The 144179-nt window shown below is 39.9% G+C and overlaps 1 protein-coding gene across 2 annotated transcripts; it reads right to left on the bottom strand.

Annotated features, from left to right (window-relative positions):
- Positions 1 to 44829: 44829 nt before the first annotated feature.
- Positions 44830 to 130385, bottom strand: pcdh17 (protocadherin 17). Of its 2 annotated transcripts, none has more exons than XM_041792513.1 (5): positions 129692 to 130385; positions 126146 to 128947; positions 97192 to 97250; positions 95082 to 95254; positions 44830 to 49480 (listed from the first exon to the last, which is right to left on the bottom strand). In XM_041792513.1, exons 2-5 carry the CDS (start codon positions 128639 to 128641, stop codon positions 48780 to 48782), a joined length of 3429 nt encoding a protein of 1142 aa, XP_041648447.1. In that variant the 5' UTR covers positions 128642 to 128947; positions 129692 to 130385; the 3' UTR covers positions 44830 to 48779. The 2 variants fall into 2 exon arrangements, with proteins under 2 accessions (XP_041648447.1, XP_041648457.1); XM_041792523.1 differs by having other exon boundaries at positions 95082 to 95251.
- Between the last annotated feature and the right edge of the window lie 13794 nt (positions 130386 to 144179).

Below are 144179 nucleotides of genomic sequence, written 5' to 3'. Positions count from 1 at the left end.
ACAGAGGGGATCAGCAATTTTCTAGAGTGTTCTCTTAAAGGCTGTCAGGTGCAGAACTCAAATAGAAGAGGCAAAGTTTTGCCTCAGACTTTCAACAGAATTGAGAATCCACAAGGACGTCTCACAAAGGGCAGAAAAATGTAATGTTCCTCAATCATGTTCAGTAGGAATTACAACAAGGTTGATTGATGGGCATTAAAAAGTCAGCCTGAAAACCTCTGAGTCTTTCTGTCCATTAAGATGTAGAGGTCAAAGAAGCACTGAAATAAAATATTACCTTTAAAACAAAACGCAATAGTAAAGATTCTAATTCATTCCAGTGGGAGTGCCAGGGTTACGGGCAGGCCTATGCTCTGTCCCCCTCCTCCTTCCCACTCTAACTAATGAGAAGCCATAAACGAGGAGGTTTGGAAAGTGTTTATCTCTGTGGCTCTGAGGGGGCCAAGGTGCCCTCGCACACAGCAGTGTGTGGCGAGGGTGACTGCTGGGCATAATACTTCACACATCAGCTGCCTCTCACATATGGCTGTCCTCGCCTCGCCCTGGCTCCTGCCCCATCTGCCTTCCCCACCTCAGTCCCCAAAGTTTGTTTTTCTAACCTGTGATTGGCTGCCTCCCAGTCCTTATTGTTTTGGCCCCAAAAGCTGACTGCACTTTCATTCCATGCCCTCTTCCATTTCATTGTCATAGGCACATAAAAAATCTGCCCTTCGCCACTCATTGCGATCCCGGGCAGCCCTCCTAACCACGGTAACCTTCCCTCCATCCCTTCCTCCCCTCTGGATCACTGCCCTTGTCCTGCTAGGCTTGGCATAGGGTCACATCTGGAATGCCGAATTATTGCTGCCCTCCCTTCTCTCTACCCACAGATGGCCGGTTGGTTTTAAGCCCTTGACTGTACACTGAATGCAGTGTGTTGGCATACAGAGGGTGGTTAATGTAGAGAGAAGTCTGTCAAGGGTGTAATGCATAAATAGTTATTTTGGGGGGGGGAACAGATGCAGGGATTATTACTAAACATTCCCCACTTATAATTTCCACCAAAGTAATGATCTGCTAAGGTGAATGTGGGAATTGGCTTATTGCTAGATAAAGCCAGCCACTCACACTCTGATGGATTAGATGGTTTGGGTTGATGAGGCAGAGTATGACCTGTTTGGCTGCAGCCATGCTGCAGAGGGATGAGGTTAAACCTGACATATGTTGCTCTGGTCATAATCACTATTAACAAATTCTGCATATAAATCTGCAGGCATGTGGCACAGTTTGTGGTGTTAGAGGCATCCTGGTTTCTGTTTGTATTCTGATTGTTCACATGTAATTCAGAATTGCACTGATTATACTGTAACAAACCTCAGGTGAGCATCAGAGGCTGAATGCAATCTACCATGATACAATCCAGAGCCCATCAGCTTTCTTCTGATGATGATTTAGCTTTATATTAATAGTTATATATACATGCAAGAGTAGCTATGAATCCACTCTGATCCCCAGACCTGGGAACATCAGTGTGCACTGCGTTCTATCTGTGTGCACCAGAGCTGATGGAGCTCTATCCAGTCGATTCTTGTGTTACCCCAGCACACAGAGGTGCTACTAGGATCTGTTCTGCTTAAATAAGCACTGAGTCCATATCCAGTGGAGCTGTTTCCAGAATTTGTCAAGCTGCACACAGCAGACAAGAAGTCAGATAAGGGTATGCTTACAAATAGGGATGGGATTTTTTAATTTAATTTTTGTTGATACCTTTAATGATACTCCTGATCTATCCTTATTGATAAGCTTTGATACTCTTCTACTGTTTGCTGGAAAGACAAAACAACAATGCATCTTCTGAATTTCTGAGAAGTGGTATGAGCTGAGAAGTTAGTGTGTTAAGAAGTAAAAAAAACAAATAAATAAAAGAAACACTCATCATTCCATCTGTTATATCTGTATCTATTCAGGTTTCTCACCCAATGAAAAATTTGCCTAATCTTCTCTGACAATCCCAGACAGCCTATTTACTGTTGCTATTGATTTTTGTTTTGTGCTTCTGCTACCCCCAGGTGCTGACAATCAGGTCCCTGATTGGCACCTGACTGTCAATCTTAATGCAGAGAGGAATTGAGATGAGATTCTGCATTCAGCTACAACCCATATCTCCACAGTATGGGACCAGACTTCATCCTCCAATTTGAGAATGCTTGCCCCCACAGAGCAGGGTTTTATCAGAGACTACCTCCAGAATTAGTGGAGAGGATGGAATGGCCTGCCAGCTGACTTGAGACATATGCTGGTTGAAGAATGGGATGCCATTCCACAGCAGTGTGTGACCAGGCTGTGTATGGTTCTTCCACACACTACTGAGGCTCCTGTTTGTTAAATGAATTCGTTGTAAAATTGCCAATATGTCTTAAACTCGCAAAGCAGATGGATACGCCCGTTTCCTTGTTTCTCACTGGTGAATCCATCTTGCAAAGCTCCCATTTGAACCGTTTGAGCGTGGTTAGAAAGTGACAGGACCAATCAATGACGAGGGGCAGTACTTTCGGGCGCCGCGGAGTCGTGACGTAAGCAAGGAGCAACAAGAGGCCAGTGCCGTTTTGGTGGAAGACATTAGAGTGGATGCTAAAGCTCCAGGTTTATCAGAACTTGATGACATTTCTTTGTTAAAAGAAGAACAAAGAACAGCACTGAGTTGTTTTCTCTTCAAAAATGACTAAAGTCATGTACTGACATGCCTGTAGTCACCATGGTTCACGTTATGCTGTTCTATATGGAGTTTATTCCTCAGTAGCTGTGCACGCGCACCTTGGTAATGGCGAAGACATCACGTTTTGTTGCTCTGATTGGCCTGTGAAGATGTGATAGACAGAATGTTCATCCAATCACCTTCCGAGTTTTTTTCAAAGGCTCTGCCCTTTCCCAAACGCTGTCTATCAGTGGTTTCTCAGATGGCTGTGTGAAACACATCCATCTGGCGTGTCAGGTTAAATGTCTTGTTTCTTCAGAATTTAATCATCCAATCTACCAAACAAGTCAATGGCAGAATAAGCTGTTTGCACTGGCAGAGAAGGTTTGGCAAATTTTTCATGGGTGCAACCAATATACTCATCTCTGCTGCTTATTCCACAAGCTACAAAACATTTCTTAAAATAATTTACCTTGGGACCCTATATTCATTTTTACAGTGTTGACTGTTTCCAATATACATTGCATGAGATATGCTTCAAAATCATCTGGGCACACCCCCATAGTCTGTGTTTGGGAAGAGCAGAGTCTTTGTAAAACAAAAACTCAGAGGCTGATTGGATGAACAGTCATCAGAGCAACAAGCAAAGAAATTTCATTCAGAAACATTTTATTGCAAATGGATTTACAGTTTTACTTTGCAGAGAAGGCTAAGCTCAAAAGATGCCTTTTCAGGGAGCGCATGCCTAAAAAACCCTATATGGATGGATACATGCTTGACAATGTGTACTGAATACATTAAAATTAGTTCACAGGCAATAAATCCATGGTAGCATGCATCTGAAAAGTGCAACAAGATTTATGCAATAAAGGAGGAGGCTTGGGTGAAGGAGGTTTAGCTTTGGCAGGAGCAGCAGCATGGTGCATCAGCAATAATGCAAGCAGGGATAGTGAGGGTACATCATATTTAAATGCACCGCACTGTTGAGAGAAAGAGCTGTGATTGGCTGTGGGAGTTGAGAGGTGATAATTAGGATCAGCTGGCCGTCAGCTGATCATGGCTGGGCGTATGACTTCCATTAACTAATGCTAAGCTTCATATGCTGAGTAGGCATGCACAGCACCTGGGAGTAGACTTGTAAACTCAATAGGCAGCTGCTATTGTGGCTAATTCTGCCAGGAAAAATATTCAGTGAGGTTCTTTGATTTTCTGTCGATAGAGAAATGTCCTGTTCTGATAAAACTGCCATTGTAGCTACATCAGAGCTAATTGCTCAACCAACAGCCAGTGTTTACCAGCTTGCAGTACAACTAAACCACGCTTGTAACTGTTACATACCGAGGCCAGTCAGGGGAAGAGCAAACTACTACAGGAAGCTACCATTATGTTGCTGCATCTCTGTCCTGTTATCTGCTGCATCCTCATGATGGACCAGGACTGTTGTCTGCCATTGTTTGCACATTCTAGTCTCCCTGAAATGTACAGCTGACTGATGTCAGAGTCCACAGTGTTGCTCTGTCAGTAGAATAAAATTGGTGTAGTTATGTTACATAGAAAAAGTCTAGGCTTATTTTTCCTTGCATACTTTTATGTATATTTAATGCTACAGCAGATACAGAAGAAGACTGACATCACAATTTTCAGAGTCTATAAAGTCTAAATATTATACTTGCATCATGACGCACTGTTTCGAGGTCAGGAGATTTAAGAGCTCAGTTATGAAAAAGATTTACTGATGATCATGATTATTTCACATATCCACATTTTGAAAGTATTTGACCTGGATTTAACTTCCAGATCTGCAGTGATTACTCACATGTTGACAAACAGGATTTGCCTGTCAGGCCACTGTCTTTCACACACAATGACAGTGCATCACCTTTTGAAGGTTGCAGCTCTTTCTGATAAGGAAATCCCCTCCACATCCACCCCCTCTTTTTCGGGCAGATAAGCAGCTGAAAGTAAGATTGTCCAAATTTGGGAAGTCATTCTTTGGCTTCACTATCAGCCCTCTGGCTTTAGACGCTCTGTTGGTTTTGACAGGGTGCATTTGCCAAACTGAGCACAAACATCTGTAAAAGGTTGGAACATAATGGTAGTAGGGCTAAAGGTGAGTTAAAAAGCATACTGTGCAGGTGATGCATGTTATATGAATGCATCTTTTATTAAAGGCAATTATAGCAGTTAGACACTGCCAGATTATGGCTGTCATAATCTAAGAATCATGTTTCTACTTTGATTTACGAGGAGAAAATAACAAACAAGACGCCATAAATGAAAATGATATCAACAAACATAATTGCCTATTAGTTTATATAGTGTCTAAATAATGCTTGACATTTGCTTTGGAAACTTGTGAACAGCTACAAACTCAGCACAGTGTTTTGCTTTCTGCTTTCACACTATCCACTTTATTACACTCCATTTATCAGGGCATAAACCATGTGACCCAAACAGCTGGAATTCCACATTTAAGAGGCATGAGACAAAAGCTAATAAGCAGCCCACTACTTAGCTTTCATTTTTAATCATCACATACCACTCCGGTGTAAACGACAACACCTTCCTCAACAAGAGCATCCAGCAGCTGTTCATAGATCCCTGATGCACATAATTGGCTGGAAAAAAACCAACCCCGGGCTCTTTAACATAAAGGCAGTGATAATAGAATGCAATGTTTACATGAATTCAACACCAGCAATAAGTGTAATACAAGACAGTATTTACATGAGTAGAAAAACCCTGTAGATAGTTTCATATCGTTCCCCATCTCTGTTTGGTGCAGAGATTATCTGCAAACACTACTTGTGTAAGTGTTCATTTGTACATGCGGTGCTTCTTTCATACCATGCAATCAATACAGAGTGCAGACTAACATATAGTATAGATCAGATGCAGGCAAAAGAACCCTTGGGCTCTGTTATATTCAATTTAGCTATAGCTGTTTCAATACAGTGAAAGATGTAAGCAGTGTGAAAAATGTCAAGAAGAAGCATTCACACCAGCAAGGCATTGAATCTTCACCATGGAACATTTGACCTGATGTCTCTCCAAATTTAATCTATAGATGTCTGACATAGATCTGTTCCTTCTGCTTTTTTTCTTCTTTTTATTGGGATTCTTTTGGAACACTATGGTGCAAATGCAGCTATAACCCTTTGTTAACATCATAAATCACTAGCAGCAGCAACAATCTTTACTCCTCTTCTCTTCACTTTAGTTAATGCATGTTTAGATGCCATAGGGGCCTACATTAAAACAGTGACATAAAAGGAAAAGGAAACCTGTAGCTCAGCAGTTAAAATAAAGTCATTGCTTTCCCGTTGCGTGACTTTTTACATTATTTTTAAATTAACCACAGCAACAAAGACAGTAAAACCTGGGTTAGAGGTGTGTGTTTAATCCAGCCACTGGTTAGTCAGTATTCCTGGCTACCATTACACCATGAAGACAAAAGAACACCCCAAGCAACTCAGAGAAAAGGTTGTTGAAAACTAAAAGTCAGGTGATTTATATAAGTCCAGTCAAATCCATCATAAAGATCTTGAAGGAATATGGTACATGTAGAAATCTGCCTAGATCAGGCTGTCCTCACAAAGTGAGTGACCGTGCAAGAAGGAGACTAGTGAGAGAGGCCACCAAGACACCTATGACTCTGGAGGAGTTACAAGCCTCAGCAGCTGAGATGGGAGGGACTGCATACAACAACTGCTGTCTGGGTTCTTCACCAGTCAAAGCTTTATGGTAGAGTGGCTGATTTGCTCTTTTCCTGAAATCATGTCAGCATCTGAATCAGAAAATGAATAGTGTATGAAAGTCAGAACTGTGCAAGAGTCTGGCCTTTCTTTTATTTTCAGTTCTGCAGGTTGACCAAAATGCATCACAATGTGTTTTTAGGGTCTACATGCCCATGCCCATTCCATGGAAAAAAGAGGAATTTAAATGTTTAATTTAATTTAATTTAATTTAAACGTTTAAATGTTTAAATGTATATGGTTAAAAGCAGTAGTCCTCACCTGGTCTAGCCTTAGGGACCCACCCCAGTCTCTTTAATGAAAAATGCAACCTAAATATTCCAAAACATTTCAGCATTCAATATTTTTTAAATGAAAAATACTGCAGTTCCAATCTTGGATGGACAAAAACATATCACTGATAAAGGAGTCAGGACAAAAAAATGCACTTTACACCCCATTTCTTCATGTTATCGCGCATTTTTGTCAGTTTTTCAGAGAAATTATGGAATCATCTCATTATCATGGAAAAGACTGTTTTTTTATCCAAAGAAAAGGAGATAAATAAGTAACAATATAGTGAAAGCATTAAAAATGCCTACTATCTCTGTAAAAGAGAGTACAATAAAATGTATGGCTGAATGGCCCCAGTACTACCTAGAAATTTGCCACCAATTTTGTTTTCCAGGTGCAAAGTTGCTATCCCTTGAATCAGCTCCACGATCCACTTTTGTGTTCCTATTCACCAGCTGAGAGTCACTTCTTTAGAGGCTTATCTTGTTCATTCTATTACGTGAGTCCCCTGGCAGTCATAGGGATGTAGGATGTCTGTTTTTAATCAATACATGTTGACTGAGTTGCATTGAGATTTTTCAAACTTTTAAAGGATGCCTTTAAAGTGTTATCCTCATACGAGCTCTGTCAGGTGTAAATATCTATGTGATCAAATACTTAAAAAAAAAAAAAAAAATATATATATATATACATATATATATATATATATATATATATGCACTTTTCATAATCATTAAAGATTACATTTTTTTATGGGACACCTTTTACAAAGTCAGGTGTTCTTTGACAGGGATGGAGCAAAGAGACAAATACAGAATTAGGAAACACCCTCTGATGAGAATCAATACACCACCCTTTCCTGAAACTCTTAACACTGAAGGCCATTTCATTCAGAATGGAGTTACAATTGCACTTAAGGAGTTAAATCAACTCTGACCTGCTTAACATTGACAATTTCACACTTAAGTTGTTGCTGTCTAAGATAATGACTCAAAAATATGAGATTTTTTCTGGCAATTGTACAACTTAATGAACTTAAAATGTATTTTTTTCTTGAAACACAAACAGATCCTTGTTATTTATTTTTTAAATTCATTTAATTTTTTAAGTGGCCCTTATCCACCTTTGTATAAAAGTACATAAATGCAGTTAAATGTTTCAATGAAAAGAGGTCACAGCTTGCCATGCAACCATGCTTGTTGACATGTTTGTTTTGTTCTCCCTTTTTAATGCTTGGGAAAAGTGAGGCAATCCTGTAATTCCAGGGCTTCCAATCCAAACACAGGCATTGTGCTGCACAGGAGTGACAGTTTATTAATAATAGATTTTAAAACACATGATGTCAAATTCAGTAAAACATAGCAGAATAAAGGGGCAGCTCATTGTTTCCATTAAGCCATTACTCCTGGATTAATCTGCAGCTGCCTTCTGTACACATCCTAACTGTTGGCTTGGGGAATTTCTGTCTAAAATCACATTTGGCAAGCCTCCCTTAAACACCTCTTTCCCCTGATAGCTCTCTGCTGTGAGATACTGGCAGCACAGGTCTATCTATATTTAGAAGAAGTGATTATAGTAGTATTACCACCAGATGTTTTATGATGCAACATGTGTAATATATTCAAAAGGTACAAAAATAGAAGATAATCTTTTAACACTGAATTGCACCATGTTTGGCCTTAGAAACAGACTTAGTTACTGTGATGCAGATGGTAAAGGGTGATGAAATCTCTAACAGACATGCCTCTAGAGAATAGCTCCTATACTTACAGCTATAGCGGGTTGCTTAAATGTCATACTGAGGATGGGACATGCAAATATGGTGCTGTGGAATTTTGCGCTGCTGTGTTTCTGTCTGTAAGATGTAATATTTCAGAGTGTCTAACAGTTTATTATGTATTCACCATATCTCAATTGATGTTTAGAGGTATGATATGTAGATTTTTTTCACTGAAATGTGTCAACTAATTAAAAAATGATTACTTTTGTGTATGTATTATGGTTGAGTACTTATATTACCTAATATTATATTTCCAAAAGCCTTCTAAACCAGACAAATTCTTAGTTTATTGTTGTATGACAGAGCTGCTATGACTCAATCTGAATGTTTTGTCCTGGAACTGCTACAGAAAGTTGCCTTGCTGTTGCTGTATCTCTGCCCTGTTTTCTGCTGTGTCCTTGTGATGAACCACAACTATTATCTGGCGTTGGCTACACATTTTGCTGCCCAAGTTCCCTCCAAAATGTGCAACTCAATCCTCCAATCCCTAACCGCCATAATAGTTTGGCCCCACTAGACATTCACAAGTTGAGTATGACATGCCAGTCAGCTCTGCCCACCATGGCTGCTTGTTTGTTTTAAATGTAGAAGTCTGTTAGATAAAAATCTTTATTCCATGAGGTGTATTTACAACTCAGTAAACCACCATTGTAATTTCACTGATTAGTACCACATAGTGTGGGGGAAAAGCTGTTAAAAGTGCCCCTCCTGGTTTGAGTGATTCAAGAATGCTTTGCCAGTATCTTGCAGCAAAGGACACCTGTTGTTTTGTTAGCTTTAGCTAAAGCCAACATAGCTACATTGGCTTTACTAGCTAGCAAAGCTTTGTTAGCTTTAGCTAAAACTAACAAAACTAAAGTGAGCCACTTTTAGAGTAAGTACTTCTAAATCTGGTCTAGACATCAGAACTTTTCTCTGTTGAAATTTTGCTTAGTCTCCAATGTTTACATTGTGGTTATTTTATGACTATAACTGCCAGATTTGTTTATGAATAAAGCTGAATTTAAAAAAAAACAAAAAAAACAAAAACTTCTAGATTACTTCGCATGCGTTCTGACAGAGGCGTCTCACGCTAGTGGTGGGACGTCTGGTTCTGCTGTCTGCAGCCAGACCCCTCTCGTCTTTCATGATATCCCAACTTATTTCTACAGTATTAAGTTATGTTTAACTCTAAATTTCTCACAAAAATCAACAGCTGTTAACTGGCAGGATAAGAAGTATGATGACAGAATCCATGTCTGGGTTGGAAAAATTACTTTTAAGGGTTTCCCCATAGCCTGTCTACTAACATGGGGGAGGAGTATGACCTTTGGCAATCTGTGTATCTTTCTAACAGTTAAAGTGTAAATCCTACACCCAACTGAAAACATTTCTTTCTTTTCTTGCCTTAACAGAAATGTCTCCAGGTTTAGTTCTGGAGAGTAATCACTGGAGTCAGACAATCCAGCTTCTCTCTTGCGCCACTACATTTCATGTCGTATATTTGCAGTCACAGGGTTCTGAAACTAGGCCTTCCAGTTGAAGTGTGGCACCGCCTGCTTACACCAGCCTGCTGCTTATTTAATGGAATCTCCCGACAGGGAAGGCAGCAGTAAGTTGAGTTTGTCTTGTCTGTGGGATCGTTCGTGACCAGCCGTAGCCTTGTGCTGTGTGACATTATCATGCTATAAAAGTGAGAGATGGATTCATTACTGCAGTTAAGGAATGCTCCAGCCTGGCAGTGATTGCACTAGACCATGTACACTCTGTGCAGACACTTTGGTGGCTCATGGCACGCTGTCATCTTGAAAACAACAGGCTAATTTTAGGATCCCCACCCTATTCCCTGCACCCAAACAAACAGACAGAAAATGAGCTGATGATATCGTCTTATTAATTAGAGTAGAGCAAAGTGCAGATTCAGTGCCTTGCTTGAAGATAGGTTGAGCTCGTTATTAAATATTTTTTTCATATAGAAGCCAGGGGTTTATGAATGCCTCTAAAGAAAATAAACACAGAGGCATTAAATCATAAAAACACAAGGAAATTTCATTATAAAACAAAGTATTTTGCATTTGGCCTCAGGCACAACAGTAGCTTTGCATTTTACCATCCCTATCTCTTCACTGTCTTTTACAGTAAGTTAATACTGTAGTAAATGGTTCCTTTCACAGAGACACTATTATCCATTGGTTGTGGTTACTTCTTTTATATAACATTGGAGATGGAAAATTAATAACCAAAACTATTTTTAGTTTTTGTTTTTAATGCTTTGGTCCTACTGACCAAAGTTGAAATAAAAATAGGATTTTCTCTTTTAAATGAAACTAACACATGCAGGACACTGAAGTCATACACCCCTCTGCAATCAGCTGACTACCAGCTGAATTAATTGTTGTTTTCCATCACTCTCAACCAATCACAGATCTTTCTTTCAACAAGGCTGTCCATTTATATATGATGATCTCACTGATTCATCACTGCTGATCACACTGCACTGCTGTGGGTATAGTTTTACCTCCACCACCTCAGTCTCCTCCTTTCTACCCCAAAGTTTCTGTTGCACCCTCATACTTACTTTTATGCTGTGAAGAAGAATCTGTTTATCTCTGCACAGAGCACTGTAATCCCTTGAAAGTCAAAGCAGGCTGCCTGCCTAATTCAGGAAGCATCTTTACCCAGAGCCCTCATCTCCAGGAAAAGATGTGTAGCCAGTTTGCAATAAATAGTTAAATGTTAAGAGTTTGTGCTACTCCATGTATGTGTGAAATGTGTGGTCACATGTGGATAGTTGTTGTTTCTATTGGTCATATTTGTTGCTGTGGTGGCAGCAGAATGTGTGCAGCATTTTAAATCAGTCAAGCCAAACTTCCTTTGTTTTGTATAGTATCACATTGCATCGAATCATATCGTATTGAATCGTAATCTGTTGAATTTTATTGCATTGCATCACATCATATTGTATTGTATCACAACAGTGTATCATATCACACTGTGTCCTATCACAGTTTATTTGATCATATCACACTAAATCCTGTCCCGGACATGTGACAGTTTTAAACAGTATGTCTTCAGGGCAGAAAGTGTAGTGTCTTTTAGTGGAGCAGAGCTAATAGACATGGAAACTACAATTCCCATCAGCCCTTGCGTACCCACCATGATTTGCTCTCCACGTGCTCGCCTGATTCTACAATGCGAATAGCGTATGCATGGCGTAACAAGGGAGAGACAAGTGACAAAGTTTTTGAGACTGCAGAGGCTCCAATGATTTAAATTTGACGTGTGGAAACATTTTGGCTTCCTGGTGTCAAGAAGAGTTGGAAAAAGTGGCGGATGAACAAAAGAGTATGCAGACACTGCCAGATCCCAGTGACACATTTCAGAAAAAGATTTGTTGAGATCCAGGGAGCAAGGTCCGGCCAGAACAAAAGATTCTTAAGGAAGCGTTCGCAGTCCCACTTCTCCATGACAGCATGAGGGCTCAACAAATCACAAGGAGAATAGGTGAATATATCGCCAAAGCCTTTTAGTGGTGGGCATCGAAGGTTTTAGAAGGTTAGTAAATGCTCTGGAGCCGAAGTATAAAATAGGTAGTAGCATTGAGAATGTTTGAAAACCTAGATTTCATGCAGTAGGTATGCCTTTTTATTAACAATGCCCAGCTGGTACAGTTTTTTATTTTATTAAAAGAACTTTAAAGTCTCCCATATCCCATACTTCATCCTATTTCCTTTTTCCTCTATTTGTAAATGGAGCTTTCAAAATGTTCAATTTAAATTTTGTTATATGTGCAATTGTTTAATAAATGCAGAAGTAATTTTTTCCAAGTCTTCATCTGCTGTTCTGAGTTTTTTTAATTTCACAATATATACCGTAGCGTGGACTTGTCACTGAGGTAAAAAACTTACCGTGAGATTTTAATACCATAACATTCCTGTATCACACCATAACACATCTCAACGTATTGCACCATATTATATCGCATCTAATCAAATGGTATCATATTACACTTGTGTTGCAATGTATTGCACTGCAATGTATCATATATCAAATCATATCATATTGCATCATATCAAATGGCACTGTATCCTATCACATTTTTATCCGGCATATTGAATAAATTGTATCACGTTGCATCATTTTTTATCCTATCAAAAACATATTGTATTTTAACATATTGCAATGTCATATCCAACGTATTGTATTGCACATATCATTATATCATGTCATATTGCATCACATCACAAATCAACTTGTATTATATCTTTTCTCACCAAATTTTGAATTGTATTGCATCGCATCATATTTTATCCCAACATGTTATCGTAACATATTGTATTGCAATGTATCCTATCACAACATATCGTATCACACTGCATCATATCAAATCATGTTGTATTGCATCACATCACATGACGCTGTTTGATATCATATCCTATCACATCACATTATGTTTAATTGTGTCCAATCAAGACATATTGTATCACAACATATTGTTTTTCACAGTATCGTGTCGTAACCTATCCCAGTGTGTCATATCGCAACGTGTTTCATTGCAATGTATGATATTGAAACACATTATTCGTATCATGTTATACCATATTGTATCGCACCCTTTCTGTCATACCTTATCATATGGCATTGCATTGCACTGCACTGCACTGTATGGTATCATATTTTTTCATGTCGCATCATATCGTATCGTAACGTATTACACATATTTAGGGCCCAAGCAGGGTCCTCGGAGCGAGGACCCTATTGTCTCTGTAAGGATTATTTCATATTGTATTTCATCATATCATACAGTGTCACACTGTGTCCTGTTGAATTGTATCACACTATATCGCATCACCATATATATAAATTAATTCTTTTTAGTTTGAGGTTTATCTGACAGCTGATAGAAGATAACAGATACACAGAGAAGGAGTGCCTCCAAGGTCTGTGTTAGTTTTGAACCAGGCCCACTGCAACAAGAGTGTTTGATTGTACGTGTTGGACTCTGAGGAACAGCCAAGGTTTATGCTGCTAATGGGGATCCTAATAAAAATGGAAGGAAAAGAAAAGACTTAGTGGTATACACTCCACATGGAGAGCTAACAAAGCACCCACACTACCCTGATTTCTTTAGACAGAATTCTGACTGATTATTGTTATAATGCACAGAATATCAAAAATATATGGAGTCAATACAAACAAGGTCACAAATGTTCAGAGACACTGTGGTGTAATGGCCTGCTAAAACAAAACAAACCACAATGGGCCTATTTGTGCCACTAGTGCAGTGATAGAGAGGGCTTATGGTAGCCCCTACTGATAAAAGAACCCAAGGACAGCCCCTGGGCAAGGTCTGTGTCACATTTACATACACTGTATGTACTGTTCTTTAGAATGATAAGGACATCATTAGGACCCACAACCCCCACTTCAACAAAAAGACTCTGAAAGTCAACATAAAAAAAATATTTTACAAGGAATAAAACAGGAAAAAGGCAAACAAGATCCAACAAAACAACAAGTATGCAAACTAACAGGTCTGTACTCTGCATCACCCCAGTGGCTAACCTACACTGGCATCAGTCTGCATTCTGCCTCCAAACAAAGTAAATATTTTCAAAAGAAGCTTTGATAGCTTTGCAGGATCATGCACACTTGACTCAAGCAGTAGCCTGGAGGTTAGAAAAAGCTCCACGTCTGAATATTTGCCAGCTCTGGACTGACTACAAAAAAAACGAGCTGAACGCAGCTCTTACCCTCAACAGCTCCCTTCAAAGTGCAGTTGAGCAAGGCACTGAACCATCAATTGTTTCAGGGAAGCTGCACGGTTGCCAACAGAGGAAAAGCCACGAAGATAACTGGGCAAATGTGCGAGTGTAAAACCCTGAGTGGGTGTCAGACTATCCAGCTTTCAACTGCACACCATGTGAGTAAAAATATCCTCTACATCAGCTCTCTCTTTAGTCAACATCATAAAATCAGATGTATTGTACTAAAAAAATGGCTCTCCTTAGAAACTGTCTCCAGAAATATACTGTAACTGTGAAAGTCAATCTTATTATTCATTACATCACCTCGGCATCAGTTTTTGTATCATTGTGTGAACGGTAGACGATGTGAGCTGACTGCTGATGTACCTTCATTTTGCATTTGAAAGTCGCAGCGATTTGTGTTATTACGGCTCTGTCAGGCTGATGGAGGCGGGATTGATGGACCCGCTGAGCTGTTCTTGAACGCTTGTGTGAGAATAGAGGTTACGGTCTCTTTCTCATCACCACCTATGACACTGTGATGAGTGGAGGCTTGTAGCTTTGACTGACAACTAAATGCGGAGGCCTGCTACATACTTATATTTGGATAAGAGGCAGCATGTGACTGTAATTTCAGGAAAACACTGCAATTCACTATGCGTGGAAAGACACTGTCATGGAGTCGTGTGAAGAGGGGAGATATAAAGGGAGAGGGAGGGTTGAGAAAAGTTAGAAAAAGATTATGAAGCCAAGGGAAGCAACGACAAAAAAGTAATCAAAAGAGGAGCTCAAATAGGAAGGGTGGAGCATAGCATGAGCTAGAGGAAAGTACGGTGAATATCTTTATTGGTCTGCACTGGTAAAGAGCAGCCTCATACACAGCAGCAGGCAAAGGTCCAGACAGAAGCAAACACAAACATGTCCAGCAAAAGCAGGAGCAGAAAGCGCTTGTGAAACTCTTGTACTATCCCAGCAGAGCTTAGCTACCCAATTGACCCTGATGAAAAGGAAGGGTAAACAAAACCAGGTGCAGCAAACGGTTCTGTCTGCAAGAATTGAGAGGTGATGACTGGCACGGCAATGAGTGCCTGGTAGGGAAAATTGGACTTTAGTCACACAAAGAGGAGTTTGATTTGGTCCAGGAACTCATCCAGCAAATTTCTCCCCAACTGTTTTCCTCTCTTTCCACAGGCAAGAAATAACAATATTTAGCTGAAAGAAAAATGAATTTAATAAAGCTGAAAACAGCTGTGTGCTTTTTTGAAGGAGTATTATTTTGGGGTTTTTTTGTGTTCGTACATTGGAAATAACAAAGACTAGTCCACATCATGAAAATAACTAGTTGGCTGAATCATTTCCATCATGCAAGGCTGCCTGCGACCTTCTAGTGGGTGGCGCTATCAAAGACAGCATGTCGATATCATTGGCTGTTTATACAGGTGCACCTCCAAAAATGGTATTTCGTTTAAAAGTTCATTTTTTTCTTGTGACTGCATACAAAATGGGACCTTTTTTCTTTGAATCTTCCTGATTACCGCTTACAGCTCACAAAAACACTAAACTCACTATCTCAAAATGTTAGAATATTATGGAAAAGTCTAATTTGCAAATGTTTCCTGAGCCTTCATTCTCTCATTCTGGTCCAGTTCACACAACCAAAACCATGGGGAAGACTGCTGACTAGACTATTGTCCAGAGGACAATCATTGACTCCCTCCATGAAGGTAAGGCACAGAGGGTCACTGCTGAAAGGGCAGGCTGTTCTCAGAGTCTGTATCAAAACATATTCATGGAAACATTTTTTTTATGATATCATATTTTTTTAGATGTACCAGTAGATTCTTTGCAGTCACATGATTCTGATGACAAGTTTCGAATGGACCTGTCTGCTGCAATTATCATCAGATAAAAATACATTGAGTACGATCCCCACACTTTACAAAGAGTGATTTTTGTCTCACAGTTTAACCAATTTATGTTGCTTTAAAGTCATCAGTGTCACAAATTACTCAGTCCTGCAGACCTCTTAGTGCCAAGCATCTAGTATTTGGGAACTCTAAAACATAAGATAATAAAGGGCATCTGCTCATGTTTGAGAAAAAAACTCAACATTTTCAATTTAAACCGTCGTTAGTTTACAAGAAAAGAAAATTGACAAATTTTGACCTAACAAGTTGTACATTTACATGAACCAAAACTTTGATTTTTTTCAGCTTATAAAGTCACAAATGTTGCTTAATGGGAAAAAAAATCACACCAGATTTCTGTAAACTGGGGCTATTCAAATGCTGGCTTCAGTTTCCTTTCTTGTTGATTTACAATATTATAATGCTGTATATTCAGGACTTTAAAAACTTTGAATTTTTGAGTTTATAATGTCAAAATTTATAACCTTTTAAAGTAGACATTACATTTTTTCTGTTATAAAGTTTGGACTTTTTCAACTCTGAAATACTACGATCTTAAAATCTCAAAAATGTCAATTTTTTTTTCTAAAAAAAAAGCTTTTTTTTTTTTGGCCCTAATATGGCATCTTACATTATTTCTGTAATCATGGTTACAAAACAACATACACAAATCTTTCAGACGAAGGCTTGAGGGTAAAGCTCCAAGAGACTTTATAGTATGTTTTGACCGCAGACCGAATGAAACATTGGCATAGCCTCAAAGTTGTCTCCCCGTTGTTTTCTGAAGTATATTTTAGTGCGCATTTGCTGAATTAAAGAAAAAAGTCATTAAATATCATAACTTAAAGGAGCTGAGGTAGGCCTTCAGCCTCCTGATAACAACCATAACATGCCGACCCAGCTGTCAATCAAATCAGCTGTGAGCCCAACATTTTATATACCGCATTATCAAAACAGATTAGTTATATGTAAAAAATCCAACCAGTTTGTAGTGTGCACAGATCAGGCTGCAGAAATGTTTTATTTGAATTTAAAAATTAAAAAAATGAGCATTTTTATATGGTTATCAATGAAACTGCTAGGGCTTTTGCAGCCAGCCTCAAGTTTTGGATCACTTTTGGATCTGCAATATTTTCCACCACTGCACCAACACTGCTGTATAGTTTTGACATAACATATACCCCAAGCAGATTTCATACATATAAGTTCAACACAATATGCATTGTAAAATGCCAACTCACATTTTTGGGTTTAAAAAGTATTTCTGGTTATGATAACTTCAAAATATAAGTTATTGTCATTTGAGACAATAACTTTTCGCCCAGCAAATCATCCCACTTGTTTCAAAAGACTTTACAGAGTGATTAAAACGTATGTCTCTCAGTTACAATTAAAATCCAAGGAACATCAGCTGTGATAATCCATGTGTCTTTGTTGTGTAATATAAGAAAGCACTTTCTGAGTTGGAATTTGTCACACTTAAGGTCTCAGTCTGGCAGTGTTGCCTCTGTGTTTCCCCAAGCTTGACCACACACCGGAAAGTTTTGAACTTTTTTTAATTTTATGAAGTTAAAATAATGATGGATTTTTTATTCAGTTAACCGTGTTAAAAGTCAGCGGATACAGTCATTTAATATATTGCTTGGATCTAAACCAGCTTTGCGCTTTGGTGGCAGTGGTGTACTTTTATGTGCTATTTAAACCTTAAAGTGCAAGTTGTTCTTTGAACATAAAACTGTGAGCTCAGGTAAAGAGCACCAGGGTTGTCTGGGCGTCAGCTTAATCTACAAGGTTTTCATAGAATGTCTTAGGGTAGTAAAGACCTTTGCACCAAGAGCGAAGTTACTGACTCAGTTAGAGAAGCACCACCACCTGTGGGGTCCAACTTTAACATTGTAAGGAGGATGTACTGACCTTGATCAAACACACCTTTCAGTCTTTTTCTGTAAGATTGAACAGTTAATGCTGTTTGAAAAGATTGAGTTGTGTTAACTTAAAATCCAAATCAGCTATTTCAGCTTTATTTTTCAGAGTTAACAGAACTAAATTTTTATTTTTAAGTGAAGAGCATTTAGTCACTTTGAGTAGTTTTTGTCATTGTGCTCAGATTTTTTGACAATCATCCTTTATCCTGCAGTTATCCCAGAATGCCTCTGGGCATTTGACACTTTTGTACCATAAGTGAAGTTACTGACTCAGTCAGAGCAGTCCTGTGTATAGATAGCAACCACAATACATAATAGATGGTGTGGTGAACATGATGAAAGAAGACTTCCTGGTTCAGTGCACATTGTTGTTTTCACTTATTGTCACTAGCAGTCTCTTAAGGTGGCCCAGGAAGCTCCCTATTAAAATTTTGCAAGGAAAAAAATCTTTACCTCTTCTTATTGTGCAATATTTAATTTTGCAAGCCCATTAAAAATGCACTCAGGCATTAACAGGAAAAAAGAGCAAGTCTTCAGATTTATTAGTCCTTACACCATGTTTTTCTTGCCCTCATATAATCACTACACTGGTAGTTAGCCATGCTAGTTAAACGCTGTCCCATTTTTTTGTGGGAACCAACATAGCTCGACCTTTTCAATGTCATGTTCATCTGTTCAAGCATCTGCTCATGAGCAAAGTGCCAAAGAATGAAGCAAACATTAGGACTAGTAGGGAAGACTGGTTGGTAATAACATGCCCTTTTTCTCTCCCTTTCTGTTTACATGGTGAATTTATGGTGACTCTAATAATCAAAAGGGACAGGCAGAGGTTACACCAGAGGGTGTAAGAAGACGTATTGTCAACACAATCCTGCCATACATTTCTCCCCTTTCATCTCCTTTTCTCTGCTTCACTCTGAGTCTAGTTCGGTCTTTTTGCATGACTGCCTGTACCACAGATCTCGGTCCTCTCTAAAGCAGACATCAGTTGGCAGTTTATCTAACTCCACAGGCCTCCTTCATCACAACAGACCTCCAGCTGTCATGGTAGACATCCTTCCAGCCGCCACACTGAGGGGAGAAGAGGTTCAGTCCAACAGAGATGCTTGGGCTCTTCTCAGACACATCAGGGCCTCCTAGGAAGCAGGAAGCTGAAGCAAAGGGGGCTTTTTCCTCACCCCTGTGGATCAGTGTGCAAAGATAGTTATTATCCACAGGAGGAGGTGAGGGAGCACCTTATGAGGCAACGAGGTGCACAATGAATGCATCTCTTTCTTCCTTCTCTTCTTGATCTTTTTCCTTGTATCCATTGTGTAGCGGTTCTCCTTCGCTGTGCTTCTTTCACCTCTCCCTTCCTTTACGGTAACTACCTATTCCAAACAACTGACACCGACACAGGTAATTCTGACTAATATGACAAATAAACTCTTAATCTCAACAAAGTGGCTGTTCTTTCTCCTGTGTATTCATCTGTGCTAAATCAAAGGTTTTATGCAAATAAAGGCTCTTACTTTTCATCCTAATAAGCAGCTAGATCAGGTTGTAAGCTGGACAGCTTTGAACTTACCTGGTAAACAAGTGTCAGGTTTCATGTTGAAATGCAAAACCTCTCCGACATTCACCTGTCAGAAGCAGACGTTTTTTCCTCTAAATTACACCATTTTTAACGAAGCAGCATCTCCCGCAGAGAGGTTTAAGTTTTAATCAGGTGTGTCTGCTCGCTGATTCACCTGCTCTGCTATTTGAAACTCCTGTGACCTTAAAGAGCTTAGCGCAACATCCCAGCTTCCACCGTGGAGCCTTACTGTACATGCAAAAGCTTAAGGCTGTCATCTGTGCAAACTAGATAAATAATGTCGGAAAAATGCTAAAATTCCATGAGCAAAGACGTCCGATTTGGTGTGCTCAGTCTAGTCAATCATGTTCCAACAAATATCAGCAAATAAGCCGTCCTATTTTTTCATTCCCCCAGCTCTTTCTTTGGGGAAATACACCACTCTGCTTTCTATTGCCATGGTAGTAGAGGCATTTAAACATTAACAACAATGCATCAGGATATATAGAGCCTGTCAGGTTGCAGGCTGTGTTCGGCTGCAGAGGCACATTGCTGTATCGCAGCCGTCTTGTAAGCGAGGATGAGTTCAGTGCAGCAGAAGACAAAGCGTCAACCCTGCAGTATTTATGAACAATTTTTAGAGAGGTGGTGCTGAGTGCTCTCCTTTGTACTCGCCAGTCTACATATCTTGACCTACATAACCTATGTGTGACAACAACAAGCCGTCGTCTGCATAGTGCTGTCGGCTCCCAAAGGAACAGCCATTCTTTCCCTGAAACACTGACAGCACTCATTTTTAACGTGCCAAACATTTGATTCATTGGAAGAGAAGTGGAAGCTGTAAGTTGTGTCAATTCACCCTAAACAAGAATATGAATAGATTTCCTCTTGAAGCTGCATAAAGCCATGCAGATGTTTCGCTGGTAGCTGCCAAGGTTTTGAGATCTCCGCCAGTAAAAATTATGTCAAAACCCAGACACAATAAGGGTGAATGATCTTTTTGTTTTCGCACAAGGACTAGAGAATTTACATTTTAAAATTTAAACAACATCATGCCTTTCCAGACACCGTAGATTATTCTGAGGAGCAGCTGCATTGTGAAAGAATCCTGTCGAATAATTCATATGAGGGATAACATTGCTGTGTTGGATTTCAAGGGGACATACAGGGCTTTTAAAAAAATATTCACCACCTTAGATGTTATATCCTTTTATTTCAAAAATCAATCATTGAAAATTTCATTTAAAACACAAAAGACAAATGTCTCTTTAAGGTCAAAGTGAAAACAGATTTCTACAGTTAATGTGTCTCAAGTCATTGTAGTATAAAGATACCTGTGTCTGAAAGGTCCAGTCACTAGTTATTGAGTATTCCTGGCTACCATTACAGCATGAAGACAAAAGAACACTTCAAGTAACTCAGAGAGAAGGTTATTGAAAAGTATATGAAGTAAGTTACTGAGAAGTCTAAGTCAAGGGATTAAAAAAAAATCCAAGGTACTGAACATCCCCTGGAGTTCAGTTAATATATCATCAAGAATTGGAAGGAATATGGCACATGTGTAAATCTGCCTAGATCAGACTGTCCTCACAGATAGTGCCTTCAGACAGACATGGTTCTGGTTCTAGCTCTGTTTTGGAGTCTCAGAATCTTGGTGCTTTCTAATGAACCTGCCCACGTTCACACCAGTTTAACTGGAACCAAAGAGGGGGGATGTTACTCTGCGTTACTCTGGGGATTTCTTGACTAATTACTTTGGCTGGCATTCAGGTGAACCCAGCCTTCGCCATCTCTGCCGCAAGTTTGGCATAAAACTTGCTCTCGCGTAATTGCAACCATAAATTTTGCCTCCTCAGCAGACCACTTTTTCTCAATTCTCTGCTTGTCTTCACAAACGGCCACCTATGATGTTGCAATTCGCGAGGAAGAACCAAGTATTTTTTGGTTCCAACGGAGAACCAACTTCTCAGGTACTAAACCATTTTTTTTTTTTTCTGTTTGAACTCAGCAGCCAGTTCAGAATTAGGTTTGGGAGCCATAACCAGCATGGAGCCCTGCCAGTCTGAAAGGCCTAAAACTGAGTCATGGTGCAAGAAGGAGACTAGTAAAAGTACCCAGTGCTTTTTAACAGACACAGTTATGGTTCTGGTTCCGTTCTGGAGTCTTGTAACCTTTTGGTGAACCAGCCCATGTTCAAACCAGTCTTTCTTGCTGTCCTGGTATTCCTTCTTCAGTTTTTTGAGTTAATTAATTATTTGGTCTGGTGTTGAGGGGAACCAAGCCTTCGCCATCTCTTCCACAAGTTTGGCACATAACTTGCACCGCCCTGTCAAAGCCCAGATCTCAACCAAACATTTTGTCTCCTCAGCAGACCACTTTTTTTTTTTTCATCTTCCACTTGTCTTCATAACCTAGAAAGTGAAACACACACTGATGATGTTACGGTTCCCAAGACAGACCCAACTTTTTTTGGTTCCAGTGGTGAACCAACTTTTCAGGTTCAGAACCAATTTTTTTCAGTTTTAAGGGGCCGTCCGTTTCAAAATTAGGTTCAGGAACTGGAACCAGCTCAGTCCATGCTAACTTCTTCACCAGTTACTACCGTTGCACTTCAACTAAATCCCGCCTTAAATAATTGTTACAGTCATTGTTTGACCAGGGTCAAGTATTTCAGCATGAATCTGACCAATCCATTGGCTTTTCAAGGTAACTACACAGAATTTTATTTTGACTACAGGGGACTGTGTTAAAGGAAAGGGAAAGATTTTAGTCACCTTAACAGGAGTGGATGTGCAAAGGCAAGAACAAGTGTAAATCTTATCAGAGTAATTTCCATGTGCTTTCTTCTGTGGTTCAAACATTTACAATCTAAAAAGGGTAATCTGTTCTCAAACTCCATGACCAACTGTCAGGTTCAAGCCCAGTGATCAACTAGGCTTGAACAGAAGGAGTAATGACATCACAGCCTCTTTATCCAACACACTTAGCTGAATGTAGGGCAGCACATTCAGATAAGTTGGAGAGACAAATATGTCCAGTTCATTTAGCAATTCTTGTATCACTTCTTTATCACACATTAAATGATTGTTCTGTATTTACTTACCAGTTTACTGCTAATCTTGTCAGTAAAATTACTTATTAGCAGCATGAGGTTATGATTGTACAGTCATGTTTCTATGAGCCAAGAAATATTTCTACAATTCAATGGGTTTAACTTTTAAATACTTTGAGACAATCTTACAGGCTTTCATGTCCTCATGCCTCGATTACTGTAACAGCCTTTAAACCTGCCTCAGAAAAAAAACAGCCAGCCTCTGATAGACTCCAGTCAGAGAGCACTCAGCTGTCAGGCTTTTGACCAGGACAAGAAAACACAACCATATCACTCTTATGTGAGCAACGCTGGCTGCCTGTATGTCTTAGTAATCGATTTCAAGATTTTACTGATTATTTTCTAAGCTCCCCTGGCCTTTCTTCTACTTATATCTCACAAGTCAACATGCACATTAAGATCCTTGCAGAGGTCTTCTGTAGTTTCCAAGTACCAGACTGAAAAAATAAAGGACAGAGTGTTTTTTTTTTTTTTTTTTTTTTTTTTTTTGATGGCTCCAAAACTATGGATCAATCTGCTGGAGGAGATCAGGTCAGCTGAGTCAGTGATCTCTTAGAAACCCCTGCTTCAGACATGCTTTTATCCACCAAACTTCCCTATTTTACTGTAAATTAACTGGAATTTTTCTTTTTTAATTGTTTATAAGAATTTTTTTTTTTATTTTATAATTGTTGTTTTTGCTTTATGAGCTGCCTTTTTATTTTACTGTACTTGTAAAGCACTTTGTAAAATTCAATAGCAATCTTTAAATAAAGCTTATTGTTTATATGGGTAGTAGCAGTAAAAATGTTTTTATTATTACAGGTATTAGCAGGCCTGCCCACAGAATTGACTGGACCCCTGACAAATGCAATGCATGGGTCATCCCAAGTTGAGATTTATTGATGGTATCAATGCGTTTTTGAAGAATCAGTACCATTGGTGATAGCATCCTGGCTAGCAGTTAGCTCATTTTGAAGCTTAAAGAGTGTCAAGCTATTACGAGGTTTTGATGTTGAAATTATTTATTGTGCCATTTATTAACCCTTTTTAACCAATTTTTCCACCCATTCATGGCACTTTTATTTGCCACTTTTTTGCACTTTCTACCCATTTTGCCACTTTTAAAATCCCATTTCACCACTTTTTTTTCCAACCATTTTTGCCACTTTGTGTCACTTTTGTGCTTGTTTACCCATTTTTGTCACTTTTAACCCATTGTTGCCACTTAAAACCAACTTTTGCCACCTTTTGATGGCATTTCAAAGCTTTTGCTCTCATTTTGCCACTTCTTAAACCCTACACCCTTTTTTTCTACCCACCATTGCCCTTTTTGCATACATTTTTTTCTACCTTTTGCCTATTTTTACCATTTTTTAAACCCATTATTACTTATTAACCCCATTTTGAACTTTTTAACTTATCTTTGCCAATTGAAACTCATTTTTGCCATTTTTTTGATCCAGTTTCATCACATTTCCTACCAAATTTTTGCAACTTTTTAATCAATTTTTACCATTTTACTCCCCACTATTTCGCCCTTAAGCCCATTATTGCCACTTTTCTGCCTATTTTTGCCTTTTTCAACCCATCTTAGCTGCTTTCCACCCCTTTCCACCTCTTTTAACACCCACTTTTAACCACATTTTACTACTTCTTACCCCATTACTGCTGCTTATAACCATTTTTTGCCACTTTTAAACCCTTTTTAACACTTTTACTCCCCGTGATTGCCCCCTTTTGTTAATTTTTTGCATCTTTCTACCCATCTTTGTGGCTTTGGACCCCCTTTGACCTTTCTTTTAATCCATCTTTGCTACTTTTAACAGCTTGTCACTACTTGTTAAACCCATTTTTTGCCTTTTTTGTCAAAATTATTCTATATTTTTTTACTTTGAAATTGTCTCAGTTTCTTCCTCATTATTTTCTGGCATTGCCAACTTTCATCATCAGGGCTTAGCTACAATCTGATTTAACTTCCATAAAGGTTTAGTTGAGTGTGACCTTCCACATTGTTTGAATTACAAAGAAAGGTTATTATGTTCAAAGAGAAGGGGTTTACATTTTGTAGAAAAAAAAAAAAATTATCCCTCCTCATGGGCAGCCTTGATTATAAGTATTATTAGTAGTAGGATCAGTATCATTATTATCATAATTAAATGAATGTGGCTGGCAGGTAAGCATGCAGCTTTTAGTCTAAGTAAAATAACTCAGAAAAAGGAGAAAAAAAGGACTCCTTTTACTTCCCATGACATTACACCCAAAATAAAACATTCTCACCAGCCAAAGTGGTTTGACTGTTTTGATTTTATCAACTAAAATATAATTTTCTCCTCTACTCGCTCAGCTCTTCATATGACCCCAGCAGACGTGATTGGGCATCAGTTCTTGCCCCAGTAGTCCTGGATGATGCCATCAGGAATGGATGTGGTCTAGATACCACACAGGCCTCTCAGTAGCATGCCAGATGCAGCTTTGCCACCCGTGGCACCATCTCAACCTTTTGAAATTTAACGGTTCATGTACGTCAGGGCTGAACCATCTGGCCCTCTGAAGCCTTTTAGCAGTGAAGAGATGACTTTGGAGGTGATGAAATGGACAACCTGGGCTACATAAACATTTATTAATTTAATATTATGACTTTTGATCTTTGTTAGTACAATGAATTTCTCTATGAACATATTTTTCTGCCTTTTTTTTTTCAAAAGGCATCCATCATTTCCTTTGGCTGAGACAGGTCTTAATATGAGTTCCTGTTTGGAGAGAACCAATCTGTTCCTCAGTTTTAGCCTGGCTGTTTACCAGTCTCACTCTCATATTTCATGACATGTGTTTTTTTGAATATTGTGATTCTTTTATCCATCTTTTAGGAGGTGGATAGAAGTGTTGTTAATTTTAATCCTCATTCTTGAGCATAAATTGAGAATACTGAAACTGGGGGTAAAAACAGAGATAGAAATAAACAGTATGTTTTGGACACTTTAGACCCTTAAATGGTACCCTGGGCACTATTTAAAATGCTAAAAACAGCAGAGCCTATGCCAGAACTTCACCTTAGCGATGTTTGCATTCTTTTATAATCTTTCCCCTAACAAAGCTGCCAGGAAGCAAGAATAAAAAAAGTATACACAGTGTAATTTTCAAGGAATTCAGTTCAATAATGCTGCTGTTTTTGGGAAATCAAGGGCAACAGATTCTTCAGCATCAAGCATTTTGCTGATTTGTTAGTCATATTAATAGTATCAGCATTACTGCCAGGGGTCAGAGTCAGTGTTCTGGGGCAGTAATGCTAGTTAAAAGCACTAGTATAAAAGCCAAAGGGGCGGGGGTGTTTTCTTAACAGAAGTGTTTTTCTTAAAAGAAAAAGAGCCAGTATCCTACGACTGGCCTTTTATCTACAGCCGGGCATAGCTATACCATGCACTTTCAAGCCTAGTCTGACCAGATTTTAGAGTTGTGCAACTGGTTTGCTGTGCATTGTTTGTGGGGACATGACAGCTGACCTTAGCTCAATTAACTGCTCCTGACATGGATCATTTTCAGACATGTCTGATATTTTGGCTGCACACGCTCAAACGGAGAGCAGAAACACAAGCAGGTTCCCAAACATCAGGGCATTTATCCTGTGCAAACTTTTGTACAGCATCTGAAATGACCATGACCACTGCAGGAAGGCCTGTCTGATGCACCATCCACATCGAAGATAAAAGAAGGAGCAGGACACATTTGCAGCTGTCCAGCTGGCTGTGATGATTTGGCTTTTGCAGACAAGTTGTTTTTAAGAGGTGGTTCTTTAATGTGAATCATGGGAACGAACCTAACCCAAAGTATATGGTTTGGTTCAGAATCATAAATGCACAAATATCAACAATGATTAAAAGCATTGCTAATTTCAACGGTTTGATAAAAGCGGTGGGTCGTAGGGTACCAGATGGGGGGGTGTTTTGGCTCTGAAAGATCTGCCTCTTACTGAACTGAGTCAAATGATCCAGATCAATGCAAAGAGCTTAAACTTCCACTATTATAGTGGACAGCGATGTTTATTATTTAACAGTAGCGTGAGCACATTGAGTTTTGGTAGTGATAAATGTTTCAGTTGCCGAACAATGCTGACATTAGGCCACTGCTATTAAAGAGTTGGGCACATTCAGCCCAAGTTCTGATAAAACTGGCGCTTTAGCAACATCCACACTAAGCTCTTCCGCCATAATTGCATCAGCCTCTTGTTGCTACTTGCGTACGTCATGATTCCGCCGCGCATGAAAGTACTGCCCCCCGTCACAGATTGGTCCTGTCACTTTCTAACCGGGCCCAAACGGTTCAGACGGGAACTTTGGAAGGAACAAGGAAACGGGCGTATCCATCCGCTTTGCAAGGTTGGTGGATAGGCATTCAGAAAAATGCAAATGACCAGCATTGATATTTTCTTGTTTTCCCTTTGAATGCAGAATTCTAAACCATTTATGTATAAATATGGTTTGTGCAATATTGTCATGAAGTATGGATGCCATTCATTAGCCCTTAAGCTTGGTACCCTGGATGCATGACACCAGCACGAGGTGAATCAATAATTGAATCAATACCTTAATCTGTCCAGCAGTCAGTTGATCAATAAATTGATAAATCAATCAGCTAAGATCTACACATGATTTACAGGAACCAAAGGAAGTCATGCAGTCGGACTAATTTTCCTGGAGTTAATCTCTTTGGATGTACAGCGTGACACATTATTGTAAAGTGGTGTCACTCATGTTGTGTCACACAGACAGCAGATCTGAGACAGCACTGTCACTGTCCTTCTGCCACTCAACTGACACTTGAAAACAGGGTGTTCAGATGTGCACTGGGCTGTGATCTGAGCTGTAACACTAGCTCCATGCGTGCACACACACATGGTAACACACACCCTCACATACACACTCATGTCGCTGGCTGTTATAGCCTGGGTGGTCTGGAGGAAGAGAGAGAGGCAGAGAAAGAGCAGTATATCTGAGGGGGAAACATTAGAAGGGCATCTCTTATGTTTTCCATTAAGGTAACAGAGATGTGATGGCAGGGATGTTGGACCAGATAAGAACAGAAAGAGACATAAATGGAAATGGAACGCTTTTTTTCATGGATGGCCTCAGGCTAACATGATTTTACTGTGACTCTAAATCTTGTACTAGTGTGTCAGTGTTAGGTAAGCTTTCTATTTAAAATTTCCACGACATACTGTAGGTCTCAGGTAAATTACACACTGAGTTTTATTAGTTCTGTTAGACCATGCATGTTGACTTAGCAGGATATAAAATTGATTGTATTGTATCTTATTGCCATAATCAAATCTGAAGACATTTTGATCATAGCGGTAATAGTAAGTCAGGAATCTAAACTGCAGCATAAGAACAAAGTTTGAATTTGGCGTCAAGGCCTCAACCTTGTCTTTCATTCCTCTGACCTCTTGCTACTTCGATAGACCACCAGCTGGAAGGATGTTTGTCAGGTGACCGTTGAGAATTACAAACATCAGATATTTCAAAGTTTTAGCCATAGTTGTCCACCTGAACTCACTTAAAGGCACAGCCTCATGTATGCTTTTTCTGTCCTAAACATGCTGATTCCACATGAGAAATTGCAGTTTTACTACAATTTGGTTGCTCTTCAATGTCAAAGTGAAAACAGATTTCTGCAAAGTAATGTCAACTGAGTAAGGATAAATAATACAAACTCTCCATTCTTCTTTGCAGAACTGCTTGATCTCTGTCAGGTTGCACAGGTATCGGGCATGAAAAGTTGTCCGCTGAGAAGCAACCCCACAGCATGATGCTGCCACCACTGTGCTTCACAGTGGGGATGGTGTGTTTGTGGTGATGTGCAGTGTTTGGCATCTGCCAAACATAGCTTCTTGTCTGAGGGCCAAGAGTACCATTTTGGTATCATCAAACCAAAGAAGTGACTTGACCGCTTGACCATGCTGCCTCCAACATGCCTTTGATGAACTCTAGTCGAGATTTACCGTTTTCTTCAACAGTGGCTTTCTCTTTGTTACTTTCCCATAAAGCTTTGACAGGTGAAGAACCTGTATACAGAGGCTCCCCCATCTATCCCATCTCTGCTGCTGAAGCTTGTAACTCCTTCAGAGTAGTCATAGGAGTCTGGGGGGGCCTCTCTCACTAGTCTCCTTTTGCACAGTCACTCAGTTTGTGAGGAACGCCTTCCAATTCTTGATAGTGGATTTAACTCAAACGTAAAGGCTGTTTAGCACCTTGGATTCTTTTGGGGGGACAGACCCGGTCTCTATAACCTTATCAGATGTCTCAGTAGGTTCTCAGTCATTCAGGCCAGCTCTGACGAGCTTTAACTCTAAAACTGACTGAGGCCAGAGAGGAATATAACTCTTTGTTGACCATCAAAATGCTAATGATTGGGTGGTCACCTTATTAGTCATTGACCTACTTACCAATCAGCAATGTTTATCACTGCAGCCCCACTTCATAGTTCTTTGCATCTGGGATGTCCTGAGCAGAGAGTTCTAAGTAGGGTAGATTTTTATCCCCAAAACTAAATTTAGACCCTTGCACTGAGTTCCTAAGAAGATCCAAAGCTATTGAAATTTAGAAAAAAAGAAGAAAAACATTTTTGAAAAAAGATGAGGGTGCCCCATTCAGTGCAAAAATACTCATTTCTTACTAAAGGGTTAGTGTATGTGGTATGTGTGCTATGGCACCTGTAAAAGGAGAAAAACTGACAGAAGGTAGTGCCATTTCAGGGCCAAATTCTGAATCCTTAAAGATAATTTCCAAGCAGCTGGTTGAGTAAATGTCAAATAACATTCCAACAAATCAAACACCCAACCCAGGGAGTCTTTGTGTTATGTGGCACACATCTCTGGGGAGTGCCTGTTATTTACACCCTCTCATCCTGTCTAGGTTGGTGCTGTGAGGATGCATCACATTCTCACTTTGTTGTAGATCAGCTTTAGACTGCTTTAACTGTCAGCCATGGCCCTTTAAATCCCACAGGGCCCATTCTATTTGCACTAGCCATTAGCCAAGGAAAAGGGCTCAGTCTGTCGCCCAGCTTATTTAGCAAGTCTTTGTTTGTTTTTCCCTTGCTGATTCCCATTTCATCATTGCAATCCTCGCTCCTCATTGATACAGCGTGCATATTCTTTTTTCGTTCTGTGATCCAGTGTATAAGTTTGGGGAATAGTTTGGGGGGTTCAAAGCTCTAAAGGAAGGTCTAATCACATGCAGGCATGCTGTCAGAGGCTTTAATCGCCTTTGTCAGCCATGTCTCTGAGTTCAGAGAGGGGCCGACATCTCTGCATGATACCCACTGCTGTGTTCATACTGTAGATACATGAACTTTGAAAACAAAGGGAGGAAGGCAGAGACAGAAGGCTTTGATCAGGCAAAAGTTGCCAGTTGCCATTGCTGTACAATACTATACCATACAAAAGTTTGGTCAGACAAAGGCTGAGTCTTTGAGAGAGCTCCAACAGATAAAGGCATGGCTGATTTTCATTGCAGAAAATTGACTCCAAGGCCAAAGTCCTCAACCGTCAAAGTGAAGCATTGTTCTGGCAGAGCATTTTTCATGCTATTGGACAACAAAGTGAGTCACTATAATTTCACTACCGCTGACAACAACAGAACATGTCCAGAGTCTCTGACTTTTGCCTGGAAAATACAGCAACTGTTTTCATCCATGTGACAATGCATTTCTAGGCTGGCACTCACAGGTTCTCAGCTGTTTAAGAATGGAATTCATGTAGGGAGGAAGTTATTAGTTTGAGCCTATAGCCACCCGAGCAAATGACATGCCCCCAATGGTACCTGGACAGGATTAAAGGGGGGATAAATAGGGGGAAACGAGAAAAGGGATGTGAACGTGGATTGCAAGAGAACGAGATAAAGATGAGACGGAGGGGGAGAGTGGGGGAAGATAGCTGAGCCACAAGTAAGTTTTGCAGTGTTAAAAATGATTTGTGAACATTGTTTACATCATTTAAGCACTTTTGTTTCTACCCAAAACTCCTCATTAAAATATTTGAAATCAGACTAGCTTTAAGTTTGTCAAATGGAACAGTTAGAGTTTTTCATGCACAATTCCCATCCTTTACAGTCCTACTTGCAATCTAAGTGGTATGAACTGAGATAGAGTTTAGGGACATTGTCTGCTTTCTTCTCTTACATTTGAAGAGACTTAAAGTATTAAAATCAGGAGGGACTTGAACAATAATTTATTCAGCAAGCATCATTTTGCTCACAAGTCGGCCATTGTTCCGACCTCATTGTTTCTTCTTCTATTGGTATTCTGGCAGGTGTTTCAAAGTTTGGTGCTGCAGTTGCTACTTAAAGAAATCTGTGAGGCGTCCCTGAATGATAACGAATCGCTGTGATATCTCCACGGCACTTGGGTGCACTTGGACCCGGCTTCAGCGCAGGACCATGAAAGGAGAATGATCTCCCCTGAAAGCCTCAAATGACATGTTTAGGGGGAAGTTTAAAAAGTTGTCCACATGTAGGTTGCATGTTATGTTCATCAGGTTTCCTGATATATAAAACCAATGTAAATGTTTGTTAACTTGTTCATTACATTGATAGATGAAAGGTTGAACTGACATTAAGCTTCAGTGTGCAACTTCAAGAGCAGATGTCCAGTAGATTTCTCACTATAACCCAGTTTCACAGACTAACACATACCACATCACCTCCACTTCTCTCCCACGCCCTCTTCAGTGTTCTGACTAAGTGAAGCCATTGGTAGGCCTGATCTCCATTCAGATATGCAGCACAAAGATGATTCAGTTCTTTTTTTCTTTGAACTATTTTAAACCAAACATGCATGAAAAATGCTTCAGCCTCAGAGCGAAACAAAAGCAAGCTGAATGAAGTGTAAACATAGAGCTGAGAACAACAAAACCAGAGGGAGTTATACATCATATGTTTAGCTAGAATCAGTTACTCTTACTTATTAAATTATTGTAAATAAATGAATAGCTGCTACCATCAAAAAGTAACTGAGTTACTACATTGTTTTGAGAGGTAACTTTAGCACCAGATCTTTAAAACTCCTATTAGGTACACATTGTTTAGTGTCAACACCTTGCTATCAGTCTGTTTAGTCCTGGTCCACATATCATGGAGTTTTAAAATCAAGTCTTCTCTGTTTGAATTGTTTGGATCTTCCTTGTTCTACCAAGGTAACTTCAGCTGCACCTGGGTCTCTGGTGTTTGAAGGACTGGACCCTCTTGAAACTAGTTTTGTGTTATTCGGCTTTGTGCTTTGTGAAATTGAATTTCCTATTCTTGATGGTGGACAAAGTTTTCCTTCCTGCACACTGTCTGCAACTCATCACACTCTTGTCCTTGTGGAGAGAAAACTTGTGTCAAAAGATGGAAAGCTAGACAGAAAGCACATACCTGAATGATTATCAGTCACGGTGTGAAGGAAATTCTTCCTCCTAGGATGAGAACTTTGCTGATGCTAGTGTTACCTCACCTGCTGAATGTCAGTAAACCTGAGCCATATGTAGCCCTGTTCAGGCAGGCACATGTAGCTGAATGGACAAGTGGGTCCAATCACAGTCAAAAAAGCAAAAGTTTAGACCCTCAGCTTCTGTATTTTATATTTCAAAGTGTCCTTTGGCAAGACACTGAACACCAACTGACCCTTCGCTAAGCCCCTCCTCCTTGGTTGCTGTTGCTATGCCTGTGCTATGCCTATTTCAAGCTTTCACATCTGTTCCACCCTATAAGCAGGGGTTATTCTGCAGTTCTAATTTCTCAAAAAAAAAAAAAAAAAGTTTGAAAATATCACAGAAGTTGACAGAAACATCTACAGTATGCTTGTGAAAGCTGCATTCATGTATTGTATTATCTTACATCTGACATCTCTCCTCTTTTGGCTTTGGGAGAGCAAAAAAATTCAACACCCTACTCTCAACATTTGGAGTCTCTGCTGACAGATTTGCAAGCTCACCGCTACAGCATACTAGCTTCTGCTGACCTCCTTTGCTAAGGTAGGCGTGGACAGTGGCTGTTTTAGGGAGGGGCTTAGTACAGGGTCAAGGTTCTTGCAGTTTTCTTTAATTTATAAAAACTAAAGATTCTGTCAGAAATATTTCTTTTGAGGAGTCCTTGTGAAGAAATGTTCATGTTATTGAGAAAGTGGAAAGAAAATGTATTCAAGAACATATTTTTCTGGTGTTGTGATATAGGTTTGTATTTTTGATAATGAAATGCAGATAGAACTCCTGGCATAGAATCAAGCATTGCATTTCCTGCTAAATGTCATCAAATAAAGCTAATATAGCAGAGAAAGAGCACAAGCTATTGAGGTGAATTTAATTATCTGCCCTCCTAATTTATTTTCTAACATGAGATTTATCATGCAGTAAAAGTGATTTGTGTGTGTGCGTGCGTGTGTACATCATCTGCATGCATTCTTAGATGGGTTGAATTAAATTACAACTGTTTCTTTCTGTTGACCTTGAACCAGTTTATGAGTCTTCACCTGAAGGAAGTGAAAGGGATGACTATGTCGGGCAAAGTTTGAAAGTCTGCCTTACCTGAGGGGTCACAAACTTGCTTTCTCAAAGATTGTTTAAATATAGCACAGACAAAATGGGTTGCAGAGGAAATATCCCAGAGAACATTGTCAAAATGACTTTGGTGTGGAGCTCGGTTAATGATGCCATAGCTAATTGATATTAGAGTGAAGGATCAATGGAGCACTGCTGCCAAGGAGAACAGCTTCATAGTAAGAAGTTCCTCCCCAAGGTCATATACTGTTACTGTAATATTGACCTTCCTGTTCCCTCCTGACACTCCGTCCAAATCGCATCCTGTTGTTATCGTGCAGCCATTCAGGTATCTGTCTTCTCTTTCATCCACTACATCCTCTCTGTGTGATGGCCTCTGTGGCAATACATCAAAGTTGAACAGTGAAAACACTTTAGGAGACACTGTTAAGGCAAGTGATCCAAGCCTATTTTTTTAGGGAAACAAATGAAAGAAAAAAAAAATCAATATGATCTCAGATTTACAAATTACAAGCAGGCATCAGGGACGGCTGGTAAAAATGTGGAAACAGGTCTATCATTCCTTTTTCCTATACAATAAGGTGAGGAAATTACTCTTCAAATAGCTGAAGACAATTGTTTTGAATTCTGGTGTTACCTAGGGAACAATTAGACCTAATCATTACATGATTTATCCGAATGGATTTGAAGCACTGAAGCATCTCTTATATTTACTTTTGTAGTGTAAATAAGTGGCAGGTATCACGACATACAGTGCTTAACAAATTTATTAGACCACCACTCAAAGTAAGGTTTATGCCACAGCTGCCCTAAATGAACAGCATTGGTAATTACCAAAATCATTTTTTATGTTTCTGCAATGGTTAATACGCCAATATGTGGAAGCTCTTTAACCCAAATGATATTTTTAATGCTAAAATATAATTATTATTGTTATCCATGAATTTTCAAACTTACTGATTTATAAAAAACTGAAAAAAATAGTAAAGCACATTATTATTTCTTGATTACTATGTCAAATTATAGTTATTTACTTACATTCCTGAACAGAAAAAATAGTTTTAGTGGTTGAATGTTATGCTTGATTAAATTTTGACTTCTCAGAGAAGCCCAGTGAGTCGGCTCAAATTTGGATATAAAATGGTGAATTCAGTTTGAAATTCCTCATTCCTGTTCAAAACAGTAAAACATGGAGAGCTCACTGAAAATGAGAGTTCGCATTAAAGCACTTCATGATGCTGGATGGTCTCTGAGACAAATATGACAGGTGGTCTAATAGATTTGTTAAGCACTGTACCTCCTCGCTTCAATGATCTAAATACATTGTTGCCACTAACCCATTTTTGCTTCTTCATTCCAAAACTTTTAAAATATTTTTCTGGCCATTTTTGACATTTTTGACCCATCATCGCTGTTATATGCCTTTTGTTTCCCCTTCAAACCCATTTCAGTCAGTCATCTCACGTTTGTAATTTTTTCAAGCATTTACTATGGCAGCATAGCATAGTTTGGCATCAGGCTCTGACTTCATCACCCCTCACAGATTTACCTTACATGCAGAATTGAGGAGTGATAAGATAACATTGTAAACCCCCCGGTCGGAGCCAACGGGTGGATGCTGGGGTGGAGGTGGGTTGAAGCGAGAGCACAGTGCTGATCCAGGGCAGAGCAGGAAATTGCAGAGCAGAAGAAAAGACCAGAAATCTTGCAGCTCAAATGGACCACTGAATTAGGAGGTTATGAGTCATGTGATTTGATTAAGATGCACGTCAGGTGTGAATCATTGAGCTCGAGATTACTGCACTAACTTGCCGGCTTCATCACATTTTTAAAACGTGACACCATTTTGCCTTCTTTAACCAATCTTTACCAGTTTTAAATCCTATTTAACCACTTTCCTACCCTTTTTTTCTGTTTTAAGCAACTAAGCCACTTTTTAGACCCCTTCTACAACTTGTTATGCCAGAGTTTGCTACCGTCAATCCATTTTTCAAAAACATTTAATCTATTGTTGCTTCTGTTTACCCATTTTTTCCACTAGTAACCACTTTCTCGGGCCATTTTTGCCCAGTTAAACAGCATTTCACTATTTCTTATGCACATTTCTGCCATTTTTCTGCCTGTTATTGTCTCTTTAAATCTATTTTTGCTACTGTAAACCCATTTGGGCCACTTGAAAGCCCTCTTCAACACTTTTTCTGCCTGTTATTGGCACTTTAAACCCATTTTTGCCACTTTCCGTGCATGGTTCCTTTGTTTGGAATAAGGCCCTGACTTTCCTCTGCTTCAAAAGACCCGGTAAATGATGTCACTTAATAATATCAACAAGTGCTCCTCGTGTTTCCCAGGTTAGTGCTAGCGCCCCTTTGTCCTCGTTAATAGGTGACCTTGATTTCTTTAACGAAAAGAAGCCACAGCAGTGTACTCTGCCACTCCTTTTACCTTCTATATCTCAGCTATCCTTTCTCTTCCAAATGAAATGGCTTGAATATTGAAGTTTAAAATCAAGGGTAATCATTGCTTCAATTTTGATGGACCATGGCTTTGCTACCCTCCATAGGCCCCTCTATTACTCTGGGCCCCCAGAAAGCTCCACCCCTTTGTCCTCATTAATAGGTGACCTTGATTAAAGGTGACAACAATTTTTAAAAAAGTTAGTAACATTACAGCCTGTTGCTTAGTCAAAGGAACTGAGTGCTGTGTCGGGTCCCACAGCACACACTGCAGGAGCATGTGCTACACACATCTGCTAAATAAATATTGCATCACTGCTGGCTGTTAAATGCTCTCAAAGCAAAAAGAGGGCTTTTTTCATCATAATAAACCTGTTATTCATAGAAAGACTTCTATTATGTGTTTGTAAAGTTAATGTCACCGGTGGGGCTTGTCAAATGAAGCATAACGTTTTTCATCCATTCATAGGGCTCACTCTCCATCTCACTCTGTTCATCCCTACTCTGGTGATCAGCTGATAAGGGGCTTCCATTCTTAAAGTACAGAACCAATCGGATATAGACACAACCTTTATGGACCAATCATCTTGCTGCTGTCAAACTTTAAATCAGTTCACTTCTCTGCTGCTGTCAACTTGTCTTTAACGCGTTCTTTCACCTCCTGTTCTGATTATCTGTGTCCAGGTCCGGCTCATGCTACACCATCAGTGTCTGGTGTGTGTGTGTGTGTGTGTGTGTATGTTATTCTGGCCTCTTTGAAGGCACAATTGAGTCTAGTCCCCAAATACATAGCACATAGTTTATTCTTTTCCAAAACTGTACGGTTAATTATAGCAGACTAAGAGATGACACCTCTTCTGAATGAAGTACATCCATTGAACTTAATCAACTTTTTAGATTACAGACTGTTGTCTTTATCTATTGTTCCTACTTGTCTTTCTCTTTCTGCTTCCTCCCCTATCCTCTCACACTTTCAGTCTGGTTCTGCTTGAGCTTTCCACCTCTTAAAAGGAACTTTTCCTTTCCATATCAACTTTGCTAAATGTTGCTTGGTGCTGGGCTCATGCTGGATTAATGTTTTGTCTTAAATAATATAGCAGGGTACAGTCAATTGAGGATGTGATACATTATTAAAACTCAGTGTGATGCATTTTGATTTGTAGTGCTGTTAGAATGCATAGTTTGAGAAGTGGCTAGCTGAGGAGTAGAAAAAATTATATTCTGTTTTTTCCACATTTTCCTCTTGTTGATGCATAGGAATGAGTGCATTTCTCTTTTGTTGACCACTAGAATCATGCAGAGCTCATCTGTTGAGACCATGCTTGACACTCATTCACCCTATTAGATTGGGCCCAAAAATTCCAGCCTGACTTATGTGTTTATTCCTTCTAAGCCCATCCCATCCCATCCTGTCCCATTAACGCTATACATTTGCCTCAGCCTGATTTAAAGCCAGCATTTTTGTGATAAATTGGCTTTAATAATTCAAATTAACCAAGTTGTAATGATGGAAAACTGTTCAGATGGGATACTAATAAGCACAAAAAGAAGCATGTATTAAAGACATGGGCAAGTCATTGTATTTGATAAAAAGGGCAGTGAGGATGAGGAGCAGGCCCACAGACATCACCATGAACTGAACACACAGACCTTTTTGAAGGATATCAGACTGACAATAGATGGCTAGGGTTTGCACTGCAATCTACTCACATCATTGGTAAACTTAGTCTTATCAGAACAGAGTACTGAAGTATTTTTCTTTTTCCTGTGTGACTGTGCACTGAACAGCACTATTTCACTGTGTGCTAGCAATAGGAGCAAGCTGGCAGTGCCGCTTTTAAACAGCTTTTCTCCCTTATTATGTCTAAAACATAGAGTCATAGATATAAGTCTTAGGCATGTAGGGCACTAAGGATTCATCATGGGGCCTGATGTGCCACAACCCAGGCTGGGTGGGCACAGTCAAGCTCAACACATGTTGCCATGTGTGTTGGTCAGCAGCAAAGGTCAAGCTCAATGGCATCCCTTTTGTCTGGGCCTTTTCACCCCTGGTAATGCACCTGGAGACTGCCAGCGGGTTTCAGGCCTTTGGTACATCCATAGCATAACCAGGGATTCATGGCAACCCTACTACTCAACCCGTGGCCAGCATTTCTGAACCGTTATCTAGTGAAACTCAAGTCACCCCCATCAAAATTAATCAAAAACACACGTTGTACATCCTGATGGCTGGCAAAAGATTAAAAGAATTAAAATATTAACAAGATAAATCTCCTGAGTAATCTTTTCATACCATAAGAGTGCCTTCATTTTCATAGAAAGGTTGGGATGTTAAGAACACACTTTGATAAATCTGGGTGTCAAATATTCATCATGAAGTTGTGTAGACCTCAAAAACACACTTAGAGACATTTCTCACTCCAACACCTGCTGAACTTAATAAAGAAAAAGACATGAATCTTAAGGAATGTGCACATAAGCTTACTCATTCCCTAAATGTCAAAGGATTTCAAGAAAAGAGTGTATGAGACAATTCTGATTATTTACATCCTGATGGCTAATGATGTGCCGATTAGTGCTAATTCTTGATTAAATTTAAAGCATTTTGAAAGTGCTTGACAATGCCGAAAGGCTGAACTTGGCCATGCTTACTGGCCACATCCACCTCTTTTTTTCCATACCCCTAGTAACATGTAAGAACATCCAGAGCACAACCTAGGTTGTGTCAATCCCTCTTCCCACCTGATGGTGCCCTCAGGCGGCTTACTCCCCATATCTACGCCTTACTTCAGCCTCAAACAAACCTAAAACTTCTGCACAGCATTGTAAAAGGCCCATTCTGGGCCATAGGCCAGCCTCAGACAGAGTATCTAACCTCTACTTTAACTGTCTCCTTGAGGAGAGGAATCACAACATGGTGACATTGCAAAACATAACAAAAAAGAAAAGCGAAAGAAGAGAAGAGTATCATCTGATCCAACCATGAGCCGACTATAAATCCAAGTCCATCTGTGAGAAACTGAAAGATAATTCAATCTGTGACAAAAATCTGTTATCCAATCCAAATCGCCTTCCCATTTCATAACAATGTCTGGTTTCAACAAAATGATTTACAGAAAGCAGATATGAACTTTTTTGGCCAAGTTCCACCTGGATGAATATCTTAGAGTCAAAGGAGCTTTTTCATGGGAAACTGCTTCTTAGGCATGCAAAGGTCAGGTCAGGTATAGGAGCATGATGGTTCAGCACTTCACCACGTCAGCCTGGGCCCTGTACTGCTCTGACCTCCTGATGACCATCGTCCAGGTCCATGCCCTGTCTCTAGGTATCCTCCCAGATGCCCCCTCCACGACACATGTGGTTGCTCCTGGCATTTGGACCAGCCCACCAAGAACTGTGGCTCAGTTGGAAGAATCTGTCGTCCTAAAATTGGAGAGCTGTGGGTTCAATCCCAAGCTCATGCAGTCACATTTGAATGTGTTCTTGGGAAAGACACTTGACCTAAATTTGCTCCCACTGACTCCATGCCACTGACAAGTCATTTGAATGGGATTGAATGGATGGATGGATGGATGGGATTAGCAAATAATGATGACCAATTCTCCATTCTGTGTGACATCACGCTAGGGCATCAGCGAGTGAATGATAAGGTCTGGGAAAGCTTGTCAGGTGCGTGGGAAAATTCCCATATCAAGCTGTTGACCCTTCCCATCCCTGCTCTCCTGAACACGCCAGCACGAGGATACCCAAAGATGTGCTGAAGAGAAGATGTCACGAAGAAGTCCAGCCTCTGGCCATCGGTCAGTTTCCAGGCCTCATAAGAGTTTGTCCGCATGCCGAGTTACCGGGAACACCACTGTTTTGCTCAGTGAACCCATCGCTCCATGCATGAGTTCAAGTCTGGGGTTGATCTCAGCCTTGCAGTCAGCAGATTGATGCATTGCACTACAAAGGTAGTCGAACTGCTCTACAACTGTCATGCTCTTACTATTTACAGACAGATTTGATGGCAGCATCCAAGGCTTCCCAAAAATGCCTGGATCTTTGTTTTGGCATGCATTCCCAGAGCTTCAGCCCCCTCATTCAGCAAGTTAAGAGCCCCCAAAAGAATGTCTACAATGCATGCAAAGGACCTGATAAGAAATGAGATTAGACCTTCAGTTGCATTTGAAGTTAATTCTTATATTTACAACTAAAATAAAGAAGACCCAAGTTAATAGAATTAGTTCTGAAGTTCAGGTGGCATTTACTGAAAGGTCCCCTAACTTCTCGAGTGTCGTCCACACCAGACATTGGATATTTGTGAATTGATTTAGCGGTGTCAGCCAGCACCGCGCTTAGCCAGAGGCACTAATCTATGTGATGGAATTCATGTGTCTACTTCATATTAAGTTTCCCGTGTTGCTTATTGACCTTTTCATCCAGCATTTTTCCCTCCCTGATGTGAGCCTGCCCCCTTCGCAGAGGCTGTCTGGAGCCATTATTGGGCTGCTTTCTATTCTGCTTCCGGTGAGTGAGAAACACTTAACACTCAGCTTCACTGTTGAGATGGAGGGAAGGAAGGAGAAAGCGGGTTGCAGTATGAGGTGCTGAGGTGCAGTTTTATTACGCCATTTGAACATGATAAACATATGCTAATTCTGGGCTTTTATTCTATATTCATGCTTGATTGAATTTTGTAATAAAAGGTGTCATTTTATAGTTTAATGTGTTAAATACAAACAGTGATACAGAGTTAAGATGGACTCTTATCACCATGGCACATTCATACTGCTGTTTTGTTTTGTTGGCATCTTATTTGCTGTGATTGTATGTCCCATCATTTCTTCTTCTGCGTGATTAGAAATGATTCTCTTAGACACCCACTCCAGCTCTGTGCCCATAGGTACCTACTGTATTTGTTTTTTTTCCTTAGCCACATCAAATCCAACCTGACATGCATGACTGTTCCTGTTTTCAGACGTACATTCATATTCCCACTTCTCCTTTTTACGTAAACAAACACTCTCTCTCCCCAAGCCCACACTCTCCCTTTCTTTCTCTCCTGAAGTCACGCACACACTCACGTTTTTCAATTTGCCTTCTCTCTCAAAGACTACCTCAAATGAAAGGAAACCCTTGTCCTTTAACTCTGATGTGATGAATACCTTTTCTTCTTCATGTTGAAAAGATCCTCCCTCCATTTGGCCTTTTAGCCAGCTCAATAAAGAACAGTACTTGATTAAATCCTATTAGCACGCTTATTTGAATCAAGAGGACCTTGATAAAAATGCAGAATATGATTTCTCTTTCCCACCTACTGTTACTCATGAATTTCTCTCTCATTTGAGGCTTAAATCATAATGACTCAAATACACAGTTAAATGCTGTCTTTCTCTTTCTTTTTCATGATAAATTTCACAATCGTTCCAGCCTAAACATGATCTTCTCTGTTAAATTCATGGTGTTTCTGCCTTTTTGGTCGTTGTTTTAAAGACAAACTCTCACCACTGGGCCAAATGGGACCAAATGCTTTCATGCAATCCTTAAAAATGGTGATTTCAAGAGCACTCCACTGCTATCTTTTTAATTATTATCTGCCTTGAGGCGACTGCTTAGATACAAACAGAATAAAAACCGTGGTGCATACCAATGGTCTGCAAATCACAAGTAAAACATTCCTCTGTGGTCAAAATGAAAATTAATTTGATCGAGTCCTCTTCAAGTAATAAATAATTCCTGGAATAATTTATCTTGATGTATTTGAATCAGATCATTTTAGGAAAATTAATTTTTGTGCACACAGAGCACTTAAATTACCATCCCAGTTAATTCTGGAAATTTAAAAGTTTATTAAGATGAATCTTTGGACAACTGCAGACACAAGAGACATGAATTATCCAATGAATTATCCTTGTATTTAATTTCTTAAAAAAGTTTTCTAATATTTAATTGCTTCAACACAAAGACAAAACTTTTTAATCATCAGGATTTGATTTTTCCTTCAGAGCATTTAGGAATGCACTCTAGGAAATTACTTTTTCAGCTCTTACACAGCAGAGCACTTTTGTGGAGTCTTAAAAACAGACAATCATTAGTTCATCCAGGTGTGTACTGCAGATGTACAAAATATACCCCCTTAAAATACAGCCTCTGTAGCATATTGTCACTTCTAAGTCCCACAAACACCCTCTTACTTGCACTGTTCAGTAGTATGCTGCACTATTGTCCTAGAATGCTCGGCTCTATAATTACTGTTCCTTTCATTTGTTGGTTGGGTAAGAAAATCAGGGTAAGCCAATCACAGTAGAGTGGGTTATAGTTTACCAATGCCATCCTCTGGGGTGTTTTACCATGTGAATTAAGCTGGGTGTGCCACTTCTATCAGCTTTTCTCCCTCATTATGTGGAAATTTTGAAAACAAAGAAAATAGAGATATGCAGTTTGGGAAAGTTTTGGTCTGCTTGTATGAAAAAAGAGAATCCAAATTCAAGATCACAAGTAACCAGAGGAGGTGATTAGCCAAACTGGTTGCTCTCATTGGTGGTTTATTAATAAGCAAAGGTAGACAATCACCTGCAGTCTCATACACACACACCCTGGATTCCCTTATGTTTGAAAAATTGCAGTGAAGTGCCCTCTCTACTGCCCCTGTAGGAAGATAAACTGATGAAGTACCCATCTCAGTGCCCTGGTGGGGCAAAATTGGACAAAGTGCCCTCTTGAGTAGCCTCTTAGTAGACCAAATTTGACAAAGTGCCCTGTTTACTGCCCTTCAGGTAGAAAAATGTGACAAAGTGCCCTGTTTACTGCCCTTCAGGTAGAAAAATGTGACAAAGTGGCCTGTTTACTGCCTTTCAGGCAGAAAAAAAAGCAAAGTGCCCTGTTTACTGCCCTTTCGGTTGACAAAATTTGACAAAGTGCCCTCCAGGATGCCTTTTAAATTGACAATACATGATGAAAATCCCTCCATGCTGCCCTTCCTGCTGACAATATGTGATAAAATGCCCTCCAGGGTTTCTTCCAGTGCGGCAGGGTGCCCTCTCATTGGAGGAAAACTTAGAGGCCTCATGTCCAACAATGGAGAAAATGCAATTAAGTGCTATAATTTCCCTGGTATATAAAGTCCATTTTCACTAGCATCCTCTGTGGTGCATCTTTGTGAAATCAATGGTTAAATGGTTTTTAGTTTCTCATCTGTTTCAGTTGATGTAATCATAATAACACAATATTGAATCTTATCCAGGTCTTGTTACTATTTCATGTTAAACATTTGACCACTGTCAACATAAATGCATTATTGTGATTAGGCACCAAAATTGATGCATTATTTTCTAAATTGTGATTAATCACAGGATTTATTGTCCCTTTCAGCATACTCAGGTTCAGCCACTGCAATGTCTCCTTGCAGCCACAGTGAATTTAAATAAGTCCACAACCACTCCTGAATCTCATATCAAAAAAAAATCAAGAACTCTTAGACAGCTCAGTGGACAATTTAAGTCATCTGCACTTTGTGTTATCAAGCAATTGCCTTTATACTGTTCCCTTGTTTCCTTCTCAATCCATAACAAGTTCATTTTTCCATTAAGCTCATTTCATAATCTTTGATCCACCCAAAATTCCTGAATTTCTTTCAAAAGGCAGTGAGCATGTACTCCATGCTTACATTTGCTAATGTCCTGTAGTTGTAAAGGCTTTGTTAATTGAAGAGTCTTCAACATGTTCTCCTCACCAGCTATGATTGCTCTAAGCAAAACACAGAAGGGCTTCATGTTGCTTTTTGCCTGGGGCTCTTGAAGTATTAAAACCACCTCTGGTTGCTTTCAGTTGGCGAGGAAAAACATATTTGTGGTTATTTGCAGGGAGAGGGAATATGTTGTAAAGTTATGGATAAAAAAAAACAAACACTTTATATCAAATTTAAATGATCATCTTTCCTGTTCTTATTGATATCAAACAAAAACTGAAAGAAAACTTTAAAAAATCCATCTTGCCACACAAAGTGGCAGCAATACATGTGGTTTTGTTTGCATGCCATCACGTTACAAACTGGTGCATCAAGTTGGCATCATGGACTCCTTAGTTCTAAATTAATTTAGACATTTAATATTTTTGATGTTTCTTACATTTTCTGGTAGAGTTATAATGAAAAATAAATGGTAGAAATAGTAACATGTTATTTTAGCCAGTTTACAACAGTACAACAATTTTATTAAACTTTTTTCTTTCTTATTAAAATTTTTTCATAAATTATTGCTATTGGTCATCCATTACATCTCCCACTGGGGTTTGACCAATTTTAAAGCATTTAGAGGTGAAAAGTGGTGATTTTTGGAGATACAAGGTTTTGGCCCGACACCAGCTACAAGCCAAAAAATACTGGGATGTCCACCAGTGATATTCTAGGATTTAAAGTTTGAATTTGCAAGCACCTTGTTAAGGGAACTCTCCAGGAGTCACTGAACCACTGTGATCAAACTTTGAGGAAACATATTTTAAACATGACTAAGGAGGTCATTGCATTGCTGGTATATTTTTCACTCTAACATCTACAATGAAGTAATTGGAAACTGATCGAACTCAATATGAATTAAACAAATAGCAGACAAAGAACATACTTCAATAACCATTGGCTAGAGTTGGGCAGACTGCAATTTGGCCTCTGAATATGAATCAAGCAGTAGGGCTCAGTGCAACATCTTATCTGGGAAACATTAGCACACATAATTCCAAGCACCCATTTATTTGCCTCTAAGCAATTGGGGGGAAAAAGGCAAAGTTTGAGCAGTAATCTTTCATGTAGAAAAATCTGAACCAGTGTTATGAATGAAGAATCATTTGCCCAAAGCTAAAATCTAAGTATGTGCATGTGTGTATGCGCGCATGGGGAGGAGGTGCATGCCCATGTGCATTTTAAAAACCAATTGAAAAATCCAATTTTGATCTTTTCCTAAGTATGCTGGCACTTAGAAAGTAAACAGTGAATCTTATTTGACAAAGCAAAATTGGCTGTGAGGATGCTTGAGGGAACAAAAAAAATATATCAAGCGTGCAGGGTTATCTAGAGGGAAGAGAGAAATTAAATCAAAGCCACGGCTAGCCATTCCTCACCAACTCATACAAGGACAAGAACAAACATTATTAGTAATTGCTTTTTTATTTGATCTTTTCATCGTTTTTTTTCAGATAGATCACAATGAACACAGCCTTTAGACAATAGCAGTTGAAATAATCCATACAAATGAATGTCTCTGGTGGATTTTCTTTTTGCACCAGATGCCCATAATAGTGTGGAGCCCTATGCTATCAGTGTGGGCTTTGGGGAAAGGAGGGGGAGTGAGGGAGGACACTGACAAACATCGGGTGCTTGTTTTAACTAACCAAAATGGCATGTTGTCTCTGTTTGAGTGAAGCAGTGGCTGTCTGAGTCTGCGTGCACCTGCAACAGTGTGAGTCAGAGACCAGGCGCGCTTAGCCACATTCAGCAAGGCTCTGTCCTAATCACTCGGTAAAATCAACAGTCTGAAGTGGGCAAAAAGAACCCACTCCACAGCTGAGTAATACACTGCCAACAGTCTATGATGCTAACAGGGCATAATTAGTCAATAATGAGAGGCCTTGCATTTCGCTCAATCTCCAACTATGAGTTGACCTCAGCAGCAGCGGCCTCTGCTCTATTAGACAGAAAATAGCCTGAGAGAGGGGCCATGGCTTTAAAGAGAACCTTCCATCCACTGGACCCAGCTCATTTCATGCCCACAGGTCGTGAGTGTACAGACAACAGCCGAGCCAGTGGAACGCCATTAGAGGGGACAGCACTTTAGATGTGACAGTGACTGTTTGTGGCAGCCAGACTCAGTAACAGACAATCCTGGGGGTGACCTATGCACTTTGTCTGAAATAATGCCCAAATAAAAGAGAGAGCGCAGCAATAGAGGTTTAATGTGAGTTGGAATTTAATCTTCAGCACGCAGATAAAAGAAATTAAATAAGAAGAAAGGAATTGTTTTGTCGACATGGAAGGGAATCAAGCGCATCCTCACACACACGCAGAGTAGAGAGCGCTTGATCCAGCATGAAGACCGAGCACAATGAGATAAAAGGAAAATAAAGCATGAACACAAGTGTGGAAGTGTCACATTTGTCTGGGTTGTGTTTTGCCCTTTCTTTCAGCCTTCACTTTACCTTTAAGGGGCTATGCATTTAAATGAAAGGCAGTGTGCTGCTGGAGTGCCCGGGTTATTTGTGTGTGTGGGTGTGTGCAAAGCGGCAGCATTTGTTAGGATCACAATTGCAGCATGCACTTTGAACGGCACATTTAAACCGTTTGTGTGATGTTAACGTCAGGCTTGTTTGATTTATCCAGATATTTGAGAGAGAATCTGTTTTCTTTTTTTAAAACACCCATAAATATTTTCTCCACCTCTGTCAAATCTTTCTCAGAGAACGGCTTCTGCCATCTCCAAAGGGAAAAAAGAGCAAGGGTAAACCGAAACCAAATACTTTACAGACGAAAAGAGAGGAAAGCTAACAGTTACTTTGCTCCTCGGAGGCGACAAAGCAAACAGCTGCGGAGAAGAGTAAGAAAATGACAAGTGGAATAAAAGAAATGATGGCAAGTAGGCAAAAGATATACTGAGGATGGCAGAATGACAGGGGGGATGTCCAAACACGTAACCCGATTAAGATTAGAAAGCACAAGTACCAGAATGCACAGATGTGACTTTGTATGTGCCGTCAAGATTCCAACTTAGTGAAGCTCCGTGAATGTCACTGTTCCCTCTCATGGCTGCATCTTCCGTAGATTCGGTGATTGTGGTCGTTTCCCCCAGAGCACATCTAGCCTACTGTTCTGCTTATCTAATGCACAGAGAATATTAAAAAAGCACCTCCCATTGTTATTTCAGAGAGTGGCCAAATGTGCCAAAATTTTCAAAAATAAATGTCTGTTTCATTTTTCATTTAAGAAAGCCTGAATGTGAAGACACTTGGTTATATAAACCGTGTACCTAAACAGCTAAGACATCAAATCCAAAAGTAACTTCAGATAGAATTTCAGATGTCAAGTTTCTCCGCAAAGAATGAGAATCTGAACATGTATCGAGAAGGAGTACATACATAAATGACACAGACTGCTGAAAAAGAACCTCTTTTGGTCCTTTGTAGAAAATGCACATTCTGGTGGACCAGGGCTTTAGAAGCAGTCACAAGCTCCACAGATACAACAAGCTCTCCGCAGAGACAGTAAGGCAGTTTTATGATCACCAAGGAAACCACTCCACCTTCCATATGGCAGGTTTCTTTTTTTTTGGAAAGAAAGTAAAAACATAATGAACACAAAATCCGCATCCTAGTTATTGTTAAAGAAAAATAGCTGCCCTGTAAAAATCTTGCTCAGTAAAAATATTCAAACTGTTCTCTTTTTTTTCTTGTGGTTGTTGCTTTTTGTCATCGGTTTCTGAATTGTATTCTCGATCAGCTGGCTCATTAAGCTTTTAACAGTTATTGTATTTGATCCAGCTGGATCTCAGGGTAAAAAGAGGCGACATCTCCAAAGCACTGAAGCCAGCCTGCAAAGATGCAGAATAGAGAGGAAAAAAAAACACCAATAAACCCAAACTAAAGCAAACTCACAGAGTTCGACAGCTACTAAGGCAACTTTTGCCAAATACAATATAAGCCCATGTATATTGCAACACAACTATATATTAATTTAATAAAATACACAATATAGCTTTTGTACACATAACAATTTGGCTCAAATGCACAGAAATTGCAGTAAAATCAATAAAAATATGTCAATTTTTTGATGTAAACACATCTAAATTGGATACATTTACACATATAATGATATTATGTATAGTGATAATGTGAAGGGACATTTTGTCTGTCTATATTTTTGGGTACTTTAAAACAATGGCAGTGTCCTTCGCAGTTCTTTGAGTTAATACCCCGCTCTTGACCTTTACTGAGGACACATTTTTGCTGAGTTCCTCATTTCTTTTTTCTTAAAAAATGTATAAATATTCAGTTAATATTTGGACACTATACATGGATTCATACATATAATCATCTATATAATCATATAGATATCATCTTTTCACAGTTGAGGAAAAATGTCCCTTTTTATACAACTTGTGATTGCCTTAAGGCTGAGTCACACACATGATTATTCACTGTACACAAGGGACTGAAGCTGATGATGTTCATGTAAAGGACAATAACACAGATGGCCACTTGTGTTTAAGCAATAGTGTGTGTATGTGTATATTTTGGGTGTCAGTGCATGTGAGTGTGTCAGCGCAAAGTGTAGTGCACATGTGTAAAATTGGTGCGTGCAGCTACACCGGTCAGCAACATGAATGTTTAAATAGAGGCGTGAGACAGACACAACTTACACATGTGGCTACAAATGACGGGTGAAACAATGGTTACACTGTTAATAATTCTCCTTCAGCGAAGCTTTGAAGCCCCTTCATCCCAAAGTACACAACCAACCCAAGCCAAAGCCCCTGTGATCGACCAACCTCTTCATTATTCAGATACAGGATCCATCACATGTTTCACGCCTACAGTAAAGTCAGAGAAGATACGCTTGTTTTGTGTTCTCACTGTCCCAAATAGATTCTCTGTTCGATTGTCGTGTCTGACCATTTAAAGTCCTTCCCCATTCAGTTTCTATGGCCATCACACATAACAGAAATCCACCTACACACACTTGGATATGTAGGGTTTCACGAGAGACCATGAACAACACACTTATGAGCTGGTGGGCACTTAGATAATAGTTTTCGAGGTGCCAGAGGCATCAGCCTCTGCAATTTGCTTAAGAATCCAAAACAAAGAGTTTATAAATTCAGTAGAATCCAGGTGTCTGAAGTGAGTTCTTTCAGTTTGTAGGGATCTCAGCACCAAAACTGGTGCACAATGTCTGACATTAAAAATGTTACCATTGTTTGTCCAGTGTCGGTACTTTTCAACAACAAATACAGCAAAAAGAGCTCCTGTCATAAGAGCCATTTGACCTTTCAGATTTGTTTTGGTGACAGTTTTGGCATGAGAGTTTCTGGAATAACATTTTATTCCTCTCTCTTCCTCCCCACTTTTTTCTCTTTCAGTCCTCTGTGTCACTTCCTGAGCGTGCCAGTGGCCTCATTTCCTCTGCAGTCCTGCAATAGTTTGTCGATGTCCCTCACCACCTGGTCAGCGTCCATTCTGTCACGATTTGCATTCCCAGACTCTGCCTGCTCCAGAACGCACTCCATTTCACCTGTTGCCTCTTGGCTTATCCTAGAGCGGGCCTCTGCAAGGACCTTGGCTACTGGATCTGAGGGAGGCAAGGGCGGGTAAACCCCCTGGTCTCTGCTTTGTTTGGTTGGAGATAGGTACTGACCATCAGGAGGCCCGTAGTGACCGGAGCAGGTGGCGGGAGGAGGTTTGCCTTCTGCTCCGTCAGCTGGGCTTTTGATTGAGGAACAAGAAGACATGGTGGAGCAGCCTTTGGTAGGACTATTGGAGGCTGAGGGAACCTCCTGGAGCAGTGGACTGAGGGCGCGTTTTGCCTTCAAGTAGGGCTTGACATTTGCCACCAGGATGGTGTGATCGCGCCTCTCCTTTCCGAAGGTACAGAATGTCTTTTTGCCATTGGGGTTAACTGTCTCGTATGTTTCCGTCTCTGGCACGGTCTCCATCCCCGCCGGTACGAACATATTGTTGCGGTAGTCGACACCCTCTGCCTGGTTTCCTCCTGCAGGGAACTGGGGCATCCAGCAGCGGTCGGAATGACCCAGAACTCGGCACTCCTCTGTACAGTTCACACAATCCTCATCTGTAGATAGAGATAGGGAGGGAGAAGAAAGCAGTATTTATGTTAGTAGTGTGCATAGAATATTAAAACCACACAGGGAGAGGGTAATAGAATCATAGACCTATTATGAAACTGAACTGTACAAAGGATTGGACCCCAAAGTTAGACAAAGAGAGCCAAGCCTAATAAAATTATGTAAAACTGAAGGAGCCAGCTAAGGATGTCTCCCTCCAAAATCAGTAAATGCATGCACACAAACACTTTTCCATGGGACTGGGGGACACCTGCTAGCATTTTCCAAAGCTCTGATCAAGGGGATGGCAGAGCATACAGAAGGGATGGAGAGGGAGCGAGAGAAAAACAACAACAGTTGAGGTTTGGCAAAGGCATAGTGCCGTTATCATAAATTCATGTCAGTGGGCTTTGAAGCCCTCCCTAGACAGAGACACTGTGCCAAATGGCTTGTGCTTCTTCCCCGTGTGTTTGTGCCTGTTTATTTGTGCGCTCCTTGTTGTTGTCGTCTGCACACACACGTGTGTATAAGTGTGTTTGCTTATGTGAGTGTGTATTCTCCTCTTTCATCTCTATTCAGAAGGATGCACACTCTGGCTGATTATGGGAGTGTTCATGCCTGTGTCAAACAGATCCAGAACTTGGTTAAAATAATAATAATAAAATGAAAAGAGGAGCAGATTTTTTTTCTCCTCTTGGGTGTGAAGTGAAAAATAGAGAGGGAGAAAAAACAGAGCATCTGTTGTCCCATAAATGGAATTTTTCCATTGGCTGGGTTGGATGAAACCAAGGGGAGCTACGAAGAAATACAAAATCCCAACCATTGAGAATATAGACATAAAAATGGTACAAGTACTGCCTTGTTTGCCATCCTTGTGCAGACATCAGACAGTGAGATATATAACAGAGCCATCACTTACATCATCTACATGAAAAGATATTAAACCACATAATTTCTGCTGCTTCCTTACATGTTTCAGTACACTGGCAGGCAAGGCCGCATATAAGGGGAGATAAAGGGGAAAGCTTTCTGGGGCCCTGCCCAATAGGGGGCCCATGGAGGTCAGAAAAATCATAACCAATTATTAAGTTAAGCTGTGATAACCATATTCTATTTGTAACCTGAATAAAACCACTCTTATCAGAGCAATGAAAATGAATTTAATGTATTAATGCTGTAGTACAATGTAGACTTTTTCAAAATGTAAACCCCTTTTCTTAGAACAGAATTACATTTTTAGGTAATGATGGCAATGTGGAAGGGCACACTGAACTAAACAATCTGGAAAGCAGTGTTAACTTTGTCGACTAAAACTCTGATGGAAAACATTCGTTGACAGCCTTTTTTCCATGAGAAAAACTAGACTAGGACTAGACAAGACTAGCCAAAAATAGATTGTTGATGAATAGTAGGTTTAGTCTCCGTCAAGATGACTTAAAATAGACTATAATGTAATTCAGTTTTCATCAGACATTCAACATCCATTTCTCCACTGTGGGCAAATCTGTCGAAATACATCTGTAGCTATTCTGCCTCTCAGCTGTAGAAAGCAGGGACCAAGGTTTGGCAGGGTGAGTAGAACACAGTACCATGATCTGTTACTAGATTCAGGCAAGAGAATAAATGCTTGGACTAAAAGTTAAGACTTAAATGTGAAGAATTTTTATGGACTAAAACTAGGCTAAAATATTTTAGAGTTTTCTTGGACTTAAACTATAAAGGGTAGAAATGACTAAAATGTGACTACAACTTAAATGCATTTAATCTAAAGACTAAGACTGAGACTAACATTACAATAGCTGTCAAAATAAACACTGTTGGAAAGTAATGTCAGATGTCAAGCTCCAAGAAAATAAAGTACAAGAAGACCGTGACAACTGGAAAAATAATCAAATAATTGCAAAATGAAAGGTAACAAGTGGTGAAAAGGGGCTAAAAGTGGCAGTAAAGGGTTAAAATTGGGGAAAAAGGTGGAAAACTGGTTTTAAGTGGCAATATAGTTATAAAAATTGTAAAGAAAAAATAGAGGTCATTCAGTGGCCAAATGGGTTAACAGTGGGGAAAAAAGTGGTAAAGCGTATTCAAAGTAGCAAAACAGCTGTGAAAATGGGATAAAAGTGGTGATAATAGGTTAAAAGTGGGGAAAAAGTGGTAAAACTTGGCTTAAAGTGGCAAAATCTTTGTAAAAGTGGTAAAAAATGGAGGCAAAAAGTGGCTAACTGGGTCAGCAGTGGTTAACAGTGTCAAAAAGTGGTAAAAATGGAGAAAGAGTGACAATAACTGGCTAAAATGGGTTTAACTAAAGTGATAATTAGTGCCCATAATGTGTTAAAAGTGGAAAAGAGTGGCAAAGCTTGGTTTAGAGTGGCAAAATTTCAGTGAAAATGGGCTTAAAGTGGTGAAAAATGGGTAAGGAGTGGATAAAATGGGTGAAAATGGATTAAAAATGGCAATAAATGGCTAAAAATGTTAAAAGTTGCAAGAAAAACAAATCTATGAAAATCTTTTAGTGGCAAAAAACGGAACAGTTGGTTAAAGCTGGCAAGAGTTGGTTTTAGGCGGCAAAAAAGTAGTGATGATGGGTTATAGTTGTCTAAAATGAGTTAAAAATGACCAAAAGTGGCAGAATTTGGTTAAAAGTGACAAAAATGTATGGAAAAAATGGTGAAAAGATGTTAAAATAGCACGATTTCACTTTTTCAACATTAGACCCAATGATAGCTTGACACACTTTTCAGCTCCAAAATGCAGTAACTGTTAGCCAGGATGCTAGCACCAATGTGACTGAACCAACACACATCATTAATAAATCACTGGGTTTTTCAGGGGCCCTGCTGACAGGGCCACAGCGATCCTGCCATGGAGTAAATGGGACAGTACAGGTTAGACAAACCAAAGGCTGCAATAGCCCATCAGACACAGCTCACCAGTAAAGTCCACAGTTTGTTTGCAGAGGCTCAGGCCACTTTGCATATTGGTTTTGAGATATGCCATGCATCACTGTCTGTTTGTGAAGCCAAACATTGCAGACGAACACCCCACTTCCCCATAACAATGCAACACTAGTTTGTTTTGCAAAGAGGTTCTCTTTTTAGGCAAAACAAAATGCAACAGAAGTGACGCAGTTTTCTTTGTTAGGAGGAATTAGTCAAGTCTATTCATGGGAGCTTAATTCCTGCACTACTGATGTTTGCATAGAACACTGAAAATGTCAGGAACTGACGTGGCTGGCAGAAATATTTGCACTACAACATGATCATACACTTAGAAATGAGGCAACTTGGAGCTGAATAGCATCAAGCTTATTCTCTTCAATGTGAGAAGATTACATTACTGTAAGGCCATGTAAGCCACCCCATCAATTCCATTATGCGTTGCATGGGCCTTTGCAGCGTGACCAGAGTGCTGCTCTAAAAGACCACAAACTTAGGACTAATACAATCTTTCCTTGATGCAAATGAGCACAGAGAGTGGATGTGCTTGAGTGCACTTGGCTAGGCTGTCTTTGCTGTGTTGCGGGTCAGCAGCCTTGATTCCTGAGAGACTGCCCTCCTAAGCTGCAGAGATGAGCTTAACACTTCACAAATGTTTGAAGAAGCCAAACAGCTCCGGCAGAGAGAGAGCGCCTGACATTTCCCATGTCGAGGCAGCCATCTGAAGAGGAAATAAGGTGAGCTGGAAAAGCCGAGGCCGGACCAGTTTGAGATGGACTACATTTAAATGGTGTGCAGGGGTTAGCGAATGCATCTGCACGCGCCGTGGAGCATTTGCGTGTCTGTGCAAGAATGATTTTAGATTTGAGTAAGAAAGTACAAACATGTCAGAGCACGAAGATTGATGATATGGATGAAAGACCGTACAGTACATACATAACACAAACCCCAACACTCTTCCCAACCAGAACACCCTATTACTGTAATCCATCACCAACATAGACCCTACGTGTAACCAAGCTTAACATCTGGACAACTGCTGCCTCTCTCACACAGCCAGCTCGCATGCAGTCCAGACACACACAATTAACTTGGCCCCTACGATGTCTTCATGCTCTCTGAGGTGATTGTCCATTCACCGAGTGCATATTAAGGCATAAATAATCCATGCAGACATATTTCCCTCTATTTAGTCGAAGGAAACCTCTGATAGATTATTCATGTCTCAGCTGCACGTTCAACCTTGAGGCGTTCTCCTCATATCTATGGCTAACAATATGACATATGAGAGCAAGGGTGACATTCATCTCCTTCCCCCTCCCTCCCTCTCTTCCTCTTGCTCTCTTTCTTTGTCTCTTCACCACAGCTCCACTTGCTCTCTGGGTTGGGCAACAGAAGCATCCACCAAGGACATATTTGCCTGCGATGATTTGGCTACCAGGGGTGCAGTCAGTCTCCAATATTTCTCTCAGTGCTGAGCATGGGCCAAGATAAATTACACTGATAGGAAGCTGGAACATGCAGACACACTTTCACAATTTGATTCAGCTCTTGGTCAATAGTAAGATCTGGTAATAAAACCCTAATATTCTGCCTAATTTTTTAATATCTAATGCTAGTAAGATCGTGGCAGTCATTTTGACTGTTTCCACATTTATATTACATATAACTTTTTGCTGACTCTACAGTCACTATGCTGCTGGTTCCTGACCTTTACTTTAAGTGTCTGTATTCTAATTTAAAATGTAATTATTACACTTCTGTTTATTCGTGTTTCTTGCCAAGGCAGCTGCATCTTCGAGAGGAAACTCCAGATTGGATCCATTTTAGAAATAAAGAAGTTTAATCAGACCAGGTTGGGAAGGTTTTGTCCCATTAATGTGCAGCTCTGTGGTGCTGATCAAAGGCTGATGGATTCACAATTTCAGGGATGACCATACAGAGACATCACCTCTATCCTGATGGTATGGAGACACATCAGAAATCACCATTTCCTAAAACATTATCTGGTAAATTTAACACACCTTTAAAGTAACAAATTCAAGTTCATTACTGTGGTACAGAGAAGTCAATCTAAACATGGAAAATACACTCATGCATAGGATTTAGGTATGTGTGGCAATTAAGATTCATCATGGGGCCGAATGTCAGCCAGAGTCAAGCTCAACACATGTCAACACAAAGATCTGATTATTTCTTAATATGGCCTGATGTTTTTATGTGTGCTGTTTTTTTTTAACCAAAACAAGAATAAAACAAAAATTACCATCCCCTTAAATATAGTAATTGATATCAAATATGCAATTTTTAACCAAAATAATCACAATTAGGTATTTTTCCAAAATCGTTTATACCTAGTTTAGTTTATTCAATATTGTGCTGGTTATAATACAACATGATTAATGCTGGAAAAATACAGCTTTCTCTATGGAATGATAATGGCTTGCTGTATGTGATGTGAATGTAAAACAATGTCCACATGAATTAGTTAAAATGTACATTTTAAAAAGATATCCAAACACTTCAAATGCATTTCTGTTGGTGTTTTGTATCATTAGAGGTTCCAGAGTTTGAAGTAGTACCAAACATGACTTCTCACTGTCTTTCTAGTTTGGATTTATGTCTTTTTAGTGTTAAAAAATAATCTCCTTATGGCTTTAGTATCTTTTAAATCTTTCTATCTGCATATATTTTCCATGCACTTATATATACTGTGTTGGTATCTTCTGTAGATGCCCTCCATTCATCATTATCCTTTTCTTTTTCCAGCGCCCTTCCTACAAAAGTACTATTTGTTATAAAGTCAAAACCTTAAGATAGCTTCAACCTCGAGATATCAATCTATGTTTACAACAGGCACACACTATTTTATCTTTCAGGGTTCACTCTTGTATCGAGTCTGCAATCTTGGGCACGGATATTGTTTGGCTTTAGAAAAATGTGTCCTTAAATCTCATCTCGCATACACGCCTTGAAAATACCCGGTACGTTTCATAATATTACGTTGGCCCTGAACCAAATGGGAACAAATGGAAAGCAGACAGGGGACGACGCAATGATATGCAGGAGGAATTTTAGATTACTCGCTGTAAAGCATGACTGAAACGTATTAGACAACAGAGAAAAAAAAGAAGAAGAGAAATCCTGCTTTATTTACACAGAAAGTGTCACTGAAACACTGATTGAATTGTCAGGAGTTTATGTTAGTGTCTTTGCAGCCCTCTTGTAGACACTTGACCTGAATCCCTGATTCTAATCAGATATTTATTACACCTCCATAGACAACAAAAGAAGTTTAATTAACTCCACACACTCTTTTGTACTGGAGGACAGCTTTTTTAATACTAGAAGAAACAGCTATCTTACTACCTCTGGCAGGGTTAATTGACTTGCTGTAGGGCAATACGAGAAGACTGGGTAACAATGAGTTAGATGGGATAGCTATGTAGCTGCCAGTTATCTTTACTGCTAAAAGCGCATGAAGCTGCTATAAAAGAGGCAAAGCAGCTTGAAGAAATGTTTGAGCTAAAGGCAAAAGGACACAGTGTCAAAGAAACCTTTACCACTTCAGACAGTATCACAGCAAAAGACGGAGACGATCCCGCTTTCTGCTTTATTTGTCAGCATCGGATGCGAGTGCACACGAGGTGAAAGAGGCCGTTAAAGTGAGAAACAGATGAATGAAAGATTTGTTAATTCCTATCTGACCAGATGATGTGCCTTATCTAAGATGTAAAAATCTGTTCCTACATGGAGCTCTTTAAAGGCACTGGGACATTTTTAGAGGCAGTTCTTGTGCCATGAATTATGAATCATCTGAATGAATTATTTCAATAATGAATTCCATTTAAAATCAGAGTAGATCATCTAAAACATAGTTTGTAATGACTGTCCAATGTTTCCAAAGCCGAGGACAGAACATTAGGTCTGAGAGAAGAAGATTGTCCCTGAGTGTGTCCCTAAGGTCCATCTATAAAACATGGCAAACCTTTTCAGAGCACACTGACACCCTGACAGGCAGCGATCAACAACCAATAAAGCAAAAGACAGAGAAGAGAAAGGATGTTCTTGCATTCCTTGGAGAAAGAAATATGTTGCATCTGTGCCTGTATACTTGGCAGTGTATGTTGCATAAGCTCAAATCTAAGCAAGTGAATTGGTCTTATTTCATTTAGGAAGACTCTTGTCAGACTTTTAACCATTTTACTGCAAAATGGATACACAGTTTTACTTGGTGGAGAAGGCTCTGCTCAAAAGATGCTCTCCGGGTTAGTGAAGCAGCATGCTTTAAATCTCCAAGGAGTGCATGGCTGGAAACTCCTTATGGATAGACATTTATTGTATTGAATACAATAAAATCAGGTCAAAGCAATCCATAGTAGCATGACTTTAAAAGAGGGTGCAACAGCTTTATGCTATAAAGGAGGAGGCTGGGGTGGAGGAGACAGGCAGGCAAATTGTACTTGTTGAGTCTTAAAGATGATTCAGGCAAATCCAAACATTTGGATGCACAATGCATATTCCCCAGTAGAAATGTGATTTGAAAAAGTTCAATACCCTTCTATTGGTTGTCTATGATGAAAAGGCAGCGCACTAAAACTCTGCACCATATTGCATAGAAAAACGGGATTTGTTTCACTTTCTTTTTTGGATTTGCCTGTGGGAAAGGCTCCATTGAATCATTGTTTAAAACATCACTGGGTCTTTCTGAGAGCACTAACCTCCACCTGTGAAGAGGCTGAAGCACAAGAGACTCTTGTTTTTGTGCTTGTTGAGTGACTTAAAACAAGATGAGCTAATTTAGACATAGAGATCTCATTTCAAGACAACCAACAACAAGAACTTGTTTACCCAAATAGCAATTTTTATGTGTTACAAGCATGACTGAATTTTGTTTCAGAATCTTGATATGAGGTGGATTTGTCCAGCCTAAAATATTAATGATAATCATTATCATAGCTTTATAAGCAATGATTTAAAATTGGATACATACTTGACTAATCTGAGATACTTGGGCTAGAAATTTAAAACTTTTGGGCCTGGACAAAGGAGCTATCACCTTTAGCCATCAGTGTTGATTCAGGAACAGACAGAAAAGTTCTGCCAGACTATCTGAAACTGCACAGGTGCAAAAAAGTTAAAATACAAGAATAAAACTTGATGCCTGGCAATGTGAGGGCATGAAAATTTGCAATAAAAAGTTCAATTCAATCTTAGAATTAACCAGTAGGGGAGTGATGCACTCAAGTCTTCTTGAAAGGGTTACAAGCCTTGCAGTGCCCACGTATGAAACTTCCCCATACTGAAGAGTTCAGAGCGTTGCCATAATCAAGTCTGGATGTAATAGATGCATGGGTGACATTTTCTAGGTCTGAAAATGAAAGAAAGGGTCTAATCTTCGAAATAAAGGCTGAGCTGAGGAAACAAGATTGCACCACTCCTGAGACACGAGTATCAAATGACAGACCTTTGAAGATTACGCTAAGATTTCTGGCTGCTTCTTTTACATTCAAAGACAGAGAAGCTGTTTCAGGCAAAAGGTGGTCAATATATTTTTAACCGTTCGCACTATTTATTAAAACATATTTTGTCTTGGAGTTGTTAAGACTCAAGCAGTTACTGGACCTTCAGTATAATGTCAGACAGAGCAGAATGGCAGATGTGACACCATCATCAGATTTTAGAGAGACATTAAGACAAGTGTAAATGGAGACTTTTGATAAGAAATTTGACAAATAAGCTCTGTACATACAGTGCTTAACAAATGTATTAGACCACCACCCAAAGTAAGGTTTATGCCACAGCTGCATCATGAAGTGCTTTAAAATGCGGACTCTTTCATTTTCAGTGAGTTCTCCACATTTTACCATTTTGAATAGGAATGAGGAATTTCAAACTGAAATTACCTTTTTATACCCAAATTTGAGCCAGCTCACTGGGCCTGAGAAGTCAGAAATTAATCAAGCATAACATTCAACCACTAAAACTTTCTGTTCAGGAATGCAAGTAAATAACTATAATTTGACATATGAATCAAGAAATAATAATATGCTTTACTATTTTTTCAGTTTTTTGTAAATCAGTCAATTTGAAAATTCATGGATAACAACAATAATTATATTTGGTGTATTAACCATTGCAAAAGTAAAAATGATTTTGGTAATTACCAATGCTGTTCATTTTGGGCAGCTGTGGCATAAACCTTACTTTGGGTGGTGGTCTAATAAATGTGTTAAGCACTGTATATGCAAACCTGAACTTTTAAGCAAATTTTCTATATTACATACTAAATATTTCCTGATTTGCTTGTTCAAGTTTTCCTGCAGTTTTCCTGAATTCAGTGGAGAGTTGGGAGAGGGGACAATACTAAGGGGCTAGCAGGGAAATTTAAGAGTGAATTAAGGGTGAACAGTTTTGTGCAAGTGTGGAGATGACTATACTTCTCTTAAATATTGAGAATATATATTTCTGAAAGAAAAACTACCTCATTTAAGTAAACCAAAGCACAACTCCAACAGATATTGAACTGCAATTTATCTGTTGCAAATCAACACAGTGCACCTGTGTCCACCTGCATCATGTTCTATGATAGCTGCACTTGTTTTAAAAGCAGAAATCCACCTGCATTACACTGGTGGATTTCAGGGTACCAAAAGGGTACCAAAGTACCTCCTACCCGCCTTTTTGGCAGGTTGAAGTTATCACTGTCATAACCTGAGTGTCACTCTGTGTTCAGCTTTAGTGACAGTATTTATGAATTACTTGTTGAAATGAACTATGTTTAAAATAACATAAAGGGGGCCATTTTTTCTTAAATGACTGGAAAGAGGCTTAGATTCTCTGTACGCTTTTCCATCTTTAATCAGGTTGATGAGGGAGAACAGAGCCTGTGTTTTGTCCCATTCCATATGTGATATACTTGTGCCCATATTAAATGAAACCACAAACTTTGACAGTTTGTGGACCCAAAGTTGGATGTGGAAAAGTGCTTTAAAGAACAGTGCTCATTAACATTTCAAAGGACAGGAAATCTAGTTCAAGTAAATTTCAGCATGACACAGTCCAGTAGTTCTCCACTGGTCCAGTCTTTGGACCCAACACTTCCTGAATGAGCAATCACGACCTAAATGTCTGAAAAATTTCAACCATTTAAATGTATCCAATAATGAATACTGAAATTTGTATCTTTTATGGAGTGTTACAAAAACAAAGAGACAGGACAAGCGTATCATTATAGAAACCTAAAACTGATATGCATGCATACATGGTATTTTTTGAGGTACAAATTTTGGTAGTTTTCCAGAGATTCTGAAAAATTAAAGTAAAAAAGCCATTATTTTTGTTCTAGAAAAGAGTTCAACAGGTTTAGATCTAAAGAAAATTGTGACCTGTGGAAAGTCAGTGTGTCATGTAACTTTGGAAAACCTCTAGCCAGAGTGGCTAGTAAGCAGATAATGTCAAGCCCTCGGAGTCAGCCTTTGGCTGTGGACACAGGCCCTATGAGAGGACATTTAATAGGTTAAATTTGTATTTTATTCTTTTAAATTCATGCCAGAAGGAGGCTTATTTACCGTTCTGTTACCCTTTGCCTTTTAATGTCAAATGTCATGATCTCCAAAGGGGCCAAAGCCCTAAACAAATTCATCCAAGTAATGGTGGAATTAAAGAATCTATTTACCAATCTGCCTTTATAAATACTCCCGGAGAATCATCATGCATTTGCATTTCAATCAGAGCTACATAAAAAGAACTGAGGATGATGATGCAATCCAATCAAGTACACATACTCCACCAGCCACACATACCCACACATAAAATCAACTATCCCAACTCCACTTGATATGATTCACAACCCAGTGGCCACTGTAAAATGTCAGCATGGAATGAGGTTGATATTAAAAAACTCCAATAACCCAAAGGGGTCACAAATAAAAGCTGAAGTACAAAAGCCGATACAGCAGAGTCCTAAAAAAACATTGCTCTGCTGTCATTTATCTAGTTATCACATACAAACAGATGCATTTTATCACCATCTGATATCACGGGAGTTATCAGCATCCTGAAAACCTCCCACAGCTTTCTCACCATCACAGCAAAAGTGAAAGGGCTTCTTCTACTGAGCCGTAAAATACCTCTCATGTCTTTCCAAATTATTAAAAACACCCTTCTGTTTTCATTCCAGAAAAAAACTCTATTACTAAATTAACACCTAATTAAACAAGGCCGCAAAAAATCACACAGAGATGGACCAGAAGGCAAAAGCCCCCCCCAAACTGCAGACTAATAGAAAGCAAATGTTGGGCTTTCCTGTTCCTGGGTCCTGTTTTTCTCTACTTTCCCCCATCTAATTTTTCAAACTTTCAGGCTGGAAGCTTTCAGTATGCCGCGTGAAGGATGTGCACCTAAACCTGTGGCAGTAAAAAGTGCGCTTGTGTATCAGTGTGTGTCATAAAGCATGGTGTGATTTCCCTAAACACCCTTTTCTCCCTCCAGACGCCTGCCCCCCCTGGCCCTACATGCCCATCCCTCCTCGCTTTATTACCCAGCCCTGTGATTAATGTCCCTCTGTCACACACTGTGCTTCCTGGAGAGGGAGGGAGGAGAGAGAGAGCTGTGCATAGAGGCTATACGGCCAGCAAACAGAGGACAAACTCATAGTGTGCCAAAGTAAAACGCTACCAACATGTAGCAATTTAGCATCCATCAGAGAGGGGGTGAATCGCTTTACCATCATGCACACCTGGGTAGCCATTAGACAGCTCAAGCAGAAGTGGCCCATGAAGATAGAGAGTGATCCAGGATAATGTATGTGTGTGTGATTGTGTGTTTTGAAGTAGTGTTGTGTTAAATACCCCCTCTTACAACCCACCCAAGGTGGACAGGAGGAATGGCAGCTGACGAATCGTGCCGAGCATCTGTGACGGACCATGCCTGCACCTGTTCACCTGAGGGAGCTCTCAGTGTGTGTTTATGCGCACATGATGTGTGTGTGTAATATTGTGTTTTTTAATCTCCTCACCTACTGCTATGTGGCCCAGCTGATCCACCCCCCACCCCCACTCCCTACCCTGTTAATTCTCAGCCAATCAGGGAGACTAAATATTTGAACTGCACAGATGAGAGTCTCCTCTCTGACTGAGCTTAATGTTTAGTAAATATCTTCTGACTTCTCAGGGTAACAATCTGCCAAATCTAAACAGGTAAGAGAAGGCTTTACACTGCAAAAACTAAACTGTTAGTGAGTGTATTTGACTAGTTTTTAAGCAAAAGCCACCTGACAAGTGCGGATAATCACTTTATTTCAAGGCACATAAAAAACAGGACTACATTGCTTTACTTGTAGTGAATCTGAGTATGTGCAAATAAGGGAGGACTTCTGATGTTTTGGTGAAACCTCATATTACTTAGGCCCCATGTTCATCTCTTATGTTAAATATAATACCCAAAGACTGCTTTGAGGAATTTTCTCTAAACTTTGCACTAATGCTAACTCTCACCCCAGGATGGACTGATCAATTTTGGAAGTCGCAGAAAAAAAAAACTCATGTTAATAAGGCCTCATTTTCATCCATGCCTTGAATTCAATATCTCAAGAACACTTTTAAGGGATTTTCCTAAAACTCTTTACCAATGTCAACTCTCGAAGAATGAACTGGTGAGGTTTCGGAAGGCAAAGGTGAGAAATCAAGGAAATTAGATCTTATGTTCATCCCTAGCTAAAAAATGCTTAAGTGATTTTCAAAAACTCTACAAAAATGTTCTCTCTGACTCAAGGTTGAACTGATGAGGTATTGGAGGTCAAAGGTCAAGGTAATTAGGCCTTATGTTCATTCATTACTTATGAATACGATTGCTTTGAGAGATTTTCCTAAAACACAAATTGCCACTCTGACTCAAGGATGAATGTAACACATTAAGGAGGATTTTCATACGAGCATAAGAATGTATTCGAGTTATATCTTGAATTGTACTTATCAGGGGAATATTTAACAATTAAACAGAGAAAAATCACTTCCCAATATCTTGAGTGGGGAGTAGAAGTGGGTCTATTTAGGATTTTTTAAGCAGTAAGTTTAAAGTGTGGACTGGAGAGTGGATTTGTCCTCAGGCTTCACACACAAAGAGAAAAAATGTCACTGAATATGGCATTCACTGCTCACCTTACAGTCGCCACTATTGTAAAAACTGTTGAAATCATTAGGTGTTATATAAGAGCCACTGCTTTCACATGAAGCTCCCTGCGGTCTTTATTCAGCCCTGAATTTGGTGCTACCAGGACTCAGAGCCAGGCTAATAAAAAACTGTGATATTTCTGCAGCACATCAAACAGAGCATGTGAGTTTATATTCCTTTTTCTCCTTTTCACAGAATTGTTTTGGTGAAAATTAGAACATTACTCAAGTGTATTACTGCATCTGATGTTGTTATGATTCTCAAACAGAGCAGGGCTGGGGAAACAGGTTGTTCTCCACAGTTGGCCGGTCTGTTTTGTCAACATCATTTCGAGAGGTTGTGATACGGCGTTTCTGTGAAACTGCTGTTTTGGTGTGCTTAATGTTGCTGCAGGGTCTGCAGTTTACACTTTACTGGCCTCTTCTTTTATCTTAACTCTAGCAGGGACGAGAAAACAGTGCCTTGGATGTGATTTAAAGTGGTGATTTCTAATAAACTGATTTTGTTCCTTAGTTAGATGTCACATCAATTAAATTTAAAGCCTCAGATCATTACAGTATATCTAAATAATGAAGCTTAGAGGAATAATTTAATGGTTTTCTCTGAGACATTAGCATACAATTATTCATTAAGTTGAACTGTAAGTGTGGTGGTGCATTTAAGGTGACAGGTCTAGATTGTTTAGTGCAGCGGGTAGCTTTGCACATTGAGACAGCCACCTCTTTCCAGTGTAATAGCTTTTATCACAGTGGGAGGCATAAGAATACTGATGCATAGCAGGAAACACTTGGCAGGAGTGGGGGGGGTGGTGGGGGGGGGCTGGTGGCTGGCAGAGCTGAGACTGAATCAAGGACATATATCTCAGGATCAAACACGTCCTCTCTTCAGGCATTCCCTGGCAAACTGCAAGCCCCACTCCAACAGCTAATGCCTGGCTAAGTTGTTCAAAGAACACCCGGAGGAGGGAGTATTTATGCATGGGAGAAAGAGGGACAAAAAAACCCGAGAGGGGGAGGAAGAGGAGCATAAGCTCATATTCAAACAAAAACAAACACACAAAGCCTAATCAATAATGAGCTATGTGCTGTGGGTGGCGAGAGAGGTCTGTGGGTTTGTGGCGATGAGGGGCATCTGGACAGTCAGATTGATGTTCTCAAAAAAGTACTTCCCTTTCAATATGAAGCAGGAATGAGGGCCTTAGAGTACACTGCATGGCCCTCATGAATACTATTTTTTGCTACCTGGTTACATAAAAGCTGCCTTGTGTGTGTGTGGTTCCTGTTTTGTCTGAAAAGGTCAGAACAGATCACGCACTCAGACCCAGCGTTGGTGTGTCTGCAACTCCAAGGCATATTGATTCTGTTTAATGAAGCTCATTAAAAGATACTCCATTTAAATATGAATAGCTCCCCTTGCATTCTGCATATTTGCGCTACATGCTGCAGACTCTTCATTCACATCTGAGCTGAGCGCATGCTGCTATAATCTCACTTATCAAAAGGTTGCTGCTTGCTTTAATTGTGAGTGAAAGTTGGCCTTGAGACACCTGTGTGAGAAAAAAACGGAAGGCAACGGAGATATCTCACCGTTTTCTCTCACTTATCTGTTGACAATCAGAGAAGAAAAAAAAAGAACTCAGCAAACAGGTTTTCAACAGTAATGAACGGCCATGGGAACCTGTCCAAGGCCGAAAAATGCTTAGAACAGACAAAGTGATGTTTATCTGTAACCACATCCGTGACGTGTGACAACCCGCTTCAGAAAATTCCCACTGCTGTGTTTGAGCAGCGTATTCAGCAGAGTTTAACTTCACTTTAGATATCAGAAGAGGGAGAAAACACAAGGAAGGGGCTTTCTTTCTTTTTGCATTTACAGTAACAGCACATTCGTCTGAGGCAGCCAATAAATATTGCAAGGTCAGTCGTGGAACATCCTTGATTCAGACAATCTAAAAACCTGAGCCTTTTTTTTTCCAACCTGTGACTTTAAGACCTTGTATAATTCACATTTCCTCTGGCTACAGCTCACTCTTCTGCTCCTTTTTCCCTCACTGCTTAAGTGTTCTAATGGTGGAGCGATTGCAGCAGAGAAGCCACAGGCGAGCTATTAGATCTAGATGTCTGAGAGGAACATCCCGTACATCCTTCCTGCTGTCATCACACTATTTTTATCAACCAATTAACCTGGCAAGGAATAAATAACAATAGTTCAACAGTGCAGCACTCTTCTGTTGTCTATATGGAAAGTGTTTGTAGGTACAAATCAGCTACTTTTCACTGTTATCATAAGTGGCATTTCTGAGCAAAGCTATGAAAGCTTCACATTCAGTCCGTAATTTACCTCCATCCTATCATTTCTAAAAACACCAGGACTTCACATTATAAATGTCTTGGGGAGAATTTAGCTATGATGCTTATGGGAGCGAAGATAACATCATTAAAAAATGTGTTATATTCTTCAAACTGGATGTTTTTGACGGGTGTCCTCCTGGACCCCGATACACTGGATTTTGTCAAAGCTCCTATTAAGATGAAGCAGACAACAGCATATTAAGTTTAAAGAATCAGTCTGGTTGACGGTCTCCAAAATACACCTATTAAAACACAAAACAAAAAATGAACCCTGAAGGTATGCTGGTATCTAAATTAGTGGGGTTGAATAATAGAAAAATTACATAAGCACCTAAAAGAAATGAAGTTTAAGGGAATAAAAAACAATATTTCAGTAGCTATGCACACAAATGTCAAAGTAAACTATGCCACAGATACACTTTATCAAGAGAAACGATGTAGGGTTTGGGTTTGGTGCACTCTGTCACCCACCAAATGTCTCGAATTGTCACTTTCCTGGCCTGAAACACGCTGTAGTTTAACCTAAACTAAAGGCAAAGAAAGGCGTTGTTCATGCCAAAGATTCATGGAGACTGACTAATACTACCAGAGTTAGCAATTATGAGTTTATTTATACATCTCACCCATCCAAATCAATATAACACGCTTATCCTGCAGCCTACTGTGACACAAAACTCTTGCCAACGTGTGAAAGCCTATCCACACTTTACCCCAGTCCCGTTTTTTGCATGCACTCTCCTTTTGGCCAGAAAAGCTTCATTAATCATCATTCTCTTACATTTTTGCATACACTACAAGATTTGAAAAAACCTAACTCAATTGTGAAAGTATGAGAGATCTCACACATGATGGGACATAATAACAGGAAAAATAAATACTTGAAATCTTGATCATGGCTGTCATAAATGTATCTGTCCATATGGGGGTTTCTAACTGTGCACTCTCTAGAAAGTCAAAGCATGCTGCCTGACTTACCCAAGGAACAACTTTTGAGCAGAGCCTTCTCTGGAAAATACAACTGTATATCCATTTTGCAATATAATGGTAAAATGCATGACGAGTGTTCCTCAATAAACTTCATTTTCAGTACATTATTACTTATCAAGTCTGCCTTCTGCACCGTCATTGGCTGGTTGGTTGAGCTAACAGCTGGCGCTAGCTTTGATTATGTTAATTCTGGACTCAATCTGATCCTGACTTGGCGCTCCTTGTTTAACAAGTCTGGCAGAAGCCACTTCACCTCGGTCACATAGGCTCTCTTTGCATGCCTTCAGAGGCTGTCTGGTCTGGAACAATGTGTTTTGTTTTTATTAGCCAAGGATCAGTAACTGACTAGCTTTTTGCCAACTAGTGGCTGGTAGAGCCTCGTTTTGTGTTGTATTATGGTGGAGACGGTGAGTCTTACTAGGTGGAGCCCCCCAATGCAGATATGATTTGGGCTGCAGACATGAATGTCACATTAAGCACTGTGGGAATCAGATTCTGAAATCTTGTTTGGTGACCTAAAAAAATCTCAGGATATGTTATGTAACTTACATGTAGTTGCCACATATCAGCCAGTTTGCCCTCCATTACCATCACCATCAAGGATGTGTTTGTTGTGCTTCCTCATTAAGTCTGCTTGCTTTCTGGTTGGCCATCATTCAGTCAGACTTGACAATCCACAGAGTGCATGCTAAGCTGCCCTTGCAACAGAACCATGCACTACTGTCAAAGATACATGGTTCTAAAACTGCCCTTTTCTCTGTGGAAATGAGTTGGATACCGTTTTCCCTACTGAAAGGGATTACAATATAAGATCCACTCTGGCAGTGCTATTTCAAGGTGGAAAGGATGTTGTTTCTTTAAATACAAACTGTATCTCATCTGTTTTTGCCTTTACATCAATTGCATCGATTTTTAAATGAAAATGTCTGCAGATAAATGATAAATGATGTGAAAGTCTGATTCTGCATGTTATATAAATAAAGATTCTTTGCTATAAATAAATAATGCTCTGTTTATTGTGGGAAAAAAGAATGACTCTCGAGGATATTTAATTAGGATGAATAATTTTAAGAAAATGAAAGCAAAACAAAACAAAAAAAAAAACAAAGATACATTTCACACTGACACTGTGCTGTCTCCAGCACTGACACATGCAATTCCAAATAAACAAAACATGATGAAAATCCAAATAAAAAGTGGCATAAATGATGTTTTTTGTCCAAATATTGGACACAACATGATGAGAATAACAAGTCTGCAGCCTGGATTACTGCAAAAAATTGGATTATGTGCTGTTGTCTGAGGCAGACATGTTAGCACAGGAGGAACAAAGGGTGACAGAAAGGCACAGGTCAATAGTATCGCTCTACCTTTACCTGGAGAGAGACACGGAGGGCGGCACAAAGGGTGGCAAGGAGACAAGAAGGGGACTTATTAGAAGATGAGGCGAGAAGCGTGGTGAATCAGTGGCTAATCCTCCGTTTCCTCTAAGCCTGTGTAATTAGGACATGGGGGATTGCACCGTGACAGGGGATGCTTCTGGACCGCCTTGCTTTTTTCCCTCCTCTCCCCATCTCTCTCTTTTGTTTATTTCTTTCCTCTTTAGCCTGAGTTTATGGCAGCTTGTCGTCTAAATATAGCAGGCTTTTTTGTCTGTCTCGCCTCTGTGTGTTGCGTTGCAGCATGTTCGCTCATAAGCAACATAAACAGACCCAGCATGCCTGCACCATGTTTTTATTTTTGCTCTTTACTACACACTGTTTGCAGATGTGAATGAGAGTGCATGATCTTTTTTTTGTTGTTTTGCTGCTTTCGCCGCTGTGTGACACCCTTAGATTGTATTATGGGGTACTTGAGGGAGTCAAATGGGCTGTGTCAGTCTTCCTAGATGCACATATATATGAAACAAAAAATGCAGCCTTTTGAAAGTGTGTCTATGACTGTAGAGCTTTTGGAGAGGGCGTCCAGTATGGACCAGACATTAGACCACAACCCAGAAAGGCTGATCAGCATCCTTCTGCCTGTTAATAGCCTTAATCTACTTCCTTCCCCCAGTAGACTACAAGTAAAGTTGCCTTGGCCCATTTAGGAAGATAGTGAGTGCATGAAATGAAGGGAGAAAGAGAGAGAGAGGTGGGGAAAGAAAAAAAAAAACAGAGGGGGGAAGGGAATTTTAAAGAAATTAAGCCAAGAGAGTATATGACTCACCAGCTCATTACAGAAATCCTGTTTCTATCCAAGGAGAAAACAGGTTTAAAACACGCTATTAAAGAAAGAAAGCGAGTGGAAACCTTTTGTTGCTAATTCACACTAGGTTGCCTTTTGAAGTGCTTCACCCTGACAAATTTCTACATTTCCGCCATGCAACTTTAATGCCGCTTCTTCCAGCCCCTACATTTGTGGAGTTTCTTCTCCTACTGATTGGATTTAGAGGCTAAAAATGAGGCGCTGTGGCTCTGTCCTGATAACTGGACCCAAAACAACAAGGATAAACACACTGAGTATTACGGAGGCTTCACTCAGGCGATCCATACAATAACGAGATCCAGCAGACACCACACAATCCTGTCACATTTGCTGAATTAAATCACTTTCTTTCATTGTCTCTCGCTCTCTCTCTCAGTCTGCCTCGCTGTTTGTCGCTCCCTTTTTGAACAAAGGGATTTGAACAACTCGGGGTGTCATGGCTTTGTGCGAGTAATCATTCCCATGTGTACTGCTTTAGCAGGATTATGGAAAGTGCTTCTCATTCTCTGTCTCTTCCTCTCTCTAATACAACAAACAAATACAGTGTTCAATAGTATGGTGTTACTTCTGCATTACCGTTTGATAGCATTAAATGACCTTGATCCTTTTTAAAGGGTTTAAATTTCAAAGCTCTGAGACAAAAGCTGCCATGGTAGAATTTATAAATTCATAAAATGTGGCAAATATAACAAAAATGTAGTTTCCTTAAAGTTTCCAAACAGTTTAGACTCAATCCAGACAGGATAGGTGGAGGAACATGTCAAGAAGCCTGACACTCCAGTCTGATGAAATCCAAGAAGGAGCCAAAACCCAGAAGATTGGATTAGTCATGGCTGCTGCTAACCTGGGGTTACAGAAAAAATATTTCACACATAAAAAGGGCCAGTAAATATCAGGCATCATATTTTTAACACGTTTACAAACAGATTCATGTGCGCTGCTGTATAAAATTCCCTCACTGATGGTTACATGACAGGCCAGATGTGCCGATCACTTGCAATGTTTCCTTTCAGATTCAATTTCACAGATTGTGATATCAGCACCAGAAGCTGCAGTGTTTCTTTGGAGAACAGCTGTGACACTTGTTAAGATATGCTGTGTACTTCTCTTACATTAATTCAGAAAAACTAACAGCATGTACAGCTGTGTAAAAACACCCTGAGCTTAAGCACGTACCTGATACAGCAGCAGTCAGATGTTTCAAACAGACTTATCTGACAGACCGGATTACTAGTGTGTACAAGTATTTTGATGTTATTTTTCATGTTGACTCACTAAAGCACACAGTCAGGTATGCTTACGGAGTGTAATATTGGCATGCTATTTCAAATCCATGATTAACCCTTTATAGGGCAATTTAAGCACTAGAATAATATTGGTGGACATCCTAATACTTTAGACATATTTTGTTCAGTATTATGGTGAAAATAAAGATGAACAAAGTGACCATATATGGTTCTTTGCCCATGTGTGGTGAAAACAAAAACATAAAGTGTATGCATATTAAAAAATAGAAAATAAAATAAACATACAGTCTACTGAGCATTTACTTGGACTTTAAAAAGATATTTACATACAAAATATTCAATTTACAAGACATGGTGAGGTTGTCTTTAGATCTGGAGCCCTTTTAAGGTCGAGACATGACTGTCCTCAGAATACTGTGTAAGTAGTGGTATCAGTTTTATCTTATATATAGGACACCTATAGTAATCATAAATATTGAATAATTAAGTGGATTTTAGCAGCAATGAGGTTCTACTTTATGCCATTTAAGTATGATCAAACTGTTATACTGTTGTAGGACTGACACAACACATATTTCACTCTTTACACCTTATTTTCTCCTCATAATTCCACCAGAAAACCTAAGAAACACCACAAATATCAAATGTCTAAATTAAAGTAAGCAGATATATAAGGCTCACAGTAAAAATACAAACTGATATAAACCACATAAGCATCATAAAATTGGTTAAATGTCACAAAACTGACCAAAAATCACACCTATTTTAACATCTATACCTTGAATATTTCTGTAAATTAGGCAAATTTACCACTGGGAAATTTACTCTGCAGAGTACTGATGTAATACTTTTTGTCAAGAAATGTCAGTATGGTTGCTACATGAGCTGGCCATATGTCTTAACATAGACAACATTTTTCACCCCAGGCGGACTGCCTCTTTCTATTTCATTAGTCCCACTCATTCCCATCTTTCTCTCTTCCCGTTGGGTGTTCATTCTCTTGAGTAATAAGCTAATCAGATTCTGACCAATCATCGCCAGATCCATGTTACCAATCATCATGCACCTGCCACATTTCAAATCCTGTCATCCTTCCACAGTCAGCCTGTTTCTTTCAGTCTGCAACCCTCCCCCATCCCAGCCACCTCCATTCCAGTTCATCAGCATTGAGTCTAGATTCGCACAGGTCTTCTGCCCTCTCATGCTGCACACCTCAATCTCCTCCTCCAAGCCACGTCAGTCCAGCTTCTCAGAAGTCTACTCCTCACTATCATCAGTGTCTAGCCTTTGTAGGGGGGTATTTTATTCCTGCCATTGGCCTCACTACTCCTGAAGTCATGAGGTCATCACGATGGAGTCTAACCGCCAAAGACATTGCAAATTTCTCTTTCATCACAATTTGTAAAATATCTAGTTTTTCACTCTTATTTAAGTCTCTCCTAATTGAACTTACATGAACCCTTATCGGGAAAATCATGACTTCTACGGGAGCTTATCTCATCCTTTCACAGTCAGGTAGCTTGTGCTAAGTCTATATTGGAGAGATATGACATAATGACCAATAATCATTTCATCTACAGAGAACTGAGCAGGAATTTTACTTCAGGAGCCACACCGTTGTGCTTTTTTAAAGGTCTAATATCCCTAGGGATTAAAAAATGAAGAACAGATATTTCTCACCTCTCTGTACTAATGAAAAATTCAGACGAGGAATCTGACACGTTGATAGTACCCATAATCACAGATGCTTTAAACAAAGCTCACCAAGATCAGATCATAACTTTTTTTTTAGCTCAATGTTTTCTGATGCTGTGTGGAGTATCAAACCACTAAAAATTAGCTACTGATCATCCTCAGCCTGACTACTTACTAAATAGCGTGATTTTATTCCAAAGCAGGCAAAGAAGTGTGAAAACACACAACTTTTAAATTTACCTTCCATTCGCATAACAGCACGACACTGTAAATTCATCCCCTGGCGTATGTACCCATGAGACAAACACCTGCAATAAGAACACTGTACACTTTAGCATGTCGGCATTTGATCAATTGTGCCAATGAACAGCAGTGTAGCTCCCCTAAGGATATTGGCGGGTGTTGAACAGAGGCTAAGTGGAAAGGTGGAGAGAGGTAGGTTGAGTCGATGGTGTTGGCTTTCCCAGCCCCGAGGCCTAACACATTTAGAGAGCTAACTGACACACTTTGGATGTATTAGCCACAGAGCGCTCTGCCAACCTCTCCTCTTTTTTGCTGCTGCGCCTCTTCCTCCTCCTCCTATCGCCGTCTGTCTGTCACTGCAATCTCTCCTCCATGAATGACGGAGGAACATGCCTTGTGTTTCAGCAGCATTGCTTTAGCATTGATGTTCCTCCCCTTGCTGCAGCCAAATTGGTGTTTGGCGTCTAGACACCGGTTGCTTGTGTCTCTGTGTGGATAAACATACGCACTCTCTAACACTCTCACGTGTCTGTTTATAAGTATGATTAGATTAAAAGAAACTGACGGAAATGCAATAACGGTCTATTAGTATACCCGTCAGAGGGGATAATCATTTCAAATAGAAATGTGTTTTCCATCTCACTATCTAATTTATACTTTCTTTGCCTCTCCATATGCTTCATTCCTGAGACTCATGGGCTTTAAAACAGGCTGGGGTTCAAGTCCAGGCCATGGCAATAAACACAAATAAAAAGAAAACACAGCAATAAGTACCTCTCAGACTCGACTCTTGAGAAAAAAACCCACAGGCAAGAGGACTCTGACAAAGGTATGCATTGAATTTAAAGGTGAGACAAACAACTCCACTCAGTCCGGCTGTCCCACTCGATGCAGAGGTTTAAGATTAGGGTCAAAGATTAGAAGGCTTACACAAGATAAGAACGGGATTAAAAGAGCTCAGAGATGTAAAATTACAGATCAGAGAACTAGTAAAAACACACCTGAATTGTAAACAAACTCATAACACCGCCACCACCTGTCCTGCTGGACAATCCAGGCAACATGGGGGGGAGAAAACAAAACAGCATATTCCTGATGAGAGAATAGGAAGTGAATATTATGGAAGCAGCATCCAATATTCTAGAGAGGGATTCAGCACACATCAAAGGCTGCCTCTGCAGTAAGTCTGTTAGATTTGGGATTAATGGACTCCAGAGGGGCCTGGACACACACACACACAGGCACACACACAAACACGCACACACAAAATCCACTACCACAACTCCGCCTGATAAGATTCACAACCCCGGCTAGCAAAGCACTGCAGTGCAGAGTAGATCTATTCTAGTAACTCTCCACAGTAGACGCTGCGGCATTATACAGTGCAACAACGCGTTCAAAGTCAGTATAGTGTACTTTCTGGAAAACACTGACCAGCTTGTCCGGCTGCAGGATTTCCATGAATGCAGCTCAGGCTCTTTCCAGTCATGTCTGCTGGATTGTTTGGACAAGTTCTTTATTTTGCTTGTCAAATTGTGGAACACATGCCCAGACATACACACGCAAACCCTTGCACGCATACGTGCACACACAACCGTAAGTTGCCTCCGAGCTCTGATGAGTTCATGCAAATGTCAAAAATGCAAATTCGAGTAGCAAGGCTCAGCTGGCCTCTGATGCATTTTGAGGAAACACAATAAAATCTAAGGGGAAAACTCCCAATGAATGTTTCCTTTAATCTAGCCGGACAAACAGACAGAAAGACAGCCTAATCCCAGCCATGGTCTGCCTTTCCACCCCAGTGCCCTGCCTTTACCCCCATTTGGCCACCACCATCCCCCTACTCCCCCTGCCCCCAGGGCTAAAAACCACAGGTGCAGGCGAATGCAAACCACTGGGTGGAAAATGCTCGTTGACAGCATTCTGGTGTGTTTGCGATTGGTCAGTGAACAATAAGGGAGGTTTCCTGAACCACTTGTCGTGCTGATGGAACAGCTGGACACCAACACCAGACACGGATCAGGGTGGGAAGAGTCTGTGCGGAACAACAGGGAACTTAAAACCAAAATGAGATTCAGCAGAGCTTAAGCTTAGTGTCATTACACAAACTATTTCTGATTTTTTTCTTTTCATTGCATTTCACAAAGACCAAAAAGAAGTCTTTATTTGTGAGAAATTCTCTCCTTATAAATACTTTGATTATCCCTCATGCTGCAAATGTGTTTATTGCAAACCAGCTGTCTTTTTTCAAAATTTCTGCTACTTATTGTTTCATATTTGACAAGAAGTTGTCATGATTTACAAGATTGAGGCTGAAAAAGAAGACAGCTGAAATCACCTGTTGTTCGATACGTCTTGAATCCTGATGTGGTTGCCTGGATACAGCAGAAACAGCAAGAGTGTGTGCTTTCCATCACTGTATGTGTGCTTATTCACCGGCCTGCTCTACTGTTGTCTGCCTCTGCTAACCTTGCAGGCAAACGAGTACATGCAAGCCTGAACCCAGAGCCATGCGCACGCCCAAACCCCGCTCTCATCCACATGATCATCCTGAGCAGCATTATCACAATCTAGGGAACTAGATTATCCCTCGGCTCAAAACTTCATCCTCTTTGATCCCCACTTGGGAGGGGATGAGAGTCTGCGGAGGCGACCGTCACCCAGATTTGCCACTTGTTAATCAAGGCAGATTTTGATCACCTTCAGCGCCAGATGGACAACTGTTTTCAAAACACAGCCATTCAATGGGCATTACTCTATCGAGGATACTTACTTCAGCAACAGCAAAACAATTTTTCTGAGATTCCATCATAATCCAGTAATCTTAAAGTAAATCAGACAGATTTGCAGACATTTTGTTTTAATATGATGTATTGTGTTGTGCCTGAGAATATGTAGAGAGCGGCATTTATTCTGAAATGTCATAAAATATTGAAAATTCATCAGCCCACAAACATAATAACTAGAAGCATAATACACATCTGCAGCTTTTACTGTAATAGTTCGAAAAAAATATTATTGCATTTGCAGGGATTTGTTTGTGGGAAGATAAAAAAATCACTGCCTCAAGTCAGTTTAAGCTCAAGTCACATCCAAAACTTCCTGTTTCATGGCAATAATTGTTCCTCATGAAACAGGAAGTGTTTTCAGTCTCAAAACACTGATAGAGCCATGAATCTTAGCACAACATTTTGAATGATAAAAGGAAAGGACTGACATCATTTTTTTTTTTAATTCTGCAGAATCCAAGGGGTTCTTCTTGAATCAAGCGCTCAGGTTGGGTTCAAAGCTGCGCTGGCTATCCCTGTTACACAGCAGGTTACTGTGTCTAAAAGGGTACAAACTTCCTGAGACTAACAACATTTGTGTGGACAGGGATTTTAAGTTATTAGAAAACAAAAACTGGGCACTGTTTTGACACATTTCAACCTACTCTGCTAAGATTTGTAGCTCTACCAGTGTTTTAAGACTGAAAAAACCTACTTCCTGTTTCATGGCAAACAAAAAAAAATATGTTTATTGATGTGATTTGCGCTTAAGATGACTTGGCAGTTGTAAAAAAGGCTACAACAAACAACAATGCGAACATTTAGTTCTCATGCTCATGTTACAGTTGTGGTTAATTAGTATAATCTTCTATAGTCTTAAACTGAGAGTAACTGACTTCCTGTTTGGATACAGAAGCCAACTGCTATTACATTTGTGAAAAAGTATTACATTTGTGAGATTATTATGTTAGAAACTGCTGATTTGTTTTAGTTTGTGGTTGATTATTGATGGGCAGTTATTAAGGTAAATGACAACACAAGGTGCAGATGATTTGTCCACAGAGCTGAATGTGAGTTTCTTAAAGTGAAATGAGATATTAAAGTACAGTGGTAGACTTATTTTACATCACTGTGGCTGCAGGGAGATGCTGCATTGGATTCACCAAAGCGTGTTGCAAAACAAAGCATGCAGTTAATCATGATTAAAAGCAATCAACTCATTTACTGTAGATCTTAGTTAATCACAAGTAACGGGAGTAATCTTGACAGCCCTGAAAGTCATGTTTTACTTCACTCAAAGAGGCTCTGATAAACAGATATGGCCCTCTGAGATGGATTACCTCAATTAACCAGGAGGGAATCTGGTGATAACCACAAGGAGTAGAGTGTACACTGATCAATTCAGTGTTGCTCTCTTTAAAACCTGTTACAGAAAAACCTACACATCTGCAGCACATCCAACCATCTAGCTTGACGTGGACTGAATTATAATGAAGCAAGTGTGTGAACTGAAAGGTGGAGGCGCATACACCCATAAGCACTGTACGGAGATCCATCACACTTAGTTGTTTACACTGCAAGCCTTCTAAATCTCCATAATAGATCTTTGTTGTGGTTTGAGGTGGGATGGTGAGGTCAGCTGTTAATTGGCTGCTGGTAATTACAGATGCATCTTAAGCTTGCTGACATTGTCCGTGGGGCTTTGGAGACTTGCAACTAATGCGCCGCAGAGATTACTGCAATGGACAGAAAATTGCACAACCCTCATTCATGCATACTGAAGTAGCAATTAAAAGTCCTTATTTTAAGTCTAATCGCATCCTCACCTTTTTATGGCGCCTTTGTGGGCATCACGTTTAAGCATTAAATGCATATAGAGGCCTATTCTACACTCTGGTTGAGTGATGCACGCTGCTTTTTACACATTTAAGATCACATCACTCTGTCCTTGCCCCCTGTCCTTTCATTTAAATGTTCATGCTCGTCATTCCATCAAATCTTCCATCCTCTGCCAGTAGCCACGAGGCTGTTTTTTTCCCTCAGTGGGGCTGCTACCCGGGGAAGGCAGGCAGCGCAGGGACAATAGCAGCCACCCAATTAAAGCTGTGTTGGCCTCGCAATTCCTCAAGGTATTGCCATGTGACAGTTTAATTAACCAAGCCCCTTATCTTAATTTAGCAGGATCAAAAAGTAACAAACTGAGGTTATCGGCGAAAAACACTCCCAGTCGCCATCCACACATACTCACACAAACTCTCTCTCTCTACATCTCTGTGAGCAAGGAAAGCTGTAGTACAGTACCACAAGAGACATTTGATGAAATTCATACAGCTGCCATCTGATGCAGATACCACAAAGCTCTATTTATGGCACACATCCTCGGAAGCATATTTATTATAGCTGTAGGGGTCGGAATAATGACAGTCGCCTCTGTATGTCCCTGCGTGTGTGGACATGTGAGCGGGTTCAGGCATGTCTTAGCAGGGTATGTGTTTACATTGACATGTTTTTTTCTTCTGAGTTTGAACCGGTGGCTCAGTCATGGCAGGAATCCAGGCACCATGCTACTTAAGCCAATCTCCCATGGAGCCCGCCTGCTGTCCCGCCCATCTTCATCCATCCATCCGTCCATCCAGCCATGAGCTCTCTCTTCTTATCATCCAGGTATTTTTCAGCCTGATGCCATGTTTTTCCTTTTCTTAACTGAGGCCCTGTGTCTCAGTTTTCTTGTCTTTGAAGGTGCCTACTGGGATTTGAGTTTATACTTCATCCTAGCCTACATATACAAAAAGCCTAAGGAGGACAGGCATCTCACCCATACATTTTATTTCACTCTGTTTTCCCATGATAGTGAGTACATTCTAGTTGTATTAACAAGATCTTAACTTACTGATCTCATCATATAACAACAGTGGTTTGGTCATGAAAACAAGTTACTTTCTCAAGATATTATGGAGTTATCATTGAAAAAAAAGAGTTATCTTGAGATAACGACATAGATGACTGAAAGATCTTGAGCAACCGTTTGATAAAATTGAGTAAAAATAAAATGCTTTAATGTACGTTTCTTTAGATCGTTGGACTAAAACACTGGAGATGTTCTGACATCATTTTCCTCTATAATGATACAGATAACTACACTTGAAAATCTACCTATACCTACACACCCATCCATTATCATCCCATTCAGGTTTCATGCTGCCTGCTACTAATAGCCAGTGTAGCTGCACTTAAAGACTACTGTCTTTCAACACAGGAGAGCCATCTCATCTGGTCAGGACTCAGCTGTTTACTTACATCTAAGGGATAGAGGGCATTCCTTGAGATGTTAAGAAAACCATTGTAAAACCATCTCTGAACAGAGGTGGTGGACTAAAACGCCTCTTATCCCCTTCATGCAACACAACCCTGGATTCCTTTGACAGCAATCTCAACGACGCTTTCACGCAGGGTCACAGGACCCGACATCATACAGCCCTGTCAAACCTGAAGACTCCCAGGAAAACATGCCCTCAGGAGAAACTGGGTCAACGACTCTGCCAATGACTCTCAGCTAACTCAGCTGTGAACAACTCTCAGGTGACCACCTAGATCATTAGCGGAGCCAATAAATTCTAGCTCCAGTCCCCAACCACTTTAGAACTGAGAGGTAAAACCTCTTCAAGAATTTCAACCAAGTCCAGCCGCCCCCTTGATGAAGATTTGGATAACCATGACCTGGATGAATGAGAACCTACATGGATAGCACTGCTTAAATTGTCCATATTCGGTAAACCAACTTAACATAATTACAATGCAAGGGTTTGATAAAGAAAATGAAGATGTAGTTGTATGAAGGGTTTTTTTTTCTGTCTCTGTTTTTTTGTAGCCACATAAATATGGAGACAGAAAATAGACATAGAAAAAGCAGAAATGCATAAAGGGACAACTGAAAGTAAACCATTCTAAAGATTACTGTAAAACATAATTTGTAAAGAGGAAAATGCTTCCATCAGGGCAGTTACTATAACAAAGTTATATGATGGTTTGAGTGATAAAAGAATGCCTGCTTGCCTCAGGTGCTCTATGTTGGACGGTCACGTGAAACTAGTATAGAGCCACTCAACAAAAGCATGGCCTATACAGCACAGGCATATGGGCATTAACCTGTAAGGCTGCAGGCTGGTGAAGCTAGCAATGCTAACATTAGCCATGCTCTACAAATCAGATTTACATAATTTATAGACTAATCCGAATTTGAATTTCATGTTTCAACACTGGCTGCCAAGGAACATCCTGACAGCTGACTGGATTTGGCAAACACCAATACTGAATTTAAGGTGGTCCAGAGGTTGATACTCTGTCTGGTGTCAGTATCAGTACAACTATAATAAATTCACATAAATAACCAGTGTTTATTCTTTTCTAGCATCTCTGACCATCTCATCATCTGTTATATAATAAATTCCATCTCCTCTTTTTGTTTTAGTGTTTCCTCTGTCAGAACTCCATTATCTAAAACACTGCAGGCAGTGGATAAAAAGACACTGCAAGTTATGGTTGAGCAGAGAAGAAGTCCTGATGCCTTGGACAGGCCAGGCCCATTTATCTCTCTGGTTCCTGATGCAGTGTAACATAGGGGAAACAATGCCCCGGGGTGCCACAAATATTCATTCACATCAGCCTAGGAAGCAGGCCAGACAAAGGGGCTCGTTACTCGTATCTTACTGGTTCAGTGGAACATGTGAGGAACTTACTGTTCAGGAAACATTCCAACCAAGCATTTAGTTTTCATTTAATCAAAGTGGAGAGATTTCACACAGTTTGTAAGCGTCTGCATAGAATTGATCAAGCAATCTGTAGCTAATTAACAATGTTGCTGCATCTGGTGTAGCATTAGAGGGTACAATGTAAGTCAAACCTCTGCAAGGTTTGATGTGAACCACAGCTGATAGTTCCACCAATGCTACAGAAGAATATCGATACAATTGTATTAATGCAATTTTCCCACTGGGTTTCAGTTTTTAAATCAAATATTATTATTAGCAGAGACATCTGCAACAATCCATGTATGTCTCAGAATGGTACAAAAGCTGCTAAGCGACACAAAACATAGAAAGGATGTCACGCTAAATCAAAGTTAACAGTTGGGCTACTACAGTAAAGATATATACGGCGATATCACATGAGACAAGGAATAAATAGGTCTGCAATCAAGTTGTAAGTGACAGGTATTGGTGAGATGGTGAGATCGAAAGCAAAGTTATGCAAAATAAAGCACAATAACATTTGCCACCCCTAACACCCCCTCTTGAACTATTATTAAAAGCTGATGAGAGAATCAGCCCCTCTTATTGTGAGAGCTGCCTACAGGTGTGAGTTTGTCACATGCAATATATCACGGATGTACAGGAAAAAAGCATTGGCTTTTCCATCTGTCTCTAACACGCAGATTAGCACTGATAATTGGATGAATATTTAGGCATTGAGTTTCGGAAGAGAAAAGCATGAGCACTATAAATATAGTGCCTATGAAAAGTATTCACCCCCCTGGATGTTTTTCCCTTTGAGGGTTTTTAAAAATCAGTCATTATCAATATAAAGTGACTCACCTTATTCAACAGAGGTGAAGCCAACTGGTGCTAGTAGTCTCACACTTAGTGAAATGGGAATCACCTGAGTGCAGTGAGTGTGTCTCAAGTGATTGTTGAATAAAGACACCTGTGTCTGGAAGGTCCAGTCACTGGTTAATCAGTATTCCCAGCTACTATTACACCAAGAAGACAAAAGAACACTCCAAGCATCTCAGAGAAAAGGTTATCGAAATGTTTAAGTCAGGGGATGGACACAAAAACAATTTCAAGGCACTGAGCATCTCCCAGAGTTCACTTAAATCCATCATCAAGAACTGAAATTAATTTGGCATCTGCCTAGACCAGGCCGCCCTCGCTAACTGAGTGACCATGCAAGAAAGAGACTAGTGAGAGAGGCCACAAAGACACCTATGACTGCTATGAAGGGGTTACAAGCTTCAGCAGCTAAGATGGGACAGACTCTGCATACAAAAACTGTTGCCAGGGTTCTTCACCAGTCAAAGCTTTGAGAGAGCGGCAAAGAAAAGGCCACTGTTGAAGAAAACTCACCATATTAAATCTCGAACATCAGTTTGGCAAAAGGCATGTAGGAAAGTCCATGGTCAAGTGGGAGAAAAGTCTTTGGCCTGAGTCCATCACCACAAACACACCATCCCCACTGTGAAGCATAGAGGTGGCAGTATCATGCTGTTGGGAGGCTTCTCAGCAGCAGGTCATAGAAGGCTTGTAAATGTAGTGTAGGGGTGGGTAAAAATATCGATTAATCAATGCATTGCAATACCCCCCCCAATTCAATATCGATTCAGCAAATCCTCTGAATCGATTCACCTCCTAGCCAGTGGGGTTGCTGTGCATGTGATTCACGTTGTATGGACGGAGGCCGCACTCGACCAAACAACAACCAACCATAACCATGTTATGTGAGGTATATCACATTTTCCAAGAGGAAAGAAATATTATTTAAGTTTATGTGCACTTCACTTTTCAGTGTTTATACAGAACTGTCATGTTTTTTACTTTTGTACTCCATATGCACAATAAGTTATTATTGTGCAAATTTTTATTTTCAGATGTTTTATTGCTCAAAAATGTGAGGTGATTTACCACATATGTTCACATGGTCATGAAAATAATTATTTAAAAATTGTCAACAGGTTGTTTGTGTATTTCTACTTCTTACTGAATCGACATCATAGCATTTAAATCAATATCAAATCGAATCAATATCAAATCGAATTGCAACCTGAAAAATCGAAATCGAATTGAATCGTGAGGTTCTGAACAATACCCAGCCCTAATGTAGAGGGAAAAATGAATGCAGCAAAATGTAAGAAAATCCTGTAGGCCAGTCTTATTCTGTCTGCAACAGAACTACGACTTGGGAGAAGATTTATTTTCCGGCAAGATAATAACAGAAATGGTTTAAAGACAGCAAGATGAATGTTCTGGCTGAATCAAAGCTCAAAACTCAAACCAAGAGAGAATTTGTGGCTGGACTTCAAAAGAGCTGTTCACGCCTGATCCCTGTGCAACCTGACAGAGCTTGAGCAGTTTTGTAAAGAAGAATGGAGAAAAACTGCAGTGTCCAGAAGTGCAAGTCTGACTGAGACCTATCCACACAGACTCAGTGCTGGGATTGCAGCCAAAGGTGCATCTACTAAATACTGATTTGAAGGCAGTGAATATTTATGCAGCCACTTATTTTACATTACATATTTTCATTTAATTTACATTACTTGATATTTTTTTTTTTTACTTTAAATTGAAGGGGTTGTTTTTTTTTTTTTTTTTTTTTTTTTTTAAAAAAAGCCAAATTATATTGACCATGATTGATTTATAAAATTAATAAAAGGGTAAAACATTGAAGGGGTTGAATGTCTTTCATATGCACTATCTACAAAGCGTCCCCAGCATGGGAAAATATCAGGGACAAATTACTCTTTGAACAGTGGGACTTCATAGCTTTCGCTTCACAAAAGAACATGTACAATTACAGTATATAAGTACAATTCATAGAGCTTTAATCTTTATTACAACCCCGGAACATAATTAAACCCTAAACTGTTACATGTCATTATCGTTTTCTCTGCAATGTTTCATTAGTTTTATGACATGGGCTCTTGGAAGATTAGGTTTTTGTGGTTTGAATGAAATCCAACTCAAGGGAGTACTGATGGAAGCTGCGGTTTTTCTGCTACAATACTGCAAGGAGTCCACAGAGACAGAAACACTGCAACTAAATCTAAGTGTAAAATATAATGACTATTCTTTTCTTGATTGCAAACACTAGAAAATAGAGATTAACACTTTAATTTGTATATTTTCTCCTTATTTTAACCTCATTAATGTTTACATTTTTTGTATTTTCACCAAAAACTGGTTTGAACAATCATCAAAATCTCTCTGTGCCCTCAAGTTACATAAATAAGCACTTAAACGGAGAGGAATGATAATGTATACAGCTGAAATAGACAGGGAGGAAGTAAAAATGGCCATGAAAGCATATGTAAAAGAGTGTGGTTAATGTCTGGAATTACATCCACTCACGCATACACTTACACACACACACTCATAGAAGTGCAGCGATGCCCGGCTGTCCATGGACAGAGGACAGATGGCCGCGGAGTGGCTCTGTTCCAGGAAGTGACGATGTTCTGTATCATTATAATCTGCTCCGTAGTATCCTCCCTACTGCTGTGCTGGACAACATGTTTCACCCACTGCGAGCAGATACTGGAACAGCTCTTCTGCTGCTCTGTCACACATACTCTAAGAGAGGTGCTGTGACAACAAAGTGTCTTGTGTTGTGGAAGAGCTCTTAGAAAGTTGCAAGCAAAATGGTCATGTAGCAGACAAAACTCAGCAGGATTTTTTTCAGCAAAAGTTAAAAAATAGGACAGCTTGAATGTATGTAAAACACAATCTCTAACAGTATTGGATTCCAGAAGTTATTTCCATCGTTCAGTCTGCTTACACACAGACGTAAGCACTGATTGTGATTCACTGCTCAGCCTGATTGATGTTTCCAGCTGAAGCTACCTCTGTACCACCCATGAGCTTTAAAAACACACAGCTACATCTCCACTCCTTGAGTTGAATGCCAAGGCTTCCATCTTAAAAATATCTCAGCATCTACAGTTATGATCGCATCCTAATTATGTACGCTGCTATCACAAATTTAACTAAGCTTTTCAATTAGAGGTTAATGCCAGAAATAAATAAATAAAAAGAAGCAAACGTGGGCTGTACTGCCATGGGGCTCAGCCACACAATGGTAATTAATTTCATTTATAGCACAGACACCACATCTACCAGGTTGTTGCTCATGTGATTACAAAGAGGGGGAAACAACTGGGAGCAGAAACATGTCTGTCCTGATAATGGAGGAGATAAATAAACTGGATTTTCTCTCTTCCCGCTGCTATGGGGAAATGCATCTTACCTGTTTGTGTGTGTGCGGCAGAACCAGTTTGACATAGGGGTGTTTTTTTCTCACATCACTCTCCTCAAAAACACGCACCCTGGATGATAATGTAGGTTACTAGTGTGTTTACAGCAAGCAGGAGAGTCTGTGTGTATGTCTAAACTGTAAACATGAAATATGCAAACTAATCAAACTGCCTGGTCTCACTTTTTTTTACTTTTATTACACTCAAATGAGGCATTCACAAACAAATTCATCTAGAGGCGACTTTCTGACAAGAACGAGTGAGAAGAAGCATCTCCAGCTGCAGCTTTGGTTCCGCAGAAAGAAAGTATGTGTAACAAAGGCAGCCAGTAAGGGGGGTAAAGGGGAGAGCTTTCTGGGGCCCAGCCAAATGGGGGGCCCATGGAGGTCAGTAGAATCATAGTCCAAAGTTAATCTCTGATAACTTTATTTTATATAGTGCACAAATCTAAGGATGCCAAAAAAATAAGGTAGAATGAATAGAGACAACATTAAGGGAAAAAAGATTAAATAATTGCAAAATTGGCACAAATTCGTTCAAAGTGACATGACAAAAAAGTGGTAAAGAGGGAAAATGAGGCAAAAACGGGATATAAAAATGCATACATGGATGAAAAGTGGTTAAAAGGTAGCAGAAGGTATAGATAGATGGGTTAATGGGGCAAAATGAGTAAAAAATGGTGAAAATGTATTAAAAGTAGCAAAAAAAAAATCAAAAAATTGCCATATAAAGTAGTAAAAAGGGGTTAAATTAGGGCTGGGGGATAATTGCAAACTAGACTAAATCGTAATATGGCCTGCTGCAATTTCCAAATCGCAAAAGGTGCGATATTTCTCAAACCTGAAATCGGTGTCAAAATACCACTTAGAAACTGTTTTTGCAGCAGAGACGTTATGCAATACATATCTTGCAATCATTCTAGTGGCATATTTTTAGAAGAGTGTACAAAAAACATCCTATTTTCTTCATTTTATATGTTTTTCTTATCAATTATGATAATTATATTAAATTATCATTCTCTTTATACAACGGATCACAATTACAATTATTATCATAATTTGGTATTTTTTTTTTAAATGTCCAGCCCTATTTTAATCTTACATTGTGTTGGTTATAGTATTGAATGAGTTATTGCTTGTTTTTGTTGGAAAATACATTAGATGAGGAACTTAAGAAATAATCGCATATTAAATTGCAATCGCATTTGGGTAAAAAAAAAAAAAAAAAATCGGATTTAGATTATTTTCCCAAATTATTCAGCCCAAGTTAAAGAGAGGCAAAATTTAGTTAAAACTGGAAAATGTGGTAGAAGTCGCAAAGATGGGCACAAAAAAACTGGATAACAATAAGAACTCTTATTGAAGAAACAAAAATGATTTTTTATTTTTTAAGGCTGTAGTACAATACAACCATTTTCAAAATGTATATCCCTTTTCTCAAAACAGAATTAAATTTTTTAGCTAATGATAATGATGTGGCAAAGCACAGTGAACTAATCCATTTGGAAAATAATGTCAGACATCAGGCTGTAGGAATATAAAATATAAGAAACTGTTAAAACTTGAGTAGAAAAATAATCGAGTACTTGATAAAAATGATGCAAAAATAGGCAGCAATGGGTGACGTGCTAAAAGTGGCAAAATGAGACAAAAATGGGTTGAAAGCGACAATAAAAGGCAAAAATTGGTTGCAAGTGGAATAAAATGGCAAAACTTGGCTAAAAGTGGCAAAAAAGTTGTAAAAAAAAAGAAGAAGGGGCAAAGGGGCGGTAAATAGTGGTGATACAAACTGAAAAAAAAAACAGCTGTGAAAATAGGCTAAAAGTGGCATAATTGGCTAAAAACAGAAAAGTGGCAAAACTTGGCTTTAAGGGGCAAAATAGTTTTAAAAAAAAGTGGACAAAAAGTGCCTAATGGGTTAAAAGTGGCAGTAAATGGCTGGAATCACTTCTTCAGTGGTGAGAATGTATTAAAGTCGACAATGTGGCAAAAAAGGAGAAAAAATGGCAATAAGAGTTGCGAGTAAAAAAAAAAAAAAAAAATCAGAGAAAATCGGTTAAAATTAGCAAAACAAGGGGTAAACAAGTAGGATAGATTGGTTAAAAATGGCAAATAAAGTGTCACAAAGTTGTAAAAATTGGTTTAAAGTGGCAAAAATGGGTGGAAAAATAGTGAAAAGTTGATAAATAGTGGCACGATTTCACATTTTCAACATCAGGCCCAATAATAGCTTTACACTTTTCAGCTCTGAAATACGGTAACTGCTGGCCAGGATGCTAGCACCAATGCTACCGGACCAAAACACATAGTCAAGAAATCACAACTGGGGAGGGCCCATTCTCTGCGGCTTACAGGGGCCCAGCCAACTCTGTGGGCAGGCCTGTGTGTAACACATGTGTAACACCATGAGTGCAAAATCTGTTTCCCAAAAAGCAGAGCCAAAAACGTTACAAAAAACTCATAATGATAATAAAAATGTGACAGGGCTTTTACTGGACCTCATTGGAGAGTGGATAAAAGTTTAACAATACGTTTGAAGAGTGATTAACTTTAAATCTGCACGACTCTGCCCTAATCCCCACATTCAGTGTGCCTACATTTTTTAATGGGCCTTCCCTAGAATTTAATGGCTTTGTGTGTATTTTCAGTGTCTAATGTGAGTGAGCACACTCCTGGATTAATACCCTGTAATGTTCTCATTACAGAGCGGCGTGTATGTGGATAGAGGGCTGGGCAGCCGTAAGCATTTAGGGGCAATGAAAAGCACTTTCAATGGGATCTAAAGCAGATTTTTTTAGAGATGAGAAGTCCAGTCATGCCACGATAAGAGGCTGTAATGGTGCTCAGAGTGAAATAAGACATATTTTTACTCATTGCTTCTATAAACATGCCATAATTATTCAGCGCAGCGACCCGGGTGAAGGGATAATGTCAGAGATTTATAGCCCAAGTGGTTAGAGTCCCAGATATTCATCAATCCTCTCCAACACTGTGGTGCCACAGTGCTTGAGATAGGACTCACTGGCTGAATGAGGATCAGGAGGGTGAGCTGCCGTGCAGACGCACTGAGGTTCAGAGGTGGAAATCACACCCCTACAGCAGCCCACCCAGCCGACCATCACACACTCAAGAGGAAGGACATGAGAATGGACATTACCCTTCATGAACCACAATCATAACAATGGATTTTAATAAAAACTTAGTATATTAAAGAAAATAGACTAATCCCTTTAAATCTTCCATAATGAGAGGGAGGAAATCCTAAGACTGTGATATTTTCCCTCCCTTCACCCCACAAGATTTTAGGCTTTCCACGGGATTCCACTAGCTTAGCTGCAAATCGCCTCACTGCTGTGCGATACCGCCATATCCTCTAAGAATGGGGTGAACGCACGCTCTGGCACAAGAGAGTGAGCACAAGCACACACATTTTGTTTGACTTTGAGTGACGTTTCCCAAAGTCCAGATTGCAGATGGTTCTCGTTTTCTAAACCAGGAAAGTAGCTGGTGATGTTGCCATGTATCCGGCTATCAGCCAAAGCCGGGGACGGGATGCAGAAAGCCGAAGAAGAAGAAGAAGAAGATGAGGAGCAGGACAAGATGAAAAGCTCAGAGACAAATCCGGCTTGCACACACAGTAAGGAGAAACATGAGCATCTGGCTGCTGTTTTCAGATGTGGCTTGTTTTTTCTAATCTAGGCTACTCCCCGAGGCCATGCCACGACTTTGAGAGAGATTCTTTAAGCTTAAGACAGATACCCCACGAGGAGGGGATAAAAATTCAACACTGAAATGAATGATTACTGATGAAAAGAGCAGTCAGTGACATGCTAGCCAAAGTGGAGCTCTGTTACAACCGTTGTAAACATACTGTGATGGCCTCAATTAATCATGTTTAAACAGACGGATGTGATAGCATCACATGAAACCGTGACTCCCCCATATGCTACCTATTTAGAGTAATGTTTGTATACTAACTAATTACAAAGCACTCAAATGAGGCCCCTCTCTTCTCAGCAGATGTTGGTACCATTAACCTGCAGAGCAACAACTTTAACATCGCACATCGTGTGAAGAATCGCACATTAACAGTCTCTTCACTGCACTAAAGAGAACACCCTGTCAAAGCCTTCAAACTAACGCTCATGTAATAATGGGAGGTGTTTGGATAATAATTAAGTCTTTCTGTACTGATTTATAGAGGTTTACATTTCCAGCAGCTACATTTTTTTCTCTTTTAAGTGTAAATCAATGAGGAATGTTGGTGCTTTATTTGTTGTTGTCACCAATGATATATAAATTTCCTAAGGACTTGGGGTTATTTATGCCGCATTGGAAAAAAAGCCTCTTTATATCATGGCCAAAGGGTATGAAAGATTTAGGTATAATATATTATAGCATAATGTATTTACCATAAATGGCTTTGAATGATCTTTGCCAGCACTTTTCAGGCCCTCATGTCAACAGTTACTGTTTCTTTTGATGAATTAAAGTCTGAAAGTCAGTCCTTGTCCGCAAGACTGAGTCACTTTCTGGCTGTGCTGTGCCTCCATCACATCTCCACTTTCTTTTCAATGCCCGCTGGAAACGTTTCAGAAGAAGTGCGTCTTCAAGCAGCCTGTCTTTCAGCAGCCAGATTTTGTGTTGCTTTGTTCATTTGTATTTTTTTTTTTTTTTTCCGGGGGATCCAATTGTACTGTGTCTGAACAGCGTGGGTCTCGCTTTCTCCCTCTGTCTGTCTCAGTCTTTGTCTTCATCTTTAACTGAAAACTTAACTGTAGACATTGTGATTTACCCCAAAGGAAACCCAAATAAAATTAACAGTGAAAGCAAAGGAAGATAGAAGCTACAAATAAACCAAATGACTGTGATTTAGGGATGCAACTAATGACTATTTTCTACGTCAACTAGTCACAAAATACTCAGACGATTAGTCCACTATTCAGGTGCATTTATGCACAATCAATAAATGACTCATACTGAGGGAATGTGCCATGAAAAATCTAAATTCAACCAACGTACAGTATACATCTATACTTTTTAAGGATTTGTGGGATTATTATGCACAAAACAGCAGTGAGACTGGGAATCAATCCCTGACCAGTGCACTGAGGACTAAAGCCTCTGTATAAGGGCGTCTGCTCTACCAACTGAGTTAAACCCACGCCCCTGAGCAGTTTTAAACATAGCCAGTGATAGTATGGGTTGTTTCTGTGTAGCCTAATTACGCTGTTATAATGTCCAAGTTATTATATTGCTGACATCAGGCCTAAACCTTGTATCTTTATTTTTCATTATTTTAATTTTATCTCTTAAACAGTAATATTGGGCACTGTTTACACCTGCCAGATAGTTTTAACCAATTTCAAAGCCATGAAAGTGTAAAAAGAGAGGCAGGGTACACCCTGGACTGGTCGCCAGTCAATCCCAGGCTAATGTATAGAGGACAAACAACCAGGCACCCACACACTCACACCAACTGCCAGTTTAGGGTCGCCAAACAACGTAAGGAGCACGTCTTTGGTGGTGAGAGGAAGAGAATCGGAGAGAAAACCCATGCATGCAGGGGAGAAACGCTGCACAGAGAGGCCCTCCCAGTCAGCGATCTCTTACCCCGAGCACATGACCACAGTTGAGGGTTGGAACGTAGATTGACTGGTAAATTGAGAGCTTTGCCTTTAAGCTCAGCTCCCTCTCCCCCACAATGGCTTGGTACAATGTCTGCAATCTGCCGATGCTGCAATCTGCCTGCCAATCACGTGGTACATTCTACCCTCGGTCATGGACAAGACCCCGAGACACTTGAACTCCTTTGTTTGGGGCAGAGACTCACTCCCCAATCCACCAATGAATATTCAACTATTTTATCTGTTTGTGACTAATCTAGTCAACAATGCTGATGAATTATTTCATCCCCACTGTGGTTGCATTAGTTTAAACTGCAAAGGTATGATTGGTCTGCCACAATAAAACCACTCAGTATTTAACACCCTTATGGATTTTCCTGCAACCCTAATCTAAATCCAGTATGCTGTCTTCAGAGAACTTGTAACAAACATGCCAATGACAGACTCCAAACAGGCTGATCTTGTGCTGCATCTTGAATACAAATTCAGAAGCATTCAAACAACATATGTAATATGCATCTACCCACCCTCTGACATTGTGTCTGTATTCATCTCTTCATGAAATATGAATGATGTTGAATGGAATGCCCTTTTCCAACAGCCAGATAAAGGTTTATTGAAGGCCACAGTTAGCTAGATAGAGGTTGCCATGGCTACAAGTGTGAAAAGGGCATCTGATCTGACTTCTGACCAGTCAATTAATCTTGGAATTGCATTTTTGTTTATCAAAGGTTTGCTCATAATTCTAAATTAATTGCTTCACATGAAAAGAAAAAAAGATTGTGGGGAACTTGAAACACTTTGGGGTGGGGGTGGGGTGGGTACAGTAGTGGTAGCGTTTTAAGATTAAGACTGCCACAAGGGAAGCTGGGTGAATATTTAAGATGGATTAAAGTCTATACTCTCGGTTTGTTTGGGAGTATGAAGTGATGAAGAAACCCTATTTTTCAAAAACAATGTATAAAGACCTCATTTCCTCATGATTTAAAGGGTGAGTAATTGCCAAGTTAGGTCCATTATTTTCTAGAAAGTTTTACAGTAAAACTGTAAGAACTAAGAAATCCGTCACAAGGAAACACTTGAAAAAGTTTTTGTTTGAAAATGGTGAGAGTATTATTGTGAAGACAATCGTTTTTCCAAAGGAATAAGACAGCTTTCATAGGTTTACAGTCTCCGGTTATTCATGAGCATAAATGAGTGAAACTGATGTTGAAATTACATACAACAAGGTCTTCATAAAAGATATATTGTACCTACTCTTAAAGACTAAAATTCAAACATGGGCTATAGAAAGAGGTAAATAAAACACTCAAGAGCTCTCACATGGGCTGGAAAGTCCTTCTTCAAACTAGCATGGTGATATTAAAGAAGATAATTCTAGCTCAAACAGTCTGAAATGAAAGATTTAAATAGAACCAAGGCCTGTTTTTCTTCAGAGCCTTAGAGTTAAAACAAACCTGAGAATAAAGAGCAACATCGAAAATATTAATGACCTTCCCATGCCATCAGCTCCTCCACTTGCAATCAAATATGTTTGGTAGATTTGAAGATATTCACCTGCTGGATAAACCCTTCAAAGTAAGGGTATTGATATTCCAAATGTGTCTTTGTTTGAGTTCAAAGGATTTCTGCTCAATCCAGGACCACAATTAGTTGGGTAGCTGTTGGGTAATCAAGTTTACTGCCAATGTAATCAAATATATTTTGCACAGTTTGTGTGTGTTAGCCAAGAGTTTGCATGTTTGAGAGGAGCTGATAAAGCCTGACAATTCCCTTATTTAAGCTATTCACAAGGTGAGCGATGATGTTCGGGAAGGGGGGGGGTTCTATCAAATAACGTAGAAAAGCCAATTTCAACGCCTTTTACGGCGCTGCTACAGGAGCACATCTCATGCTGCCTCTCCTCACTGTATCAACTCTGTCCTAGTGGTTTCACATCCTCCTCCTCTTTCTCCTCCTCTGTCCCACTCATGCCTCCTGCTCTTAAAACAAGGCAGGAGGCGGTTTGATTATCACACTCTGATCGCAGCTAATTAGGCTGGGTCAGCTGGTACAGTCAAGCAGTATCCCTGTCAAACAGCATCCCCTCCACGCTCATCCTCCTCCTCCTCCTCCTACATCATCCCTCCCTCCCACTCTCTCTCTCTCTCTGTTCCCTTAGACAGCCCTATCAGTGGGTAACATCTCCCTACACCACTGCCGCCTGTCTGTTCGTGATAGCGACTGTGGCAGTCATCTCCACAGAGGCGAGCGATGTGCTGCCAGCCACTCCGCCCGAGCCAGACGAGCTCGTATCAGCTTCAGCTGCAGACGCGTCGGAGCATCAATTAATCGCTGTTTAAAACTGGCAAAAAATGGATTTGATATACTTAAGCTTAATTAATACATTGCTACCAATTTTGCAGGGCTAATTAATCAATTTGAGACTAGTCCCTTGTGCGAAGATGTCCAGATTATGTTGTCTGGAAGGAAAGCGCGACGAATATCAGAGAAGAAGATGAATTACACGCATGGAAATAGGGAGTTGTGTGCTGTTTTTTTTTTTTTAACAATGCCTATTAATAATGGAGGGAAAAATAGTGAAAGTCAGAGCATGGTACAATGAAAGCTTAACACTGTAAAGGCTAGAATTCCTACTGGAAAGACTGTAAGAGGTCATTTTGCTAAACTGAAAAAATCTGTTATGTCTTACTATTATTACTCAATACAAACAGATATACATTTAATTTGACAGGATATCTTTTTTAAAAATGAAATAACACAATTATGAACATTTTAACAAGATCATGTAAACTTTTTTTAATATTGTTTGTCACTATGTACTTTAATCATTCAATCATACAAAAACACATGTATTTTTCATGATTCACCTAACACTCTCAGAACAAGAAAGAAAAAACAACTGGCTGTATCTGATATGATGATTAAAATATCCATTTTAATCCCTTTATATTGTGAAATCATTATATCAGTATTTCATGTACAAATTATTGAGGCAAAGTACATTTTGGGGGTGGACTTGCTGTCCTGATCACCGGAAAGCTTGTGCACAACTATCCCAATAAATACTGCAGGTCTGTTACCACCTACTGTCACTTTTACGCATATAGACACAGTAACACTGCAGAGCAATTAGCTCAGTCATTAAGGATGTTAATCTTATTAGTTGATCTATAAAGATTAAGTTTTACTACATTGTAGCTTTACTTAGGAGAAATGTTAAAGCTTAGCAAAAGCAACACAGCCAGAGAAACCTGTTGCATTAGGGCATATTTTAAACATATATTTGATGTTATAACATGCTTTATGTTTTTTGGTACTATTGTTTCACATCAAACCAATTTGTTGTTTTTGTCAGTGCTAATTTTGCATGTCTGGTTAAATTTCCAATTGATAAAATAATGACCTTCAACTTGTAAAATATGAGGTACAGTTAGATTAATGAACCACAATGATAGAGACAATGTCTTAGTATGGCCACCTCTTAAATTGTCATTCAAACTATTCCTTTATCAGCACCACAGTACAGCATATTTATCCTGACTAACACCAGGATAAAACCCTCTTAGTCTAGTTATTTACCTTAAACCAATCAACCAAGATACTGCTTCCACTACAGGAAGAATGTATTTATTTAAGGGCAGTAAAATCTGTGCAGTCAAAATGACTTCCTGTGGTCTTTTTAGGTAGAAGTGGTCATATTTCCTTTGCCTTAAAAAAAAATTACATTCTAAATTAAAATAACTACAGTTCTAGGAAAAGCCAGGGACCAGCAGCATTGCTACTTTTAATTTAGCAAAGTTAAACCTATTCCAAATGGGAAAACATTAAAATTGACTGCTATGGTCTTTCTAGTGTTAAAGAGGATGGGAGAATCACACAGAAAGGGTAAGAGTGTCAGCATGCTGTAGAGTCCAAAAACCAAAGCAGGATTGGGGATTGATTGGGACTGAACTACATGCTTCGGGTACTTGTCATTCTGTTTATACCGAGCCAGTGAATGAGGCCGCAGTGTCCTGGCAAGCGAGCAGAGACAGCTACAGAAAGTAATTGGAAGGGCTATGCTAGGAGAGAAACAGAGGACTAAAGACAGGATAAAGACGCAGAGGAGGAGAGGAGAGGGGGGTGAACTGAGAGACCTATGAAGTAGATACAAAGTGCTGAGATGTGAAGAATATAGGCCTGCAGGAAGGCGACCCGAGGGAGAGTGACCAATGACAGCCTCCATATTCCTTTATTCTCCCTCCATCTGACAAAAGGCATCCCATACCTGTGTGATGTGTGAGTGCACTGGGAGCTGTTTTTAGCTAAATACAGTTGGCTAACTGTAGAGTGGCACATCACATCCTACTTCCTTGTGTTAGTTTCTCTTTTGGCTTTATTTTCTTTTACTTCCTACCAAGCCTCCATGAAAAGCCATCAAATTACTGTAATAAATAACCTGTACAAGAGTAGGCATGCTTTAGATAAAGAAGCATATGGGACTACTCTTGAGCCTAACAGGCAGGGGACCATGTTGAGATGTATCAGCAGGAGGATATATAATATAAAGTTAATGCAGACCTTTCTAGGCAGGAGACAAATTAATTTAAGAGGCAGGCTATTTGACTGTAAAATTGCCGTCTTGTGTAAATATTAACTCAAAGTGGGGCATTATTTGCTGCTTTTGAGCCTCGAATTGGTAGCTTTGCAACTTAATAAAGACGCACTGGAACAGAGCCAGAATGATGTTCGCCGCCCCTCACTCCTCATCACCGCTTTTGCAACGATGCCTTGGCCTCCTGCCCCTGCCCTCCCCCACAAGCTTTGCTAAGCCCACATGTTATTGGCTAAACACAGCCAGCTGCAGCCAGTTAACTGTCTAATCTCACATCAATCGATTTCCCCAAACAAGGAGAGGTGGAGAAGTGGAACGCAAGTTGTGAAGCGGGGGTGAAAACACGGCGGCGGGCTGAGAGTAAATGGGAGGGCAGGGATGAGTGAGAAACAGAAGAAGACAGGTTAGAGCCTTCTGAAGAGTTACCTGCACTTTCTACTTGTGGATTGTTGCAACAATCTTTTGTAAAAGTCTGTCAAAGAGGGACAGCTGGGACTAAATGTGCATAAAGGTACACGGACAGGCTGTAGCTGGCTGAATCTTTCTATACAGTAAACATTCATTTATAATAATATAGGGGCTGTTTTTAATGATTGACTGTGGCCCAGCATAGGCTTTGTCATGTGTTTTGTGCATATAAATGTGATTCCTTCAGTCCCCCACGGACAATTAAATGGGAACATTTTCAAAATGAGAAACATATGGAGCATTTTAATTGGCCAATTTCTCTTGCCAACGTGTGTGGCTTTTTTTCATTCTAAAAACCAATGAAAAGGAAAAAAAAAATGCTATCTAGTCAGACTTGCATATTGCAGTACAGAGTGTTGCACAAATTGTCATTGTCCTTCCGCAAGGAGTAAAACAGGCCTTCTGTTCCCTGGATTAATAGCACCATTACACAGGATCCATGTTCAGTACGGAGCTCTTTGCAGCTGAATCCAGTCACTGAGATACATTCCTCTTGGATAGAGACTTGAGTGAATTTGTATTTCTGTGGGAATATCTGTTTTTCCGAGCAGGTAATGGCCCACACCAAGCTACATGACTGGTTGAAGCTGCAGTGAGAAATCTACCATACCCTCCTGCTCCATTTCTTCTCTCTATATACCATTATACTCTGTATAATCTTGTCTTTCTTGGCTCCCCTCATCCTGCACTAATCATGCGAGGTGGCTGGGGTGAGGAGGACTGCAACAACTTATATCTGGGGAGTTATTGTTCTACACATGTCATGTGTAATCTGCCCGACCCACAGCGCTTAGAATAATTATTCATATTTAATCACCGCACTACGAAGCTACATCGCCTGCCGCTCACTAAGTCATTTTCCATGTTCCATTATCAAAGTTTCAGAGACGGCTGCTCAGGGAAGGGGGACTAAATGGAGAGGCTGAAGTAGTTGGGCTTATAAAAACATAATGGGCTTGTCTGCTTTGATAAACTGAGGACGTGTATGGAATGCTCACTCGCTCACACCCTCAAACATAGGCACACATAGGCATACACACGTTAAATGAGAAAGTGCAGAGAAGAAAGTAAAGGAGAATAAAGTGGTCGAGTAGGAGTTCAGATTGTGCGCATTCAGGCAAGTCAGGAGCTCAATCGTTAATACAAATAACTTGAGCGCAGGGAGCAGATTGATAGTCATTTGGTTCAAGTGTGTTCAGAGAATCTTTCATTTTTCACTTTCATGCAGTAGGATTTTACAGTGAGGGCTCACCTTGCTCCAGAGGTGGTGGTTTCACGCCCGTGGCCTTTAGTTTGAGGGCCTCTTTTGCAGACATGTCACAGCAGGAGCCTTTGTTGGTGTCCTGGTCGCTGTCGGCCTGGTCGCTGTCCCCGTGGCCACTGTCTCTGAGGCTGGCTCGCTCTGGGTCTTTGAATGTCGAACTACTGAACAAATAGACAAAAAAGTGAAGAGAGTTTTAATACGCTGCCTATGGATTTTTATTTATATTATCAATTGAGGTTAAGGGACACAATTAAAGAGTAACTAAACCTCAGACCACTTTTTCAGTAGTAGGCGTTTGTAGATGGTGATTTAGTAGAACTGTTAATCGGTTGGGGTCCTAATCTTGAGAATTTAGCAAGAAGTATTTCAATTCCACATTTTGTGTTAAAAATTTGCATAGCAACAGCCCTCTACAAGATGAAACAGTCTCTTGCAACCAAACTTTTTTTGGAAATCTTCTACTAGCTAATCTGGTGCCTGATGATGTAAGTGGTGCTGCCTCTAGTCATCACAGAGCTTATCAGAAAGTGCCCACTTCTTCCCTGACTGTTAACTTCACTTGTAGTAGTCGACAGTTGAAATTCATGGCTACACCAATCAGAGATGTTGTTGTGACACTCCAGAATTGTGGGTAATATCCTCCTGATACAGCTTGAATAATCTTTTGTTGAAAAATGACTATAAGTATTAGAAACAGACAGGATGGGAGAATTTGAGGCATAAAGGTGGGACCAGCCAGTCACAGGCATTGCTGTGGCAATCTAGGATTGTGGGTAATGTAGTACCGTTGACCATGATCACAAAAAAAACACATTATCCAATTCAAATGAGGAGGGTATTCTGGATGTTTAATCTGAAAAATGACTATTAAATTAACTATAACGGTCTATAGGAAAGAACATGGAAGTCTGGTGCGTCAAGAAGGGATCAGCCAATACAAGATTTTGCTGTGACACTACAGGACTGGGGGTGATGTATTACAATTGCCTGAGATCACAAAGAAGCCATATTCCCCCCCCCCCCAAAAAAAAAAACGAGGTCAATAACATAGAAATTTGTGGATCCCTCAGCAGTCACTGCTGTAAATTTGTCCTTTTTTACACTAAAACACCTTTTCTTTACCCAGTCCATTCTTATACCTCTGTTTATATTTGCATTTATATATGTATATTTACATTTTATTTCATTACAGCCACTTTGTTTACTCTATATTACTCCATTTCACATCACCTTTCTATCCTTGCACTACAACCATTCTTGGCTTTTAAAGTTTTTACTGTAACTCTACAGCTTGGATCATATATTTAACCATATTACTGTTGATATATGTGCCCTATATTTAAAATGCCTTTAACAGTGTTCATTTTTGTATACAGACATAGCCTATACATACTGTATATTTAGTTAAAAAAACTTGTCTTTTCTTTATATATAATTCATATTTACAATTGTGACTATAAATTGACCCCTTGGGGATCAATACAGTTTTTGGAATTGAATCAATTAAATTCTAAATGACTACATCGTGTCACATTTTGGTCGTCCATGCTAAGTCTACCTTGAATGTTTATGATATTATGGCAAATGATCAGCTCTTAAAAGCAGCATGGGCTGAATGATTTTGTTGTGGCTGATGAGGGACAGCAAAAAGAAGAAGTGGAGTGTCTTATTCCTCTTCCTACAAGCCTTCTTGATTATGTTCTAAAGGCATTTTTGGAAATTCCAGGTTAGATGCACATCAGCTCAAACTCTTGGGTTTAGTTACTCTTTAATGAACAGCCCTGAATGTTAGAAAAACAAGAACATTTTTAAAACATGTTTAATGATTTAATAAATGCTTCCTGAAATATTCAATTGAAAGATCAGTCTGCTTACAAAGATTAAAGATGTTTTTTTAGTGCATGATCATATTTTATATATTACAGAGAACACAGTAAGTGTTGACTTTAAGACCTAGTTAATCTCACAAATCTTCATCTCCCTTCACAATTAATTGTCAGTTTACCTGCTGTTAGTATTATAGCACTCTGTTGGGACTATTGGAGAAAAGAAAACAAAGGTCTGAGATGCAGTGACGGTTATAGATCCTGACTCTTACCTTTGAACAAACTGTTGTCTGCTACCCATATAATTAGGCTCAGTGGGGAAATTGTCCGTCTGTGGAGAAGAGAAAGAGAAAAAAGCATGTATTGGGCTCTACAGAAATAAATCCTGCTGTGAAACAAGATCTCCCAGTGACATATGATTAATTATGCGGAAAGAAAATCGTGGTAGAGGACAGAGCAGGGGGCAAGTAAAAGGACTGGGGGATGTGGCGTTTAGGTTTGAGCATTTCATTAACCACATAAAGCAGGCTAATTAGCCTTTTGAGAGTAAACCGCAGAGCTGAGCATCAAATCTGCCAGGCAGAATGTAATCAATAACTGCTGGGACAATAGTCTTGATGAGCATAGAAAACTTTGCACTTACTGTGTTGAAGTGTTAGCTAAACACTTGCAACTAAATAACAGCAAATGTTGTGCGGAAATTAAAATGCAATTCGCTCGTGCTTTTAACAACATTTCTGTGAAAAACTGTTGACTTTCTTAGCTTCATCACATTTTTTATTTTAGAAACTGTTTGCAAAGAATGGAGGCTTGTATGTGCCCAACCATCTGGTGTTTATTCGATATGGTAGGGGCTATCTGATCGTGCACAGGGGGCTTTATGCTATGTGGATCGATTGAAATAAAAACACACTAACACAGTAAGGTGTAACCTATACAGCCACACAGAGAAACAGGGTGGAATGTATGGGAAAATACAGCAGGATAATGGAATACTCCTATAGAGCACAAACACTCTTCAATCCTCGCTGCTGTATGCAGCAGTGCATTACAGACTGGATCAATCACATTGGCACTGGAAACTCTCTATCCAAGTCAGCCGCTCTCTAGTTAATTATATCAAAGTAGGGTATATTACACTTTTTAATCATGTCAGTGGAGATAAAAGGTCAAAAAGATCCAAGTCTTCATGGCATTAATAGACATGCATGTCAGTGTTCCTAATAATAAAAATAACCATGTAGGTACAGGAAGGCACAATCTACTGTGTTTATATTTGCTTTAAATTATTACAGGAATATCTTGAAGTTGTGCAGGGGTATGACGGGTGGAAACAAATGCTTCAAAGAGAAATAGCTTTCATACCGTTGTAGCTGTATTTATCATAGTAACACAAATAATTACCACAGCGTAGCGCCCAACTCTCGGCCCCTGAATTGATAGCAGTAAAATGTCATGTTTAGTGAGTAATGTCTCCTTGTGCCAGGCTTTTTCACATGCACAGCTTGACTCTCAGTCGATAGAGTATTTCAATGTCATCCGTGCTCTGCGGTGGCTCAGTATGAGGCAGCGAGTGTGTGAAGGTCAGACAGGCCACCTCAGTACTTTGACCTTCCATGCTTCTGCCAACACCTTTATCCGTACCTAAACACTCGATTGCACTTCAGCCTTCGACCGAGATTAAAAGAAAACACCCACCCAATCTATCACAAGGAATTTGGCCACAGAGTAAAGGCAAAATGAATGTTTGAGATAGTTTGGCATTGAAATGATAACAGCCATAGCTTTTCAACACAAAAAGAGGAGATGGAAGCCTTTAAAGAGATGTGCCCCTTCTGTACTTTTATGGCCAGGGACTCGGCCTTGGACATACTTTTATATATTGGGCTTTGTGGGTTCTGAATCAAATCAGGATAAAAGGACATTAACAAAAAAAATGTTCTCCTTTTTTTGTTCAAGGGTTTGATTTGTCTGTGCACCTGTGTAGTAGAACAAACATTCAATAATATACCTTTGTGCATAACATTAGATATTAGAAATTCTCTTTGTTAACTATGAATTAAATTAAATTAACCTTGGGTTTATTTTACTCTAAAGAAATCCACAGTATCTCTTTTATTACTTACATAAGAAAAACATATGCATGTTTCACTTAAAGTAGCATGTACATCCTCCCACCATTCCCCCTCCTACAAGCCAATAAAAAGCACATTACACCACTTCATAGAAACCTCTTTCCTGCCAATTAGAGCTCAGGCTGATCTTAGGCCTCTATCTCTCTTCCTGTCTGTCCATACTGCCCAGCCCTTGCACTACAATGGGCCACTATCCAATTAATGGATCGATAATGGCTAGCATGGGCTGCTTTGTACTTAGACAGTCAGAGCCCACAATGAATACAAGATAATTTCAGGGATGGGTGATAAATTGAAGCTGGATGTCTGGTGTCTACTAGTATATTTGCATTTTTAGAGAGTGAATGAAACAGAACATAAATTAGTTTAACATCGCAGGTATCATTGCGTATTCATGTTGCATGCCTCTGTGAAGAGGTGTAATTAAATGGCTATTTTATCATTTTGATCCAAACCAACATCCGTGTCCAAAGTGTGATTTTGTCCGTGGTTCCTAGGAAAGAGGCTCAGCTTTCCAAACTAGCAGATGTGTGATGTCTCCAGTGTTCCCAACTCCCCTAAATGTTCAGTACATGAGCTCATCATGCATAAATCTTGTTGCCATCCCATGACTTTCTGCTTTTGCATGCAAACGTTTGGTAGAGATGTGCAGCTCACAATGGAGCTGGCTATGTAAGAGCTGGCTCCCTTTGAGAGCTTCTTTATCCCCCTTCTAGTGTTATTTAATGCACAGCATTGAATAACACATACTACTCAGCCACAGGAACACCACAGTAACATTAATGCTTTGTGGCTTCTACAACAAGGACTATAGCTTCAGTACATTGGGAGAAATACATATCCACTAGGCTATCTGGTGCTCCATTAAGATGAATAATTTAAGTTTTCAAGCACGTTTTTCAACCATAGGTCAAAGCACTGTTAAATATTAGGATATTATACAATTTTTTACATCCCATGGTGTATGGTATTACAGTCATGTGATAAAAATCACATTATAGGTTGTTGGCAATCATGTGATCCCAAATTTCCCTAAGGAGTCAGGTGGTAGGGGATGGCTGTTAGGAATGAATGGAAACAGAGGAAAGTTAGATTATCATCAGAAAAGGTCTACATATGTTGAAAACCATCCCTACACTTTACCGAAAAAAGTTTCTTTTACCTCTGATTAACCTGGCATAGAGGTGATCAATATCACAAATACTTAGTCCACCAGACCTCCTACTGTCGTCTAGCCAGATGAAGGGAGACAAGAGGAGCCTTCCACTGAGCTAAGAGGCTAGCTGAGGCTGCTCTTTTATGTTAGCCACTAGGGGTGTGACATGACACTTATCTCACATGACGAGACAAGATTAGGGCCCATGAGACATGAGACGAGACGAGATTAGACAAGACGAGATTTTACACTATTTTTTAATTTTGGGAAAAAAAAAACACATGGATAGATGATATGTCCTTTATACAACTGAAAGTCATAATTGCAACGCATTCAGGTCTATTCAAAAATGTTAAACTAACTCCTGTTGTACTGAATAGGATATCAATGCTTCCAAACAGTTTGTCAAGTCTAACTCTGACTCAAACTGTACCTTTTAATAAATCAAACCTTTCATTTTAACAGTCTACAAAATCTTTATTTTACTACACTATGCACTTATTGCTACAATTACAATGACTATATCTATGGTCATATTTAATCATTTATAATAAAAGCATTTAGATTATTTAAAAGTACTTTAAGAAGTGTTTACAACAGACTGAATTATAAAGAGCTGCATCAGTAAAATTAAACAATTTCTCATCCTCTTTAAGGACATCTATATTTAAAACACTCAAAATAAATCTTTAAGTCAATGACACGTTTACTGTAAATTAGAGAAATTAGAGAATTATTCTATCATTTTGTGGTCTTTTTTTCTCTTATGAGCTTTGAAAGTGCTGGACACGACAGATGAGTGTGTTTTAATGTGTGTGCATCGGTGAGCGAGTGTGTGTCTCTGCTCTGTCTGCTGTCAGAAAACAAACATGGCACATTTAACTGGAGCTAGAACTTCGCTTTTTGGAGCTAACAATGTACTCTATGCCGCCCAAACAGAGTGTGTTCTGTTAAGTTTACCGCTGCAGTATACAACGGCCCGTCCCGCTACTCATGTTAAGCTTCTGATTGATGATACATGCAGCCAACAGCTGATGGATGTGTGACTGACAGACAGTGAGACGAGAAGACATGACGACTGAATCAAAGTTACAAAGTCATAGATGCCGGCACTATGAGCGAGTCTGCACGCATACACAAACTAAATAAAGGCTGTATTCTCCTCATGGATACTGCACGGGTTTCCAGCAGCAGCATTTAATCATTTCAAACCCTTATGATGAACTTATGCACAGGCGGATCATGTGTGGTCCATGCAGAGCATGCGGAGGATGGGGTGGGGGTTGGAGCAGTCATCTTACTGGATCACAGATCAACTTCATTTCATCATAAGCTCTCTCACCAACAGTTTAAAGTGTCCAGGGCGTCTTTGTGAGCTTTTATAACTTCCAGTTTAGTATTGTTTTCTGTGAGGAGAGCTGCTGCTCCAAGTGTCAGCGCAAAATTAATCTCACGAGATTGATTTTTCCGCGACAAGAAATCTCATGGCGTTTTGATCTTGTGAGATCTTCTGGCACAAGATCTTGTCACACTCCTTTTAACCACCATGGCTAGTTCCCATTTGAGTACCAATTTCCTTTCCTCCATTCTTAGTCAGTATTTAATCCATGTTTAAAAAGCCCAACTGGTACCAAATGAGGAGCCTTTTAGGAGGTAAACAACCAGCTCTACTGAGCTGAGTGAAATGATCTGGATCTCTTAAAGGTGACAGATTTCCCATCACAACAAAAAAGGCTGGAGGTTGGGGAGATGGACATCAGCTGAGGAAACTTGGGTAAGATCAGAGTTTAATGAACTAAAACATGACAAAACTGTACTGAACCAAACCAGATGGCTTTGTGGAAATAAACTATGCATGTTGTTTCTTCTTGAGTTTACATTTTTTTTCTCACGCTGAATATTTCAGTTCTTGAGGGACACAAAAATAGCTTAAGAAGTAAGAATTGTTGCATTTTGAACATTTGGCATAGTTGTAAAGAGGGGCTCTCTGATGTGACATCATCTGCAAAGTACCTATAGAAGAAGCAGCTCAGACCAAACGTGTAGATGTGTACTGTGCACTCCTGATGTGAAGAGCACATCTGCATGACTTTTATTCAATCCTTTTAGAAAATTGTTATTTTCCTGAGTCTAAAAATGAACAAATGTACAATAAATGTTTAGTACAGGGAGCCTGGAAGTGATTTATAGAGGTTCACACTCTTCACTGATAAACAACTGATGAAGTTTTGTCTAACACATGCGCTCTCATTTCTTTTCTGGCTCAGAAGTTATCTAAAAAATTAGCAGTCGATAGCTGGTATCAGACGAGATCTGATCATGTAAAATAATGTTCTGTGTGATTTAAACCAGATAAAGTTAAGCTACAAATATTTATTAGTTTCCTGTTTGCTCAGTGATTACATGGCTACACCCTGTTACTGTGTGAATAAGGAAGACAGAACTAGTGAGTCCAGTACATCTGTATTAACATCCCTGTACTCTGTGTTACAATGTTTTGTCTGAACTAAAACGTCTTTGCATATTTTGAATAAGACCTACGAGCAGCTTTATATGTGTACATCAATCGCATCACTGTCCTGCTTTGAGCTGAGCTTTTATCTTATTTCTTATTTTTTCATTACAATAATTAAGGGAATACCGTGGCTATTTCTAAATACCATTGGATATGGTATTACAACTTTACCACCCATTCCTACTACTAAAACAAAACAAAAAAAAAAAAGCCAAATGGTGGCAAATGAAGAGTTGTTTGGGAGCTGAAAGAGCTGCCTCTAAATGCTGAGCTGAGTCAAATAATCAAGATCAAGAAATAAAGCCTGAAATCCTCCCACTCATATTGAGTATAATACAATGAAAAAACACTGTTCTACACTTTCTACATCTTTTTTAATTTGAAGATAATAAATGGGATAGTTTTGTCTGAGCTAGACAATGGCAGAATAATGATAAGCTTTCCAACTTTTCATTGTCTCTTAATTGTCCTCAATCACAAATGAAATCATCTCCAATCCATCAGTGTTGTCCTTGTTATTTCATTTGTTGCACAATCTGAATTTTAATCCCTCTTTATGGCGCTTGAACTGAACTGAACTCACTGGCAGAGTCTAAATTGAACCGACCGACTCCAGCATTCATATATTTGCCCTTTAATGCTCCATTATCTGACTTGCTCACTCACCAAAACTACAAGTCTTTGACCTTTGAGGTTCAGACAAGAACTGAATCCATTTAAAAACCAAGCAAACTTCGCTGTTGCGGGTCAGTTTTCTTTGCGTAGAAATCATCTGAGGTCACTTTGATTGGAAGCGTTGCTGAGAATTGCAGAAGCATGTTGTTGGGATTGTACTGTGAATGATGTGTTGAATCCAGTCCAATGCAGCAAGGCCACAAAGGTCAGAGAGATACCGAGCACGGTGAGGCTGAGCAAGTGTAAAAAGCTGCACTCTGTTCTGTATTCCCGTTGAGACCCTAAGACTGAGCGAGCAGACAGCAGGCCGATTGAGACAAATGGGACGAGAATATTGGAGAGCGTTTCTATTCTCAGGCCTTGTTGGTGCATTTTGGGACACTGTTCATTTCTACTCTGGGCTGTGTTTGTGTGTACTTGTGTGTTTTGATATCTAAGGTAGGGGTGGTGAAAGAGGACAAATTGCAGCTTCTCTTTCACACATCATTGGACACCTCTCTTTTATTCACAGGAACCAGAGTACACACCCCCACCCCTTTCTGCCCTGCTAGGTATGATACATGCATTTGTCCTTTACTGTCTTCTAGAAGCACACATATGACTCAGGCTGTGTGAGAGCTGTGTGCTTCATCCTGCAGATGTGGATTGCTGTTTTTGTTTAGTTTTTTTTTTTTTTAATTTGATGAACTATATCTATTGTGTGCATAAATTTGTGTTTGAGACATAACCAGCAAGGGAGCTCAAGCTTATTCCTCTTGGAAAACTATCAATGTAGCTCAGCAGCCAAATAGAAAGAATGGGGAGAGAGCAAAAAAACAGACTGAAATGGAGCTCAGCGGAAAGAAAAAAAAAAAACAAAAGTGGAAGGAGGGTGCAGCAAAAGCAGGAAATAAAAGACAAAATCAGAGGAAGAAGGAATCAAAACAGAAGAGAGGGAGGAAGTGAGGGAAAGGGGGCGGAGAAACCAGACAATAATTAGACTGCATTGATTACCGAGTGGCTGAGGAGCAATTGTAAGTGATCAAATCTAATTAGCTGCTCCTATACATCTTCCTGCAGATAACAGACCAATCAATCATTGGGCTTAAGTGAACTTAAAGCCATCACAGTTGACTGCCTGCTAAATATCCACTATCTTTCTAATAACTTCCTAAAGGTCCGGTTCAAATGACTTTCAGACAAGTTAGGAAGTGAGGCTGATGTTATTAAATGAAGACTAGACAGATTTCTTCCACTGTGAGGTTTTATCGGTCCAGATGGACACCTCACTGATTATCAGGAATTAGTCGTGGCTGTGAATCTGATGGGAGATTTCCTACATGCTTTCATGGGTTTAAAAGAAAGATTGAACTTCTATGGATTGGTTCATATTGGCTGATAATATCCTGGAGAGGAAGGAGGAGGACAATCAGGGTTAAGCTTGACACATTCAACATGTGTTGAGCCAAGGTCAAGCTCAATGCCATCTCTTTTGTCCAGGTCTTCCCTGCCCCTGGTAATACCTCCAGCAGTTTTCAGGCCCTTGGGACATCCACAGCACAATCTGGAGGCTACACTACCACTACATGTTAAGGCAGTACCCTTGGCCGTGCTTACTCACAACATCCACCTTTTACTCTGCCTTGAAGGCGTAAAATTTAGTCTTCTAACAGATTATTTTCCCATGACATCTAGTGCACAACTGGGTTGTGTCAGTCCTCCTTGGTACCTTCAAGCAGCTTACTTGCCACATCTACACCTTATTTCAATAGTTTTAAATCAAATTGCTTTCTTCGACAGAGAAAGAAATTCATAACAAGCTTTAATATAACATCGATGACCCTAAAGATGCACATACTATGTCTAGATGGCAATTCACATGCAAAGCACTGGAGCTGATCTCTCCACTACCTAGTCAGTCTTTACAATTCCCTATCATGCACTATGATCCATCTACAACATGTGCCAGAAGTACCACTCCACTCAAGATACATGCCAAGCCCAGTTTGTCTGGGGGCCACTGCAGTAGTGTGTCAATCCACATAGAGGGGACCAACCCAAAAAGGAACAAGAACACACAATGCAGTTTAAAAATATAACACTATGCACAGACTCCCAGCGGTGAAACTTATCATTATATCAACGTTATGTCCCATCCTGATGACCAGGCCACAGATCATCGAGATGGTCAGAGGATCACAAAGGTAACATTACATCATGGCTGAAGGGAAGTTATTATTTGAGGTGGAAACCACAGGGTTTACCGAGCCACACCTGTCTATAGAACTTAAACATTTTCTTAATGTACTTAATGTTAACACATTTTTACACGCTATAACATGATATCACAATTCCTGCATGAGCATGTAGTTCTCATGGTCTTGTGATATCTTGTCTCCAGCTGCTCAGGGCTGCACTGCTCTCTGTTGTATTCTAAAGGGGGATAGAATTCACCACATATCAGCTACACCATCACACAACCACCAGTACACTGGTGAGTTTTGCTGTGGACAAAGGTCAAAACATAGTTGTAGCCTTCTGACAGGTGGCCCAGGTTCAGTTCAAGTCCAAACTGTGGCGCCTGCCAACACATCATTCCTCACTCTCATCCCTGTTTCCTCCTCTTTCTACTGCCGTATAGAAAAAAAAGGCATTCGAGTCCAATAATTGATACAAAACTGTAAACAATAAAATGTAAAAAATAATAAAAAACTGTTAAGTGGCATCTTCTAGCTTATATATGATGCAAGGCACAGCTGGAATTGAGTGTGAAACCCCCGGGAACTGCAGGATTAAGTTTACAAAAAAACCAGCTGAGCAGCAAAGAGAATAACCAGTAGGGGGTCCTGCAACAAACCTGTTTTAGTTAATAGTCTGAACCCATGCTTCCACTATCCTCTCATAGGTCTGCCAGTTTCAGCTTGAAATCTAACAGCCCATCCATTTTCTTTTCTTTGAGGCTGCAGGATTCATGCTTGAAGTTTTTGCTTTTCAACAGAAATTCTGAGCTTGGTTTTCCCAACAGTACTGAACACGTACTGATCCCTGACAGCAAAAGTATAGTTCATTTTCAACTTTGAATTTTATATAGAGCTACAGCCCTCATTATTAGAAAATGTGGAGATGCAAGATGTATAATCTGTTGCTTGTTATCTTGGAGGTACGATGTCCAGTCACAGAGTTGATTGACTTTTATGCTCTTCCCTAGACAGACTCCATAAACCCCTGCAGCAGGGTTCTGTGTAGTTCCTTGCTGTGGTGATCCGCCTGCATAAACCGGTTGATTTGCTGCTGTACCTTCATGTTTATGCAAGTTTCCACATAAATGATTGAGCTGACACTGTGTGTCTGGGTTTGTTTAATATCAAACACAGTAAAAAAGAACAATAAACTTGATGTATGGGCAGGGCATTAATGCATCCTTTCCTGGTGTTATGAAAAGGCATCAGATCTGCTTAAGAACATCTCTAGATGTCCTCGAATATTTCAGAAATAGTAGCAGGAAGTACTTGAGTTGTGCAGGGTAACATGCAGTGACATTAGTGCCAGTATAAGATAACGTATCACTTCAGACTGTTTCAGAAGATATCGATTATTTGTCCCAGCCAGTGATCACTCATTTAAAGTATCTCGCTTGCCGACAGTCTCTCCTCTCCATCTTTTCTCTAATTGTGCTGAACTCGACTGTAGAACCACAAATCTAAAACAGCTCAAGGTGAATGCATTCACCAACATGTGCATGTGTAAGAGTCGCCACATCCTTCAAATATTGTGTCTCTGTTTCCTGTTTTATAGCGCTACTGTCAGGCTTTTTGTCAAATTGATGTTTTATTATGAAGCTGGGGACTCATGCAGCTAAAATCCAGCTCAGTAGTCTCATCCTGTTAATCACGGTTTGCCATAATTCATAATTCATGAGAGAACTGCATTCCTTTTTTGTGTTTGTGCTCATTTACTGTGGAATAGTGCTTTTCCCTTCATTAAATAGGGCTAAGTAGCACTTTGGAGGCTTTTACATACAGTTGCATAAACAGCATGACCTCTCCTTTGCATATTCACCGCTCAACAGCAAAGAAACAATATTCATAATTAATATGCATCCACTCTCATTGATTGCCTATTATTTTGGTTGACCATGCAGTGTCATTAGAGATGCTTATTAGTGGCTTATTGGGAAGCAGGAAGACGTCTTAGGGGCACAACTTTTTCCCTCTTTTTAGTCCTATTCAGTGTGAACAAACAAATGCATAGTGATAAAATGGCATGCAAATCAAAGAGTATGCTTGTTATTCTAACCACACAGTGAGTACAGGCCTGAAAGCACAAACAGGTGAAAAGCAAAAGAGGGGTGGACAGTGCAGAAGGGGGTCGTGCCTGCAACGCTTCATCAAGAGAGATGAGACAAAAACACAACTTCAAAGCTTATTTCCTTCAACCTGTGCGGTTACCGCTGTTTTATTATTCCTTTTGAGGGAGAGGGTCGGTAAGATAATTTTCTCTTCTGTCTACAAATGACTGCTTTGGTCTCATTTTGAAGATAGTTTCCATATGTGCAAGGAGGGTAGGCGCATTATTCTTTAAGAGCAACAGCTGCAACTGAGTCCATCATTGTCTTTTTTCCATTTCCTAAAAAACACTTTTGTATAGCTCATTCATCCTCCATAATGAAGCTTGTTGTTTAATTTTTTTGTAGACAAAACTACTCCTAAACAGCATGAAAAGAAAACTCCAGGGGATAAACAGACCCAGCATCTGAGAGATGGTCAACAAAGCGCTGTTATGCTCCATCCTTAAGCCTGTCATTATCGTCTTAGAATCAATTCACGTAGAAAATAATAAAATGCAAACCTCCTGAGAGAGTGCTTATCCTTGAACTTGTTTTGCTTCCTCACTTTCTCACACCAACACAGACAGAAACACAAAGATATATCATTACAGGAAAGGCCACCCAAAAGGGGGGATAAAGAGGAGAGGTTTCTGGGGCCCAGTCAAAAGGGGGGCACATAGAGGTCAGGAAAATCTTATTCCATAGTTAATTTGTGATAACCATGTCTTATAGTGCACAAATGTAATGATGCCAGAAAGTAAAGTAGAAGGAACAGAGATGACACTAAGGAAAATAGCAAAAAAGAAGAGCAACTTTGAAAAGGGCAATAAAATTAAATAAGTGCAAAATTGGTAAAAGTTAGTTAACAGAGGCAAAAATGGGTTTAAAGTGGAAAAACATGACAAAAAATGGTGAAAAGAGGTTAAAAGAGGCAAAAATTGGATTAAATAAATGCAAAAATGGGTTGAAAGTGGTGAAAAGCAGTTAAAAGTTGCAGAAATAGGGTTAAAGTGATAAACAGGAAAATAGGAAAAAATGTGCTAAAAGTGGCAAAAAAGGCAAAGCATGGCAATTATGGGATAAGTAGGCAAACACGGGTAAAGAAATTGTCAGAGATGGGTAAAAAAGTGGAAAAAATGCCCCCAAAAAAATCACAACAAATCGGTTAGAAGTAGCAAAAAGCTGGAAAAATTATCTGATAAAGTGGTAAAAAGGAGTTCTGAAGAAGCATAATGTGTTTAAAGTGGAAAAAATGGCTAGAATTGGAATAAATGAGCAGAAACAGTGGTGAGAAGGGGTTGAAAAGTGGTTAAAAAGTGGTACAAATAAATATTTTCATCCTTTGAACCCAATAATCGCTTGACATACTTTTCAGTTCCAGAATAAAGTAACTGTTAGCCAGGATGATGGCACTGATACTACAGACTTATTGATATCATAAATAGATCACGATTGGGGAGGGCCCATTCTCTGGGTCTTCAGCCAATTCTATGGGCAGGCCTGATCACAGGTGCTGGAGATCTTACAGACTCATCTTAAATGAAAGGAAAAATGAAATGACGGGCTACACTAAATCCTGCATCCACAAAGCAGCTCTGAATGTTTGTGTTAATAGGCATATAGTGACACAGAATAATCTCTTTACCACAAATTACATAAAATATATCATCACCAGTTTTTTAACGCCTGTGCATGTAATTGATTTATTAATGGGATGATGAAGCTATTATTGAATGAATCACCCTTATCTAACTAAAAAGGATATTACCCATAAAGTGTTGTGATGTTGACCAACATCCCCTCAGGGAAAGATTACAATAAGCTGCTACACTGAGGCTGGATGCTAAAGCAGCTACTGTCAACATCTTTTTTTTTTTTTTTTTTCCTAAATGGAAGTGGATAAAACCAAGTGACCCATTTTACAATGCAACTGTAGTTAGAAATCAAATGAAGAGAAACCAGGATGAGCGTTTCAGTCATGGAACCTGTACCTTTGTGATAGAATAAAAGGCTCATTGTTTTCCATTTTTAACAAGATCTTGTCAAAAATACAAAAAAAGGTTTGTTGGAAGAGAACGTTGAACAGATTTTCACCCAGATGGGGAAAGAATGCAAATGATCTAGTTTTTATATGATACAATTCCCCAAACTGATTAAAAAACAATTGTTTCACCAAGTTTGAGCCTTTCAATGACGACTTAGATGCATTTTTGATCAAGAGTCTTTCACTTTCCACAATACAACAGTTTTGGCAAATATTTCAATGTGGTGTTTGTGGAAGGATTGGCTTTGCTTTGTCCACCTGTACTAAATAGATTTGCTGTTGCTTGTTTAAAGTGTGGCAGTGAAAATTGGTGCCAAATGTCCAACCATACAGAGAAATTTTGAATCATGATCTGACACTTACTCATTTAGTGTACTCCTTAGGCTATGTATATCACTTGATTCTGATTGGCCGATTAATCAAAGCAATAGGACTTTAATAGGACTGAAGCACATGATCTGCAAGCTTTTCTGTATGATAGCTGCTATGTACATAAAACTGAGGTGAGTGAAGTTGGTAAAAGTAAAATAAAAAGTCCAGACAGGAAAACTCATTCAGGTGATGTGCTGATTCATGCAGGCCTGTTCACCTCTCTTCACTTCACCATTAGTGATAATGTTCAGTTTAATGTGACTAATAAAACAGGGATGTTAGCTTATTTTGAGAAAGTTAACTGTTGCTATGGAAACAGCTCTAACTGGAGATTCAATAGGACAGTGTGCAATGGACAGAAAAGATAACTTTTAAATATATCCATCATTGCCAATTCCAAGTAGTGAGGCAAGAGGATAAAGCCTAAGATTTATATAACTCTATTTTTTTTTTTTACTCAAATCAAAAATGATAACATTCAACTATATACAGGAGTTACAATCCTGCAAGCCCTATGCCATTTTATACCATTTTGTTTCACCTGGATTTATTGTCTTAAAAAGCTTTCAAAACATCAGCCCTGTAGTGCAAAGTCAAGCCCTAAAAATTTTTTTTTCCAGGACAACCTGGGCTTAAAAAAACAGGTGTGCTATATGTCCCCTTCGATTTAAAAAAGTTAAGGGACTATAAAGACAAAAGAAAAAAATAAATGGAAATTAAAACTCAAAGACGGTGCACAGTAATGAATAAACCTTTTTTTGCACAAACTTATTCAAAATGTTTAAATATTTACCAAAAAAGTCCTTGCACTCCTATGTATTGGCCCTATTTGTGCCATCATTCAAAGCAGTTCCTGTCTGCAGTGACAAGAGAGGCGCACATCACAGGCACTCTGTCTCTCTCGTTCTCTCCGTTATGAGCTATTCAGACTGTCTACTTTATGATCAGAGCAGGGAGAGTTGCACATTTTGACAAAACATGACGCAACAATGGACAGCCTGTAATTGGTTAACCAGGCCCGTCACAAAGCATTCTGGGATACAAAAATTTTGATACATGACTGCAGAATGCATTAGCCAATAGTAACCAAAATAATCAAGAAGTGATTTAAAATGGATAAAAAGATGTTCAGCGCCGGATTCACAGGTGTGGATTTGATCTTAAAATACCTTGGAAAGTCACTCAAGTTCCAGGCTTGCTAGAAAAGCTTCTGCAAGGGCTACATGGGCATACATAGTGTCATTAGAACAGCGCAACAACTGGCTTCAAAAGTGGCTGTGATTTGTGTGTCACTTCTTGCCATGTACGGCAATGTCAGTCTCAGAGGGTCCCGAGATGTTATGCAAAGCAAGCACCTACAAGTTGGTGGAACTATACACTCAAAAATCTGGAGAGGAAACGATGCATGTTTACCTCGTTGTTGTGCTTCACATCAATCATAATGACACAAAAGGGTGATGTTTGGCTTGTTACCTGACTGCCTTAAGTGTCAAAGGGAAAGATGCTGATGAGCAGACTCAGACTGAGCACTGTCTGTCACGTTTCACACCGCCTTGCTAACAGTGGCACTGGGTATGCCTTGTGTGCACAACACACAAGTGGCAAACCTCCCACCACTAGTAAGTAGCCGTGTAATAAGCAGGAACATGTGAGGGAAGTGGGTTGTTATAGCAAAGCGAAACCCCTTCTGCTTTGTGTGGGGGCTTGTCTTAATGTTACGTATAATAATATGTATATGTTCTATATGCAAGAAGAGTGCAAGGTAAAACAACCATACATCCCTTTACCAGCAGAACACTCTGAACAGCAGACTTTTTATATTTAATGACAAATACGTGTGAATAAACTGATGTCTGATACTGAATGTCTACCTGTTATTCCACAGTTGTTATTATGAGGTGAAGTCACACTTGAGTGCAGCACAATATAATGAGGCAGCCTGCTGGCGTGGGTGGTCAGAACAATGCTGTACATAAAATTCATTAAGCAGGACCTTGACACAAAATAAAAAAGCATTAAAATCTTAATGCACTAGACAAAAAGAGTCTGACTGGAACAGGTTGTGACCCCATCACTACTTTTAAAAAATCACTTTGATGGTCTCCGGAAAAGGGCAAGATCTACATCATTCTAATCTTTTCCCTGTAAGATTTGTAATTATCTCTTTGGTGTCTCTTCAGTATGTCTGCAGCCCCTACCGGCATTATCTTTCATGAATACAAAAACGCCAACAATTCAGCAGCCAACTCCATCTCTGAAGCCAGCTCAGACGAAACTCCACGGCTCAGAAGAGGAGGGGTGACACAAGGCGCTGTGTTTGTACTCATATCAACACAATCCACATCTGTGGCAGTTGAGCCCCAGGAGTAAGTGATAAATGTTGCTTTTGGCATAGATATCTATTCTGACACACACAAAAAACCACTAACACAGCAGTTTGCCAGCGTTCCTAAAATAGCTGTGTTGTTTTCCCTCACTGCTTGAGACACTTTGTTAGAGACACATTTTAACCAGCTGGTCTGGTTAGCTCACAGCTGGGATCACTCTTATGATTATTGATGAAGGGAAAATATGTCAGCTTTTAGGAAACGGGGAAAGGGGGGAATGGGAGATGGAGGACTTAAGTTTGTGTTAAATTATTTACCCACAGTTGGAAGTGTAAAGAAAGCAGTAAAAGAAAAAAAAAAAAAACAGGAGATGCTGAATGTGATCTTTGTGAGCCACTAATCATTCTGTTCTTGCTCATCAATAGTTAGAACAGCTTGGCCGTTAACTGAAGTGTCAAGTCAGCACTGACCTTGCTTCACCCTCATTAATCCAAAGCCAACGCAGCCCAAAATCCAAGGCTGATGCAGAGGTATGCAGCCTATAGATATTTAAAGACATGGATGTAATCATACATATGGACAAGCACAGGTGTGCAACACTTATGACTGAGAACATTACAAACAACACCATGCTGCTGTCTCTCTCTTGAAAGAATGAATGCTTTCATGTGTCTGCTCATTTAAGATGAACCTTGTGGCAATGGCATGGCAAAAGGAATTACATGATTTTGTTAAAAGAATACTGTGGCATATAACCTTTGCTTAAAATAACAATAAGCATGATATGACCTTTAAGACATTTTTATATGACTGTACATATCAAGTGGATTTTTTTTTTCAATGCTTCAGTGGGCTATGTTACCTTTATCTGTCTGTTTCCACTCTTTATGCTAAGCTATGCTAACTAACCTTCGGATATAGCTTTTCAGAGTAATATAAACCTTGTTAGTAAAAAGGAACACATTCAAATTAAAGTTTTTATTTTGGGGGGCTTTTATGCCTTTATTTTGAAGGATAAGAGTGAAGCGAGTAGGAGCTCTGGGAGAGAGAGTGGGTGATGACACACAGAAAAGAGCCCCATATCAGACTCACACCTGAGCCAAACTGGCAGACTCAAGCCTCTGTACATGGTTGCAACCTAAGCCATCGTCCCCCTTCAAATCTATGTTAAAGAAAGGTACTTAAGGTGTGTGGTGAATTGGGCATTTCTCTCCAAGTGGGCCACAATTTCAGACAAATAGAATGAACATCTCAGCCACTTAGGTTGCATTAAAGTTATTTACATTAATGGGCTAACAGTTGGGATGCACAATTGGTCTATCCATAGTATATGCACACCTGTTTTTGAGTCTAAACAACACCAAGTCACACCTGTGTTGGCATTGACTTCTTTACCCTTATTGTGATGGTAAAATTGTTTTAGAAACAGATATAAAACAAACAACATTCAATTCTAGCTAAAATCATTGATGAAATCTTTTTCAAGGGAAGACATGCAGTGGCAGGCACATGATTAAACTGTCAGTATAAAACAAGCTTCATATGCCTTTTAGAGAGCTGCATAGAGCACTGTAGCAACCTGCTGACAGACAGTGAACTCAGTTGAGCACTAAATAAAATGTGACCCTTTAAATTCAGCTTAGTCTTTTAATTTGAAACCAATTCTCCAAACTAAACAAAATGTTTGCAGGATGGTTCCCTAAAACATTCCTGAGAAAGTGTTTGAAATAATACAAAAGGCACATTCTTCTGCAGCACAAAAAAAATTAAACTAGCTGTAGTTTGGACCTTGAACTCCAGTCCTAAAAGCAAACATTATAGTAAGAAAGAAACAAAATCTCTATTTCCATCTAACAAGACCTGAGCTGAGGTGGGGGTTTACTGCATGACTTATTAGAGCATCTGATTTATCAGCCGAAATATGGTAACCATTTTAATCTCTGATGATACCTTATAAGTTTTTCAGCCATTACCTTCCATTACTATTATCATGCCCATAATAATTTACATGCCTAGCTAACACCAAAGCAGTCACTGTAATTTTTACTGAAGAACTAATACATATAAGCTAACCATGTAAAGAAAAATACATTTCTGAAGTTGAGAGATGCTGAGTTGCTTTCTTGGCATCTCTTGTGTATCAGAAGTTAAAAGTTGGTGGCCTGTTGGCTGAATCAATAAAGCCCAAATAATGAGTGAATTAAAGGGGCATGCCACGACACCTTTGACTCATTTACAGTTCTAGAGTGAATGAAAGAGGATGATACCATGCTTGGGCTGTGAAAAATACCCCAATTCAGAGCTACTGCAAGTTTTCTTGTACTCAGGCAGGGTTGTTGGCTTACAACAAAAGTAAATATAAGGTTGAAAGTTGTTCTAAAATGTATTTTCCCATACCTACAGCATAAGAAAGGTAAAGAAAAGTGGAGCGGATGCATTTCATTTAGGGTGGCAGGATATTGTAATGAAGCATTGAAATCTGTGTTGTGATTCGGTCCAATAGGTATTGGATGTGTTGGTGCTGGTATCATGTCAGTATCGTGTTTCGATACTTATTCCAAATGCAGTTTTTCTGTCTCTTAATGCAGATATTTCAACAACTAGCATATCCCATTTAAAGGGACAATATGACCTCACAAACTGCAAAAAAACAGGCAATCTTATAATTAACTAAACAAAACTGGGTATGCTCCAAGTTATAACTGATATTTATAAAGGCATAAACAGAGAGCCAAAAAATCTGTAAACAGTGAGGAAATGACTTGAAGTTTGCTTGAAAATATGAGTGTTTGCAGCCTTGCAGACAAAAATGAAACCAAGTCCTCCAGCTTTCAGGCTGCTAAAAGCACACATGTTCACTACGCCTCCCACTGATATCATTATTAAGCCCTCTTACACAGTATTAGTATCAAATCTGACTAAAGAAACAAGCATTTTATAAATTTATTTTTAAAACAAACCATCCACAAAATGTGGCCTAGTGTGTGAGTTAACAAGACAGAAGCAGAGTGCTTGGGAAACAAAAACATTAAAGAACAAAATTATTCCATTTGAATTGATGTAGGAAGAGCCGCTGCATGGATGAAAGGATTGTAGATATTTCCCCAAAGCCTGCAGCCGAGGCCAGACGCAGATAAAAAGGAAAAACACACAAACAGACACGCAGAATGCATGCACACATATGTCTAATATCAATACATGCACATGTGCACAACACAAGCACACACCTGCGTTCTCCCTCGCTCTCTCCCTCTCTCTTTGCCTGCACATGCAGCAGATGGACTATGTCTAATTTCACTTCAAGGTGACCTATCTACTGTATATGTATTGGGTTAGAGGATTTTGAGTGGAGGAGGGGCCCAGGAAAGGAGGATGCTGTCCGTGCACCTGGGTGAAATCTGACAGGAAAGGCTTTAGCATAATGCTACGTTGTCAGAGTTGGACGCCACTTCCTCTCAGACTCTTTTAAGTGCGTCTATTGTGCATTAAGAATCTGTCAGAGCAGCTTTAGCATTAATCAGCTAGCCCACAGAAGAAACAATCACATATAATCTCAAGCTCTAAACCCTGCTGACCTTCTCTTCAAATACACAGATAACTTCCCCTTGAAACCTCCGTCGGTAAAAGACACACAAGCACCGGCGCTGCTGGGATTTTTTTTCCTTTTTTTTTCACTCTCCTCTCTTTGCTCTCCCTCCCCCTGTAGTCTATCTGATTGGTTCCTCCCACAGCAGCACCCATGTCTCTCCACCTGGGAGTACATCGACTCAGCATGTCAGCATGACCTCAAAGAGGACGTATTTCAAACAATGCATGTGGGGAAAGAGAGAGAGGGGGAGAGAGGAGGGGGCTGTTTTACCCCATCAATCTGGAGGTACATGAGCAGCAAGGTGGAGAGAGGAGAGGAAAAAGGGAATAGAGAGGGAGAAGGGCATGATACACAAGTTCCATTCATCATCTCAGCAGAGTTGAGAGTGTATAAATAGCAGAGATGTGTTCAGAGTTATCACTGAGCCAACGCTTCCATCGTGGTACTTCATTTATTAAGACTACACGGGGATCAATACAGCAGACGTATACACTCTGCACTGTTGACAAGATAATCTCATCATTATGAATTTGGCTTGGGTCGTCAGTAACATGAGCAATTGCAACGCTTATCTGAGATGACAAGAGCAGAGCGAAAGAAAGGGAATCCGAAAAAGGACTGGAGAGAGGGAGCGAGAGAGCACAGATTTGTTTCTTTTTTTTTTTACTAAGCAATGCTCAGAGCGATAGATAATGAAATACAGTATTTCAGTACCAAACAGAGCAAAAATCAATAAGAAACGCAGCAAACCAGCAATTGATCTGAATGCTAAAGGCCCAAAAAAGATTTCTCTCTCTAAGACACAAACCCAGCGAGGGGCCAATTGAGTACATCTGTGTCATACAATGGAAAAAGATGAAATACACAATTTTCGATTTGCCATTAGCACTCAGTGCTACCCTGAAGAGCAGGCACAGTCAAATGTTTGACGGACAAGTCTTGTGTGTACACCACTTAGTGGACCTTTTGTTTGGGCAATAACATCTGAGAGGGCCGACTCATTTCGCCTGTGTTGCCACAAAACACACAACAGAGACTGCAAAAACACAGCGGCTGTCAATTCCCTCCAGACACACGCAGGCCTTTAGACATGGGAGTCAGATTTCAAACTGTGGCACAGATATATGCAGGAGCAGAGGAGACAGTGGGATCTCTCCTATTAGAGTGTCTGATCTTCTTAGCGGCACATGCAAACAATACAGTGGCAGGATTATGCTGTTTGAGAGAAATACTCCTCAAATTGCTAGGTAAATTGTCGTCGCTGGAATGAGTGACTGTAATGTGCTCTGGTGGTTGTGTGAGGGAGAGAGGGAGCTTTATAGCAGCTTCTGATGACATGTAGTTAGGTGAAATTAAAGCAAATGAGATGGCGTTCATGGTATATCCCTCCAATCAATTCATCACATTACTGATGAAGCTGAAGAAGTGCTGAACTGTGGAAGGCAAGGACAAGAGGAGAGAGAGAAAGAGAGAGAGAGAGAGAGAGAGAGTGAGATCAGGGGAGAAAAGGATAAATCATTTCTCTTAGACTAATGAGATAGAAGGTGAGAACAGATCCACATAACTCATTCTTTGAGCTGCACGTTGTTTCTACAACACATGCCTAGGGGGCAAAGTGAAGGAAGATGTGGCAGAAATAAAACGTTCTCTCAAAATTGGACGCGTGCCAAGACACAGCGGAACGGGTTCCACTTTGTTTGACTTTGAAACAGTTTGATTTACAGCGAGGAGACCCAGCTGCTGGCAGTTCAAAGCATACAACGCCACACCGTGTACGCCTGTGTAGCCTCCTGCATCTCAGAGCGCATTATCGCGAGGTCACCACGATATAGACGCTCATCTACTGCTGCAGCTCCTGCACCCTGCTGCTCAAAGCGTTAAAAGTCTAAAGACCCCAGGAGGGATCTAAGAGCCCTCAGAGGGCAGGCGGCCACTACGGGGGAGCCCATTCCAATCTGAGAGAACCAGCAAGACCGGTGCTTCTGAGCACAGCTGGTGGTAGCTCCGGTGCACGTGAGCATGTGCGTTAACATAGACACACTCAGATACATGACAGCTGAATCTAAGATTCCTCCACTGTGAAGGTTATGTTTTGTTTTCTTCTTTTTGTGACCTCTGTTGATTCAAAGTTGGCTCCTTGTGCCCGAGTAATACAAACACAATTTCAGCAGGACCAATAAAAAGCTCTAAAATTCTACAGAAGGTGTGGACAGACCTCTACTTTTCTCCTTCATAAAAAGGCATCTAGTCCAAAATTTGTGTGAGAAAAACACAGGTCAAGTGCTTGCTTGCACTTACAATACAACCAAATCCTTGTCAAGCTGCAAAACTTAGCTCTGGATCAGAAAAACAAGACTAAAACAGCCACAATGAAGACAAATTAATGGAAATGTAAGCAAGTCAGGTTAGTACGTAATGAGCATACCAGTGAACCAAAAGCATGCATTCTTAAGACAAAACTAACAACTATTTATTTCAGGCATATTACCATTTGATGACAGTGCAGTGATAGCAGATGAAAATATTTGTCAATAAAGACAAAAATGTTAGCATTTATTGATATTTTCTTCAAAATTTTGATCACTGAAACCACTAAAAATACAGAATTATCCTAAAAACTGAGATTTCTCCTACATCAGGTTTCTTGATAGGGCTGCATCATATTGGCCAAAATGATTATTAAGATTATTCCAATCACTGAGATCCCAATTATCAATCCTGATTATATATTATTTCTAAGGACTGTTTTAAATAACTTAAGTTTAAATCAAATTATCTGACCAGGCAATTTTGACATCTGCCCTTAACAGTTGGCCAAACATTACCTAGCAAAGATGTACAATATCTATACTTTATCCCACAAAAAAATCTGTACTAAGTAAAAGCCACATAAAATTGATCTGTATTCAACCTCATCTACTGTGCTTTATTAAATGGTATGCATTGTTCAAGTTAGAACTTTTTGGAAGATATGTGAAATGCAAAATAATTGCCAATCATGAGTCCTGGGATTAAACTGGTATCAGTACCATCACTGGTAAAATTTCTGCCCTGGAATGGATTTTTTAAGTACCGTCATGTCCTGTTTAAATGTTTGCGTTATGTTGTGCACACACAAGGCATAACTTATGCCACCGCTAGGCTAGTGTAGCAAACAGCTCAGTCTGAGTCCAGTCACTAGCATGTTTTGCTCCAGTATTAAGCAGCTGGGTAACTGAGTGAACGTCACTCACTCCTGCAGCTGTACATAACATGAAGTACAGTAAAAAGGAAAACTTGTGTTTTTCCTCTCTAAGTCTGATGTCTGTAATAACAGTAACATAGTGATTGTGTTCACTTTGCAGAGCGGATCTGTCACTTTGTCTGTGACTTTAACACAAACTAGGTTGTCTCAGTTTGTATTAAGTCCAGCGCTGCAGTGACTCGGCTTAAACAACTGTCTAAAGAAGTGTTCAAACTCGTGATTCTCAAGATGTAAGTCCGTGTCAAGTCCAAGAAGTTAAAAATGCTGCTGTAAACACTGCAGCTGCTTAAAGTCTCCAGTACCGCTGTTGAAGCGAAGTTAAACAAACTATTTATGTCAATTCCTTCACAGTAAAAGTCATAGTTGTTATTTCTCCGGGACTTTTCATGAGAATGCCTCAAAAAGGAAATGTGGCCTTGTCAAAAGCACCTTGACATACCTCAGCACTACAGAAGTGACACTTCAACATACTGAAGCAGTTACAAGGACAGAGAGAGACTATTAAATCAATTTTCTGTGATCTAAAGCTCAGATATGAGTTGAGTATACCATCACAGGAGGAGGAGGGGTCTGAAGCACTTGAACATGCATTTAAGTGTATTATCTATCTTAATTTTGTGATACATAAGACTTTGAAATGTTAGAAACCACATTTTAAAATTAAAAAAATATCACTTTTATGATTAATTGCAAAAAAAATAAAAAAGGAAAAACCTTGTTATCTATTTTAAAGCTATTTGGGGGCTTTTTTGCCTTATTGACAAGGACAGTGGATAGAATCAGAAATAGGGAGGAGAGAGTGGGGGACTGGCATGAAGGAAAGAAGCCAGCGGCAGGACTTAAATGTTTACCCTGATCAGAAAATTAATGGACCAATCGGCCACATATGAAGAGGTGGTAGCCACAGGTGGCTTTCGTCAATCTGAACATTTAGCTCAGATGCAACTATAGTAGTTAGCAGTTTTATCAGAATTAGATAACAATTCTTTATCAAAAGAAAAGCAAAGCACCGCATTGAAAGCTTTTCTTGGAGGAAAAGATGTTTTTCTCTTCTTCTGACCAGCTTCAGCGAGAGTTCAACCTATCAACTGGCTCCACTGATCATGGACAACAACAACTGCTGACTGTCACACTTGTCTTGTAGAGTTCACTCCCCAGGGCTATGCATGCCTACTGTTTTCTCTGACAGTCAAAACCTTGCTAAATCACCCTCTGAGGTGTTTTTAAAAGGTTCTACCCTCTCCTTACACCGAGCAAGGGCTGTTGCCCAGATGGATGTGAGGTACATCCCATGACATGAATATGTATACAGTCTATCTGGTATGCCAGGTTAGCTGCAAGAGAGAGGGTGAGAGTAAATTGTCCATGTTTTGAGTAATTTAGACAGCGTGCAGTAGTTTGTCTACAGTTTCTAGTAATTAAAAAAAAGACAGTGTCCAATATTTGGGTGCCTAGGAATTTCATTTTCTGTTGCTTTAGCATTGAAATAGATACTTTATAATTTCATATATGTATTTCATATATGTATGTATGTATTGAAATAGATACTTTATAATTTCATATATGTATTGATTTTTTTTAAATCTGGTGTTTTGTCAACTCTACTATTAATTTTGGTTTGTACTTGTAAGGGAAAAAAATGCATATTGTCATAAAAAAATGAAAACTGAACACAAAATCTGTTCTGAAACCACTTAAGCAACCAGTTGGGTGCTGGAAAGTAAACCAGGCTTAACAACTGCACCTGCCTCTGAACAAAATATCATGCCAGAATGCATGATATTCTGAAGCCCCTGATTCCCTGAATTAGTTCCAAAGCATGCACTCCCCCTCTCTCACAAACACAGAAACATGCAATGACTCCAGTATGACTGTCTCCAGACAATCCACAGTCCTTATCGTGCTCATGCCATCTCCAGTCCTCTGTTTCCTGCTTGGAAATTGGTTTAATGTGTCAGGCCTATCTGGCTACCACAGGGGTCAACTTGTGTTCTCATATCCTGTCTCGTTCTCTACTCGGAAAAAAAATCTGAATTCCTTTGTTACCCCGCATTGGCAGGTCAGAAGGTCGGTAAAAATTATGCAATTATGCAGCTCCCAAACATGCTGTGTCCACATGAATGCACTGCAGCTGGCTCAGAGGATTCCTCATAGCTGACCAATGAGACTGCTTAAGGGTGCACAGTTATTATTGCTTCTCATTCAGTCTATTTATGTCCATCTATTTCTGTCTGCAGTGTAATTCTACTAGTTTGTATGAAGTTGCAGGAGGAAACTGTCCTGAGTGGTAGGCAGAGTTAAGGGCCTACATTTATATTTAATTATTTAGCAGGGTTACTGGGAATTTTAAGAACTTCCAATAAATAAAACATCCACCTCCACAACTCCATCTAATCTTACACAAAAGTTCTGGTACTATGCATCTCAGAATGAGTTATCAGTTGTGTACGTCTCTGAGTAATTTTAAGTTATCATGGAAATCAGCATCAGAGTGGATGAAAGGATAAAGACATGGTTGTGTTAATAGCCACCAGAGCAAATTTTCTCTCCTTCCAAAACTTGAACACTTCATTACTGCATGGAGAGATTGCAACAATTATCCCCATTTTGTCTCATGCTTCCTCTTTTGTTCCAATCATGCCACAGAAAATAAATAAATGTTCCCATTCTGCTTAAATAAGTAGCTGCTTACCCAGTGTTCTGCCCTCCTCTTCCCCCAGCGTGTTAACAAATATGTAGCCCGAGACCTCAGATGTTTATCGTGACATCTTTTGCTTTCCCTCTGATTTGTTAAACGCTATGATTTATTAATGAAAGAGGATGCAAATATAGATGCTGTTTCGTGCTGTGTGTTACATTTGTGCAACACCGATGCATCACTCGTGCAACAAGCACCTCTGCAAACAGAAATAGCACCTATGGCTGCAAATAATCCCCACATTCATGGCAAAACTTTGTATATTTTGGTTCTGTGGAGACAACATAATTTACTCTTCCTCCCTTGAGCAACATTCTGTGGTCTGACTGCACTTCCTCCTACTTGTATCTATCATATGAGCTTGAGGGAGATGAAGAAAAATAAAACTGCCTATTAATAATTCAGAATTCCAGCGTGTAGTGTTATGTACAGTAGCAGCAGGTTTATTTGAGGAAATATGAAGATACACCCTAAGGCAAGCTGCTAATTTTTTTTATGCACTGGCTTGCTCCAATAAAACAAATCTGGCCAAGTGGCCCAGAAGAGCTCAACTGGGGGACAGAAAATACACAAATTACGAGTGGTTCTTGAACTCTCTCTCGTTTCTAAAATTGAGTGTTTGTGCATCGTGTTGCTGAGCTGCTCAGTCCTGTCTCAAAGTGAGCTTTGGTACATACAGGTTTACCAAATTCATTCCATGGAAAGCTCCAGAGGGAAGCAGTTATCTAAAGATGAAGGAAGAAGGGGAGAAATGAAATAAAGAGTGCTTTTCAATTCATTGCCTTGGTAGCCACTGAAGTGTGGGAGCAATTTCAATACAATATACAGCACAGGCTTTGATAAGACTTTTTCGCTAGGATCCTTAAAAACAGGCAAAGCCTGGTTACATGTGCATCCCTGTGTTTGTGTGCACTACTGTGTGTGTGCATTTCTTGGAGGAAGGGTGTTTCAAGGTTCGGACAAATGCAAGATTGTCCCGCTCATAAAAAGAGAGGGGCTCTGTCACGGAGCCTGCCAGCTAAAGGCTTAAATCACATGCCTGGAATACACAATGACGTTACACCCACACACACACAAACACACAATCTCTTTAAATTATGCAGAGTAAGACCATTCCTGGAAGCATTCATTTTCAACATCTGCTCCAAGTACATTGTTTGAATGCATATGCTCAACCTAAACAGATCAAGGTAGAACAATTTATCTCCTATATTTTATCCACACTGCTTAAATGATCACAGACGCACATCCAAACTGTTCTTTTCAGCTTTCTTTAAAGCCATCCAAAAGGTTTATGACTGCCTGTCATTTCTAGAAAATATTAAAAGACCTTGGTTTGTTTTTATATGTATTGTTACTAGAGACATCTAATATATTTTTCCACTTTATATGCAGAAAGACATCATGGATTCAGTGTCTGCTTAGGAAATTTAATCACTGTCATTCAAAACAATTCGACCAAATTCTGTTATGCAGAGAATATTCCATATTCCATGTGTGAATAACATATTCATGTGTGACATTTTCCATTAAAGCAGCAGGAGCCTCCTTAGCAAGTGACAAGTGACAGTGTCAAGTCAGCAGAGGCAGGAGCCCCCTTTCCCCTTGACACCCTTATTCCAATGCCACCACACAAAAGGCAGAATGTCGCCACCTAAAGACAGTCTGCTCTCGCCTTTCAGACTCCCACTCTTTGCCACCTGCACCTTATTAACATGGATGCTCTCCCATCGAGACAGGAGTCTTTTTAATTAGAGTTTCATGGTGAATCAAATTACAACACTCAAAACTTATCAAAACAAATCAATATGATAAATTATGGGCCAATTAAAAGTAATGACACAGGAGTCTTTGCATGTTTGGTTGGGATGAGAGAGGAAAAAGGTAGTCAGAGAGCAGGAGAGAAACTCATAGGCCACAGCCTGGCATAGCTGCAAGGGCTACACGTTATATATGGGACAAAAATCCTAAAACGGACACAGGCGAATTACTGAAATCCCTTCTTCCTGAGCATTGAGGAATTTTGCAGCAGATTGGTTTTAACCTTGATTCCCCACTAAGTAATTCCCTTCAACGCCTTAAGCGGAATTAGGCATCATTACGTATCATCCATCTCCTTATCCCAGGAATTCTCTTTAGAAATGAAATGAAGCTCTCCACCGGGCCGGGCGCTGGCACGGTAGTGACAATGATAAGGCCAGCGGAGCTCTGCTGATATGTTCATATTATTCTCCTCTCCCAGCAAGAGACCAAACCCAGCCTGTCTGCCAGTGCACCACTATAAAACATCATTAGAGGCCAGCAGCTCTGTGGAGAGAGACTGGGAGTAACAGGAAGCTACAGTAGGTTCAGATGCAGACAGCACTACTAAGGTGCCCTTGTGAAAGTGACTGAGCAGGCAGTATGCTCTCACGCTTTATCCATCTCTTTATTTATTTTTTCCTATTTAGCCTCTCCTCCTGTGGCACTGTAGTGACAGATGGGCTGAGAGGCCTTGGGATCGATGGAAGGGGAATTCTGTCTTTGTTTCCTGACATTTTTCCCATAGCCACTCTCCTCTGACTCAGGTTACTTACTGTCCACACGGTTGGAGAGATGAGGCAGAAGCTGAGAGGAGGGAGGAAAATGATACGCTTCTGTACAGCTTCTGAAGAAACTTAATGCCTAAGGCCATCTCCCTCTACACAGGTTTCTGTTGAATAATACAATAGAGCACCCTGCACGCCTGATGCGCCGAGGGGACCCTCTGTAAACAAGACACTAAGGAATGTGTTGCTGCTGCACTTGCTTGTTTTCCCTTTAAAGTCTGAAAGGAGGGGAGAGGGAAATAAGTGCACTGAAAGGGTGTGCAGCAGCCCAACACAGTCTAATTCATCATCACTGCATTAGTGGAGAAACAGAGCGCAGAATGGGCCAGCAATTATTCTGTCCCTCTGATTAGGAAACCTTAACGGTCTTTGTGTTGACCCCTGCCCTCTGCAGCTGGCTCATAATAGAAGCAAGGCTGAGACTGAGAGTGGGAACAACAGACAGTGGCCTTCCTCCCTGGTGGGAACACGTCACATCTTATCACAGTCATCGTCACATCCATGTCCAGTAAAAATAGGACTGAAAAGACAGTGGGCGGCTAATCGAGGGGGTAATAGTTAAAGTCCATCAGGATTAAAAGGAAAATGACTCTCGAATGTTGGCTTGCAGGCCAAGGCCAAAGACAAAATGAAGGTAACTGAGGATCCTTTCTTCTTTCTGTCAAATTACATTAGGATCATGAAGGCGGTAAACATCAGACAATGGATTTTTTTCTACAACTGGCCATTATCCCCACTGTTACATACCGCTGTCTAAAGTTGGCTTAATCCTCGTCTGACACGACAGACTTTTAATGGGCTTAAGGCCAAAGACATAGAGAAGTTATCAGGTTAGAGGCTTATAAACCAAAGTACTCAACACAAAGACGTGCAAAGACACTGTGAAAATAAACTCAGGGTGCTAATCCCTAAGAATTAAAATCTCTGGAATCAACCCTAAGTAGCTATAGATTTTGACTGATGTTATGTCGCAAAATGAGCGCCTTGAAATAAGCATCTGTCACTGTCTGAGTAAATGTGCTCTTATTATTCAACTTAACGGCTGTTCCAGTAAATTAATCTACTACATTAATAGGTACATTTCGAAAAAATGTAGCCATTGGATTGGGATATGTGGGATAATTGGGTAGTTTAGAGGGAATTGGGGCTGAAAAAGAAATTCATACCTGCTCATAACTCTCAGCCACAGTCTAAAGCTTTTATTCCAACGGAAGGAAATGACAGTGATAGAGTGATTAATGAAAAAATTCTACATGAAAACGGGTTTCAAAAGCCTGCCGTGACATATTTCAAGCACAACTGATTTGTGTTGATGTCAGTGGCTCTGTTCTATGAGAATACTGGAATGACTGTTTAATCCTTCTAATGCTCAGCCCTCCCTCCCTCCCTCTCCTCTTTTCTCTCTGTGCTCCTGGGCCTCTCTGCTTCTGCCTGTCCTTATCTTCTCTTTCTTTTATTTTACAAAACAAGGAAGGGGGAGGGAGGGAACTTGATATAGGAAATGGGAGCTCTCTCTCAGTGTTGTGATGTGAAAATGGTGGCAATACAGTGAAGGAGAAGAGTGCAATTTCTCTTACCTGTATGATGGACATGCGGTTAGTAGGTGTGTCTGTAGTGCTGGTGACTGGGCCTGTGAAGCTGGTGTGGCATCCCACGTGGCCTTGGGGCACGCTGAGGTTATTGGCAGTGGGCTTGAGGTACATGACCTCTGATCTTGGTGAGCTGAGTGGCAGGCGTGTCTGGTAGTCAAAGTACATGGGAGAGGTGGCCAAGGAAGGGCTGCTTACCACATTCATCACATTCATGGCATCCCGCTCCTCCACCTCGCTCTGCACCAGCATGATGTCGTTCTTGTTAATCTTCTTCTTCTTGCCTTTTCCAAGCTGAGGGTGTGAGTATTCTGCAATGCGACAGTTATAGGTACGGATTTCCTTGTTTTCCCGTTTGCACTTGATTGCTATGGTCACCATGGCAGCTAGAAGCATGATTGATATGATGCTGAGAGTAACAATGAGAGGAAGAGACATGTCCCAGTTCTGATTGTCCTTTGTACGTGGCAGTCCATCAGGAGGCCGCCCGTCAGAGGCCTTGATTATGAGCCTGGCGGCAGCTGTGAGTGTTGGCTTGCCATGGTCAGATACTCGGATGATCAACTCCACGATTGGATTTACATCATCCCAGAACGGGTGGGCTGTTCTCACTTCCCCAGTCACTGGATCAATCTCAAAAAGATGCTCCTCATTGCCGTCTGAGATCTCATAGGTGAGCCTTCCGCTCTCACCGTAGTCATTATCCACAGCCCTCACTGTGGTGACGATGTAGCCCACACCAACATTACGGGGCACATGGATTTCAGCTGTGTCATTTAGGAGCAGGGGCAGGACTATGACAGGGATGTTGTCATTGACATCCAGAACACTGATGCGCACTGTAGCATTGCTTTCCAGGTGTGGAGATCCATTATCTTTAGCAAGAACCTTAAAGTCAAAGTACTTTATCTGCTCATAGTTGAAAGATCTCACAGCATAGATGGCTCCATTAGCAGCATTTACATTAACATAGGTGTTGACATCACCCCCACTCACATTGGAGTTAACTATGCTGTAGTACACAGTGCCATTCTGGCCGAGGTCTGGATCATGTGCCAGAACTGAACCGAGGTACTCCCCAGGAATGTTGTTCTCAGGAATCTGAAGAAGGTAAACTGACTTAGTAAAGCGAGGAACATTATCATTCTCATCAAGGATCTTCACGGTGAAGGATTTTGTGGAATTAAGAGGTGGAATTCCATTGTCTTTGGCCACAATGGTGACATTGTACTCATCCTGCATTTCTCTGTCCAAGGGTCGGTCTGTCACCACTGTATAGAAGTTATCATAGTTCTCCTCAAGTTTAAAAGGGACATTACCCAGCACTCTGCACTGAAGCTGCCCATTCCTGCCAGAGTCCTTGTCTGTGACACGGACCAGAGCAATGACAGTGCCTGGAGGTGCTGCCTCGCTGATGGCTCCCTGTCTCACTGACACAAAGCCTATAGACGGCCAGTTATCATTCCTGTCAAGCACTTTAACAGTGACTTTACAATGGCCAGGGATTGGATTGGGACCCAAATCCTTCGCCTGCACGTCAATCTCAATAACAGGACTCTCTTCATAGTCAATTTCGCCCTGAATCTTTATGACCCCTGTCCTGGAGTCTATGGAAAAGAGCTCCCTGATTCTCTCTGGGGCATAGCCGCTAAAAGAATAGACGACTTGTCCATTGTTGCCCTCATCAGGATCGGTAGCGTTCAAATCGATCAGGACTTTCCCAGGAGGGGAATTTTCTGGAATTTCCACAACATACGAGGGCTGATCAAACACAGGGCTGTTATCATTGGAATCAATAACTTTTACATTTATCTGCATGGTACCTGACCTAGGATATTCCCCGCCATCAGTTGCTGACAAAATAAGAGTGTGATGGCTTCGTTCTTCTCGGTCCAACGGTCTTTGAATAACTAATTCAGGAAATTTAGTCCCATCCCCACGGGACTTTACCTCCAAGGAGAAGAGATTGTAGTCATCGCGTGTTATTTGATAGGTTTTCAGGCCATTTTCTCCTGCATCTGGGTCATGTGCACTGGTCAGAGGAAAGCGTGTCCCCGGCACAGCATTTTCAGAAATGTCAATATCAATTTGATCCGAGGGGAAAGTTGGCGAGTTATCGTTAATGTCCTGAATATCTATCTTGATCATGCAGATCTCCTTGTCGTTGGCAAACACCTCCATGGAGAGCTGGCACTTGGGGTTTCTCTTACACAAGGTTTCCCTGTCGATGCGCTGCTTTGTGTACAACAGTCCGCTTTGGGGGTCGACGTCAATGAGATGCGGAGCGGAGTTCTCCAGCACCCTGAAGTTGGCTTTCTTACCCTGTCCTCCCGGCCCGATCTGTTCCAGCCCGAGTCTGGCATCTTTGGCAATGTTCCCAATCACTGTCCCCGGACCCTGTTCCTCCGGGACAGAGTAATTCAAGTTTTTTAATGTCAGGGCTTGAGCCCATAAGAGTAGGAAAAAGAAAATAGAAAGATACATCCCCACTCCGTAAAAGCGGCTATTATCTGTGTCCTGTTTATGCCTCCTTCGACCTGTTGATATTTTGTTCAAATTCTGTATTTCTGTTATTGGGGATCAGATACAGAGTCCTGTTCATCATGTGAGGCCTTGGCATTTGTCTTTGTGGATTGTCTTTGCTCTGCCTCCCTCTTCCTCTGCCTCTTCCAGCAATCTGTGGAGCTGAACACCTAATTTATATTCAGCTGAGCGCCCAGACTCATCTGAGCAATAATCGCGATCCAGTCCCCAAACAGAATAGTCATTGTAAGTGTTCACTCATACCACCTATGAAAGAAAACAGAAAAGGATATATTTATTATAAAGTCTGTGTCAATTAGTCACCCAAATAAAAATAGACTTAGCTGCATGAGTGATACTGCCAGTAAGACATCAGATCTACCGCTGAGCCAAAAATGAAACAAGGCTCATGTGTAATTCATCTCCACAATTATGGGGGAAGCTTGTCAATTAGTTAACCTTGGGAAGACACTTGGCGCAGCCCTGATTCACATAGATATAATGATTCCTCCAGCAGCTTATTTACTACATGCACTATTAAAGGCACAAGACTCAGAATGCAGTTCTTAAGGTGGCTTCTCTGTGCGATGCACGACCTGACCCTGGCACGATAATGGCCCATACACACAATATGAGCATGTTGATGAAACTGTAATAGGGGAACTTTAATAATATGGTAAGACTGCAGGCGTATAGCTGAAGATGGCCTATTGTGGCGGCTATTTAAATAAGAGTGTATAAAATGAGCCTCTTACACGCATTAACAAATCCGCATAATCCGGATATTCACAATGAGCCTTATGAAAAAATTCGGAAATGAGCTGCCAACATCTCGGCACAGCCGTGTAATTCTCTCCACTGATGCTCTCTCTCCCTCTCCCTCTCTGCAAGATTCAACGGAGAAGCTGTTGCATCCGCATGCATGGGGGTTACAATCGTTTGGAAAGGCGCAACAGACAGGGAAATTACAGATAAGACCTTGAAAAGATTAATAACAAAATGTGAACTCACCAAAAGAAATTGCGGTATTAGTCCTTAAAATATGAAGGTTAAAATGAAAACAGGCAGTTCCAGAAGGGTTCAAGGAGAGTTTCATCCCTCTAACCACTTCGGTAAAGGTACCACCCGTATCCTCTTTCCCCTTCTATGCGCGATGGGGAAAAGCCACAAGCCTCCCCGATGCACGCGCAGGCTACAGTGCAGCGCAGTGGAAATTCAAAAAAAAAAAAGTGCTCCAGAAAAGTATGACTGTAATGTCAATGAGCTGAAGTCCTCTCCGCTGTCTGATTAGGATGCAGCGGCTCGCCTTCTGCCTGCAGTGAGTCACCGTTCATCAGGAAGGAAAACTGTTCAGAGAAGAGGAAGAAAAAAATCCAGATGTGAAGTAGACGGTAGATCCAAAGTTGAGAATGTAGCTTTAAAGAAAACAGCGGTTGCTGTTTTATCTCCCCCGTCTGAAAGACCAGTGAGAGACCGCTTCCCGGTGTGGCATTTTGTCCTTGTCCGCGTCCCCCCCTTCGTCAAAGTCCACACATACAGAGGAGAGAATGAGAGACAGCTGCTGAGGACGTGGTCAGCAACAACCCCGCGTTCTGCCACAAGTCCTTGCGTAGCTATCAGGAAAAAAGAAACGGCTTGGCTTTCTTGGATATATACGCACTGTCGTTCTTTAGTATTTCCCGCACGTAAAACAGTCCTAAGCACATTGAACGCTTCCTCTCACTGACTGAACTCCGGACACCGCATGGTGCATTAAACATTGTCGCTACTCCTCCGGCAGCCAATGAATTTGAAGAGGTGGGAAGAAGAGGAGGGATTCAAACGCCGCTTCGGGTACTGACTACAAATGATTGGTGGCTCGTAGTTCACCGGTGGTGCATCTGTGTTTTTTCAAATATCACAGTTCATTGTTGTTTACAATAGAGGAAACTGTGCAGTTGGACAGCCGTGCCAAGAGGCTGGAATGGCTCTCAGCGGTTTGAAAATTTCAGTTAGGTCATGGATCAAAAATAGACACACAGGTTTGAATGAGGTGGGAATTAATTCACCAGGATTTTCTGGATTCAACCACAGTGCCTGTATTCAGAGCATGAGCGTTGAGACGTGTTAAAAAGATGAGAAAAAATCAATTTGAACCTTAAAATAGTGATTAAACCAATGCTTCTATACCTCTGAATTCCCCTTATATTTATATGCAGGGTGTTTTTGTTCCATTTTTTTCTCAATAGCAATGAACTCTGAAGCACAACTTACGCAGTCTTTTATCCTGTGTTCCCATTGAATTAGCCCTCATTGTAATGCAGGTCTGTTTTGCCCCATGCAGCAATAATTACACCAAAAGTTTTGTATATAATTAAAGCTGTGATATCTGGGGATTATAAGGTAGAAAATGACTTGATGATTACAGCAGGTACTTGAAGTGACAACAAAACCCCCTACCGTTTCTTTCAGATAATACTTGTGGCTTGCAGTTTATTTGAAACATCTTTTCTTTTTTTGTCATTTCTAAAGCGAAGAAACAACAGGAATAGGAGCTGCCTCCGAAAGTAAACTGGGGTTTTATTTCAGAAATCCTGCTTTTCTTTTAGCTCCAAAATCAGACTGTCGCTGCTTCTCTGTCTGTGCTGGAGAATGTTTTGTGCATGCACCTCCTCTTAAAGCTTGCATGATCTGGATACTGTGACATGGAGTTCATCAGGAATTTTAAAGCCAGCACCAGGCCTGCACATAGAAATATCAGGGGCCTCTGACAGACCATGTGAACAGGCCCTCCCAGCTATCATTAGATACTATATATGCATGTACATTAAATCAGCATCAGGGTTATACTATGTCATACCATTTGAAGATGCGGGGGTCTACATTAACAAATTGTTTGGTTTCTTTAATAAGTAATGGTGAGGCTTAAAATCACTGTTTAAATGTAGGATGTACCAGCCTTTGCTACCTCCATGGGCCCCTCAAGTACTCAGACCCCAGAAATCTTAACCCTTTTCCCCACTATGTTTGCTGTATGCAATGGTGCCTTAATGCATGGGCTAGCTGGAGCTACTGCCTGGGGTCTCTGCACCTGAACCCTCCATGGGGCCTTCATGTTTGAGAATTGCAACGTGTGAGATATACAGTACATTTCAACACCCTACTCACCAATAGCCGATGAAAAACCCTACAAAATAGCAAAAACTGTTTAAAAAGTCATGATATTTGAAATAATGCCTGTTAATAAATGCCTGATGTGGGAGACCCTTGATGTGCAGACCTTTTCTCTTTGCCGACAACTTCGTTTTGGATCCAGCACCCTATCCACTGAAGCACATGTTCCACCATTAATTTGTTCTATGTTTGGGACTGTAGTCATGTAAGGTTGGCAAAAAAATTGACTTTTTAATCACAATCTCAGAAATTCAGTAGTTAATCCTGATCAGTGTTGGGTAGCGTTACTTTTAAAACTAACTCTTTAGATTACTTCGTTACATACTGAGAAAAGTAATTTGTTACATTACTGCGTTACCTACTTCTAAAACTAATGCGTTAGAGTAACTTTTGCGTTACTAAATATTAAAACCCTTTAGCCACTCATTCCACTCAGCGGTTGTAAAAACGACAGATAATGACCGCACTTCTGCATTTGAATGTGCAGACTCTAATGCTGATGTACAGTTTAATTTACAGCCCATAATCTGTATCTGTGCAGCCTGAAAACACCACCTACAGAAGGAAAACTTTTACAGCTCTTAAACTTAAAAGGGTTAAGATTTCTGGGGTCTGAACATGCTCACAGTCTGACAACAAGCTGAGCAGAGGCAGACAGAATCACTCCAACGCTGTGCGTAATAACAGCGCGTATTTGGAACAGCTGCACAGCTGATTCAATGAAAGCAAATGGAGATTTTAAACTTACGTTTCACCAGGATGCTGTTATTGTCCCTTTAATCCAAAATCCATCATAATGGGGATAATTCCACAGCGACCTGCTGTCCTCTCTGTCTTCTCGCTGGTTCAACAAGCTAACAATGCGCGCGTCCTGGCACAGAATGTTTACCTTCCGCTGGCATGTGCCAACGTGACTACAGGAAGAGAGAAGGACAAACAGAGCAGATGCTTCAAGGAGCGTCCTGTTTTTTCTCTTTTTGAAGCCAAGGAAGAGAGAGGCAATTTGGGATTTTTCTTTCAGAAAGGGATTACTTGTATGAAAATGTAACTAATAACGGGATTACTTGAATTGTAAAACTACCGCGTTACGTTACTTGTTACTCCAAAAAAGTAATCTGAGTACTCTAACAGATTACTTTGTAACGCGTTACCCCCAACACTGATCCTGATTAATTGAACCCTTTTTATTGCATTTTAAGATTCTACTATTTTGCATTCAGAACTGTTTTTGTGTCACTTTGGATTTTTCTACATCCCTAAGGGTAATTGACTTAATTGGACACAAACCTGCTTTTATAGTTAGAACAAAGATTCTAACAGAAACTTCACTGCAGGAAAAGGAGTTTGTTATCTCAAGGAAATAAGAGGACAGTAAAAAGACAAATGCTTGTTAGCACAAGGTTCAGATGACTTTTGACTTATCCGCTGAGCTTTCTGAGGGTTTTTTTTTCTTTTAAGTGAAATAAGACATTAAGGAGCAGCAGTGGAATTATTTTACATCACTGTGGATGCAGGGAGAGGCTGCCATGGCTTAACCAAAGGTGTTGAAAGAGACAGTAAAGCATGAGCTCAATCGTGATTTAAAAAGAGTGCACTAATTGTGGACCTTGATTGATCGTAATTAACTCAATCTTGACAGCTCTAGTTCAGATGTATTAATATACTTCATATTTTGCTTGTAAGTGGCTGCTTGTTATCTGTTCTGTAAATACACAGTGAATAAAGCTGCTGCCAGACACTTTGTTTGCTGTGATGCTGCCTGGAAAGGCCAGGACACTCTTGAAAAAGAGATTTTAATCTCTACGAGGTCAGTCAAGGTCAAATAAATGAAATGAAAAAAGCCACTCACTAAGATTAAAATTACAGGAAGAACATTAAAAGATTAATTGGCAACATTTTGTGATAAATCAATTAAGTGTATGGTATTTTTTAAGCAAACAAGGCCAACATGACCAATTTATCTGTGTTCAGTTGTGTTTTTAGTGTCTTTTGATGGTTTATTAACCCTGTTTGGTGAGTAATGTGTACCCAAATTTCTTAATTTATGTTATTTAACAGATAATAAAAATGATCTCAAGATGCCCATTAACATGTGAAAAATTAACTAATTGTTCACATATCTCTGAAAGTTTTTCAATCACTGAGGCACCCATATCTTTAGACATTATAAGCCATTATACTTGTTACATGTCAGATCGTGCCCCTGGGGGACTTTTTGTCATAATTTGATTTGACTGTTTTAATACAGCTGCAGTTTTGTTTGTCATTGACCACGTCCTTCATTTGGTATTACTATTTCAACATGTCAGCTTTGTTCAGTATAATCTTGTAGTCGATCCGTGTATAAACACAGGTCTCGACCTCTCTGACTTTCTCTCTGACCTTTATCTCTGACAGGAGGGAATGACAAGAGCGTCAGAAGCATTCGTTAGCCGGACGGCGACCAGAGCTCATTATTAAACAGCAGGTTTGATGTACTAATGTCAAGATGTTGATAACTGATGAAGGTAAATGTCACATCACCGACTCTATCTGCATACAGTGTGTGTGGATCCAACAGCGAAGGATATTTTGTGTACTGTGTGTGCCTGCGTTTGAAGTCTGCAGGTCGTGTAGGTGTTCCCAAACTCAGGAGGAAATGCAGAGAATAAATTAGCCAGATGTTTAAGAAAACATATTTAGCAGCATGTGTGGGAAAGACTTCAATCTGCTCTTGAAAAAAAAAAGATTAATTTCAAAATCAGTTTTTTCCCTGAAATGTTTTTTCATGTGCCCGAATAACATGTTTACTCCCTATTCCTCTCTGACTACAAAATGCTACACAGCGAGTTTAAACAACGTTGGGAAAATCACCTGCCTTGATGAAATGTCACCAGTGCCGCTAGAGATAAACCCAGCCATTAGCAGCTTTCTTCATTAGCCCAATTAAATGGCCCTCAGGAAATGCACTGACAGAAAGCGTATTTGCAATGGGCTGCTGGTGAACAGCTGCATTAAAACACAATTTCGTAAATTAAATTTCAATCTAATGGCAATGGCCTTTCTTCAGGTGGTAATAAGAGGGAAAGAGAGAGAGAGAGAGAGAGAAGGCCTTTCCCTGCCTGTACTATTTAACCGCTTTTTAAAATTCTCCTTCCCTCCCTCCCTCCCTCTCTTACACTCTGATTTCACTTCTCCTTCTTCCCTTTCTTCCCTTGAGCAATAAAAAATGTGTTTCACTCTACCACCATAGAGAAATTTAGACCATGAAGATGGACGGTGTGGAGTCTGAGAGGGAGCTTTTTCTCTGCTACCTCTGTCAGAAAAAAAAAGAGAGAATCAGAGCTGACTTTTACACATGGAGAGTTTTTCCAGCAGCAAACTGTCACCTCTTTCACCGCTACTTTCTGCCTGCCTGTTGTTTGTCTCCCACATAAATTCTTCCATGTTACTGTCTGAATCTCGCTCTTCTTTTGTACTCCATATGAGTGTTTTCTATGTCAGAGGGGGAGGGTGAGTAATGTCTTATTGTTTACTCCTGTTTAGTTTGTTTTGGCAAAAATAAAACGCTGTTTTCACTCTCATTTTGAGTAATTCTTACTCCTTGTATTGATCAAATGAAAGCAGAGACAGCAGCGCTGACAGTGGTTTTAAGGAAATACGCCTCTCTTGTTCATGAAAGACATTAGCCCTCTATAGCATACATTTTTAACAGCATGTATAATATAGTCAGATTGCACTAACTGAGCTTTTAGTATTCATAATTTTTCTTTGCCTTTGGCGATCCACATGACACGCTTCACTTAAAGTTAGTCTAACCTGCTTTGACCCCTTCAGAAGCCCTTAGCGGACATCCATCCATACATTTAATTTGACTCTATTTTACAATCATGAGTGTAATTGTTCTCTCATCTTGTTACATGCAGATAAAAACACTGGTTTTCACATAATAATGAGTCAATTTTCTTAGTTCTTGGGAAAAAATAAGAATTTATCTCATCATTCACCCTTTGTAAGTCACTCATTGAAATGCTGAGAAATTCAAAAATTTAAGCTTCACAGTTTTATATTAAGACATGAGAACACTAAAACTTATTCTGGTTCTACTGAATCCCAAAGAGCTATGAAGAGCCAGAGAGGAAGTCAGCTGAATTGACCATATATGGTTCCTTTTCCCCATAAAGGTTAAAGGTTGCTCTTCCAAGATAACAAGAAGGATAAGTCAAGACCTCCAGAAAACAATGAAAATGCACTTGTTATCAGGCGAAAGTAAAATAAGATGTTTGGCTGCATTTTCTCTTTGGGCTACCATTAACACCCAGCAGGCCTGCTGACAGGAATGGCTTGGCCCCTGAACAGGCCGGTGAATGGGCAGATGTGATTCATCAACATATGCACCTGCATTTGCACGGCAGCTCAGGGGTTAGCGCTGTTGCCTCACAGAAAGAAGGTCCCTGGTTCACTTCCCAGTGAGGGCCTTTCTGTGCTGAGTTTGCATATTCTCCCCATGCATGTGTGGGTTCTCTCCAGGTGCTCTAGCTTCCTCCCACCACCAAAGACATGCTCGTTAGGCTAATTGGTAACTCTAAATTGGCTGTAGGTGTGAGTGTAAGAGTGCCTGGTTGTTTGTCTCTATATGTCAGCCCTGTGATTGACTGGCGACCTGTCCAGGGTGTACCAAGCTTCTCGTTCAATGAAAGCTGGGATAGACTACAGCCTCTGCAACCCAGAATGGGATAAGAACTGTAGAAAATGATGGAATACATTTTGTGGCAATAGCATTGGTGGTAGCCTCCAGGCTAACATTCACCTCTGAGTTCAAAAGTGCATACATCTTATTTTACTTAATTTTCCCAAGATATCTTAAAAGTTTGGTAATTTCTCAAAGAATTTCCTTGCTACTTTGGGACTTTACTTCGCGACCCACTAAAGAGAGCTTTGGAACCCACTTTTGGACCCACCAGACCCACCAGTTGAGAACCACTGCGCTAGAAGGTTGCCTCTTCTCCTTTTGTGTAGACTATGGCATGGCTGAGAGATGACGTTACCAGCCATACGGTTTAGTTCAACCCACATTTTAACCCTTCCAATAATAAAAGCCATGTACCATTAAAACAAATGGGGTTTTAACTTTTGAATCAGGCTAAATTTAACTGAAGAAACAAACAACAGGGAAACAGAAAGCTGCAGCAGCACTTAAAGTTTAGAGTTCAACTTCCGGCGGGAGCCCCCCTTCCAGATGATGGCAAAGCGATCTTTGGACAGACATAGGTGCAGGAAGGAAGGAAGGAAGGAATGCCACAAGTTGAATCAGTTGGTCTAACAAAGTTGTTAACTTTAAACTCCAAGTGTTTCTGGAGCTTTCAGGTCCCTTTCAGACTTTTTCATATTCATGCACCTTGAACATTGGTGAAGTCGTATCTACTTTGGTTCTACTGGGTTCAAAAGTCTGCTTGCATGGATAAGAATGGTAATTATGAAGGTTAAAAATGAAATCAATGGGGTGCAGTTTGCCTCTTGGCCAAAAAATGTATATCCAAAAGAGAAAAAGAAGCCTGTAGAGAGAGTCAACGGCTGCTGTATACTTTAGATCAGCTGAACAAATGCAAGCACTCGTCAGCTGATGGTCAGCTGATTCACTCTAAAACTCTAATCGCACTCATGCTGCCATGTTTAAATTGCCCTAGCCTGTCTTTGCTTTGCTCCCTCTGCTAGCTACTTTTTTGCAGCCCTCCTCCACCCCAGCTCCTCCTTTGCTCTGCTTCTAACTTAATCAATGTCATTCTGTTGTCACTGATGCCTGCTCTGCTCTGAGCTTCTCTCCCTGCCTCAGGCTTTCCTTGTAGACACAGGAAAGGCAGGAACACATGCTGTTCATGATTTATGCTTTCCATGTAGACTCATGGAAGGGCAGGAGGATCCTAGAACAGCCACAGCATCAAATATAAATCAGAGAAATAAGTTCATAAAAATTAATAACTGCTAATAAGGGGAAATATTTATAACCTCAAATAGAATGTGTTTCTTGCCAATGTGGTCTTGACTGAATAGCTGATGCAGCTTAGGTTTACACTGGACTGTGTTTTTGCTGGCCCCAGTTCTCCTCTGTGGGGCCTTGACCCCTGATACTGTGCAGCTTTGAAAAATATACCATCTACAATTAAATTCTAAAACTGTGTGAACAAAGTAAGTTAAAACTGTATTTCAAATATTTAAAAAGGGCAGTTTATGCTGCTTTTTAGTTCTGTTGCATAAGGATGTTCTTTTCCTTCCACCTCTAATAATCATTTACCTCACATCATTTTGGGTTTTTTTTTCAGTGGTTGTTTTGCTTTCATTTCTAGGCCCTTGATTCTGATATTATTTATGCAGATGTTCAATAGTTTTACTGATGCAGATTATAAACTATCTGCATGGATTGCAAAGCAGTGGTTCACGCCCTTATGCTTTCAATGCTCGTTATGAGTAAAGTTAATTGACTTGTCTTCAGTTATACCTGTAATGATAAAGTCAAGGTTTACTCTCCCTTGTCTAACATGAGGTCATGTAGAGGTGTGTTCAAACCCCCACTTAGAGGAAAAAGTGTTGATAGCTGTTATGAATAGCCTAACTTTGAAGTCAGAGAGAAATCTGCTGACATAGAAAGTGACTTAATGAATATAAAAATTTGCTAACAGTGCAACAGTGTTTCAGACGTTCAGATCTCTTAACCTGACTTAATGTAAAGTTTTTGGAGTTTCCGCTCCTATAGAATGGTTTTATCATAACTATTAATCCATTTAAACGTTTTGTTTGAAAAACCACTAAAAGTAAAGAAAAAGTTAATACATGCCATGAATGGCCCATCTCAGGAATGCCCAAAATCTGCTGACACAGAAAATGACGATGAATATAGATAATGGAAAACAGTGCAGACGTTCAGTCAGCCTTTTTTTAAAAGCGTAAACTTTCCAACCCTCATATTCAACAAAAGAAAAGGTGGGAAAAATTACTTCTAACCTTATAACAACTTTTCATGACCTGTATGACACAGGTTCTGTTTGGAAGGGTTTTAGCAGCTTTGGTGTACTCTCTGGATCTGGATCTCTCTGGAGCCTGATTTGACAATGTAAGGAGTAAAAAGCACAGATATTGGTGTTCAAGGAGTGAAAGTCGGCAAAAAAAAATACATACCCAAGTAAAACACAGATACCTTAAAAATCTGCTGTAGTACAGTAATCAAGTATTTGTTCTTTCCACCTCTGCTTAGCTGTGCCTAACTAGGGATTTTGGGCCCCCAGAAAGATTATTAAACAGGGCCCCCCTTAACCGGCTAGCCAAGCAACAAATGTAGCATCATTTTTACAAATATTTATGCATTCAAATTTATTTTTGCAACGTAATTTTCCAATGTATGAGAAATATTTTTACTATGGTTAAATTACATTTACTTGCATTGTTTCGCAAGCAGGGCCTCCCCAATATATTATTTCATTCTGATACAAATTTCAGTCTGTTTAACAATTCATTTAGTTGCATTTGATTCAATAGTGACACATAACTGAGAACAACAAAAAAAAAAAAACACACTTTTCACTCTCAAGGGCCCCTCCCTACTGTGGGCCCAAGTAATCAGTACCCTTTATCCCTGCTGTGCTACACCCATGGCTGTGTCAGAGTTAAACATTTGAAATAGAGTTAAATACTAATGAGCTTGGCTGGGCTTTACAACATAAGCATCTATCTCCATGTCCACTATGAAGCCTTTCTATCTTCCCTTCTTGCTCTGTTTCTGTTTTTGCAACAGAGCAGCTTAAAGCCCTGACCCGGCTCAGCAGAGGCATCAAGCCTCCAGAAAAACAATGGTTTATTTAAAGAGGTTGATAGACAAGATACAACCCACATGCACTATCCGTATGCCCTTGCTCTTTATGCATCTTTATCTGTCTTAATAATCATTTCTGATGCATCTGTTATTCCACATGATAAATATGTAGCAGTCAAACACATGTTGGCACATGTTTCTATTCACATGCTTTTATGCAGTTCCCAAAATGCTTGAAGACATGCCTCCTGGTCAATGCTCGCTGTGGAACTGATTTGTCTCAGCATGATCGTCATGGTGTGCTTTAATGGATTTATCAGGTGGATGAGACTATAGATTAGCACAGTAAATAAGCTTTTATTTAATTCATGTCACTATCATAGAGATGTTTATGGGCTGATCTTATATGATTCATTTCCTTGCGGCATTTTTCACAAGCAAATTTCTCCACAAACTACTTCTGCTCTGACGCCTTAAATGAAGTAGTTGCACTGGATGCATACATTACTGCTCTCAGCATCCTCTAAGTAGAATAACCATCTTCTCTTTGAACAGAGCACGAGTGGTGGATGAATCGTAATAATCTCGTATAGCTTTTTAACATCACCTAGCGCTCCTGAAGAGCCAACTCGTTTCTGGACAGATCAGACCAGACACAGGAAATTGGTGGCATGATGAGAAGCATGCTCATGGTTAAGCCAACAGTGTATCTTTTATTCCCCCTGAGGTGCAAATAATTACCTCTCCTCTCACCTGCAGAGCCAGATATCACGCTGAGACAAGAAGATGAGCTCCCTTTGGTAAAGGTGGGCTTTCATATGTAAGCCGAACATCAAATGATTAAACACCAACACACATAACACCATGTTTGATCACCATGGTTGCATTAAAAGTGTCCATCAACCATCTGCTCCCTTCAGCTACACTGTCAGACTCAAAGATAGCATCTTCATTCCCTCCGTTCTTTTACACTGGATCAGATCATGCTACAGTTTTCATACAGCAGTTAAAAAACCTGCTGAGGAAATTTAACAGAGCAGTCGGTGGTGTTAGTAACACCTTTCTTTGCTGGGGTTTTGCTTTGCTTGTTTGTTTGAGAGACTTAAATTCAAAGAACAAACAGAGGTGTTTGTTAGATGGAATAAAATGATTTTTTTTCAGAGGTAGTCACAGGGATATTACTGAACATAAATGTTTACAAAACATGCAAATTTCCATGCATGTAGGGGCATGTTAAGCCCTCAAAAATGAAATGGCATGTAGCCAATGAAAAAAGAAACTAATTGCGACAAGTCACCCGTCATTTAATGTTAGGGGCCCCGTGACATCCTTGAGTTAAAACGTAATACTAAAGAATCAAATTAATTGCAGATGGACAAACTTGTGGGACTCCTTTTTATTTCTTCCAAATAACACTTAATATTTCTCTCTTTTATTTGATTTTTCTCATTCCATTATCCCAAAATAATCAATCTAAAATAATATCAATATAATATAATATAATAATAAAAATATAATATCAATGATGAAAACCACACAAAACAGCTAAAAATGCTGTTGAAACCTACCAATAGGATGATGAGCAATACAAGATGTGTAGGCTGGGGGAAGTAAACAAGAGGGAGGAAGAGTTTTATTGCCAAAAATATTGGAAAGTTCAACAACGAAAATGTCAGGCCGAAGTAAAATATTAAATGAAACCATCAGCCTCTGAGTAAACTGGCATATCATATTTTACTACAGGCAGTGACTGACATCGACGGCTCAATCTGGAATGTACCATCTACTCAGGTGCAGGGGGAAGCTCAGCAAGTGGGAATCTTCCAAAAGTCTATCCATAAATTATCTTTACTGCTTATCACATTCAGGGTCAGAGGAGGCCTGTGGCAATAACAGGTGTTACTGGGCAAGAGGGTACACCTCAGACTGGTCACCAGTCAATCACAGGGCTAACAAACAGTCACCAGGGGTGGAAAGTAACTAATGACATTTACTCAAATTACTGTTATTGAGTAGTTTTTTTGAGCACTTTGAAATCAGTAATTCTACTCATACTTAAGAAAGTTTTAACCAGAGTAACTATATTTTAACTACTACTATTTTTCCACCTCTATTGACTACACAGTAGTGAAGAGAGAGAATGATTTCACGTCACATCCCAAAACAGCTGTTGGACACAACAAAAACTAGAGTAAAATCTCAGGATTATTTCAGAGTTGATTTTAACTCCCAAAGTATAATTTTAACTTCACTCTGATTAAAAAGGTCTTCAGCTGTGTTTATTTCTCCAGCTAAAATGGCTAAAACTATGAGTAAAATGTTCATCAACCTCCTTTCCTTTTTAATGAGAAAGACTGGACTGATTAGCTAAAATAGATCCTTTATGACTAAAACCGACTAAATGTAGCTTTAGTCTCCATCAAGATGACTAAAATGTTATATAGCTTTTGTTGGACATTCAAAATCCATGATATTTCTCCACTGTGAATAAATCTGTCAAGATACATACATACATACATACATACACACATACATTCTGCCTCTCAGCTGTAGAAAGCAGGGACCCCAGGCAGGGTGCATAGAACACACTACCATGATTTGGTACCAGCTTCAGGAAAATGAAGCTGGATTTTAAGTTAAGACTAAGACCTTGTCCACAACGGAGACAAATTCAGGGGTAAACACAATAGTTTTTTGTCATAGTGGCGTTTAATCCATACGAAAACGGCATTTCACTATTAAACTATTAAACACTACTTCTTGAAACCGGGTCCCAGAGTGAACAAATCCACCATGGACAAACACCAGCAGGGCAACCAGGAGAAAGTTTGTGGCAGTTTTCTGTGATCTTTTTCTCTCTTTCGGTGTATTTCCATGGCAGTGTTACAGCGCCACTTACAGGCTTGGCATATACACTACAGCGTTTTCAGTCGTCAGTGGTTCCGTGCTTACGCAGACATTTCCTGAAACAATCCTGTGTTCTCAGAAAACTTTTTTTAAACGAAATGGAAATATACCGTTTTTGTCTATATGTGGACAACACCTAAATTGTGAGGATTTTTACGGACTAAAATTAGACAAAAATGTTCTTAACATTTAAGTTGACTTAAACTGGACTAAAACTGGGTAGAAATGAAAAGCATAGAAAAGGGTAGAAATTAATAAAATATGAATAAAATTAAAATGCATTTAATCTAAAGACTAAGACTGAGACTAAAATTAAAAATAGCAATCAAAATTAACACTGGTGGTTTTCGGTGTATTTGGCAGTGTTGATCCACCATTGTCAATGTAACTCATTTAATTTAACTTTGACTCAACTGATCTAAGCTCCACTCACTGCAATTTCAAATCTTGGGTTACGTGTGGTCAGAGTTCCCCATCATGCCCTTTAGCAGAGTGTTTTGAAGTGTTTTGTATGCATTTATATGTAGCCTGTTGTACAGGGATCCCTGCTGAGGTTCTTTTGGCAATGTTTTTAGTGGCTAGACACATTTGCACCATGAGTGAAGTTATCCACTGACTTACAGTACTTGTCTGTGACCAGTGGTGGACAAAGTATTCAACTCCAGTACTTGAGTTAAAGTATTGATACTTGTGGACAAATCTTACTTAAGTACAAGTAAAAGTTGCTCTTTTAAATTTTACTCGAGTTAAATTACTAAAGTACTTAAAAATACTTAAGTACTCAAAAGAACATGCATTTAAAAATACTTAAGTATTCAAAAGTACAAAGTACATTTTCTAATATCAGTACATTGCTTTATTGTTTTCTCGGTGCTTTTACAGAATCTTGTAACTCTCTGAAACAATCTAATGATGTTCTGACTTACATGTAGAACCACTCTGCTACAAAAAGTGTATAAAAACACCTGTAAAAACTTTACCATTAAAATGCAATCAAAAACAATAAGGACAACTATTGTCACTTAATTTTTTTATTTAAATATCCCCACCCAAAAAAACAGGAGGGCCTTTTTCTCTTCCCACACATTCACTATGGGGGAGCTGTACACAGAAGACATTTGAAATGACATGAATCATTCCTCATTTCTGAAATCTCAAACATCGAGCTGAGATATGGCCATGGGTGCGCTGGTTTTTCTGCTTGAGTTTCTCCTGCCATCTCCATTGCTGAGTTTTGTTTGAATGAAGGCGGGGAGCTTGCTACACAGAGCAAGGATGACGTAGCCTATTTCCAAATCCATCCCAGGTGTGAGCGGTGACTATGATTGGTTCCCTTCTGTGAGGAGCACAGCGTTTGGCCAATTGCATTTTAGAAAAGAAAAACACCAACACCTGACTACAAAGCTATGCTGAACCTAAAAGGAACAAGTAACAACGAGCTTCCTAGAAATGTAGTGGAGTCGAAAGTACATTATTTGTCTTTGAAATGTCGTGGAGTGAAAGTCGTAAGTTTCCAAAAAACAAATACTCAAGTAAAGTACAAATACTGAAAAAATGTACTTAATTACAATACTCAAGTAAATGTACTCCATTACTGTCCACCACTGTCTGTGACATATAGTGCATATTCTTTATCAGTATGCTTTGACTTACTAT

The sequence above is a fragment of the Cheilinus undulatus genome, linkage group 1, assembly GCF_018320785.1.
Source record: "Cheilinus undulatus linkage group 1, ASM1832078v1, whole genome shotgun sequence".
Taxonomy (NCBI): Eukaryota; Metazoa; Chordata; class Actinopteri; order Labriformes; family Labridae; genus Cheilinus; species Cheilinus undulatus.
The sequence above is the reverse complement of the archived record's forward strand: the minus strand, read 5'-3'. Positions and strand labels throughout refer to the sequence as shown.

Excerpts from the sequence above, each read along its gene's own strand:
- pcdh17 (XM_041792513.1), bottom strand. The coding sequence starts at position 128,641 with ATGTATCTTTCTATTTTCTTTTTCCTACTCTTATGGGCTCAAGCCCTG. Across the intron at positions 97,251-126,145 it reads ACCGCATGTCCATCATACAG|ACGGACAATTTCCCCACTGA; the intron begins GTAAGAGAAATT and ends TCTTCTCCACAG. Across the intron at positions 95,255-97,191 it reads AGACAACAGTTTGTTCAAAG|TAGTTCGACATTCAAAGACC; the intron begins GTAAGAGTCAGG and ends CTATTTGTTCAG.